Raw genomic sequence first — 142,938 nt, forward strand, 5'->3', positions numbered from 1 at the left:
TTAAAGAAATTCAAACTCGAAATAATCTCCCAGATAAAAGAAGAAATGATAAAAGAAATGAAAGAGATTCTAAATATATCTAAAGAAAACACAGATAAAAAATTGGAGGAACTAAAAAAAAGATAGAATCCCTAGACGAGCAATATAAGAAACAAACAGAATACATAATGCAGATGCACAGAGATATACAGGAAATAAAAAACTCCACTGAAAGTTGTAAAAACCGCCTTAATGAAAGTGAAGATAGAATTTCAGACCTTGAAGACAGGATTGCAGCTAGTGAACAGGAAAGGAAAGATCTTTTGAAAATAACAAGGAACCAGGAAACAACAATTCAACAACTGCAAGACGATGCAAAGAAGAATAACATAAGAATGATACGGATTAATGAAAGAGAGGGAGACAACATGAAGGATGTCAGGAGGATATTTAGAGAAGTAATAGCTGAAAATTTCCCAAGCATGAGATCAGAAACTGACATCAGGATCAGTGAAGCATATAGAACTCCAAACAGTCATAACCAAAATAAAACTACACCCAGACATATAATAGTCACCATCCCAGAAATCCAACACAAGAATAGATTATTAAAAGCTGTCAGAGAGAAAAGACAAATCACTTATAAAGGAAAACCTATCAAAATCACAGCAGACTTCTCAGCACAAACGATAAAGTCAAGAAGAGCATGGAGTGAAGTATTCCAGATCCTAAAGCAAAATGATTTCCAACCAAGACTGATATATCCTGCAAAACTATCATTCAAAATAGATGGTGCAATACGATACTTCCATGACAAAGAACAGCTGAAGAACTTCATGAACACCAAACCAACCCTGCAAAAAATATTGAAAGACAGTTTAGATACACAAAGGAAAAAACCACTAAGCAAAGCAAATAATTAAACAGAACCGAAAGATAAAGATGCAACAGCAGAGAGATAACATTCCTACAATTAACCAGCATTTAACAGTAATAACCATTAATGTAAATGGTCTCAATGCACCAATCAAAAGAAACAGACTAGCAGAATGGATCAAGAAACAAAATCCAACCATATGCTGTTTACAGGAAACCCATCTAACCCAGAAAGATACTCACAGACTGAAAGTCAAAGGATGGAAAACAATTCTTCATGCAGCAGGAATCCAAAAAAAGGCAGGAGTAGCCATTCTGTTTGCAGACAACGTGAACTTTAAACCAACAATGACCATAAAGGACAAAGAAGGTCACTACATACTCGTAAGGGGAAAACTCCAAGAGGAAGAGATAACTATCTTAAATATATACGCACCAAACTCCAGAGCACCCAGTTATATAAAACAATTATTAACAGAAATGAAAACTCAAATTATCAGTAACACAATTGTAACAGGAGACCTTAATACACCACTGACACCAAGGGACAGATCAACCAGACAGAAAATGAGCAAAGACATAACAGAACTGAATCACACCTGTGAACAAATGGGTTTGATAGACATATACAGAATGTTCCACCCAACAACACCAGAATACACATTCTTCTCAGCAGTACATGGATCATTTTCTAAAATAGACCATATATTAGCTCACAGAACATATTTAAGCAAATGCAAAAGAGTTGAAATCATCCCTTGCATATTATCGGATCATAGCGCTCTGAAATTAGAAATTAATGACAAAGGATACTGCAAAAATTCCGCAAACACATGGAAACTAAATAACACACTCTTGAGTAATCAGTGGGTCACAGAAGAAATTAAAGAAGAAATTAAACAATACCTAAAAGAAAATGAAAATGCAGATACAACTTACCAGAATCTGTGGGATGCAATGAAAGCCGTTCTGAGAGGAAAATTTATTGCACTGAGTTCCCACATCAGGAAAACAGAACGAATACAAATAAATAACTTGATGCTACACCTCAAACAGCTAGAAAAAGAAGAGCAAGTCAAGCCCAAAGCCAAAAGAAGGGAGGAAATTATAAAAATCAGAGCAGAAATCAATGCAATAGAGACTAAGAAAACAATCCAAAGAATCAACGAATCAAAGAGTTGGTTCTTTGAAAGAATAAATAAAATCGATAAGCCCCTAGCCAACCTTATTAAAAAAAGGAAAGAAAAAGCTCAAATTCATGCAATAAGAAATGAAAAAGGAGAAATCACTACAGACCCAATAGAAATACAGAGGATCATCAACACCTATTTCGAAAACCTCTACTCTCAAAAGTTTGATAACACAGAAGAAATAGACAGATTCTTAGAAGCATATGAAGTACCAAAGCTAGATCAAGAGGATATAAAACTTTTGAATAACCCAATCTCTGCTAATGAAATTGAGAATGTAATTGGGTCCTTGCCCACCAAGAAGAGCCCAGGCCCAGATGGATTCACTGCAGAATTCTACAAGAAATACAAAGAAGACCTAATGCCGACACTCCTCAAACTATTCAATGAAATTGAAAGGGAAGCAATCCTTCCTAAGTCATTCCTGGAAGCAAATATTACTCTAGTACCAAAACCTGAGAAAGACCCAACTATAAAAGAGAACTATAGACCGATCTCCCTAATGAACACAGATGCAAAAATCCTCAATAAAATATTGGCAAATAGGATCCAGCAAATCATCAAGAAGATTATACACCATGACCAAGTGGGATTCATCCCAGGAATGCAAGGATGGTTCAACATACGCAAATCAATAAATGTAATCCACCATATCAATAAAGCCAAAAATAAGAATCACATGATCATCTCTATAGATGCAGAAAAAGCCTTCGATAAGGTCCAACACTTATTCATGATAAGAACTTTACAGAAAATTGGAATAAATGGTCTTTACCTCAATATAATAAAGGCCATTTATGACAAACCAACAGCCAGCATCATACTAAATGGCCAAAAATTGAAAGCCTTTACTTTAAAATCGGGTACAAGACAAGGATGTCCTTTATCACCACTCCTATTTAATATAGTACTGGAAGTACTAGCCAGAGCAATTAGGCAAGAAAGAGAAATAAAAGGGGTAAAGATAGGAAAAGAAGAAGTTAAATTATCATTGTTTGCAGATGACATGATACTCTACATAGAAGACCCCCTAAACTCCATTGAAATACTCTTAGATACAATAAATAAATTCAGTAATGTGGCTGGATACAAAATCAATACTCAGAAATCAATAGCATTCCTATACACGAACAACAAAATTACAGAGAGGGAAATAAGAGAAACTGGACTATTCACATTAGCAAGCAAAAAAATGAAATATTTAGGAATTACTCTTACGAAAGAAGTGAAAGACTTATACAGTGAAAATTATAATACACTGAAAAAGGAAATTGAAGATGATCTCAGAAAATGGAAAGACATCCCTTGCTCATGGATAGGAAGAACAAACATTGTGAAAATGGCCATTCTCCCAAAACTGTTATACAGATTCAATGCAATCCCAATAGAAATACCATCAACATACCTTATAGATCTAGAGAAATCACTCCTAAATTTCATCTGGAACCAGAAGAGACCTAGAATCGCAAAGGCAATTCTAAGCAGCAAAGACAAAGCAGGAGGCATCACAATCCCTGACTTGAAGTTATACTACAAAGCAACAGTAGTAAAATCAACATGGTATTGGAATCAAAACAGAGCTGAAGATCAGTGGAATAGATTAGAAGATACAACCACAACTACGAACACACTCAACCACCTTATTTTTGATAAAGGAGCCAAGCAGGTTCACTGGAAGAACGACAGTCTCTTTAATAAATGGTGCTGGAAAAACTGGCTCTCCATTTGCCGAAAACTAAAACTAGACCCATGTCTATCACCATGTACTAAATTAAAATCTAAATGGGTCAAAGATCTGAATATTAAAACAGAAACACTAAATCTATTGGAAGACAAAATAGGTAGAAACCTTGGAGACATAGGAGTAGGTAAAGAATTCATGAACAGGACTCAAACCGCACGGGAAATACTTCCCAGAATCAATAACTGGGACCACTTCTTATTAAAAAGTTTCTGCATGTCAAAAGAAATCTCCAGCATAGTGAAAAGACCCACAAACTGGGAAAAGATTTTAGTGTACTCTCTCTCAGACAAGGGCCTCTTGTCTAAAACATATAAAGAATTAAAGAAACTCAGACCTCCGAAATTCAAAGATCCAATCCAAAAATGGGCATCTGAGATGAATATGCAATTCTCAGATGAAGAAATGCAAATGGAAAATAAATACATGAAAAAATGCTCATCATCATTGGTCATTAGAGAAATGCAAATTAAAACCACACTGAGATACCATCTCACTCCTGAAAGAATGGCCAGGATCAAGAAAACCGACAACAAATGCTGGAGAGGCTGTGGGGAAAAAGGAACTCTCCTGCACTGCTGGTGGGAGTGTAGACTGGTACAGCCTTTGTGGAGATCTGTCTGGAGATTTCTCAAAAAGTTGGGACTGGAAATCCCATTTATTCCAGCTATTTCACTTCTAGGCATATTCCCAGAAGAACTGAAAGCATCATACCACAGTGATATATGTACACCTATGTTTATAGCAGCACAATTTGTAATCGCCAGATCTTGGAAACAACCCAAGTGCCCATCAACTGAGGAATGGATAAAAAGTTGTGGTATTTCTATACAATGGAGTATTATTCAGCTATAAAGAAGGATCACATTGAGATATTTATCAATAAATGGGCGCAGCTTGAGACCATACTCATTAGTGAAATAAATCAATCTCGCATGTGTGAATACCGAATAGTTTCCCTAATGTAAATAATGATTCAAATATATAAAAATATGTGGTAATCATGATTCCCCATTAGGTGGCTTTGAAGCCTTATAAAGTTTTCACTCATTAATTAGAAAGCCTTTATTCTGGGCTTCTTGATATGAAAATATTTGAAGCTAGAGTATATGAAGTTTTTCCAAATATTTCAAGGAAAAAGACACTATGGTAATTACTATTAAGTCAGGTTATAAGGTGGTGAAGTACTAGGTTGTTGAAACAGTCATGCTGTGACCTCTATTGTTATATTGTTATGTCCTGTTTTATCTCAATCTCCCCCTTATTGTTTCAAAAAAAAATTATTTAGTCATTTCTTATGTTTGTCTTAATTAAAGAAAAAATTCAAAAAAATTAGGATATATAAATAGTAACTCTTTTCGATTTCCTATTAACTTGTTTTGAAGTCCTGTAGTACTCCCACGATCTTGTTTTGACTGATTAGACTCTGTTCCATTCTATATGATAGTATCAAGTTTGAAGACATAGGCAACTACTTTGAAGACAATAAGATTCACTAAGATACCCATTCTGGTTTGACTATTGTCTTCTTTGGAAGTCCTGTAATGTTTACAATGCCTAAGTTTTATTGGTCTTGTTCTCTACTGTTTTGTCCAACTTTATAATATCTAATAAGATAGACAATTCTTTTTAAGGAAACAAGGGACAACGTTGATAACCATTGTTGATAAACTTGTACTCTGTTCTACACCATGTGCTATGTCTATCCTTGGTATTGACTGACAGCTTTGTTTTGCCATATTTGACTTATTCTCCCCCCCCCCCCAAAGAAAGTAATAAGCACTAAGGAGTAATAAAATCCAAGATGTGTAAATTTTGTTGTAAAAAAGAGAGGGGAAAAAAAAAAAGAAAAAGAGCTCTAACGGATATAACAGCAAGTGTGTTTGGGGGTGTTAAATAGCTGACTTTATCAATATTTTTGGAACATTGAACACAGCTGTCTGCAGTCTCCCTGTTTGAATGTCCACCTTGTGTTCTTTGATACTGTGATTTGAGGAACTATTTTCAAGAAGATAGTGTGTAATCTACTAGCAGGTAATTTCTTACTGTTATGTTTTTTTGTTTTGTTTTGTTTTGTTTTGTTTTGTTTTGTTTTGTAGTTCTGTATTGCGTGTACCCTTACGCCGCTTTGGTTTGTTTTGTGTTTTTCTCTTTTTCCTCTTAAATAAAAAAAAAAATCATTCACTTGTTTACTCATTATTTTCATCAATGCATATACTCACCTATTTGCATATCTGTTCATTCGCCTATTTTTCTATAAATCCACCCTTCCATTGACCCTTAATATGTCCATCCATATCTCCTTTTGTTTCTTTCTTCCTTTCACTGATTCCTTCTTCCATTCCTCCATCCGTATCTCCATTCCTCCCTCTACCCATTCAAACATTCTTTCAGTGCTCATGGTGACTCTGAAAATTAAGAAATGAATAAAATCCAGTCCCATTCTCCAAGGCACTCACCATTTAGTAGTAGTGAATGACAAGAACAATCACGGTGTCACTGTGATTACTCTGTAACAAGGGCCTGGGGAACCCGGAGGGCTCCTATGTCATTGAGGGTGCATGGGAAATCTTGCAGAAGATCACACCAAGTCCTAATAAAGTGGGGTATGAACAGTAGGAATTAGAGACAGAAGGAGTCTGCCTAAAGTGTCGGAAGAGTAACTGGGGACTGCAAGTGCGGTTAGTGTTTAGAAACAGGCGAGTCTGGCTGCCTGGGTCACGCTGGCTTCTCTCCAGGTGTTGCCTTCTAAGACCTTGGACTCTGTGCCCTGTGAGAATGACCAAGTTAGCACTCTGTCTGCCTCCCTCCCCAGTAACCTCCATCTTCTCTTGGAGAACAGCCCTGAAGAACTGCCAGAAATCCAGGCTGCTATGGTGTCTTTGATGACAGAGTCCACCTCTTTTGTCACTGTCAGAGCCAGTGGTAAGACTCCCTTGTCCTGCCCTGCAGCTGTGCTCGCACTCTGGGCTGAGGTGTCCTCACAGAAATATCTCCTAGTTTGACTCCAGCATAGTCCTCCCCAGCCTCCACTTCCTCCCCTGGCCGATAGCCCCCAGACCCCAGCTGTTTCATCCCTTCCATGCCCTCCTGGCCAGCCAGTGACCTAAGTCATCCCCCGTATCTCTTTCTGGCGTCTCTCTGACTCAGTCTTTTCCCCTGCCTCCAGAGCGGCTCCTCTGGGGAGCAAGTCCAACTTCCCTGGCCAGCTGCTCAAAGCCCTTACCGTCTGGCACGTTCCACTCCTCCAGGCTTCCCTGGCTCCATCTCTGCACATGAACCCTCCGTGCTCACCAAGGCCTCGAAGCTCCCTAACACCTGACCCTCCTCACCTCTGCCTCACTGCAGCTGACCTTTTGCTCTGTGTATGGCAGCCTCCCCTGCACGATCCTGTTCATCCCTCAAAATGTGACTGGTGTGTCTATTCAGCCTTGTAACACCTGGTGTTTCACCCACAGTCAGCACACCTTCCTGCTTGCCTGTCTCTCTCTCTGCTCTAAATTGTGATCTGCAGGGGTCAGAAGCTTTTCTAGTTTTCAGTGCATTCTCAGTGTCTACAACAGTCCTGGCACGCAGAGAGTGCTCCATAAACATCTCCTGGATGAATGGATGAATGAACAAAATAGCCCCAGGGAGGCTTGGATATGGATTAGACCAGTCAGCCTTCCTTGGCCCCCAGGTTGTGTGCCCAGCCTCATCATTTATCCCATCATGGGAGCAGCTATGAAGATGTTTGACAAAGGCCACATCACATCACCTGGGGAGAGCAAGTGGGTTGCATTGCATTTGGGGCTGGTCCCCAAGGGTTTGTCTTCCCAGAGAGACCCTGACTGTAAATGATGATGCATAAGCACTCCCCTGGGAGTGGATGGAGCCACCCAGATGCTACCCTTCTGTTGAGCCAACAGATGTGAACACTGGAATCAGAGCCAAGGACCTGGGTGAGGAGGTGGTGATGGATGCGGATTTGTAGCTACAGGTGCTATGTCACTGCCACTCTCTGCTAACATTTATCTGAGAATTAACCATACTGAGTCCATGGCACAGCCCTAAGGGGAGAGGGCCAACATCTAAGAGGCAGGGTAGAGAAAAAGGGAGGGAGAGAGACAGAGAGAGAGAGAGACAGAGAGAGAGAGAGAGAGAGAGAGAGAGAGAGAGAGAGAGAGAGAGACAGACAGACAGACAGACAGACAGAGACAGAGAGAGAGAGAAAGAAAGAGAGAGATAGAAATTAGAGTCCAGCTGTAGGGCCTTTGTCCCACCTCTCCTAGGAAAAACCATGGGAGTTCTTCACTTCTCTGGGCCTCAGTTTATATCCTCAGCTGTAAAACTAGGGTGATTTAAAGCTAATGGGGCTATTGGAAGGATTAAATGAAAGAGTACATCTGAAGCTCTTAAAACATTACCAGACACACGGGAAATGTTCAGGAACAGCCAGAAGTTAGTATTCCCTGAGTCTTTATTACAGAAGCAGCAAAATAAAAGCCCAAAGAGTCCAACAGGCAGCCCAAAGTGGTATGGAGGACCTGTGGTCCTCCATCAGCTGGAGGCTCCTGGGGAGGTGCTGTAAGATGCAATGTACAGGCCCAGCTTAGACCAGTTAATTCAGAATCAGCAGGTGGGGCCAAGGCATCAGTATCCTGAGAAGTGACTTCTTATCATTATGAAACGACTCTCTTTCTCACAGACAGGACTTCTGGGAAGATGGCAGAGTGGTAAGCAGCAGAGAAAACAGCTCTGTGAGGGTCACCAGCCAGACGCTGGAATATACATTATGAGGAAGACAAGAAGGGACCCTGCACCCAGGAAGGATCTGAAGTGCAAATTGAAGCCCACAGAAAGAGTAAAAAATAAAATTTCAATGAAGAAGGAGGCGGTAGCTGGTGGCACCTTCTCCCTGAGATAGGACTCACTGCATGAGAGGAGCTGTTTGAACCTGGGGATGCACAGTCACAGTGACAGTGATGGCTGGTGACCCCAGAGGCCTCTGCAGAGAGATGCAGCAGTGGAGGGGAGTGGCAGATGTGGAGGACTGCACTAGCTGGCAGTGATTGTAGAGGACGCAGTCCTCTTGCAAGAGAGAATAATTAGCCAGAAACCATTTTGGAGGTGGGCTGGACAAGCCCAGAACCTAGAACCGCTGCTGGCTTCCTCCAGCAGCACAGTGCCCTGGTTGGGCACAGACCTACGGAAATTGCTTGGACTGTGTTGAGCTCAATGAGTCTGCTCTCAGGGCAGGCTGACTGATGTTATCCACTGCTCTGTCATAAAGCAACTGCTGCCCTGCTGGGCTAGATCAGCATTCAGGACTCTGTCGCCACTGGTTATCTACTAGTGAAACTAGAGAGAATCCTGGAAGTGGCCTATTTGTTTTTCTTTTTCTCTTCTTTTTTTGTTACTGTTTTTTTCTTTTCTCTTTCTCCTTCATTGTTTATATATGACTGTGGGAGTTTGTGGGTATGACTCTGCTCTGTTCTTCCTTTTGTCTCTTCCATTTCTCTTTTCCTTTAGTTTTCTGCACCAGCTTCCTCAGGTTGGCAGGATCCTCCTTTGTCCTCTATTCTTACTGCTAATCTCTTTCTCTTCCATTTCTCTGTTTTCTCCTTAATCCATTTTAAATTTTAACCCTGAGGGAAAAATTGACACATTACAGAATATGCATTGCATGTATTGCATATAATTATCTGGTTTGTTGTATATTTTGTTATATAATCACAAATCTAGTTCATACAGTTAAAAGTTGGAAATTAGGGGTTAGCTCACTCTGTTGCTTTCTATACTGCATTTCATGCTATTGGTACCACTATAGCCAAAATTGACATAATTGCTCTAAACTGCTGTTGGTTCTGATAATCCTTGACTGAGATTAACTTCAGATCATAGAAAATACAGTGGCACAGTGCCAAAGAACCAGGGACTAGGTCAGACAAGCAACAACTTTTCCTCTCCAGCAAACTGAAGAGGTGATATCTTCCAATAGATTCAAAACCCAAAACCCAGCTACACCTGGAAGATATTTCAGAGAAGTAATCATCACCTAAGGGTCCTACAGACTAGCAATAAAGCAAGCCACCATAGGCAACTTACAAGCATCACCCCAGGAATTAAACTTAGAAAAGAGAGAAAAGAAAATGAGAAGACACTCAAAATGCAAAATGCAACCCCAGACATCCAGTTCGCCAAGGGCGAAGTGGGGCAATCTGAAAGCCTCCACCAGGTCTCTCTGAAGTGGTAACAACAAAGCAACTGAATGAGGCTCTGGAAAAAATGAAATCAGAAATAATCTCTCAGATAACTATGGAGTTTATCAAAATATACACCATGCTTAGCAACATTAGAGCAGACATAGACAAAAAAATACATGAGCTTAATCAAATTACGGAAGTAAAGCACAGGAAAAAAAATGGAACCCATAAAGCAAATTCAAGCAGACATCCAGGATAATAAACACTCCACTGAGAGTATTCAAAGAAGATTAGGTCAATGTGAGGACAGAATCTCAGGTATTGAAAACAGGCTTGCAGTTAGCAATCAGGAAAAGAAAGATTTCTCAAAACTTGCAAGGGATCATGAGAAATCAATCCAGCTTCTAGATGAGACAAAGAAGAATAATTTAAGATTAATTGGAGAGTCAGTAATCTCAGCATTTGGGAGGCTGAGGCAGGAGGATCATTCCAAGTTTGAGACCAGCCTTGTCTACAAAGTGAGTTCAAGGCCAGTCTGAACTGCATAGTGAGAGCCTGTCTCAAAAAAAAAACAAATAAACAAAAAAGATTAATTGTAGCCAATGAACAAGCAGGAGATACCACAAATGACATTAAAAAAAATGTTCACAGACATCATGACAGAAAACTTTGCTGGTAGAGAAAAAGAATTTGACATATAGATAAATGAGGCATGTAGAACTCCAATTGGCAATGATCTTTCTCACAGATAATATTCTTAGCTATGAATCTATGTTGTCTGGTATTAATGGCATTAAAGACTTTGATTAGGCTTAGCATAGTAAATCTTTCCTTTTTCTACACTGAACCTTTTTATATTTAAAGTGAGTTTCTTACAGCAGCCTATTATGATGGTCTTGGTTTTTAATGCAATCTGATGAGTCCTACTTCTTTAACTGGGGTATTTAGAACATTTACATGTAATATGATAATTAATGTAATTGAATTAAATCTACCATATTACTATTTGTTTTCTATTTGTTCCCTTTGTTGTTGACTCCTTTTTTGCATATTTGTTCTGCTTTCTTTTGGATAAGCAGAATATTTTTATGATTCAATTTTATCAATTCAGTTGGTTTCTTAACTCTATTTTTTAGGTTAGCTCCTGGCACAGAATTACTAATACATTACAAACCTCATAGAACATTGCTACTTTGCTTTAAACATTTTTATTTTTAAAGTGATTTTTAAAATACGAAAAAATGATTTTTATTTCCCCAAGTAATGATCTTTATTTCTTCTGTAGATCCACACTCTCATCTGATATTTTCTTTCTACTAAAGGAATTTGTTAACATCTCTTATATTCAGGTATTTTGGAGATGAATTATTTCCTCTTTGGTATATCTAAACACATCTTTGCTTTTCCTTCATTTAAAAATTATTTTTGCTGCATATGAAATTCTAGGTTAATTTTTTTAAGCCATTTTAAAGATACTTCCCTCTTACTTGTGTGGTTTTTGTTTGTTTGTGTGTGTGTGTGTTTTAGAAATCTGACAGTAGCCTCATATTTTTCCTTTGGATATAATATGTTTTAAAATTTATTTTCTGGCTACTTTTACAATTTTTTAACCTAGTTTTCAGTAATTTGATTATAATGAGATCTTGTGTCATTTTCTGAATGTTTTTTAAGGCAAGGAATGGAGAAGCCTCCACACTGTGAGACACAGTGATGTGACTTAGAGGCAGGAGGTAGACTGTGATAACTTGATGTGCTTGCACTTTATTGGACTTCTTGGGTCCATGGCTTTATAGTTTTCATCAAATTTAGAAAATTTTCAACCATTATTTTACCTTCAATGTCTATTCTCTCTCTCCTCTCTCTCTCCAAATAATCACTCTCTCTATGTAGAGAGAAAATATACTCTCTCTCTCTCTCTCTCTCTCTCTCTATATATATATATATATATATATATATATATATATTTCCCAAAGCTCACTAATTCATTTTTCTTTTTTTCCTCTGCATTTTTGTTTCCTTTTGGATAGTTTCTATCAGTGTATCTTTAACTTTTCTAGTCTTTTTGAGTTCTTTTGCTATCTTCTATGTCAGAATTTAACCTATGGAATCTTATTCAAGATTCTAAAATCTTCAACATGTGAAATACAGCTATGTTCACAACTTTAATTGCTCTGTCCATCAAGCTTATCATCTATGTCATTTCTGGGTCAATTCCAATGACTGAATTTTCTTCCCTAATGGGCTGAATTTCCCTGTTCTTTTGCATACCCATTAATTTTGTTATAGAAAGCAGACATTGTAAATTTTTATCTTGTTGGATGTTTTTTTCTTTTTGTATTTGTGAGTATAGTTTTAAGCTTTTCTTCTGGGAAAGTTAAGTTACATGAAATCAGTTTGATTTTTGCTCGTAAGCATTTATAGGGGACCAGAATATTTACCTTGTAACTGAGGCCACAACCTGGTAAATACTCTCTATCACTTAGAGGTATTCTACTCTAGTTCTTGAGAATAGAAACTGCTTTCAGCCCTGTGTGGGCTCCTGGAATCATTCCCACTAATCCTTTTAGCTGACTTGTTGCTGGCCTCCAGCATTCACACACATGCACAAGTTCATCACATCTCAGGGCTGCCCTTGCTTGGACATGCTGTTTCTCTCTTGGGCCCTCTCCAGGTCTCTTTTCAATGATACCTTGCCCTGTGACCTCTTGGTTTATTTTAATGTATTTGAACTGCTAAACAGAATACCTGAGATGGTGTCATTTTTGAAGAACAGAAATTATTTCTCATTTCTGAAAGTGGGGGCATCCATGGTGAAGATATTAGCAGGTTCAGTGCCTGATGGAATTCCACTCTCTGCTTCCAGGATGGTGCCTTGAACACTACAAGCCCTGGAAGGGAGAAATGCTGTGTATTGACACAGCAAAAAAGCAGCAGACCCCAGGGCGGACTCCCTCCATCAAGCCCCTTACACCTGCCTTCATCCATTCAGGAAGGCACAGCCCTCACGACCTAAAGCGTCTCCAGAGGTCCCACTTCCCAACATGACTGCACGGGGGCTTAAGTTTTAACATTCATTTCTGGAGAGAACAAATCATTCAAGCCATGACACCCTCCCGGACACATCCCCCAGCTCAGGGAACCACTGTGTTCCACCTGGGCTGCCTCTCCCGTGCCTGGGCCTGAGCTCTTTGACAGCCAGCCAAGGCCATTACTGAACCTGTCTTTTTGTTTCTGTTTCTTGGAGCTCACCCTCATTTGTTGCTTGCCGTCCAATGGCTTCGAACTTGTGGGGAGATATATATACCAGATTTTTGCTTGGAAAAGAGGATAAACTTGTTTTCTGTGTCTCTACCTTGGCCAGAAGTTGAAGTCAATGAATGATCTGTTAGTTTAGATAGTTTAAGCCTAAAAATAATCCATTTTACTGCCCAAAGTCAGGAATTAGAAGAGATGAGGTTGGAAACTGGGTTCTTCTGACTTAAAAGCCAGCGCCAAGCCCTTTGTCCTCACTGTGTGCTGGAACGCACGCTCTACCCCACGTGGCTTGGAGACTTCCTTGTCTTTGTGTCCTCCACGGTTGGCAGAGGCCTGACCGTGGGAGATGATGAGGGGATTTTGTTGAACAAATGACTTCTCTCCTTCTGTTTGCCCTCTTACTATTTCCTGCCTCCTCGAATCCACAGCCGTCTATTAAGTGGGAGGAATGTTAACAGCGCACAGGTGGGATTTAAATTAGGCAGCTGTTACCTGTGCGATGACGCCTCTGCTCCCACAGGGGTGAGGAGTGTGTGTGGAGAGAAGCCGTGATACAGCCAGTTCATTAAAGAGGAAAAGGGCTGGTTAATCACACAGACACAGTCTTGGAGGATTTTGTGTTTTTAAAATGAGTGCTCTGAGGTTTTGGAAGGGGACATCCTACTTCAGTAATCATCAAAGAAATTCAAATTAACAAATAAAATATTAGCATAATTAAGAAACAATAACATGGAACGTTAATGAGAATACAGGGAAAACATGTTGTCATCCTCTACTGGTGGCATTACACATCGGTTTAATTTTTCAGGAGGGTCATTTAGTAAAATTTATCAAAAGCCTGAAATACGGTCATACGATTTTTCCCAGTGATTTTGCCTTTAGCATATTCTGTCCTTAAGAACTATGCAGACAGATGCACAGTGATCTACCACGATAATACCCAGCACAGCCCTGCTGAGTCCAAGATCCGGGACCAGATAAATGCAAAACAGGAAGGACAACCCTGCTGCCTTTAAAAGCAAATACTCAGAAGAATAATGACATGAAACATGTTTGTGAGAATTCCTAAGAAATCTCAGTTCTAAAATTATATGTATATTTATTATAATTAATACTTCCCTTGTGCCTTATTAATTTAACTAGCTCATGTAGTCCTTACCACACGCTGATGAGGCAGGTACGGTCTGGTGGCTGCCGCAGCTGCAGCGTGGAAAGGCAGACTGACCTCCCAGCTGGCAGGGCCATGACTGGATTCTAGCTCTAATGCTTACCCCAGGAGTTCAGTGACCCCACATCACTTGTTCAAAATCCCAGGTCTTCTGATCAGGCGCTGGGGCACAGCTTAGACCCAGAGATACGTTTGGGCAAACCTGCCAGGTGGGTGATATTCAGTGGTAAAAAGCACTGTGCAGTGCAAGTCCATCTTTTCTTGAAATTTTGTTGAAAAAAAGTGTATATGGAAAATCTCTGACAGATGCATTGTTAAACTATTAATACTGTCCTTCTTTGCTAGATGATAGTATGTGTGTGTGTGATACACAATAAATTTACATGTCTAGGATAAAAGTATGTTTTTGATAAAAAGGAGATGAAGAGGAAAAATAGGAGAAGGTAGAGGAGATGGGAAAGGAAGAAGGAACTGTTTTAATACTCAATGAAAAGATGGGTACATCATGGGGAAGTGCACACAGAAACGGCTCTTCTAAATCCTTTAGAAACTCAAGTAATCCTTGTCAAGTCATGCGGATTCCCAGGGGTCTTGTGGCAATGCAGATTGTGAGTCAGGTGGTCCAAGTAGCTCACATTCTGCATTTCTAACCAGCTCTGCTGATGATGCTTTGAGAAATGAGCGACCAGAAGATTTAAACTGTCAAGAATGCAAGTTCTATGAGGGAAAGAACTTTTTCTGACCTAGGACAGAGAAGAACAAAGAACAGTTACCAGATGAATGAACAGAAATGCTACTGGGGATCCTGCTGGGGACCCACGACACAGGCTTCTGCTCTTAGTTCCTGGCACTGCCTTTGGCAAGCCGTGGCCTCCCTGTGATGACACCTGTCACTGGGCAGGGTGACAGCTCTGGGCAGCCCTTTTCCATGGCTGGATATATATGATCTGCTTATCCCAGGCCAGGCTTGCTCACAATTTGAGCTCTGTGTAAAACAAAAAGGACCAGAAACTGACAATAGCAGCCAGGCTGAGTTCTAAGAAGCCCAAGGAGAGAAGTTAGAAATGGAGAAATACCTTAGTCGAATTTCCGTAGGAACATTAACTCATCCACATTGGCTTCGTGCTGTACTTGGATTACAGGTTAGACTCGGAAGCCTGAAATAAATTATATACTCCTTGTATTATTCAGCCCTATGCTGTATAATAATAAATTATACCCAAGTTATAACAAATTATACCACAGCGTATAATTACCCTGCACTGTACCATATAATAATAAATTAGACAGTTACAAACCTAAGTTGAGATTCCGGAAACAGGAGAGCGCACAGGGCTTGTGATCCTCTTCTCTGATCAGATCCTTGTCAGGCAGGAAGGAGCGGGAGAGGGCTGGTGCTGTCTCCTGGCTTCCCTCTGCTTTCCTGTTTGCTTGGCCCTTTCTTTGGCTCTGGGACAGACTTGGTCATGGTGATCGGGCTGACTTGGAGCTCAGTCCTCAGCGGCCCCCAGCCTGCATGTGCACTGAGAATAAAGCACTCTGTAATAATGTCACTGAACAAGGTGCTGCCTGCCACTCACTCAAATGGATGGATTTTACAAAAAGAGTTTGTTCATGATGCTGCCAAGTATGAAGAGATGGAGGGCCAAGCTTTGAATCTGTCTCCCCAGTGACAAGGACCGGGACAGCTACTGAGTGAGGCCGGGGGTTGGAGTTTGGATGAGGCGGGGAGTGGGTTACCTTAGAGGGTTTCTTCAGGTTGCCCTTTGTTTCCAGGAAGAGCTGCTGAAGGGTAGAAGTAACAGCGCCACAAGATCCAGAGTCTCTGCGACTGTGAATCAGCGCTGTGCTCTCTGCTTGGGCCCTGCCGGTGGGCGTCACATCTCCATTCAGTAGCCGAAATGAGCACGGCTTCACTGCCTTGGTCAAGGTCACACACGAGAAAAGGCAGGATGAGATTAAAACCCGGGACTAGGACAGTTACAGTCCTCTGAGGACGTATTCACAGCCACCAGCCTGGAAAGCCAAAATCACTCATAACGAAGGACACCTCTGACAAACCCTGGGAGCCTTGGGCTGCAGACTGAAGTACTGGCTCCTGGCACTGCCAGCCTTTCCTGTTGTGTCAGAGCAGACTCTGGAGGCCGCCTTTCCCTACTTCCTTCTTTCCTTCCCTCCTTCCTTCCTTCCCCATAGCTCCTTGGCAGCATGTTTTAGGCATTGCCATAATTACTTTCAAAGTTTTGACTTTCTATCTTCTCTCAGCAGCCTTCCCAAGGTGGTCCTTTTCTTATGCCCATCTTACAGGTGAGAAGCCTGAGGCACAGTGGAGTAGCAACTGGTTCAAAGTTATACAGCTAGTATACAGCAGAGCTCGGATCTGAATTTGAGCAAGTCTAATTGACAAATTCCATTTGACCATTATCCTGGTAGTTAAAACAAAACAAGTCCACTTACTTTTAAAGTCCAAATATATTTAGGTAGGTGTACAATGAGGGGTCCTTGGAGACTGAATCCCAGAGAGCAGATTCTGCCTTTACCTCACATCCACTCAGCCGTGTGCCACTGGACCACTTCTTATTTACCTATGAACCTTTCTTCTCTCTGTTCTTTTGCCTTAGAAGCATATTAAACACACACCAGTTGTGATAACATTGTAATCACTGTGTTCAGGGAGCCCAAAGGGATGAAAAAGTGAACCAGTGCCTGTTCACGTGTAGTGGTCAAGCAAGACTTCTGGGAGGAAGTGGCATTGTGACAAGACGGATGAACAGGAATTTACACGGCGTACAAGGCAAGGTGATGAAGGCAGAGCCTAGGGTGAGAAGAGGTCATCTTTGGGGACCATTAAGTCCTTGAAGGTGGCTGTCAGAGCTGGGTGGGAGGCCAGTTGGGCCTCAGATGGTGGACCAGGGCTCTGTCCTGGTGCTGAGATCACCAGGATGTGTGGAGTATGGAAGGGCCTTGCTGGGAGCGGAGGTAGGGCTACCAGACAAAATGTAGAATGCCCACGCCAATGAAGTTTGGGTTTCAGATAAACAAGCAATTTCTTTGTAGAAGCATATCGCAAATACTGCATGATCTGTCCTGAAAAAGGATCACTAATTTTGTGACACTCACGTCATTGAGTGTCCTGTGTTTCCATTTGTTTAATCTGTCAAATCCAGGTGGAGGGCAGCAAGCTACTTCCCAAATAAAACCAAACGTCTGGCACAGACAGGGAAGTAGAGGCAGTGTGACCTGGAGTAAGGGGGTCACTGTGGCTCTGGGACTTCATGCTCCATGGGGATCAGCCAATGCCTGTGTGGTGGTCTCTGCCCCTGGTGTGGAACCTGGTGATGGGACCAGCTGGACGAGGGTCAGTTGCAGCACAAAGCTACTGTGGACAAGTGGAAAAGCACAGGGGATCCGTCTGTCACCGACTCGGAGTGCTGCCTGGTGGGTTACAGAGCCTGCCACCTGCCTCACACAGCGTCTTGAGCACCTGGCCCAGGACCAGGAGAAGCTGGAGGAGGAGGGTTGGGTGTAGGAGCGGAGGGTGAGGGTTGCCCCTACAGTTGCGGTGAAAGCAGCCACACCAGTCTCCAGAGCGCGTATTGTGACTACATCTTCACCCTGCCTTCCAAATCTGCAGCTGAGTGTGGTATGTGGCCAGTGTCAACTCGGAGTTGTAAGGGGGACGAGTTCTGTAGTTCAGTAGTAGCTTTGCTAGGTTGACCAGTCCTGGGCCCGTGGGAGTTGCTCATAATCCCATTTTGCTCTTAATCAGCTCTGTAACCTAAATTATAAGTAGTAGTTATTTGTGATGTGTCAGTTTCCTTACCTGTAAAATGGGGGCAAAAGTCTTACCTTCTTAGAGAAGATATAAAGAGCCAATGAGCCCAGTCTGGCTGTTAACACCTTCTCGAATTTTTTTTTTTGTCTTTTTCATTTTTTATTGGTACCAGGGATCGAACTCACGACTGCCTGCTTGCAAGGCAGGCACATATGCCGCTGAGCTAAATCCCCAGCCCCAGTTAACACCTTCTCAACAGTTAATTAATAATCATTACTATTTGTATCAAGGACATCACTATTCATTTATTAGGTTATGGAAAAAAGCTCCTTGTTTTACAAGCTATATAGTAAACCTTTCTTATCCACAGTTTTGCTTTCCGTAGTTTTAGTTACCTGAGGTCAACTGTGGTCTTAAAATATTAATATTTGTTTTGACTCTTTTAAGAGAGACACTATATTCATATAACTTTTATTATAGTACATTTCTATCATTGCTCTATTTCTTTACTAGTTCTTGGTGTTTATCTCTTCCTGGGCCTAATTTATAAATTAAGCTATATCAGAGATACGGATGAACAGGTAAAAAGCCCAAGTAGAGTTTCGGACTATCCATAAGTTAAGGCATCCACTGAAGGTCTTGGAACTCATATCTCACAGACAAGGACAGATGACTTTATTAAGGAGCAATGTGTTGCAAAAGCCTTTCTGGATTAAGTAACCCGAGAGGTCAGTCTTGGGAAAACAGCATAAGCCATCTCCAAAAGCATAAATGCCAGCGTTAGCATGCGATGTCTGGTGTGCTAGTTGTGAAGCTCTGCCGTCTAGCCACTCTTCTCCCTTCCTCCAAATAAAAGATACGAATAAGCTCTAAGTGAGGGAAAGCAATAAAATTATGCTTCAGCACCTTAGCGGATTCAGTGGTTGCTGATTAAAAGAAAATACTTCCTTTAAAAAGGGCGCATATGAAAAGGAAGCCCTGGCTGCGTGTGAGCTGGTGTGAGATGAAAGCAGGAGGCCTGCAGCCAGCAGGGTGGACACAGCTCGGGCTGTGGACAGGAAGGGAGGTGGGCAGATGTGGCCGGAGGGGCGGAAGCTGAGGACTTGGAGGACAGCACCCCGGGAAGGAGTTTGCAGGGGCCCTTAACATTGTGACTACGCTGGTTTCCACTGTGGCCTCAGCGCAGGGCTTCGTTTTCAGGGCTGAACAGAAAGCTAAGCAAGTCTCTGGGGGGCTGGAAGAATAGGGATAAATTGGTCACTTTGGGGTGCTGGAAGCTTCTCTTTCACTCCCTCTGGAAAAGAAGGCACCGGGGCAGTCATTGTAACTGTGGAGCTGGTTCTGAGGGTTCCTCCTAAGGATCTGTAATTCTAGCTGGCAACGGGAAAGCCAAATGCACCGGAGATGGTGGGCTTCTGCCAGGCACAGAGGCTGGGTGTTCCTAGGAGCTTGGAGGGCGGGGGAAGCCAGAAAGGGAACTGGAGCCCGGGAGAGCAGGGCGGGGGCAGAATGTAAGAAACATGATCATCTGGAAATGATCAAAAACATTCACTCTGACCCAAGCACTCACTTGTGGGAATTTCTATGTGGTGATGTTTATAACGAAATTGCTTCCAAATAGTGGAGAAATGGAAACAGCCCGAATCTTTCTCAATAGGGAGTTGGTTAATTAAATTATTATGGGGACATCTGTCAGCAGGAATCCTTTCTCCTTTTTCAGAGACTCCTTCTCCTGCAAGCTGGTCCTGTAGGTTCTATGCTCTAACCTGGAGGCTGCTTCCGTGGTCCCTGCGTCCATCACCTCTTGCATGGCTTCTGTGACTCCAGACCTGCCTGTCTCCCTGGTTCCCATTCAGACTGCCAGTCCATTCTTGCCTCCAGGAGTGTGCTTCTCTCTGCGGATAAAATCCAATCCCCTGCCCTGCACCTCCCATCTCATGTCCACAGGCCTCGCCTCATGGGGCCTGGCCTGCCTCAGCAGCTTCCTCTCAAACTACTCATCCTCTTCCTCTCCCAGCATCGTCCCACCCCCAGGCCTTGGCCGTCGCTGCCCCTCCCCTGGGCCCTTTCTACCCAATCTCTTCCCTCGCCCTGTCTCTTCTGGGGGCTGTGTGAAGGTCCTCTGTCCACACTGCTTCCCCCTCCCAGCCCATACCTCTCCATCACTTTGCCCATCTTATTTTCTTCATAGCATTCATCACAAGGTGACGTGGTCTTATTTATTATTTAACTTTCTTAATTCTCTCTCCTACTTGCAGAGAGCAAAGGACCTGACGGGGTGCCTGGCACCCAGAAGCTGCCCACCCCCCGTGTCTGTGAGTAACAGAGTGGGGGTTAGAGCGCTGTGAAGCTGTCTGAAACACAAGGTCTTACGTGCAAAGGTTCCCCGGGAATACACAGTATATATGAGCCATAAATAAATACAGTCCATGCAATTGGCAAGGCTAACAGTTTTGAGGGCTTACAACCATCTGGGCCCAGTTCTAACTACTTTTACATTTATTTTGTTTCAGCTGACCTTTACAATAATTCCCTGGTGTTGGTACGATCTTTGGCACCATTCATTGACAGAGGAAATTGACAAAGAGAGGCAAGAAATTCACACAGCTAAGAAGTGGAGGATTCAGGAAGTTTGAAGGGTCCAAAAATATTCTTTAAATGAAGTGGAGAGGCTGTCTTGTGGAGACTGAGGAGGCTGTGATGTCCCTGGTGGGGTACAGATGGCAAGTCTACTCCTACAGCTTGAGTGACCTGGGCAGGCCACGTCCTTCTCTGTGTTCCCCTGGGAATGGGGTTGGGGGTGGGGGGTGTGCGGTGGCTGCTGGAGAACACACCCAGCTGTGTGCCAGAAGCACCAGAAAGCTGCTACCCAAGGATGCAAATGTCGGGGATGCAAATGTTGAAACTCGCCCATCCTGAAGCCATGTCCCAGTCCCTGAGCCAGGGCCACACAGGGCTCCACATGGCCTGACTCAAAACAAGTGTCTTTCATGGGGGCCCGGTGCTCCCAGCTGCCACCATGCTGCCACTCCCACGCTCAGGAATGTGACTCCCAGGGCTGCCTGTGAAGGGAATGTGCAGGGGTCATTTTTGAAATAGCTGAGTGCCGGGTTCTTGGTGCCAGGTGCAGGGCAGTGACTTCAAAGGGTCTTTGCAGCAGCCTGTGAAAGACGAGCTCTGCCACTAGCCCTTCATCAGCAGAACTCACGGCTTGGAAGGGAAATCAAGTCAAGGGCAGGTGGCTCAGGAATTTGGTGCTCACAGGGTGGCAGCTCATCTTGCAAATCTGAGCAGAGATGTGATGTGGGCGAGTCTCCGCCTGCGTTCCCTTAGCCTTGCCTTCTGGAAGGCCCCTGCCACTGGCCGCGGTGCACATTTCTCCTGATTACTTGGGATCCCGTTCCTTCCAGACAAAGGCTTGGATTTGTCTGTTGCTGTTTGTGTGTACTCATGTGGTGTCTGACCTACAGGAGACTTCGAGTAGCTATTTCTCTGCCGAATGATGCATTTTCATTTTTCCTGGTTTTATCACCTTGGAAAGGCTCAGAGATTGTCTTGCCCTGGTGCTCATCAGTTAGGTGATTTTGGACTTTGCTATGAAAGCTTAGGTGCAAGGGGGACCCATGCTCTTCCAACATCTTTACTAGGCCTCAGTTTCCTCCTGTGGCAAATGGGCTCTCATGCTTGCATAATCAATTGGCATGAAGGATAAATGGCCCAACACATGGAAAGTGCTTACAAGAAAATTGGCACCCAGTCAGGCCCAGATAAATATTAACTCACTGTTGTATTATTGCCCAGGAGGGGCTCTAATTCAAAACCCTCCTGCCTCAGGCTCCCAGAGTGCTGCAGTTACACCCCTACACCACCACACCAGGCTCACTATTTCTTTTAAAATAAATTGTAAAAATAAAAGGTACAATTTACAAATAATATAATGCACCCCAGTTAAATGTGCAGTCTGATGAGTTCTGATCAACAAATACCCATATTGAAACATGGCTTCATTCAGGATAGAGAACATGGCCACCTCCCAGAAGTTCCTTGTGTGCTTCCTGGCACTTTATAGATGGTTTTGTGATTTTAAATGCACCATTTAGCTCTGTTTCTTCAGTTTAGCACTGTGGTTTCTGAGACTCATGCATCCTGTTGCATATGTGTTCATTTCTTTTTATTGCCACAAGTTGCAGCATTAAGCAATTATTTTCCCAGGCTCAGTTTCCTCATCTACAACATGAGGTTAATAACTTCCGCCTCACAGAATGTGGGGAAGAGCAAATGACCCCATGAGCAATGCTGCTGTGACACCAGCATGCATGCCCCACGTAGGACTGCTCTCTGTCTTAGAGAGGGCCCCACCAGTGCCAGGCAGCCCCCAGCCCAGTGAGTCAAGGTCACTGAGGAGCCAGTGGGGGAGAAGGCAGCGAGGCCGTGTGCAGCCGTGGAGGAATGGCTGTGTTTATAGAGCAGATTGTTATTTTTTAATTCTTCCCTGTGTGTCCTTTCCCCTACTTCCCTCTTTTAAAGATAATTAAAATGCAAGCTGGCACTCCCTATGAGGAGACAGCTGAGGATTTAATTGCCCCAAGAAAAAATTTTCAGCAAAGGTCCTGCAGTAATGGCAGCTCCAGGCCTGGCTGCTCAGACGTCTTTGCACCCCGCACAAAATACGAGCGATAATGCTTTAATCTGTATGGGCGCAGGGTCCATTTACTGGCACCCGGGGAGCCGCCCGAACCCAGTCGACAGTGTCAGTCAGGCTGCAGCCTCCTGGCCATTAAACTCTCACCCGGCCTCACTCTGGGCCCAGGGCTGTGGCTAGGTGCACAGCCTGCCTGCCCAGCAGCTGAACCTGCCCTGAATGGGGCTGCAGGGCAGAGGGCCAGGTGGGTGGGCACGGCACCTTCCACCACGAGGGCTTGGCTTGCTGTCCTTGAAGCGGGGCCAGGAGGACATGCCCGCTGAGTGGCAGATCCCTGGCAGCTCTCAAAGTTGGGCCACTTAACCAGCTGCACTGGGGTTGTGCAATTTCAGGGGAGAGAAAGCTCTTTGCAGTCTTTCATCCTGTTTTCTAAGTATAGCCACAGTTTCCCTAGCAGAGGCATGGACAAGGGTCATTGGCTCCTTCCTGTCAGGGAGCAGGAATCATTTTATTTTTTTTCAAAAAGTGATTGCTCTGAGCCTAGGATGATGATGAAAGGCAGAAGAACTCAATGGGGACAGTAAAGGGGGTGAGGCTGGAACCTAGTTCTAAACCTGCCACCTGGCTCTCATTTCTCTTAAGATGCAAGAGTCTCCAGCCTTTATGCAGTTCTTTCTCCTGCTTTGCTCTGTTTCCTCCTTCCTTGTCCACCCACCATCCATCTACCCAATCCATTTTTCTATCCATTCATCAGTCTCTCTGTCTATCCATCAACCCATCTGTCTGTCCTCCCATGCATCTATCAATCTGTCCACTCATCCACTCAGACTCCTATTCTTCCATCTATCCACTCTTCCAAAAGATACTTGTTGGGTATCTTCTTTGCACTGGACATGAGAATCAAAAGAACAATAGAGCCAGCACCCTCCTTACATTGAGACTGCTCCGAGAACAGTACAGTCCTAGAGAAGCCATTAATCAACAATTCAATTTGTATAATTACAAATTGTGACAAGTGCTCCAAAAGAGAAGCACTGGAATGGTTACTTTCCCTTGGTAGTGTCTAACAGAGGAATCTGGCCTACTCTCTGGGTTGGAGGGCAAGCACAAAGACTCAGCAAGTGTTCCAGGCAGCGGGATCAACATGTGCAAAGGCCCTGTGGTCATATTAGAAGATGTCACGGGGCCGGCATTGCTGGTACAGGTGATGTAGAGAGTCACAAAGGATGGGTTGGCAGGAGCTTGGTTGCCAGCAGGCACCAGCTCCTTTGCACCATCTGGCTCATCCTTACTCATCCTCTCAGTCTCAGATCAGGGATTTTCTCTTCCAAAAGCCTTTTCTTCTCCAAACAGTGAGGAGGCCTATTTATTTTCCTCAAATGAGAAAAAATATTCCAAGATTGGAAATAAAGCAAAAGAAAATGACATTTCCTTTGTCTGCTATACTGAGGCATTATTTAAAAGAGCCATTAAGAATAGTTCATTCTTTCAAGGGATATGCCCAGTCTGTCTTCGCTGTTTAGTCAGGCCCAGATTTTACACAGTTATAGTACATGCTAATTTGCAGATTTTGTCTGGTAGAGGCACAAATGACTTTCATCTGGGAAAAAGATAACTCCAAAGGCATGGTTTTATCACCATGTAGGACATTAGGCAGTTTAATATTTACCCTAGACCTTTGTTCGCACATTTCTTTTTTGAAAGCCTGTAGACCTGCTTGGTCTTAGAATGGGTGCTGCCTGCCTGCTGGCCCTGTACTCATGAACCTGTGATGCATGCTGGACAGCCCCTCCTTCAGCTCTCCTCTCTGCTCTGCAATTGCCAGCTGTCCCTGCTTCCTCACTCCCCATAAGCTCATAGGGTGTGACCCATCTTCTGTCACATCCTATTCTCAGAATTTTGCACATGGTCAGGTTCCCAGTAAGAACTTGAGGAGTCATTATGAGCTAAATGAGTGAATGAGCTTATTTCATCTCTTTGTGATCTTATCTCTGAAATGGACATCACAGCACCTATCTGCAATGGATGTTAAAGCTCTGTGAAATAAAGGATTCCAGGGTTCCGGATCCTCTCTGGCATGGGGTGGGCATAGCCTCCCTTATCCTGGGGGCTGGATTCCAGATAGAACATGAGGTTCTGGGGCTCACGGTCTGGTGGGGAGGACACCAAGTCACAGGAAGTGTGGCTCACTGCAGAGCCAGGCAGATTCTACTGCTATTTGGTGAGACAAAAAGCCAAGGCAGAGAGTCCCATGGGACTGCAGAGGAACAGGAAATAGCCTCTAAAATATCAGGCAGAGGTGTAGGGGAGAGGACCCAACCACTGGGCAGGGTGGTGGCTCTCAAAATTGGTTAAAAGGGAGCCATTGTAGGGAAGCAAGGGGAGGAGGGACTGGATTAAGCTATTTCAGCAAGAGATCCAGCGCTACAGGGTTCCTCTGATAACCCGACCTTGCTGTGTGTGTGTGCAGGTGTGTGGATGTGAGGGGTTGTCAGAGTGACCGTGTGAGGATGTATGAGTGAACGTGTATCAATGTGAAGATAGCTGTAGGAATGTTTGCACAAGTATGTGTGTGCATTGAGCACAATCAACTCTACAGCTATAGAGCATGAAGTCTTTTCTCATTTAGTCTTCACTGGGCCCCAGAGGTGCAGGCTGCTACTGTCCCCATTTCACAGATGAGAAAAATGTGGCTTGCTGATGAGGCATTTGCCCGAGGTCTCTGGGCAAAGACTGTGTGGGCAGCTGGAGGGAGCAGGGGTGAGGCACAGGGTGTTTGGAAGGGTGAGTAGTTAAGGGAGTCTCAGGTAGTTAAGGGATGACAGATAAATGGTTGTCCTTGTAGCTGACCTTGCTCTTCCTGCCCAGGTGGGCACTTTTTCTTTCACTGTTTCAGGTGCTATTCTGGTCCCTGGGATGCTGTTTCAAATTAACTCAATACTCCTCAGGTCCCTCACCGGCACCAGACCCTGGGCTGAGTTTTGGGATGAAAGATAAGGCATTAACACTGTTTCAAAGAAATTGTTGGATAGGAGCAGGCATCAAAAGTTGGGGGAGGCGATGGGGTGACCGTCATTTAAAAATTTGAGGTACAACCTACATATGATAAGTGCGCAGCCTGAGGTGGTTTTGCATGTAGAAACCCCAAGGGGCTGTCCCAGTGGCGCACTCAGAACATCTGCTCCCTCAGGCCTTCTGGGCTTCTTTCCAAGGGTAGCCACTCTCTGACCTCTGTCACTAAGGTTTTGCACAAAAGCATTTTTAATGTCATAATCTTGTGTTTGGAAAACAAGCCAAGACCCCGGGCAAATGTAGTGTGTGATGTGACAGGAGGCACCAGAGACTCCAGTGGTGACAGGCCGAGCCCCTGGAGGCTCAGGATACCTCCGCTGCCTGGTGACCAGCTTTGGTGGTGAGACCCTGTGTATTTCCTGGCTTCCACCAGAGTCCTGTGCATGCTGAGCACTTAGTATCTGTGACCCTGTTACTTCCCTGGGAGTCTCCAGGGCCCATCACGTCCACTTACACCCTTGCTGAGGATTTTGGCAAGATGCTTAGTCTGTGTCTCAGTATCCTTATTAAATGGCCAGTAATCACAGTATGTATCTTAGAGGTTAAGAGGATGGAGGGAATTGATATTGAATGTTAGTATCTGCACTAAATTTAGGAGAGTGTCCGGTATGTAGTAAGTGCTTATTTAAAAATTAGTGAAATAAATAAATGTGAGCCCAGTCCGGCTTTGGGAACACACTGGAGGATACAGGGATACGTGGTTGGGTGTTCTCTGTGAGGAAATTTTCCCAAGCACGTGTGTTAAGTGGGTGAGGACTCTGGAAGGCAGAAGGCAGGGGCCTCAGGATGGTCCTCCCTGCGGGAGGATGGATGAGCCCAAGCATTCGTTTCTGCTCCAAACAGGTGCTCGATCAACGCCAAATGCTCGACTGACTTCTTGGTGGGCAGGAAAAGTGCCGCTTGGCACCCATCAACTTTTGTCTCACCTGCCAGCCTCCAGCCCTGGAGATCTGGACTGTGGAGAAACTGCATGAAAGATATCCTCAAGTCTCCTAGCCCGGACACAGCCCATCATCCCCTCTTCCTGGGAAATTCCAGACGCTTCCCTGCCCCCTTGGCCTGAATGCATGCTTTGAACACCTCAATCCTGCAAGCAGCACATATACTTTTTAAGTCTGGACCCCGAGGGAGGTGAGAGCTAAGGGTGGGTAGGGGGCCAGGAGCCTGCTGAGTTCTTGGGCATAGTCAAGGTCCTGGTCTGTGAGGCAGATGACCTCTCTGAGCCCTGCGGGAGGCCCCTTGGCTTTAGTGATCCTGACCACATGGACTGGTATGTGGGTGATGCCCAGTGGATTGAATTTAAGTCCTAGCCTGGCTTAAGATTCACTGGGTGAGATGGACCACGTCTATGTGCATTTCCAGGCCTTGATGTTCCTTTCTGCAAATGGGTACAAGCATAGCTATCCAGTAGTGATGGAGGTTGTTGGTACAGTGAGCTGGGCGAGTCAGGTCCCCATTCCAACCCGGGGAAATGACTTCTTTTTTGTCTGTTTCCTCATCTATAAGACAAACAATGAGTTCCTACTGCACATGGTTAACACATGCAAAATACACCTTGTAGCTCTTACCAGCTATTGTTGATTCTGCAATCTGTTGTTACATGAGATGCATTAATTACTCAGTGGTCAGGTATCTGGTACCAAAATCAGGCAGTTGGAATTTGAAGTCCAGCCATACTGCATCACCCATCAGCTGTGTAACTTTGTGTAAGTTATACCACCTCTATAGCCTGGTCTACAAAATGAGGCCATTGATGGTACTAACCTCATGGCATTATAAAATTAAACAGTCTCAATGTAAAATGCTATGTATAGTAAGCACTAATATGAATTTTATATTAACACATTATTCCATTATTATTACTACCAATAATACTCTAGTAGAGGGAAGATAAGGGAAGTAACATTTATTGAGCATCTACTATATAATTAGCACTTGCCATGATCTTCTGGTAAGGATATTATAGGATAAGCATTAGACCCGTACTTGGTCAGAAGCTGGGGCTGGGAGAGCTACCTGACCAAAAGCCCACAGGGAATGAAAGGGTACAGGCCTCTGCTCTGTAGGGTTAGGGCTCTGTAGCAAGGGCCTGCCATGTTACATGCATGGGACTCAGTGCCGGTCACCTCCTAATGCTCCCAGGAACCCTAGCAGAGGCTGAGCTGCCCCCATTATGCAGATGAGCAGTTTGAGTCTCAGGGAAGTAAATGGTCCAAATCCCCATACCTATGAAGTGGCAGAGCCAGAGGATTTACTCAGCTGTCTGGATATCTCTCTCAAGCTAACATGGCCTCCCTCCAGGTGGGGAAAATGAAGGGTTTATGTTGTAAGATGGAGAAGCAGACCAAACTCTGTGGATTGACCCCAAGCCTGGGGCCACAGGCAGTCCTTGCCTAGGTGCCCGAAACAGGGAGACAGCAGCCTCTGAGGAGGCCCAAGGACAAAAATCCCAAAGACAAGGACATACAACATCTAAGATATCATTGTTACCCAGGAATCTTTATTACAAAAATATTTTGCAAGCCAAAAAGTTTAAGTTGCAACTATATACAAAATGGGGCCTGTTTCCTTCCCAACAGTCTGAAAATAAACTCCCCAAACCATACTCCTTTCATGGGGTTGTTTCAACCTCTTCCGTTTCCTGGGACTCCACACACATGGCATGAGGGTCTTCCAGGCTGCTCAGCCAAAGCTGAAGCCACACGCCTGCCTCGCTGGCCTCATTCCCTTACCCACCCCCAACGAAAATAAACAAAATTAAAATGGCACCAAGAAAACATTCTTCTAAAGTCCTGCTTGATGTGTGTGTGGGTGTGTGTGTGTACATGGACACACACACTTGCACACGCTCTGAGAGGGAGATGAAGGTTTACAAGCCAACCCTTTGAAACTGGGAAACAGCTTGGGCAGGCGGCTGGGCACTGACACTCCCAGATGCCAGAGAGGAGCCCTGGCTTGTTCGGCCAATGCTGCCCACATGGCCTGTTGGCTCGGCTCGTGTCTGTGTGCCGTCATGTAAAACACCAAGTCCCTGACCGCAAAGAGCTGGTCCCTGCCGAGCTCCTGAAGCTCCCTCACTGCCCCTGTGGAAACAGGCAGGATGGCTCTGCTTCTTGCTCGGACAGCCTGGGCCCAGAATCCCAAAGGCATCCTACAATGTGGAGCCATGTGCAGTAGTGTCTTGACTGAGTGAGTCCTATGTTAGACCCAATAGCCAAGGTTACAACACTGCCTGGGACCCTTGCACCCAACTGGAAGAGAGGGGGTCAGAAGGTGATGTGGTCACAGCTCAGCCCAGCCTGAGACAGAGGGACAGAGAATAGATCAGCAGGGGCTCACCGCTGTGCTGTACTGGCTGTGACCAGGATCTGGTCCAGTTTCATCCCGATGGGGTTTGAGAGCAGAGATGGAAGATTGGCTCAGAGAGCTGGAAGGGGGCGATGGCCGAATGGGTGGGGCAAATGGCCCAGCTCAGTGTCCGTCTCTCTGCAAGTTTCTAAAGTGCTTGTGAGATGGCTGGGAAGGTGTCCCTCTCTCCTCTTTACGGAAGAGCAGACAGAGGCATCAGATCTGGAGGAGGCTGTGGTGTGGAGAAGCACTGGGCAGATGGCGCTTACTGCAGACCCTGCCGCACGGCGGGGCCCAGGAAAGGCCGAACTGAGTCCCAGAGAGAAGGCTCCAGGAATGTCCCCACTGAGCAGCTGAAGGGACAGTTCTTCCCCATCCTCAGGGCTCTGGACCTTGAAGGAAACTCAGCTTCTGCTGCAAGAAAATCCCTCCAGGATGGCAAACTGTTAAAACCTCAGACTTCACAAGACCCAACCATGAATTTCAACACATGACAAAGAGCCAAGATAACGCTGCTTTTGTTTAAGAAAAAACAAAACGAAACAAAACACCACAGATCAAGTTTTCTAACACCTCGGCTTCAAGATTGCACAGTTCACATTTCTGGATAATTTACAGGCGTCCATGGCGATGCTGCTGAGTTAGTGCTAACTGGAGGAGGCAAGCTCGGGTCTGGAAAGGAGAGGTAGGGCCACACAGAGCATCCCATCACCCTGATCAGTGCCCTGGGAGTCACGGAGGGGCCCAAGGTAGAGGAGAGGCCAGGACTGTTGGCAGCAACCTTACCAAGTCTTGGGAGGTGGATCTCAAGTTTTTACAGCTTCTCCATGGCTGGAGCAGTTTGACTAAAGGGAAAATTTTCCCAAAGCCCCAGCAGGGTGGAGGAAGCGGGAAGTGGACTCTTCTCCTCACCCTAGGTGGCTTCAGAGCATCGAGGAGGCAGCCCAGTCTTCGAGATCACAACCAGATTGGTGCCTGATGATCAGAGGCATAACAGTTGTTGGACCCCAGACGGCTCTGGTTGGTTCCCAGGCCACTTCTCTGGTTGGTTCAGTCACATTGATCTCCAGATATTGGATAGCGTTAGGGAGCAGGATCATCCTGGATGAGCTGAAGAGCCAAAAGGGTGGCAGACAAGGGCCACCCTCACCCCTGGTCCCAGGCCTGAGCCACTTGGCCATCGAGAACCGGCTGGCTGCCCTCATTATGGTCCCTCCATATGGGACAAGAAAACTCATGAGGACACGCCTGAGGCCAAGCAGTCCCACTCACTTCCTCTGGACCTGGACACTGGCATACTCTGAGAAGGATGGCTCGGGCTTGGGGGCCGATGACTTGGGCACCCGGTTGAGGTGGACCATGTCCAGATCAGCATAGGTGAGAGTGTCTTCCAACCGGGACGGCGGGCTGGTCTGAATGCTGGCATACTCCGTGTGGTTGTTGGACTCGGCAGCCTGGGGAGCAGGCTTCTTTTCCTTGGGCAGATTCAGGTCTGCGTATGTGATGTCATTAATGTCATTTGTTTCCTGGATCTAAAGGAGATAGAAAGAAAGCTATTCTGGAACCCTCAATCTGCTCTGGATACCAAGTCTGGGGTCCTGGCCCCTGTGAGCTCAGTCCTAGATTGGCCCCCTTCTCTTGTGAAAGTTACCTGGCTTCAGCCTTACTTCTTCCTAATGGGCTTTTCTGAAATGCTGCTGTGGCCTCTTCGCAGCCCTGCATCAACAGCGCCTCTCAGCTGGAATCACCCACAGTTCTCAGCTCCCTTTTCCCACACTTCTCTGGCCAGTGTGTGCCCTTTCTTCTCCTTACAGTGAATTCTAATCCACCATGTGCATCTCAGTCCACAAATAACTCCACCCTAAAGATGCTTCCCTGCCCTCCCTCCCCTCTGTGCCACTGGCTGGGCCCAGGCCCAGGCTTCCTCCAACAGCACCCACTGCCAGGGACTGTTTTTGGGGCCTAAGTAAGTATGGTCTCCTAGGAGGCAAAGGCACTCATTCACTCATGAGTTTATTCAACACGTATTCACTAGTCATTTGCAGTGACACAGACATCAAGGCTGGTACAGAAGTGCCACTCTTGTTGAAGGGATGGACAGATGCCTGGCTGGCTAACTGGACGGATGGGTGGGTGGATGGATGGATGGATGATGATTGGATAGATGAATTGGGAGGTAGAAGTTCTGGAATCAGAAGGTCTGGGTTTGAATCACGTTTTTGCCTTTTCTATGTGAAGGACTTTGGGCAACTGATTTAATCTTCCTCATCTATAAAATAAGGAAGATTATAGTTTCTATTATCAGAGCTGCTTTGAGGATCAAATGAAATCATCCAGGTAAACATTTAGAACAGAACCTGGCATGTAGTAATACTTTTTTTGTTTTGTTTTGTTTTGTTTTGTTTTGTTTTGTTGAGATAGGGTCTCACTATGTAGCCCAGGCTGGCCTTGAACTCATAGTAATCCTCTTGTCTCTGCATCCTGAGTGCTGGAATTGGGTAACTATAGAGCCCTTTTTACAGATGATGAACTCAGACCAATGGATGCTCAATCATTCAGTCAAAGTCTGTCGGACCCTAGGGCTGTGGTCTTCCCACACCATGGCTTCAATGTCCTGTGCCTGCAGATGCTCATGTGCTGCTATCTAGGAAGTCCACACGGACACTGTCAGAGTCCTGCTTGTCACTGGGAACTGAGGCACACTCCCACTGTCCAACACAAGCAGTCATGACTGTCCTGCTCCTGTCCTTGGTGGGAGCTCAGGAATCTCTGAATGGCTTTCTATTGGTTTCAGTGACCAAGTCATCTCACCATCCTCACTCTTCCTCCAGAAGTCTCCCCAGAAGAAAGTCCCAAAGTGACTGGGGAGAAGGTTTCTCTCTGGCATGACTAAAAACTATTTTGTATTTGCTAATTATGACCCAAGCCTGTGCCCAGGGTTGTAGCCGGTCAGGATGACAGGCTGAGGTCTCTGGCCTACAAACATCACCCACTGCCCTCTCAGCAGCCTGGTCTTTCACAGATTATGTCTAAAATGATGCCAACCGCCTGGGAATGTCAAGGACAGCTGGCGCTCTCGGCTCAGGTCACAGCAGGGCCTGTCTCATTACCAGGCATTGAGAAGCCCTGTGCCTCCGAGGTCTGATGGCGTCAGCTGGTGACAGGCAGGGCTCTGTTTCTCAGAAACAGGTCAGCTATATTGCCTATGAAGTCTCCTTTGCAATGATGAGGAGAAATTGCCAAGTCAAGGAAGGGTGCCTGGGTGAGAGGTAATTAATGACACAAGGTCTTTCCATCAGCAGAGGCAAGAGAGGCCCTGGCAGGTCCCGCTGTACAACTCTTCTAGGGAGGAGTAGTTGCAAAGAGAAGTTGGGCATGAGCTGTGGACAGTGCACTCCTGGCAGAGAAACTGGCCTGAGCAAATGCCGGGAGGCAGAAGGAGAAACCCACATGCAGAGAGGCTAAAGCCTCACTTCATGGGACCCAGGAAGAATCGTGTCCTCTGGAGTTGTGCAGCGAGTGGGTAGTAATAAGCCAAGGAGGCTACAGCAGAGCCTGTCGGCTGGAGCACAGAGAGAATCAGCAGAGGACAGGGAAAAAATAAGTGTATGGATTTTCCACCCTCCTACCTCCCTCCTTGGGGAAAGAGTCTTAATTTAGAACGGATCTGCAACTCTGGTTGCTGCAGGGAAATCACGCCCTGAGTTTCCCAGGCAGGGCAGCTCACCAAGGACTGTACCTGGGTGATTTCTCTGGCATTCTTCTCTGGCTCATGCAACCTAAAAAGGAAAGAGACACAGATAAAAATACCCGCACTATCTCAAGTGCTCATGCAAATCAATAAGAATAACATTTAGGTTCCACTTCCTATATGGGTAGAGGATGCGGATGAATGATTCACAACAGAAATACAACTGCTTATCAAATGTTTGGACAAGGGGATCCATCTCACTAACAAGGATTTTTTAACAATGCATTTTTTTTTTTTAACCTGCATTGGTCAGGAACTTTAAAAATGGTCTGGGAGGGTATGGTGCTCTTGTAACACTGCTGTTGGGAGACACAAGCCATAGACACCATTCAGGGAAGCAGCTGACAAAATCAAGAGAATATCTGATTCACAACTGCACTTTCTTATGAATTCAATATAGAAAGTGTTTTCAAAAGCTGGGCACGGTGGTGCACACCCAGCCTGGGCAACTTAGTGAGATACTGCCTCAAAAAAAAAAAATACTGGGGATGTAGCTCAGAGCAAAGGCCCTGGGCTCAGTGCTCAGTACTGCAGAATAAACAAATAAAAACAAAACAATCTTTGTGTACAAAGACATGTGGCCTGAGCAGGATGGGGGAGGGGGAGGCTTAGACCTTGAGTCTGCTAATGGGGACCAGTTTAGGAAATGACAGTAAATCTACAGATTAAGACTTCAAAGGTTTAGGAGAGCTTTGCTTTTTCTGTTTTTAAATTACAAATGATTACACTGAGGTGATAAGCGAAAAGGCAAGGCTCAATTCTCTGTGGAATAATCTCAATGACGAAAACTGTGCAGTAACAGTGGAAGCAAAGTGCTAACAGCAACAGTCTTTGTGGGTATTTTTCTTCGTTTTAGTTTCCATATTTTCCAAATGTTCTGTATTATAAATATCTATGTATTACCATTTAAAAAAAGAAAAGAGAAAGACCAAGACGTCCCAGTTAATCAAAAAAGCTGTTCATGCACTTGATTCTGTAATTGGAGGCTGTGGTGTAGTTGGCCAGAGGGTCACAGTCAAAGTGATGAGCACCAGAGAAGCCCCAGATGGGTAGGAGCTGTATAAATTCCCAAGCCAGTGACTCTGGGATGCCAGGCCAGGGATGTCAGCACCGAGCAATGGGGCCTGCTAGCGGGGTTATTAGTGGAGCTGGCTCAGAAGACAATCATGGGGTACAGCAAGCTCACGTGGCCAGACACAGCCCTCCAGGACTGGGGACAGGTTGGTGGGGAATGGGATAGATCTGCCCTGCCCCGCCAGCTTCCCCATGCCTGTCTGGTGCAGGTCTCGCTGGCCACTCTGCTCAGCAGTGTCATGTGGTCTGTGTGCTGGCAGTGGGCTCACCCACTCCCCTGCCCACCTACTGTTTCAGCACTGCGTGCTTTGACAACAGCTTTGAATGAGCCTATGACCATTTTTTCTTAGCTAACCTTCATGCATCCTTCAACTTAACTATGTTGCGGGCTGCTTGGGAAGGCTTCATTAACAGTGCCGGGCAGGCCAACTGCCCCTCTGTGACAAGCTCAAAGCTCCTAGCCCACCTTCAACTCTGCTTTGTATTGCTGTCTTCCATCTTGCCTCAACATGTGCACAGACACCTGATGAGTGACTTGGAATACATGCTGGCCAAACTGCCTCAGAGCCTTTGCACAGGCAGTCTCCCTGCCCCTTTCTAAGAGAAACCTTCACTGAACCCTCAAACTCCACTGTAAGAGCACTGAGTTCTTCTCTTTTAGAGCTCATTTTTTCCCTGCCCATCTGTCCGCAGCTCTATTTCAGCAAGAGGCACTGTTACCGCTCACCCCGAGCTTACGCTAAGCAGGGACTCAGCTCTGATTCTTCTCTCTTCCTTCTTGCCCCAGGTCTACCTCACTGCATGGCTGGTTGGCCCCATCTCCAAAATCCATAAATCAAATCCAACCACCTGCTGCATCCCAGCTTCCTGAAGTGCCCCCTCCCTGTCTCCTGATCCGTTCTCCACATTTAAAATGCATAGATGATGTCACCTTATTTTTCCACTCAGAACATCCCCACCCGCTACATCAGTAGTGAAATCCATCTCCTACCCTAAGCTGCGAGGAAGGCTCTGCCACCCACTGTTCTGGATTCCCATCTCCCTCCCTCCCTGCTCCAGCTACTCCAGCTTCCTACCCCCTTTCTGATCCTGTCTCCGGGCCTTGGTACCGGCTGCTCCCTGTCTGCTCTACTCTTGCCCCAGACAGCCCCATGCCAGAGCTGCTCATCCTCAGCTGCTTTCTAAGCATCACCTCGGAGAGGCTCCTGGACTGCCCCCGCACCCTATCCTCTTTCCTGCCTTTCCTTATCTTGTCAGTCCTGCAGCACATTTTTCATTAAGCTTCTGGTATGGCCTCCCCGAGGGGCAGCAAGTTCTGTGTCAGGAGGGGTGAGACCTGTTTTGTTCCCTTCTGAAGCCCCAGCACTTAGCACTGGGGGGGCACAAGCCCAGCAGGCCATAAAGATTTGCTAAGTGAATGAATGAATGAGCTCTATCAGATCTCAAGTGGTAGAGGACCAGGCTTAGCATCTCTTCTGCTTCTCTTTCAATCCCCAGCTCAAGCCCAGCACCAAGCTGGGCTCCATCCAGAGGGATAAATGAGAGAATCACAGAAGCCCAAGAATAAACAGAGTGCATTCTGACAAGGGAACAAACAGTTGGCCGGATGAACCCCACTGCCCAATTAAGGGAGCAGAGACAGAGCTCTCTCCTGTCTTAGCCGGGGACGTGACAGATGAGCTAGGGCCTGTGCATTCCTAACCCAAAGACAGCGAGAGCAGGTGCCTCATGCCTCATGGCTGCAACCTGAAGGGGCCTTTGAGCTCAAGGCATCGATCTCTTCCTCTCCCCCCCACCCAGGGGAAAGCATCTGATCCCAGCAAGCTGAGCAGCTTTTGCTGAATGGAAATGGCCATTGCCGCTCGCTTGGCAGCCACCACTTTGGTTTAGAAAGAGATGAAAAGAGCAAGTGATCTCATGGTTCCCTGGGCAGCGCATGCTGGAGAAATGAGAAATGGGCAGAGAACGCTCTGCTCCTCTGGGGAAGAAGGAAGACAGCAGGGAGGCAGTGAAGCTAGGATGGAGAGAACTGTGTCGACAGGAAGTGGATGCTGGGGTCTAGTCCTGCCTGCCCACTGCGGGCCTTGGGCACCAATATCCTACGACTTCTCTAAGGCTGGCAGCCTCAACCATATGATCAAATTCCCTAAGTGTGGCTTGGGGCATCAGCACCAGTACCCCAAAATCTCACTGGAAACACACATTCTGAAGCAGGGAATGCGGGGTGCAGCTTGTGGGATTCTGTTACATGCTCAAGTGCAGGATGCACGGCCCCACGACAGATGGTAGTAAGTTATGAGATTTTTTTGAAAGAAGAAAAATCACAAATGGGATCATGTGTGTAAAGGGGAGTCCGCACCCCAAGCCCCCTCCATAGGCCCGAGGATGATGGAGCCTGCGAGGTGAGTGTAAGGACATACGCCTTCATGGTTCTGGATTCCCATCTCCCTCCCTCCCTCTGCTCCAGCTACTCCAGCTTCCTACCCCCTTTCTGATCCTGTCCGAGTGTTTCTGCCTCCGGGCCTTGGTACCAGCTGCTCCCTGTCTGCTCTACTCTTCCCCAGATAGCCCCATGCCAGAGCAGCGAGGAAGGCTCTGCCACCCGCTGTTGGGGAACCCTGAGACCCGGGACCCTGTGGAGGGTGGGGTAATCAGCGAGCAGCAACATGAATGCATTTGAAGCAGCAGCGAGGAGCCAGCAGCTGGACTCTGAAGAACCCACCCACAGAAGACTGGTCCCAGCCCCTGCACCCAGAGGCCAGGATCGGCTCTACACCTAGCACCCCTCTGGGACCTCCTTGGACACTTTCACATACCTGAAAACACCAGCGGGATTCTACTACCTTTATTCTTACTTGTTCATCTGACGGGCTACCTCCTTCCTGCCTGGTTGGTTGTCATCTTATATTTCGTGGTTATTTTTACATTTGGGTTTTTTTCTTTCTCTTTTCTCCTTTTTCTCTTTTTAATTTTTCTTTTTGTTCTCTATGTCTTTCTTCCTTTTTTTTTCTCACTATTTAGGTTTCTTACCTTTTTCATTTTCTTCTCAACAGAGAAGAAAATTTTTCCTCTACTTTTTGAATTTAAACTTTCAAGTGAGAAATCACTGTCTCTGCCCTTTTTGATTACTCCACTGTGCTCTACTTCATTCTTTCCCTCTTGTGTCCTCCAGTTACCCAAAACTCAGGTGATCATCCTTTGACCTCCAGACTATATCTGACTGCATTTATCACTTTAGCCTGTCTCTATCTGTATTAATCTCGCTAACACCCACAGAAGGGTAAAATCAGTCCACCAAAGGGAAAGTGACTGCATACAAGTGCACAGTCTGTGTTTGATTTTGTTATATAGATGGATGTAGCAGGTTAATGGTTACCATACTTTTCAGTAAAGCTGCACTTGAAACTAATGTTATTACTAACTTTACTATTTTAGTCAGAAGGTCATACATGTTATAAACAGTTTTTCTCTTCTGCATGATAACACTGAGATTATATGAGATCACAATTATCACCACAGCCCAGTGCCAAAGCATTGGGAGCTGAGCCAAACAGGAATTTTGCATCCTTTACAGATTGGGAAGGTAGGTTCTTGGGACAGCTATAAAGAACCACCTACATCTAGAGGATATCCCTGAAGAGCAGATATCTTCTAGGGAAACCTCAATACTAGTGATAAAGCTATATATCATAAGACACTGGCAAGCATCAACAGAGAAAACAAAACAAAACAAAACAAAGAAAATGACAAGACAAAACCCAGCCCCCCGGCCCACTCAGGACAAGCCTGGAACTCAATGAGGTACTTATGTGTAAAGGGCCAGGTCAGTGAGCAGAATAAGTGCTCAATAAATGCCAGCTGCAACTGCTGTGGTGATTACTGTCACTGCCACTGACGCTGTCCTTTTCTTCCAGCACTTCATTGTGAAAGACAAAAATACAGCCACGAAACAAAACAGGAGAGAGAAGAGGAGGAGGAGGTCTAGGGGACTCAGAGAGGGCAGGAATCAGCACAGCAGTGTTGACGGATGGCGCTCATCCCTTAGTTCACTAACTGCTTTAACAAACCTCTGTGAGCCCCACACCATTCCAGGGATGGTGCCACATCAGGATCTATTAGCTGTGAGCATGATGCATGATGAACATGGTCCCTGCCCCCAAGGAGGGTGGTATAAAATGAGGCTAGATGAAGAGACACCTTGTGCATACCAGCTGGGGTCACAGGAAGCCCCTGGGCCTAGAGATCATGGCCTCGCTGACTCAGAATGAAAAGCAGGAGGTGACCAGGTAAAAGGACACAACTCTAGAGGCTCTGGTTTTCAGAGTTTACTGTGCCTGCTGATCCTGGAGCTGTGGGAACCCCAGCTGGTACACGTGGGGGACACATTCCAGCAGAGAGGCCAGCGTGCAGAGGCCAGGAAAGCAAGGGTCCCAGGCATGGCAGGAGGGGCACGGGGTGGCTCCAGTGAGGTCTGGGAATGGGTGCAAGTGAGAAGGTGGCATATCCAAGTCACGGGCCGGGCCATAGGTCTTCAACATGGTTATGTGTATGTGTGTGCGTGTGGGGGGCGGTCACTGAAGGTTTTCTAGAAAAGGATGGAGAGAAGTCTTGCCCTGGGAAAAGAGAGTACCAACTGTGGGAACGTGAAAGACAAAGGACCAAGGGACAGCATTCTATGCAGGAAGTGAGGGTGCTGCTTGTTCGGGGAGGGAGAGGCCTGGAGGATGGGCTGGGCTCAGCCCTGGAAACTGTCCATGGAGGCCTGAGCAGGAAACAGGCTTCATCTCAAGGACACTGGGGATTTTGTTGCTGTGAAGGAGAGGGACATATGAAGCTTCCCAGAGCCCTGCTGGGCAGGTGAGACATCCTGCGCCATGTAACTATAGGGCCTACTCGTTTCCTTATCACCTGCAGTGCCCCCAACTCAGGACACTGCACCTCATCACTCTCGCCCTTGATTCTCTATTGGACCCATCAACAAGTGCCTTCAAAATATATACAAAAAGTGACCACTTCTCAGCCCACGCAGCACCCTGGTCCAGGCCCCCATCATCTGCTTGGCCTGTACCCGCTTCTTGGCCTTCACCAATACTTCCTTTACGCCAGTTTCCACTTGAGGCCGGGATGATAGTTTTCAAACAAAAGACTATTACAGCCTTTCTATGGCTCATCCTCTCCTGGGAAGTAAAAATCCTTCAAACTGTCACAGGCCCTAGACCATGGCCTCCATTCCTGACCCCCAGTTTCTGCTCCACAATCTGAAATTTAGAAAGCTCTAAGAAGTGAAAGATTTGTACAACTCATCTGGGGGCAAAGCCTCACCTGGACTAACCTGAGGCTATTTAACAATTTTATTTATCACTATGTCCATGTTTCTATGCAGCTACCTACATTCACTGGATAAACTATGCAGTGCCATCTTAGCCCTGCTGGGATGGACACCATATCTGAGGCCTTCCTAAAAGCTTAGAAAGTCCCTTACTGAAAGGTCTGCAGCACACCTACCTTGCCCTCTGCCCCAGCCACGCTGTACATTGCACCCCAGGGTCTTGGCCATTCCCGCTCTCTGCCCCTGCACACTGCTCTTGGTCACAGTACTACCCACGTGGGTGCCCCAGAGGCAGCCCCTTCCTCTGCCCAAGGCCGCCCTCTCCATGGGCCCCCATCCCCTATGTGCTGGAGCCATTGCCACCTGGGAGGACATGCTGGAGCATTTTGCTTCCATGCTCATTGCCTGCATCCCTGCCCACGAAGGCCTGTGTCAGCCATGCTCACTGCTGTGTCTTCATACCCAGAAGACAGCTGCACAGAGTAGGACTCTGCAACACACCACAGAAAATGCAAACCAACAGACTAAGTGCCCTCTAAGACACAACGCTATCACCTTGAGACAGCGAGGCATTAAAGGCAGTTTTTGCTGAAAACCACTGAAATTTCACATAAACCTGCAGATGAAAAGCTGGACACTTTGGCATGTCTGCCTTCATTTTATTATCCTTTATTATCATGAACTCCTGCCTTCTATCATCTGCCTTCTCCTTTATTATTATAAACTTTGGGTCAGACCTCTGCTCAGCTCTGCACTTAAGCATGTTAAGGGGACTGTATAAAAAATAGGTTTATTAGCTCTCAGTTTACCTAATCTATCTCATCCCCTTCAAGACTGAGGATACAACAATAAAACTATGGTATTTTCAAGATTTGCAGGGATGTTCAAGTGCCAGCTTTTATAATATCCTTTTCTGTACCCCCCTGGAGTGATACCCAGTCATTACCCTAAATCTGCAGGACCCTGGCAGACAGAATACCCCATGATGAACCCCAAGCAGGAGCAATCATCTCATGGGAACCAGACTGATCTCAAAACCCATACAGACTTCTCCAGAGCCACCTTGGAGAACCAGACACGAGGTAAAGATCAGACCCTGGTCCTCTGCAGCAACCCTGGCCGCCCTGCTTCCTTTGTTAACAGGCCAGCCTGACCTTCTCCAACAGAGCTGAGCAGCTTTCAGCTCTTTACCTCAAGCTGAAGTCCCTTTCCCGTTTTCTCTTCCTTCTTAGAGCTTATGCCTGTGGGTTCATGATCTTTGGTTCAAACTTAGTTTATATTGTCACTGAAATACAAGTTCCTTTGTGTAGGGCACTCCCCTGAGTTCCTGACTCGGGTTTATCTACCCCCGGCACTCCCCAGGCCACGCTGTGCCCAAGTACTCAACAGTCATGGATGGACAGACTGAAGGAAGAAAGGGGAGTGCAAGACTTCGGTCTGGGGAGGATGAGTGCATACGGGACTTTTGTGAGCACAGAAAGCTTACAAGTTTCTCTACTGTTCTTACGGGATTCCAGAGGGGCCTCTCTGTGTGCAGACAACAGGCTAGCCAATCTGTGCCACTGGCCACAAACCCACTGGTCTGCAGCAGTAACTAGAAAGAGGCCCAGTGCAAGCAGGCTGCAAAGGAAACAAATAGGAACACCCACTAGCCCAAAGTGGGGGCCAGGGTTATGGTTTGGGGGCTGCCATACACTGAATAATAACTGAGAAAGCATCCCCGCCCATTGGTGACTTACCTTGTAGAAGAAGTGGACCCCTTGGCTGAAAAGGAAGGGAAACAAAGTTATTTAACCAGAAATGTTTTTCTCAAGTATTTTGTGGGGGTGGGGGCAAAAGTTTGCCATCTGGAACAAGGGGAGGAATTACTGAAATCTTTTTTTTTTTTGAGGGATTTTTTTTAAACTTTAAAAACAAAAAGCAACAACAAAAAAGAATAAAAACGATACAGAATTTCAAAACAAAATAATAGGAAATCAACACTAGTTAATATATTGCATATTGTTATTTTCAAAGTAGGTGTTCAGATTATAAGATTTGGGCATGAAAAAAATGATTAATCAATCTTATGCTGGGAACCACATCAAAGCCTGTGCCCCCCAAGTGGATGGTCTAGGTGGTCCATTATCTTCCACACGAGGCCATGAGGAGCAAGCCAGGCCTTCCTGCCTCACTTCTGGGAGATGCCAAGATTCTTAGAAGCCTGGGAGGGAGTGGATGCCTCCCCTCTGTGGACCAGCACACCCGCCGTGTGTCCCCCTATGATTCACGTCTCTTCTCTGAGCCTCACAGGGCACCCATTTATTTCCAAGTTACAGTATCACTCTCCAAGAAAGAAAGCATGTTTGCTTCAGAAGTTTGACACCTGTGATCCAGGGCACCCCACTGAGCCTGTGGGGCTCAGCAGCCATCTGACTCCTATTTTGCTGTAAAATTGTAATTAAAAAGCAGCACGCATACCCAAATATGCTAGTGCTGGGCTCCACAGGCTGTCGGCCACCACAGTGCGAGTGCTCTGGCTGCCCAGTAAGCAGGCTGGACCCAGGCAGGGCCTCCACCTTGAGGTGAGCAGCAGTGGTTCTGGCATCTCATGGCTGAAGGAAGGCCCACAGATCCAAGTACTGGGACATAAGACATCTCTGGGAATCCAGTAATTGGACCACACATGCCGTCACATTATAACAGAGATCATGGGACTCACCAGGCTCACACAGCTGGCAAGTGGTAGAGTTCCAATGGGGACACTCACTATGGATAGTGACAGGTGGAGGAGGGGTAGACTTTCAGCACCCAACAGGGACAAGGGAGGACTCCTCAGGGTGGAGGGATGGTATGCACAGTGGTCCTAACACAGTCCTTGGCATTGTGTCCTAGCCCTACCTTCCAGCTTTGAGGCTCTGAGCAAGCCTTTTAACATGCCCATGCCTCAGTCTCACCTGTAAAATGGTCTAGTGACACCTTCCCTGAGGTCTGTGGTGAGCACTGTGTTACTGTAAGGCACAGGAGCACCACAGGCACGTGGAAATGGTAGACTGAGTGCGAGCTGTCACCATCTCCAGAGCCTGAGTGAACAGATGGGTTTCGCACACAGACCCACCACTCAGGGGCCAGGGGGTCTCGGCTGCATCTGCAGCTCTGCAACACAGGCCTGACTCCACAGGGCCAGAGTGGGCTGTGGTGCCTGGGGCTGAGCCTCAGAAGGGACAGACAGGGTCTCACCAAGGGCTGCTGAAAATGCTCGTCACCGGGGTGGGCAGCGCTCTGCTTCCCACAGGTGAGACCCTGCCTGCGCGGGCCTCTCCAGGGAACCAGTGGGCAGACATGCAGAACCTGCCACACGCTCCAGAGGTGAGACCAGACTCCAGCCCGCCCAGAGAGCAGCTTAAGACCCTGTCTCTCAGCAGCCCTTTGACCAGCCCAGGAGGGGCAGTGACTGGGACAGAGGTGGAGGGGGGCAGGGAAGTATGCCAGGCGCCTGGCATGGTGCAGCCATGCGGCAACTCAGGGTGGAGGGATGGTAAGTGCGGCAGCACTTATCATTGCAGGCTGTGGCTCATGTTTGGTCACAAGAAACATTTTTCAGAAAATGACCAAAAAGAAAATACCAGCATTTCAGTTTTATATAAAGGGGTGTGTTGGGTTCAGACGTAAAATGTTATTTCTATCACTTGCAGTAAAAAAGGCTTTGGAAATACCAGCTTAAAATCACCTCCTCCAAGCTTGGAAGAGAAGGTGCACTGACTGAGGTCCCTGGATGTGTTAGGGGCTCACCTGGGCCTCTTAACTACCCTTCAAGACAGGTGTTGCTAAACTCATTTCACAGATGAGGAAACTGAGGCACACAAAGGCCCAACCAATTGTTTGCAGTATACAATAAGGGTTTGAACTGACTTTAGAGTCAAAAGCATGGTGACACTGACAGCCACACACATGGGCATAAAGAAGAGGACGGTGTCCAGGGTTGGCACACTGCAGGGGGCCTCCCAGGAGGGGATCACATAACACCAACTGCAGGAGCTGACATTTGCTGAGCACTCGAGGGCCAGACCCTTTGTTAACATTTCACACATGGTGTCCATGAAGCCTCCAGTTCCCTGCCCTGACCTGGAGGTAGGTAAGATTATTAATCCTTTCCCTTTTAGCTTCTTACTCAGACTGGATTATGGAAGAAGAAAGCAAAGCCTACTAGGCAGGTCTTGAAAATGACTGCTTCTCCTTGAAGTCCATCATTAGAGTATTCAGTCCCCTCTTTCCACCATGGCAATTCTACTCTTCCCACCTCAGTGTCCTGTCACAGATACATGGGTTCAGCAGTAGTCCCAGGAAGATGTGAGGCCTGGAGCAGTGACAGCCATTCTGCAACCAGGAGGGCAATGCCATGGTTGATCCACCCCAATTCCATAATCCAGCTGCTCACCAGTCTAGCACTGCTGCCTCTGGCTTTCTTATTAATATAAGTCACTACTGCCACCCTCTCTGAGCAGGACAATCCAGGGGCAAAGCTTAGGGAAGAGGCAGGGGTTCCACCCACCTTTCTTCTGTTTGACTCGGAGGAGGTAGAGGGCCGCCATCAGCAGGACTACCAGCAAGGTGCATACCACACCCACCACGATAAAGACATTCCAGCTGTCAGAGGCATTGTTCCCTGCATGGAAGACAGGCTTCACATAGGTAGATTAAAAAGAGAAAAGCAAAAGCCCACTGCTTCTTCCCAAGGCTCTGCAGGCACCATTGATGGAGGACATTCGGCTGGGCTTTCCGCTCCAGCCACATGAGCGTGCAGAGGCACACACTCATTCAGAAGTGGTACAAATGCCATGTTGGGGGCCAGGAGGGAAAATGGGTGCTTCTGACAACTACAGAGGACACCAGCTACTGGATGAGGGCAGCAGCCTCATGCTCAGGGAACAGAAACATGCTCCTTCTCATCTGGAGGAACCAGAGCGGCCCCGACAGCAGCACAGACCATCTCAGACCCTCAATCAGCAACTGCCTGTCAAACAAGCGTGAGGGTCAGGGGACAGGACAGGAGAAGCGTGGACCTGCCAGCTGGCTAGGGGACACTGTAGATGCTCAGGGGCTGACCATCCATCTGTGCTCCGGATCTGGCCCACAGCCGAGGAGCTCTGCGTCAGGACACATAAGGACACAGCAGCTTGGGACCCAGGGCACAGGCTGAAGGTCCTAGAGCATCATGCTTAGTCAGGGGTAGGGCTTGAAGCCACAGACCCACAGGTTCAAAGGATGCCATAAGTAGACATGTGACCTTGGGCAAGACAGCTGAGCCTCTCTCCTCTGCTGGCTTCCTTTGCCATTACCAAGGCCAGCAATAATCTCTACCTCACTGGCTCACTCTGAGGCTACCTAAATAACCATCACCCAATTGATGCTTTCATCCTTTCCAAAAGTATCTGCTGAGTGCCTACTGTGTACTCTGAAGCTAGCTGAACGATACAATCGAGGTTACTCCCAGCCGAGACTCATGGTGAGAGATTCAGAAGCTCATAATCAACATAGCTATGAGCAAGCAGAGGCTTAGAGAGGCACTGAGTTGTCTAAGGTCACAAAGCAAGTTTATGAGAGAGCAAGAGTGGAAGACCACATATCCTATGAAAACAGGCATACGCATAATCAATGGGGGCACTGTGACGCAGCCCTGAGGCTGTGTCTTTTGTGGCTTCCCTGAAGGATGCAAGAAAGGGCCCTGTTCCAATGCATTCAAAGGTTCTGCTGTACAGGGCAGTAGAGACAGGTGAAGGGACACTGCACAGTGGCACTGAAAAGCCACCAAAGTTTAGCTGTTTTCAACAATGAGCTCTGCATTGACCACACATTGGAGGGGATGTGAAACACTACCTGAACACCCTGAACTGTGCTGGGAGAGTGGAAATGTGACCTTTGTCCTTAATGATTGTACCCATAGCACCAACTGTCCCTGAGCGAACCACAAGTATCCTGAACATCCCTAACCCAGGAGGAGGCACACAGCATCAGCCAGGGACACCAACCAGGCTTAGACTAGAAGGGGTAAGGAGGGGGCGGGGCCACAGGAACAAGAGCATAACACTAGGGAAGGCACCAGGCAGGACACCAGGCTAGGACGGTTCCTGGACCCCTCCCTCCCTTCTTTCTTCCTTAGTATCTGTTTGGGTCAAAAAGTCACTGAGCTATATTACCAAACCCTAGAAGGAGTGACTCTTGGAGTGTGAGATTTGGAGAAGGGAAGTTGACATTAAAATTCTACTTTATGTTCACAGAGTTCTATATTGTTCTATATGAAACATGAATACTTTTAACATTTTTTTAAAAAAAAAATTAAGGTAAAAACTATTTAGTCAGCTGGAGAGATAGCCTCACCAGAGATGGTATCCACGTCCCCTTCCTTTTTTGGGGGGACAGAGACCTTCACTGTCAGGTTTTTGGTGACTGCTGGCTGTCCATCGTGCTCCACCTGGCAGGTGAACACTGCGTTCTCCCTGTAAGCAGATGAATTCACCAAGATGCAGCTTGTATAGTCGTAGGTCCCATCCTTGTTCTCTGTGACATTCGAAGGAATTTCCTTCCGGGACACATTTCCATTCTCCAGCCAGGTCAGGTTCAGGGGTCCCTGGGGGTAGAATGTCTTCACCTGGCAGGTGACGTTCACCTGGTTCTCTGTCACTGTGCGCTGCTGGGTGACCTCCACGGTGGGCAGAACTGAAATAGCACAGGCAGAAGCTCTGACCTTATGGCAGAGGTCACAGAGGAGGGGCTGGAGAGCTGAGCTCCCACCAGTGTAGCAGGGGAACCACCTGGGGCAGAGCTAGGCATGCAGCAGGGCTCAAACATTCCGGGTTTGCACATAAGTGAAATCACTAAGCATAGCATCTGGCACACAGGAGGTGCTCAAGGACTGGTGGCTCCTAGTAGGGTAATAATGGGTGAAATCAACACGTGCGATGGCAGGTAGTCAAAATGCAGTAACTGGAGCAGAATAAAGGTAATCACTGGGCACACAGAGGCTTTGAGCATAGTAGGTGCTTGATAATTGTAGTTACTGTTGGTAAAATAAAAGCAACTACCAGCATAGTGCTCATCACATGGTAAGAGTCCACATGCACACAGTAGGTGGACAGGCCTGCTGGGAATGAGACTCCAGGCCACTAAGGCCCAGGTACAAAAGCTATCAGGGAGGATCACGCTTGGTGGGAAGGAGTGGGCTTGGGTTGGGGCCAGGGGGGGTCATCTACCTCTGATGGTGCCTGATAAGTTGGCACTCCCACGGAGGACCCCCTGCAAGGTGTCATGTTTCACCTCACAGATGACCTGTGAGCGAACGTCCCCTGGGGCCAGCTCCACCTTGACTGTGCTAGAGACATTGTAGGAAACACTGTCTCCCATGGGATCCACGCTGGTCCGGAAGTCAGAGAGTTCATTCCCATCTTTGAACCACTTCAGGCTGATGTTTTTGGGGGAGAAGCCATGGGACTTGCAGGTGAAGTTCACTGTCTGTCCAGATGTGGCCCTCTCCTTGGGGCCCGACACGGCAGGGGTAGAGGGTCTGGCTACAAAGGAGCATTTACAGACAAGAAACGTGATTGCAATGACCACCACTGATGGCAAGTGAGTGACACTCTAAGGAACTTTCCTAGACATTATTACGAGGGGCGGGAGGGGGGGTGCTGGGCATTGAGGCCAGATCCTCCAGCATGCGAAGCACAGCTAGCACATGCTACATCCACCGCCACAGACATCTGTGAATACTCCTGAGAAAGCTGAGAGGGCAATGTCCTTAACCTCTGTCTCCAGTCTTGGGATGAGCACATCTGCCCAGTCAGGCAGTGAGAAAGGGGGGCCCAGGTGAAACCAGGCCTGAGGCCGAAGTTCCTCTTTCTGTACCAGGAAGTTTCCAGCAATCTGGGCACAGTGAGGAAATTAGGGACAGACCTCACTCTTTGTATTAACTGCTTCCTGCCACTGAAGGAAAGCATTTGTAGAGATAAACACAGGGCACAAACAGCATGATGGAGGCACCACCACTTAAACTTGAATCTGGCAGGCCACACCAGCGATGTGGTGGGTACATGCTAGAGCCCCATCTGTGACAAGAGACAACTGCATTTCTCCTTGCTGTTGGCAATGAGGGTGAAATGAGGCCCCGGAATCATTTTGCTTTGGATCACATACAGGAGATGCTAAAAAACGAACACACACAGATCTCTATTTCACCAGGTTTTATTCCCATCTAAAGCACTTAGGCATTTACTCAATATTTTCCTTCTTTCCACAAATGTGCCAGCAGGTCTGACCTATTCTAAGCCCTGAATGTGAAAGGGAGAGGCTACAAGGATGTTTTTCTGAATGTAGGACCTTCTGTTGTATCAGCCTGAGGTTGGAAACAGATAACCTAATGCACAGAAAGCCAAAGGTGGTTAAGTTCTTAGTTGCTAATTAATTACAAGCGATACAGGCACAGGCCCACTGAGCAGGCAGCTCTTCCTGGTCCTAACAGCACATGAATGAGTGAAGGCAGTTTGCCCTGTATGGGTCATAAAGGCTGTCTACAAATTGCTAATTATTACCCAGAACCATCTATAAAAGTCACCTGCTAGGAAATATCACACATATTTCCATTTGTAAATATTTAACTTACTCCCTAACATCCACCAAAGCTTAAGGAGGTGTCGCTTGAGTAAGGCACCATCAGGACACCAGCAGCCTACTAGACCCTAAAGAGATCCAGGCTGTGGACTGGCCCTCTGCATGAGGGGTTCTCTAGCTTTCAAGTGAATGAACTGCTGATAGAAAATATAGTTTTAAAAATTGCATCTGTACTGAATATGAACATGGTTTCTTGCCATTACTCCCTAAATAATACAGTGTAACAAGTATTTAAATATTACTTGCACTGCATTAGGCATTCTATAGGTAAGCAACCTGCAGATGATTTAGAGTATGCTGGAGGATATTCATGGGTCATTGGCCAGTACTACACTACTCCCTATGAAGGACTTGAGCAGCCTTGTGTTTGGGTATCTTTGGGCTCCTGGGACTGACCCCCACAGAACTGAGGAACAAAATGCAGTCACCAGTCACCAAGTCCTACGCAGCCTGGCACTGGCTGCCCCTTTATGGGACAAAGCTCAGAGAAGGGTGTGGTTGGCCAAGGACACACAGGATGGCAAAGGGAATAAAGAAAGAACTGAGTTCATCTCATCCTGCAGAGGCCGATTAACTTAACACCTGTTCCTTATCTTCTCAGCCTCAGTGTCCCTTCTGTACAAAGTGAGTGACAACACCACCCTGGAAGATTGAAGACAAAGGCACAACACAGTGCCAGCATTTAACAAGTGCTCAATAAATAACACGACTGCTATTATTAGTATTCTTGAAAATACATTTTTTATTCTGTTGGCAGCTAGAAGGCACAACAGAAGAAGTAAGGAAACTCCAGGAGAGTCTCAGGCCTGTCCCTGTAGCTACCATGAAACCTGATTAAAAAAGGAATAGAAACCACCAAATCCTGATTCCTTCCCTGTTTTCATAGCAATCCCCTCCAAATGAGGCTGGTAAAGGGGCTTCCAAAACACGGGCAAGATCCAGGCACTTCCTCCAGAGCCTGTTTACAGAAAGCTGGCAGCTCTGCAAAGGGAGGAAGGACAGATTCTTCAGTAACATTTCGGGTCACTTGAGGTCCAATGCAGGAGGGTTCTGTGCTGAACAGCAAGGGTTTGCTAGTCTTAGCACCTGTCCACACACAAACATGTGTAAGAGGGCAGGTCCTATACTGAGGCTGGGGTAAGCAGGTCTCTGTCCTGATGTCCCTCAGTGACCCAGACGCTGCTCCTTGAGTGATGTTCCTGCCTGCCACATGGAGCCCAGGCTGCCTGGTCTGTGCTAACCTGAAGCATCTCACACTCCAGCTCCATGGGGAATGACCTTTGCCAGGGGAAACAAAGCTCAGCCCTCCCTCTGTGGCTGTGATTGCCTATACTCAGGACAGAATGTGGATTTGCGATACCCACATAGCCAGGGTGAAGCACCTTCCCTGCCTATGTTCGGGAGTTGTGAGGAAACTTGACTGCTACCACCACATCCAGAGGCAAAACTGGCAACATCTACATGAATCAAAGACACATTCACCCTCTGACCTAGCAGCCTCTTCCAGGGGATTTACCTCTTGTACAGCAGGATGGAGGTACAAAGTCATCACTGCATTGCAATGGCACACGTTTCACATCAACTTAAGCATCTACCTAGAGACGATTGTTAAATGTACCATGATAATGCAGATATTGGAGCACAATGCAGCTGTTAAAACAATGGAGCGGCTTTCTATGTAATCACATGAATCTCAGTAAGGAGTGACCTGTATGTATGGCTTTGCTTTGTAGGAAGCTTTTCAATCACCAACCAGTCTCAAGATCTGAATGTCTGTGGCAGAATGAATCTTTCAGAAACCAATGAAGTGCAAAAATGCTGGTTCTCTCCTCAATGATTCAGGTCTGAAGCTTTTGTTCAGCACCTAGTATGTACCTGGCTCCTCTAAAAGAAAATATCTAACACTGGGGATGCAAAGGCCTGGAATCAGGCCTGTATTCTGGTCCCTATCTGGACACTAACTGGCCACATCTGGGCCTCTGGCTCCCATCTGTAAACAGTGGTTGTGTTGAATGATCTAAAGTCTTTATTGTTGACAATCCTGTAATCAGGCACTAGAAAGAGGGCCTCAGGCTCTGGAAGGAAACCTAAAGTAGGCGTCTTTGCTGTCTCAACCAGAGACCCCCTACAGCACCCACATGGGGGACTCTCCTCTGAGCAGAGGATCTGGAGTCGTCAGTGCCTGTGAGAGCAGGTGCCCAACACAGTGGATTTTGCAGAACACAGGGCCAAGGGTCAACCTCTCAGCAGCTCCTCCAGCCACAGCATCAGTCAACAGGGAGCCGGAGCCTGCAGGATCTTCTCACAGATCTATTTCTTCAGGGAAACAAGGAAAACGCGTCCTGCCTACTTCCTGCCCTGGAGAGACTGGCCCTCTCAGGAGAAGATAAGCTTGGTAGGGGAAGGGCTTCAGCCAGGTGGCTCCCTGCTGTTCCCATGGTCCCCTCAACAGAATCTGCATAGAGCAGGCCCTTAGTGCTGTATTAGCAACAAGAGAGGAAAGCACTCTCTGGGGGCAGGAGGTGGGGCCTGGCCCTGTGACTTGGGCAGGTCACTCAAAGGACTGGAAGACAGCAGAAAAGGTAAGGTCTGTGGAGAAGACACAAGGAGCACAAAAGATCTCTATTTATGAGCCATGGAACTGAAACAAACAGGATGGCCTCTGCAGACCTCAGTTTCTCCAGTCTGCTGAAGTGCTCCAGATCAGGCCCATGAGCACTCACCACCCCATCTGCTTCTCAGCTGGAGCTCACGGGTTGGAGAGCCTGATTCCTGACCTACTGTCACACACTGAGGGCCAGGGGAGGCCAAGCTGTACTCACCACTCACAGACAAGTTGGTGCCTCCTCCAGATAGAATTTCCTTGTCCTCAGAGCCTGTTTTCTGGAACTTTACACAGTAGTAGGTGCCCGCGTCTGCAGGGGTGACGTTACTGATGCGGATTGAAAAGTCCGTGGTATTTCTCTGTGTGGTGTCTGCCACATTTATGACTCGGGGGAATTGGCCTCCTTTGAAATTGAAGATTAACTCTCGGCCTTGTCCTTGTCCCCTGAACCACATGATGGGCCCCACAGGGAGCAGGGAAGTCACAGTGCAGTTCAGAGTAGCCACCTCTCCAGCAGCCACCAACACCGGCTTCTCAGGCTGAATCACCCGCAGATTCTCCTCTGCGGCTGTTCCTAGAGGGAAACACAGAGCAGTTACATCCATCCAGATGGGTCCTGGGTGTTTATCGTGTATCTATCAACAGAAGCCCTCTGCCAGTAGCCCTCGTCTGGTCCTATACCTCAAGACTCTAATACCATTGTGGAACCTGAGGCACAGAGAAGTCAATCAGCGTGGGAAAGTGAGGACTTGTCTGCCTGAGCCCTCTGTAGAACAGTGGTGTCTACCTGAACTCTAGAACTGAAATCTGCATTTACCAGGCAGAAAGAAGCCGGTGCTCTGCCAGAGGGACTGGCTTGAGCAGGCTGAGCTGGGGTAGGAGGTCACCTGGGATGTGTTGGGCTCTTTGAGGCAGTAGTTTCTGTTTCTAGCCCAGACCAGGAAGGAGGCCCTAAGCAGGAAGCTGGACTCAGCCATGTGATAGTAGTAGAGTCTGAGAAAGACTATGTGCTTTCATGTCATGATGAGTGGCATTTTGTGTCACCTGGGGTTGTTACTTGGATGAGTGAGAACCAGTTGTTCTTCCACTGCCACACGCTGCATGGACAGAAGTGTTGCCCTTGGCTTGGGCCTTTTACGGCTCTCAGCCTCAATTTCCTCATCTGTAAAATAGTTACTATGAGCTCATCTCAATGGATCTCTGGCAGAACCAAACCCAGGGCTGGGTTAGTGTCAAAAAGCATCATCTGATCTGGACTCAACATCCCTGGTTTGAAATCTGGTGTGTTCCTCATTCATGTTTATCTATTTGTTTTAACTCTCAGTTTTCTTATCCACGAGTTAGGTAGAACACATCTCAGCTGCCTGCCTTGTTCTGAAAATGATGTACAAAGAAGCCCCAACATGCCTGGCTGAGCAGCCAAGCTGTTGTCATTACAAAGTAAATAAATGAGAAGGGGCTCTTGCTTACATTTCACTCCCACTGACCCTTGCTGGTGTCCCTCAGGCCAAGCTTGGGATGCACTGTGAGGACACACAGGTGTTGGACCAGGCCTCCGGGGCCCCCAGGCAGGCAGCCACAGGAGCCCCAGGGTTGAGCTGTAGGAAGAGTATGGGAGACAGTGAGCCTTAATGGTAGAAGGGGGTAGAGGACACAGCCAGGAAGATGACCAGGTAGGGTGAGGTCGCTTTGAGCTGTACTGCAGATGCCCAGCAGCTAAGTAGGAACAGCTGCAAAACAAGGCACAGTCAGGGTTCCCAATTCTAAACCAGGGGAAGGTGAGAACGGGGGAAAGAAAGGATAGGTCATTAAAGACCCTGAGAAACACACACAGCCATCCCACAGCATCCCTCAGCATGTGGGTATGTGGGGAATTAGTTCCAGGAACTCTCTTGGATTCGAAAATCCAAAGATGCTCACGTCCCTAGGGTACTGTGCCATATAAAATAGCACAGTACTGTATGTGACCTAAGCACATACTCTTGTTTGCTGTAAATCACCTCTAGATTACTTAAATAGACATGTGTCACTTAACAATGAGGACTGAGCAATTTCACCATCATATGAGCATTGAGGTGTAATTACACAAAACAAGATGGCACTCAGGTACATGGTTCATACCATACCCCAAGTACATGGGGTCTATTATTAACCAAAATGAAGTTCATGGTGCACAACTAGTGCAATGTAAATAGTTGTTACACTGGATTGTTTAGGAAACAATGATGACAACAACCAGAAATCTGCACTTGTTCAGTACAGACACAGCCATCATAGGCCTAACTACATTTCTAATCTATGCTTGGTCAACTATGTGGGTGTGGAGCTCAGGATATGACAGGTGGCTGTACACAGAGGTAGCACAGGCATCGAGAGGTGAGACAGAGGGGGAGCTATGATAGGGGAAAGGGAGCTTAAGGAAGACAGGCAAGAGTGGGACAGGTGCTCCAGGCCCTCTCCTGGGCTCTGCACTGACCCTCAGTGTGAGCTTGTCTAGCCTCTCTCCTCTTCTCAGCTAGAAGGCTCACCCCAGGTCAGGGTGAGCAGTCTCCAAGCACCAGCCCAGCACAGCCTGATTCTCACAGCATAAGGAAGAAGCCAGAGCCCATGGAGGTCAGTGACAGGGACTCAGTCAGCATCAGCCAGCGGGGGGAGGGTGGGGAGGTGGAGCTGGTGGCCAGGTGAGCAAGGGCACAATGAGGTACAGGCCAGTCTGGAAGCCACCCAGGAGCCTCAGTTAACACTGCTGCCAGCTGCCAAGAGCACCAAGCCAGGGGCACCCCCAGGGAACCTAGAAATGCTGCCCTGAGAGAGCATGGGCCCTGGACCAGCAGATAAAAATAGGCACCCCCAGTTTAGCACCTTTCTCAGGCCCCCATTCCCTCATTCGCAAACAGAGCTCCTGCATCCACCACCACTCCAGTACAGTCATGAGGGCCATGAGAGATCTACACGTAAACACCCGCTGCATACACACGGGTTAAATGCACGCACCCATCCCTATTATTATCACATAGTTGGATTATTAATATATTTGGTTTTCTCAGGATTGTTTTATCTCCCACTAGGATGCTGCATCCACAAGGAACCATTTCCAGCCTCCTGCCTAGAGCAGTATCTGTGGCTCCTCAACAAACACGCTGAGTGAATACACAGATGAATGGCTGTAGGAGGGGTTTTATTTGCGTGGTGACCCTGGCAGATTCCAAATCCAAGTCTCTTCCCTCATCTGTTCAGTGGAGCTAATACTGGCCTATTTGGGAGCCAGTTATTATTTACCCTTATCAATAATGGTGGTGACCTGTGGGTCAGCACTGGAGCAGGAGCACCCCACTCAGGAGTGGCTGTGGATTCAGCACGCTGCGAGTTGATGCAGGGCTATTCTCGTGGTGCAGCCGGAGGCCTGTAATCACACCCCAGGCAGGTGAAAATAAAATCTGCACTTGGGTAGGGCTGGCTCCCCGCCCCCCTTTTTTTTCCCAGCTCCTCTCAGGCTCTCTCCACCAATCACAGCCAGACTTAGGCATCTTAATTAATTAGCTAGTGTTTATAAAGCATTTGAAGAATTTTAAAAGTGCGACGTAAGTGCCAAACATTATTTTAATCTGGGTTTGTGTGTGTTTTTTCCAGCAGAGAGCTTTTTATTTTTTTCTTTGCTTGCTGTCTTTTCTTTTTCTTTGCAGGTTCTGTTCTGGAAACTGGGCTTGTTAAAAACTGGCTCCTGTGGGCTGAGCCTGGGGTCACCATGCTGGCACAGCTGATAAAACCATTTCCAGCTCTCCCTGGCCCTTCTGGAAGGGCGTCGCGTCACCATACAGGGGCCTGAACCATCCTGGAGGATAGGGTGGCTGGGCTGGTGCTGCCTACTGGGAGGCGAAGCTGGGATGTTCTTTGAGGAAAGACGTTTGAAGGGCCAGCCAGAGCCTGCACTGGGCTGTTTCCCTCAGATATGGAGAGGTCTCCTCCATAAAGTTCTAGAAAAGTTGGAAAACAATCCAAACACCCAGTGATCAGGATGGCTAAGTGACTGACAGCTTGTTTCCTATATGGAATTATAGGCAGCCATAAAAAAGCATCTCTACGAACACCACATTTTTCATGCTGTAATTTTAAATAAAATGGTGGTTATGCAAATAAAACCTGTTCATTGCAAAGTATTTAGAGGAAACAAAACAGTATAAAAACAAAATAATAATCTCTTATAATGCCATCAGTGATATCTGTAATCAACATTTTGATGTGCTGTAGTTAAAAATACAAGTGAATAAAGGTTTCTTTTTTTGTACCAGGAATTGAACTCAGGACTTTGTGTTTGACAGTTAGGCACTGTGCTGCTGAGCTATATCCCCAGCCCACATATAAATCAAAACAACATAAAATCACATCACTGGATAACTAAGGATACATGCAAACATTTTACTTCATTCCTTTAATGGTTCTCCTGTAAATAAAAAATTGGAACAATCCAGTATCCAAGGAAGGAGACAGGCTGATGCTACTGTGGTGAATCCATCTGGCGACCAAATCCACAGGCATAAAAGTAATGATGCAGACACATGCACTGTGAGCACCCACTACAAGGTCAGAGCTGGTTACTCATGACAGATTCATTGTGATCCCAAACTTCTGGTTTGGGGAAGATATTAAGGATTAGCAGTGATTACTTTTCAGTGGCAGATTTACATGGGATTTTGCTGTTATGTTTTCTGTTTGCATTACTTGTGCAAGAGAAGAAATGAAGGAAAACCTGTACTTTCAATATCACTGGGACTTTGTAAGACAAAATAAAACTTTTTATGAACAGCTGCAAGGTACCACCCAAAGCTGTGAAATGCAACTCTTTGGGTCATGAATGTAAACTTAAGAGCTCTATCCCTGTCTCTCTCTTTGGGTCTTTTTCATCTTTTCTAGATGAATGCTAAAGAAACACATATAGTATCTTAGGCTAGGGACAGAGCTCAGTGACAGAGCATTTGCCTACTATGTACAAGGCCCTGGCTGGACTGCCAGCAACACAAAAACAGACATGCACACAAAAAATACATATAGTATCTCACTGTATTTAAAGACACTTGTATATGCATTGTTTGAATGAACCTCCCCTGAGGATTTTGTCTGTTTCCTTTGTTTGCCTGCAGATTTAAGGAAAGTCTAAGAGGATAAGACAATGCAACCATGCTGCAGTGTGTTACACCTGGGAAATAAGAGTCGAGGTGGGATGGAAATGGACACACTTTTATGTTATGCTATAGTAAATAATATATGGAATATATTAAAGTATTTTTATTTACAGTAAACATTTTGGAAAAAATACAAGTGATGATGCAGAACACTTGAACAGGTGTCTTCACAGGGAAGTTAACAGTCACAGGTTTGCTCTAAGAGGAACCTGGGGTCCCCAGTACAGGGTGGCCCACAGGGGTGGCCAGTGATGGATTATAGGATCCCCCTGTGTGCCAGACCCCACACCAAGGGCTGCAAATGATGGTGTCCCTGGCTGCCTGGAAGCTGCACAGTGGTGGTGAAGACAGAGCTGAAGTAACTCAGCCTGAGACAGCTGGCCCCCTACACACCTCTCACTGCTTCCTAATCCCTTCCTGTGGGGACCTGCTGCCCCCACGACCTTATTTCTTCTCCTCAACTGGCAAAGGAAAGCCAGACCACTTGTTTTAAGTGTGTGGTAAGCCACAGCCCCAGGAATGACCACTGGGCCTGAAAACATGTATTTGACTTTTTTTAAAAATAATGCTCATGTGTAGCTTTTGAGATTAAGATGAAAACAACTTTCACAAAACATGGATGACTTTTCTGATAGAGGGCCAGGTGGCCTCCGGTGTGACTCCCCCAGAACCATGACTAATCGCAGAGAGAACACAGTGGAAGTGTGCATGTCCCCAGCACTGACCTTACTCAGGGGGACACTCACTGCCACTGGCACAGCAGCTGGCCATTCCCCGAGGCTATGGGCAGAGTCCTGGCACTAACCGACCCTGGGCTCAGCATCCCAAGACTCCTTGTGTGACACCCAGCCCCACAGCAGATGCAGCTCAGCTCCCCACTGCCTAGTCATCATCAGTGTTCACCATTCTCTGGGACTGTGGTTTATCACGCACAGGAGAACCCAGCACAGCCTTCTGTGCATTCTGATTGTGATTTAACAGCTTGTGTGTGCAGTGGAGAAGTGTGAAAAAGAACAAGAGAACCTAAGTGTGCTAGCATGTGGAGAAAGTGCACACACAGGGTGTAGTACAGAATATATAAAAACTGGTGTTTTAAAGGGAAGGCACACAGAATGTGGGGCAAGTGTGCAAAAGAACTCATCGTGGGAGTGTGTACAAGAGCACCTCTGTGAGAGAAGAATGTGAATGGGTGCACAAGAATGTGAATTGCTCCTGAGTGTGCAGAGCACAAGTACCTACACATGTGCACAGGGGTGGGCACAGGGGACTAGTGCATGTGAGTGTGTAGAGATGATACATGGAGCAGAAACATCTTGAGGTGCAACACAAGTGTCTGTGTGGGGGGAGGGGACAGAGGCAGGAGGGTGTACCCTACGAGAGGGGAGTGATCTGGCTGTGCATGGGGATGGGGACAGATGTCTGGAAGAGTCTGAGTCTGTGGGTGAACATGAATGTGTGCACGGGAGAGTGATAGCAGTCCATGAAGGCTCCTGCAGGGCTAGACTTCCCAGTGCACAGGGAGGACAGCTCAAAGTTTCCCTGCTGGAGCACTCAACCAGACACTGAGGCAGAGGTCAACCCTGCACACAGCTGCCTGGACTCCATGGTTCCCAAGACTGGGGCTCTGACAGCTGCAGCCACATGATGATTTCCTTCTGAAGTCAGAATGATTCGTTCATGCCAAGCCACCCTCTTCTGCCAGGCCCTGTCCCAGATACCACAGAGCATAGTGAGAGTAAGCTGAGCTCTGTTCCTGACAACAGCTCATTCTGCAAGGCGTCCTGGATATAGGCAAGGACCATGTACACACACGGGGTCATCAGCACTTTCAGAGAAGGATTGGAGGTGGGGGCTGAGAAGACTTCCTAGAGGTGGTGAGCCCCGAATTGGGTGAAGAAGGAAGCACAAATAAAAACCCAGAGGAGGGACAAGAACTCAGTATGAACTGGAGACCAGGGCTAAGTCTTGGGAATTACATCCTAGCAAACTGGCAGGGGCTAGCCTTCAACAGGGCTAACCTGGCACCCTGCAGGATGGCTCAGGTTGTCCAGAATGCTCTGCTGGCACCGCTGGAGGAGCTCACTGGACAGAGACACTGGATGTTGTGCTGGAAACTACCACAGCACCGATGCAGCACAACAGGGACATGTGGCCGGGTTGGTGAAGAGGGCTCCCACCTCAGCTCCATCTGGACAGCTCTGAGGACAGGACCCTGTGCTGCAACCCTGATGCCCCACCCCCAAGTGGCAGTAAACTCCGAAGGTGCCAAGCCGGTGCCAAGCTTGGGCCAGAGGCCTGTCTGTCTTGTCCCCAGTGGGGTGATGTAGCAAAGTGGCTTTTCTCCAAGCCTCTGCTTCCCCATCTGTAAACAAGAAACCCAACCCTCTCCCTTGAAGGTACATGCCTGCTGACGGGAACAGCTGGACTGAGAGTTACAGTTCCCTGACTCCTCATTCTCTGTGTCCCACACCCTGAACCAGCTCAGCTCCCAAGACGTAACCTAACGTAACCTAACTGACTTCCTCTGTCCTCCACTGCACTGTTTTCCCTCATCTGGACCCTTATGGCAGTAGCCTCCCTGCCTTACCTCGCGATAATGTATGATCCATCTGTAGCCAGGGCAGGTGACTCCTTCCTTTACATCCTCCTGAGACCCCCAGTGGACTCAGATTGAGGTCCAAAACTCTTAGGGTGGTTCCCAGAGCTCGAAAGCCTTCCTCTTCCTCAATCACTGCTCTGCTCACCACAGGGCTTTTGCGTTCTCCATTACTTCTGCCAGGCTTTCATTTCCCTTGATCTCAGACACCTGGCTCCCTGCCTCCTTCGGCTTTGCAAGGCTTCCGTGGCCATCCTGCATACAATTCTCCTCCCTCAGTGCCCTGCTCTGCTCAATTTGTCTGCATTACCTCCCATTCACAGGGGGTTTATCTAACTTCTTAGTGTGCATCCCCTGTTCTAACCTTCCTTGTAAGTCCTTTGAGAGCAGGGGCTTAAATTCAGTTCCTGGCACTTCTACACAAGTTTTGGTTTGGATTCTCACTGTCCCACCCATAAGACACCAGGAAATGTCCTAGCCCTACTGGACCTCTGGCTCCTCATCTGAAGGATGATGATGATGATGATGGCAATGATGACAAATAAACTAGGGCTGTGCTGAGGACACAATGCGCTGGCATGTGTAAAGGGCCGAGCACCACACCAGTGCCCAGGGCAGGGCAGCTACACCCATGCAGCTGGCATTTAAAGACCAAGGGATGACAGGGAGCTCCTGAAATCTGTGGGACTAAGGGCTCTCTCTGAGGTGGAACTGGCTCCACCTTAACCTTATGCATAAGACCACTCTGAAGTGGGAACTGTGAGCAGGCCAGGCCCCATCAGTAAGGGGGACAGGGACAGGGAGGGTCAGAGGCCCTGATGTATATGTGGCTGGATTCAGACAGAACCTGGATGTAAGGATGTAGTGCTGACCTGGAACAGAGGTCAAGGGCCTAGGAGACGTCCTCCCAACCTCCAGCCCCACTGTTGCATTGAGACCAACCCAGTGGTGAGCGGCCATTCTCAGTGGGCAATGGACAGATTGGGCTGGAGATGGAGAAGAGACTGCTACCATCACCATCCTCCTCGGGAAGACAGCGTAGAGACTGAGGAAGTGGGATCCAAACCTGGTGGCCCAAGACCACCTGTGTGATAACCTCTCCCTTAGACAGGGTCACTCTGGCTCAGGCTTCTGCATTCTTGACCTGCCAAGGATATGCCCACACTCTCCCAGCCAAGATAAAGGCCCCTTACAAATGACAGGCATTTATTAAACGGCATTTACCAAGGTTTCAGCACACTGCTGCCACCAGCAGACAGCCCCAGTTGGATTTTTCCCTGAGCTGACACTATTCACTGGTTCCTTTTTATAGAGCTTTTTGAAGCTCACAAAAGCACTTTCTATAGCTCTTAGTTTTCTTAACCCTCTGAAGGCCCTGTGAGGAAGACACAGCCATGACCCTAACGTTTCCATTCTGCAGATGGGGAAAATGAGGCTTAGAGCAGGGAAGACACTTGTCCCAGGGCACAGAGCCAGGACATGGCACAAGCTGGGTCTGGGCTCAGGCAGGGCCCCACAGCCGGTGCCCCTGCCCTGTCACCCCTGCCAGAGGGGGAGCAGGGAAACTATCAAGATAAAGGACAAAACATCTGGGCAGGAGGACAGCAGTGGACAGCCCAGCCAGAGAGCAACCAGGCCAGGCCTGCACCTCAGAGAAGAGGACTCTGAGGCTGTAGTGGGCTTCGGTCTCCCTGCTGGTAGTGGCGGAGCAGGGACTCCACTGCTACAATGATGATACAATAAAATGATGATGATACAAGAAGAGCAGGAATAGTAACAACGGCTAACGAGCACTGTCGCCCAGAGCATGACAGCCTCACCAACCTCTGCAGGGAACCAGCAAGACAGGCTGTCACCACCCACACACTGTACAAACCAGGTCAGGAAGGCTCCTCCACTTGGTCAAGGTCATGAAGCTGCTGAGGGGTCTGACTCCACTTCTGTTTCTCCCACTCCCAGGCAGACCACTCCATGCAATGACGATGGCCTTGGGGGAGGCAGCCCTGAGCTGGGCCCGCCAAGCTCAGCCCTGGCCAAGAGGGTGTGCCACTTACTGCACCAGGTTTCACGGGGCACAGGGCTGCTCATTCATCATGGTGCCTAAGTGGGGCAGGTGGTTCTGGAGTTTTAAATACAAGTCCTAAGCTTTCTCTGCTACCTCCCCAACCCCCTGTATTAGGGCTTCTATGCATCCTGATATTTAGCATGATGGGCAGGGATTTGTGGACCAGTCCTGGCCTGCCACAGAGCTGGGACCGTGCACCTGTCAGGGGACAGGTTTGCCTACGCAACTGCATGACTCTGTCTTCCTCTTTAAAGAGTGATCCTCACAGTCACTTGTTCCTCTGCTCTACCAATATGGATTAAGCCCTCTACTATGGGCTGAACCTGTGTACAAGTGAGGATAGTCCCTACTACAAGAGTACATGAGGTGGCTTGCATGCTAGTAGGATAGGAAGTGCTGAAATTCTCAAACAAATAAATATAGAAATAAGTAGGGACACTAAGAAGGAAACAAATTTGGCACAGTGATGGACAATTACAAGGTAAACCTCATTTAGAATGAGGTGGCAGGGAATGGCATCTGTGGGGGTGAGATAGCAGTAGAAACCTGAAGGAAGCCATGGCTGGGCAAGGTGTCTCAGCAGGAGGACAGCATGTACAAAGGGCCTGGGGTGAGAAGGAAGCCAGGGCAGATGAAGGACAGAATGGAGGGCACCAAAGATGAAATATTCAGGAGAGTGGTAAGCGCTGACAGTGGAGAGACACATGCTCCAAAAAAGGGCACATGGCGAGGTCTCTGGTGTTATTCTGAAAGCAGGTGGACCTTAAGAGGTGGGGCATAGGACAGACTCAATCCAGCTGCTCTGGGTGAAGATACCAATGGAGGCAAGAGCAGAAGCAGTTGCATGCTAGTACGGTAGGCAGTGCTGAAATCCTGAAACAAATAAATAGATACTGCAGCATCCAGGGGCTTGGATTCAAATGCTACTCTGCATATACAAGCTACTTTGGGCAAGTTACTGTACCTGAGGCTCAGTTTCTCTATCTGTCCAAATAACAGTCCCCATCTCACAGAACCATAGTGGGAATTCAATGAGATAATGCATAATCTGTTTACTTAGGCTTGGTTTTTCCTTCTCACTAGAATGTCACTTCCACCAGAGCAGGTGTTTTCATCTGTCTTGTCCACAGCTGTATCCTCTCCAGACACCTGCAGCACACAGTAGATGTTCAATCTACTGGCACACAGTAGGTGCTCAAAAATATTGTTGAATTGGACTGGAGATTAGCTCAGCATCACAAGTGCTTGCCTGGCAAGCACAAGGTTGTGAGTTCAATCCCTGGAACCAAAAACAAATTGTTGAATGAATATTTACATTTACAAAAGCTTACTAAGGAGAGCAAAGTGGTTACGAGCCAATGGAGGCTTGGATCCAGGCTTTAGCACTCACAAGCTGTATGGCCTTGGAAGGAGCCTGGCTTGGCTTTGAGGAGCCTCAGTTCCCCAATTCATACAATGGGGCAAGGACTCTATGCTTTCTGGCTTGCAGTGAGGATTAAGCAATGTACATGAAGCACATCAGAGCACAGTGTGGGGGGCTGAAACCTGGTCTTGCACTCATTTTACAATACTCCCTCAAGCCCAAGCTCCCAGCAAGGCGAGGGGCAGGGGCAGCAGGAATGGTGGGGGTTGATCAGTGTCAAAGCTGAGGTATATTACATCATTCCTTCTCACTCTGCATAGATTTGAAATTTTCCAAAATAAAAAGATGGAAGAGATAACATGTGTTCAGGGCTCAGTTGTGCCAGGCACATGTGCACCGAGTATCTCCTCCTACCACAGGCTTCCATTTCTGGAGGACACTGAAGATCCGCTTGAAGAACAGGGCAGTAGAGACAGCCCTGGTGTTGCCACCCACTCAATCCAGCCGGCTCTCTCAACAGGGAGGCCAACAGCTCCCTCCAATCTCCGGCTTCCAGTCTCCTGATCCCAGCACCTGATCTCCTAGGCGCTTGTGCTGATCTGCAGTATCTAACACCCTGTGTCCCAAAATGGATGTGCCAGGAAATCTTACAGACACAAAAGGCAATTCCGTATCATTTCTGACTTCCACCTCGGCTGGTGTGCACCTCCCTGCCAGGAGGGCCTGCTGAAACACAAGGCAGGGAAGAGCTGTCCTGTGGAGGGCTCCATCAGAGGACCTGCTCCAGAATGCTGGGAAAAGGGTTTCAGCTGTCAAAACAGATACTTCCTTTCCAGCTTGGGGATGGAAGTGCTTCTTGGAAACCCTGTTGTTCCCACCTCCTGGAGGACACACTGATAGAAATAAGTGAGAAGCCATGAAACAGCAGGGTACCAGCACCCCCGGCCAGTTTCTCTACTTGCCAAGCAAGGCTAAGTGATGTCTAAAGAATGAGGTGATGGCTACAGCACAGGCTCTGTGGCTATCTGACTCTGACACAGGTGGCCTTGGCCAAGCTGCTTCACCTCTCTGAGTCTCCATTTCTTCACCAGTCAAATGAATCAGATGATACCGTTGCATAGTACTCAGGACTGCTGTGAGTACCACTGGATCACACACACCCAGCACTGAGCCTAGGAACTGGCCACAAATGATGGTTCCTATTACTACTTTAGTATTTTCTCATGGAATTCAGGGTCCTGCCAGATCTCTGGGTTTCACAATGGAAACTTCCAGCACAGCTCAGTTTTAAGAAGCCTTGGCCTGGACCCCAGGCAGCTTGGCATCCTACCAAGGCTGGCCCCAGGTCTGTGTTTTCTCTCTCTTGAGCTGCACTGTGAGGTGCCTGGGGAGGGGATGGAGCCTTTCCTTTCCAGGGCCAGCACTGCACAATTCCAGACCTGTGGATCCAGACAGAGCCACCTAGAGGCAGGTCTCATCCAAGGCTGTGCTCAGCCCTGAAACCTGCAATTACAGAGCACCAGCCTGGGTTTCTGCGCAACCTATCCATCCCCCAACAGCACAAAAGCTTCAGGGAAAACAAGCGGCAGAGCATCGATATTCACTGGGTCACTCTGGTTGCTTTCTGAGCCCTCACTATGCATCCAGAGCGCTGCTAGATGCTTTACCAAAGTCCCAACTTTACACTTGAAGAAATCATAACAAATACTGATTGCTACAATTACTAACCTTTACCGAGTGTTGACTACACAGCAGCTTGCTTGAAGATCATATACGTATGTATGTACTTAGTCTTTGCAACAGAGCTGGCAATTTCATCCTTGATTTACAGAGGAGAAAACTCAGCTCCAGAGAAGCTTAGCAAACTGTCCAAGTAGGCAGCCAGGGCCCACCCAGGGCCTTCAGCACTGGGTAGCACTAGACCAGTGGTGGCGAACCTTTCAGAGCTCTTGGTGACACAACGGGCCCACTGTGGCACACGTGCCATAGGATCAGCGCCACTGCACTAGACTGTGTTGTATCTCTGTGTGGAGAAGCTAAACGGTTGCTAAGGCTGCAGAAGCAGGTATGAGAGTTAAACACGCAGCACAAGGAGGGTGGGTGCAGTAAGCAGCCTCAGATAGGAGCAGATAAAAATCCATAGTTGGAGGCTCAGACAAGGAAGAAATCACTGAGCAGGAGGTACAGTAGGGTTCAGATATAAGAGGCAAGGAGGGAGACAAGGATACGGAAGGGCATGTCTGATGGTAGGAACAGCCTAGGCAAAGGGACAGAGATAAGAAGTATGGGTTAGTTCAAAAGTCATACTAGATTAGGCTGTATATTAATGCTGTTACATAAATCAAATGCATTTTGTTCCTTGTTCTGGTAACATTGGGGCAATTGTGTTGAACTAAGGATTCTCTTCTGATCTTCCAGGTTCTAACGTTCCAGGCTGCTGGAGGAAGCCCTGTTTCCTGCTGCAACCCAATAGGTCAGCCTGCTGGAAAATGTGGTGAGAAATAGGGCTTGTTCAGGGAGGCTGCCCAGGCCCTGCTGCTATAGTTGTTTGTTTTTTTAAAGAAAACTTGGACCAACAGCTCAATAGTTTCGAGTTGAAGAGTGACATGATCAGAGTTGTGTTGACAGGCAACAAATCTGAGCACATTTGAAAAGAAAGGGGAGGGAGAACCTTTGTCAATCCAAGGCTACAAATAAAAAAATAACCTGTCGCACAGAGCCCTTGGAAGCAGGAGCGGTGTGTGTGGGATCCGCACAACACTTTTAGACTCCCTTCCTCTCCCACACCCCCTCTCCATCTGTCGCAAAGGGCACCAGGAAGATGCAGGCAAATCCTAGCTCTGGGGGCTCCAGAGCTCCACAGCCCCGATGGGGGGGCTCCTGTAGGAACTGTATCACTCCCCATGTGTTGTCACCTGGAAGGTCAAGAGGCTGCCAGAGCCACACTCTTGGGCGGCTTTCAGAGGATACCTGTGTATAAAACTTCTGCCCAGAGAAGGAGCCAGGCCCTAACTCTCTGTCTAAGCCCAAGAGGGCTTCTCCTCTCCACTCCATCCCCCAAGCTTGGACTATGAAATCCAGACCCAGTCATTTAATTGCTTCTATCAGAATCAACTAGCAGGAAGGCACTTATCACTAACTTCTTGGGCAGGTTACACTCCAATTTTGACTCAATTTTCCTCATCTATAAGATGGGGTAAGAGCCAACTCCTGCATGGCTGATGAGTGAGATAACACAGCTAGAGCTCACAGCCAGGAATGCAGTTAACTGTTTAATAAACACTGCTTCGCCTCCCTCTCTCAACACATGGTTCACATTAGGACTTCATCAGTGCTGACTGCAAGTAAAGGAATGAATCACGCCATGAGTCTCTGTGGGGTTGGCAAAAGAATATGTAATGGCCAGGAAGTACCCAGAGAACTTTAAGGCTTTACAAGACCTCCCCACAGCTTGGCTGTAGCACAGCCAAACCCCTACCTTGTCTCTTCCTATGAAACAGGAAGTGAGAGCAATTTTACCACTAAGGAAAGTACAGAGGAGTCACCAAAATGCCACCCTCTACCAAGGGTCAGAGGCTCATGGAGGGTCCCAATGCCCCTAAGGCTAGAACCCCAACTTGGCTTGGCCTCCTTTAGGCCAAGGCAAAGAGGTTCACCTGAGGTCTGTCCGGAGGTGACTATAAGGCCCCCACGGCCTACGTGAGACAAAGCAGGTAGCCTGCAGGTTCAGTGTCAGGCAGTGCAGCCCCAGAGTCAGGCACCCGAGGTGTCCCAAGTTTCCCTCAGTAAAATTTGTGTCAGAAAACCATTTAGCCCTTACACTGCCCCCAAGAACACAGCGTGGTGACTTCATCGGAATCTTTTTAGAATTTCCCTTTGGCAAGAACTTGTGTCAAACTCAATCTTTGGAAACTTCTTAACCTGCCACCCCCAACTAGGATAATTCACATGACCAGCACCCCACCACTGACAGTGATCATGTGAAGCCACAGTGATCATGTGACACCTCCCAGGATGACAGCTCTGCCTGACACACACTAAGTCATTCAATCCAAAACTGCCTTCCTAAGCCTGACATTTGAGATTCTCAGTCGAACAAATCCATTTTCTTTGAAAATTGGACAACTGCCTTCTTCTATGTTCCTGCCCTTCTATCCTGTCTCTCTTCTGCTTTGTCATAAATGTCATGCATCAAACTACAAAGCGGGGATCTGAAGTCTCACCTTTCAGCCAGACCAAGTGAATTCGAGCTGGCCCAGGATGGCCCCAGAACCCCAGAGAAATGCAGAGGAGGCTGCTGGGAGCTCCGATGGCCATACCTCATCCCTTTCCTACTGTCCCCAACCGAGAAATTTACCCTTGCTTCCAAAGATTTATTTATTTCAAAGTTAATCCGGGCCCCTATGCTGCTCCCACTTTCTCAGGCTATTGATGCTGAATGGATTGGAACGGAAGTTTTATGGCCCAATCTTTACCATTTTATAGATTGTTTTTACAGGCAAAGGGAGGGGAGACATGCTCACAAGAAAGGTGTTAGCGTTTCCAGCCAGTGCCCCAGCTAAGGCAGGCTGCCCACGTGAACACTGGTTAATCAGTGTCACCCCTCATTTGCCAGGGACTGAACTACAGGGTCCTGGGCAGAGAGGGTCTAGAACAGACATTTAGAAATTAACTTGGGCCCTGCTTCAGGAAAATTAAGTACTCATGAGAGCTGCCTGTGCATTTCTAAGCCAGCTGGAGGGGAGTAGGGCAGGAGCTCGAACGTTTTTTTGTAGAGATAAATGGCAGGCTCAGGCAAGAAAGTGCAGATGAGATCCACTCAGAGGAGAGACATGAAATCTACTAGTGTTTCTATCCACCCTGCAAAGAGCTGGTTCTAAATGAAAAGAACTAGGGGTGTGGGGGCACTTGTGGGGTTCAGGGGATACTACCAGGCAGGGAAAAGCTGCTGTCCATCCCCCCAACTTCTCCTTCCACCCACTCTTTGCTAGTTCTTTCTCCTTGCTATCAGATGGTTACCAGTATCTAGGCAAATGTGGTGGGGTAGGGGGGCGATGGTGAGCTCATCTTTACCTCCCTGCCCAAGGGTGGGAGGTACAGGCACCCCTCTACCCAGAATGCAGCCTCCAGAGACCACAAAACAAGATCCCCATTCCCCTCTCCCTCCCCAACTCCATTTTTGTGCCCCTCAAACCCTTCCTGGGGACCCACGGTTTTGCAGAACCCCTTTAAGAAACAGAACTCCGAAATGGTGACCTCACCCCTTGGCGAACACACACAGTAGCCTTCAGAGCCCGCTTGTCTGAGACAGCCAGGTGTTTGATGCAGACCGACAAAAAGACACGCTTGGAGCCACAGGTAACAGCCCCGCGGAACACCTGAACTGCAGGGGCTGCCTGGAAGCCCAGGACAGCAGCAGGAGAGGGGAGCAGCAGAGGCAAGCAAGGTGGGGGACCACGCTGCTGCCAGATGCTATGCCAACACAGGGAACGTCCACCACAATTTCAGGAAGGAACTGTTGATCTCAGTAGTCCCTGAGCCTGCTTCCTCTCTCCCTCGCTTTTCATCCACTAACACTGTGGACTCTGAGGACCAGAGGGGCACTCTTACCCAATCCCACAGCCTGTTTTGGCTTCATTTCGGGGAGCACCTTTGCCCCCATCTCCTCTCTCAGATCCCATGTCAAAACCGTGGAAAACATGAATCTAGCTTCTAGAGACACCAGGGTGCCCTGTTCTGAAAGCCTCTGTTCTCCTGCGTCTCCCACCCAGGCAAGGGCTGGGCGAAACAACTCATCTCTAAGCTCCAGTGCCCGGCACAGTACTACATTGTCACAGTCCTTGGAGACAGGCCTTCATAGAAAGAGTTCTATTCTGGGTTCTAGCCCTGGCTGTGTGACCTTGGCTAAGTCGCCGACCCTCTCTGGGTCCCCGTATCCGCATCTGTAACCCTGGTTACAGACACCTCTCCTGACTGGGGCTGTTCAGCGATAGCTCGGCAACTCCCAGTGGCGATCTGAGAGGCCTGAGCCCGCAGTTTGAGGAGGGCAGTGGCGGGAAGTAGGGGTGCTTACCTGGCCAGGCATGAGATGCGGCGAGCAGCAGGTAGAGTAGCGGCCCGAGGTGGCCGGGGGCCGGGCCGGCGGGCTCCATGGGCCGCGGCTGCGGAGCGAGGAGGGAAAGCGGCCGTGAGTGCGCGCCCGGGCGGCACAGGCTGGAGCGGGGAAATGACTAAGGCTCCCCCCTTCCCCGCTCTTCCCCTCCCCTTCAAGCAAGGCGCTCCGAGGATCCACCGCCGCGGCGGTTGTGGTGGGAGGACCCCTCCCAACACCCCCAAGCCCTGCGGCCCGGGAGAGATCAGGAGACGCAGCAGGAGAGACCCGAGAGCGCGCGAAACGAAGCCAGAGATGGCCCGGAGGCGGAGGAGGCGGGAGAGGGACAGACCCGAGGGAGCCAGGCGGAGAGCCAGAGACACTGGGAGGCAAACAGGGGGAGCGCGAGGGAGAGGGGGAGAGCGCGCGGGCGGCGCGCGGCGCAGCCAGACAGCGCGGCAGAGCGGGGAGAGCGCGCGGCGAGGGCAGGGCCGGGGCAGCGCGACGGCCCGGCCGGAGCACAGCCGTCCCCGCCACTGCCACCTGCCCCGCCCGGCTCCGTGCTGCACGCCCACTGAGGTCCCGGCGTCGCGCCTGCCTGGAGTCCGGAGCCCGCAGCCCAGCCTGTTCCTTCCCTGTGCCCGCCCAGGGAGGCTGCCGAGTCTGGCCGCCGGTACCTCCTTGCCCCACGTCTGCCGCCAGCAGCGCGCCCGGAGGTGGGAGCGGGGCTGCGCGCCTCCCGCGGGGCCGGAGAGCGGCGAGTGTCGCCCCCGCGCGGGCCCTAGCACCTCGCACGGGTCACGGCCGCAGCCCCGAGCAGCTGCCGCCGCGCTGCCAGTTCGGCCTCCGGACCTTCAGGCTCCGGCTCTGGCTCTCGGGGCGCCAGTCCCCGGCCCGTGCAGCGCGCCCCGGCCCCTAAGCGCCGTCCTCTCCCCTCCCCGCCGCTCTGCTCCTGGGCCAGCTCGGACCTGCGCCGCCGGGTAGGCTGCGAGGCGTAGGAAGCGCCGCCGGGGCTGCCCAGACGTCGGCCCGCCGCTCCACTTTGCGCAAACTTGTTTTTGTAAGGTCAGCACCGCAAACTGGTTACATCCTCTTCTTAAGGTGGACTGGGGAAGTTGCGGCCGACCTCCCCCTGGCTGCGCGCTCCCGCAGGGTGGTTGGGTCCCAGCTTCCCGCCCGCCAGAGGCTGCGGGCGGCGCGGTGGAGGGGAGCAGCGGGGGTGGGTGGTTTGTCTTTTGCCCCTCCCGAGTGGCCTTCCCCGGGGTCCCAGCGCTGAGGGTCCGCGGTGGGGTAGGTGCCGGCCAGAGGGGCCTAGATCTTTCCTAGCTGGGCCGGGGGAAAAGCAGAAGCAGGAAGTGAATGCAGGGGGAAGAGGGGAGGAAGGAGAGAGTGATGGTACAAAAATAGCGCGTGTGTAGGAAGGACTTCAGTACCGCTGGGAAGGGAGGCGCTGGGGGGAGCGCGGCCGGGAGGGGGCCGCGGTGGGGAGAGCGGGCAGCGCAGAGAGGGGCAGGGTCCGGCTCTTCCCGGAGGCGGCTTCTCCAGGGAGGGCAGACTCAGGGGCTTGGGAAGGGCCAGAAATGGGCGTGGGGGACAGGACACCTTAAAGGCCTGGGCTCTGAGGCATTGACAGGCATCGAGGAAGAGGAGTGGAGGACTGGCTGGATCCCAGAGGACAGAGCCTCCCGGTGGAAAACGCTGCTTTTTCGCTCTTCTCTGAGGAGTCTGTGTTCACAACAGCAGCCAGGTCAGGCGGGAGCCAGGAAGCCAGGGAGCTGGAGAGCTGGTCAGGAGCAGAGGGAGGGAAAGGCGTTCAGGACCCTCCACTAATTGGAGAGTTGCTGAGTTGGAAGTAAGCTCAGATAGAACTAATTTTGCCTCACAGGGTGGCAGTTAAGGGACAGTGAAACCAAGCTGGAGAAGGCCCCGTTGGGTGAATGGAGGAGCTGGGGCCCAGAGTGCCAGGAGATAGGCTACCCAAGGCCACTGACTCAGTGAGGCCTGGGAACAGAGGAGATGCGAACCTTTGATTTCCAGGCTGAGGACCTTGGCAGTGTCACTCCTTCCCTCTCTGGCACCTGGTGATAGCTCTGGTCTTGCTTTTCTGCTAAGACAAGAGGGAGACAGGTTGTTGAGTGGATGCACCTAACTCCCCAGGCTTATGTCCTTCTGTGTCTTACCAACCTTGTAAACCTCGGAAAATACCTTATAGTTTCTGTGCCCCATCTTCCTCATCTGAAATGAGACCAACTTAAAAAGGCCATTGTGAGGATTAGGTGGCTTAATATTTGCATATTTAAAAAAGAACCTAGCATGTACCAAGTGCAGTGAAAATATTTCAAAGGTGAGTGTTTGGCAGCAGTTCTTGGGAATTTTCATTTCTCTGAGCATGAGAGATTATAGTGGGTCCCCATCCTGGAAGGTTCCACATTGTAATAGAGGACACAGAAGTAGGCAAGAAGAAAAATGAGCAAACACAGAGGATCAGCTTAGGGAGTAGGCTGAGCTCATTCAGACATGATGAGGGAAAGCAGAGCAAAGCTGTGTGGAGAAAGGTGACTCAGAAAGGGGAGCAGCATAGATAAAGGTCCTGAGGCCAGCTTGGCTGGTGGTTGAGGGAAAGGGCCTGCAGTACTCTGCGAATAGGAGCTGGTGGAGAGTTGAGCGCTGAACTACGCTGGTCTGATGTGTTCTCAAGGCCAGTCTTCTGCCAGTGCAGAGCAGGTTGGAGGGTGGGATTGGGAGTCAGGGAGGAAAGTTACTCTAGGGTCATCTGATGGGGGCTTACAGGGAGAGTCTTCAGCTCATCAGACCACATCTGCATCTGCAGAGCCATGAAGGTGACCAGTGGGGCTCCTGGGAAAATTCAGTACCAGATTCCCTCTAGGGTATGTGTGTGTGTGTGTAAGAGAGAGAGAGAGGGTTTGCTATGATAAGGTCAGAGATGAGGGAGCTTCCTGCAGAGGTTTCCAGAAGACTTTGCTGTTCATGGTTCCCCAGAGTACACACACAAACCTGCTTGGGATTAGGAAGCTAGGGATTAGGAGGATAATAAAGAAGCACCTGCTATTTATATACAGCACCTTTGGCAAAGGTGCTCAGCAGGGCTTCCCAATACAGGGCCCCTTTTGCCCCTAGGGTAGAGGGAGGAATCCCTTTTTCTGCTTTCATCTAAAAATTACACATCATCAGAGACCATGGAGAGCAGTTAACATATTGGGGTGTCAATTCGCTTGAGGTCCCATAGAAAGATTATGGCAGATAATTGATATAAGTCAGCCACTCCCAGAGCAACCATCTGGCTATCCTGGATTAAAATCTATCTTCTTAGACATCTCATACAACATGTACTCCCCACTATTTATTAAGCATCACTGTATGCCAAGCACTATGCTAGGCAGTGGGCATGCTGCAGTTGGAAACACACACACACACACACACACACACACACACACACGTGCGCACGCACACACACATGCTTGCCTTTAAGGAGCTGACATTCTAGCAGGAAGAAGCAAGCAAGTCAGTAGTTAAAATGTGTAGTATTAAATGGGGATATGTGCTTGGAAGGAATAAGCTGGAAAGGGGCCCAGGAGTGCTGGTGTTAGGGCAGCACAATTTTTTGTTTTTATTTTTGTTTTGTTTTTTGGAGATAGGGTCTCTTTTTGTAGGTTAGGTTGGCCTTGAGTTCACCAGGCTGCCCTTGAACTTGCAGTGACCCTTCTGCCCCAGCCCCCCAGTGCTGGGGTTACAGGTGTGTGCTACCATGCCCAGGAAGCAGGCACAGTTTTTAAAAGTGGTCAGGGAGGTCTCACGGGGAAAGACAGTGGAAAGCCAGAGGGAGTTCCATCCTGCACTGGCTTTTTGGCTTTTCTGCTACCCCTGGCTGTGCTGTCAGTGACCCAAAGACTGGGCTTTCCTACCATACCCAGAACTAAGCCGCTTTCAGCTCCTCTGCTGTTAATGTCCTGGGCTAGTATGTCTGTCACTACTCCCCTGGGCCAACACTCTGACATCTGTTACCTGGCTGACCCATTACACTGTCCATCTACCCCTTGCTTAGCAGCTGGGGAATGCTTTTACATAGTCAGCTCTGATCCTTACCTTGTTGTCTAGGGGTCTGCAGGAGAAGGCCTGAATTGAGTGTGGGGAGCAGGGATCTGGGCCTTTGAAGTTAAGACCCAGCCAAGATATTTGACTTATACAACTTGAAAGGAAAAAGAGGTTTTGTGCCTCACTATGCAAAATAGTAATGACTGGACAATCTTGCTAAGAGTGGTCCCTGTGCCCCAATGTGTGAAAAGCCTCTAAACTGTGCCCACCTGCAGTGGCATGCTCTTCCTGCCTGTCCTCTCATGCAATCCCTGAGCTCTGCTGGGTTCCTGGAGGTGAGGAACAAGGGAAGAGGTAGAAAGTGACTTGAACAGGGCCACTGTGCCAGGTGTGTTGAAACCTGCAGGGACCCACTCTGCCCATACAGGCACAGCCTTGCCCATGCTTGCTCCTGGCTTCCCGTAACCTGGCCTGCGTCAGTCAGCAGGCGAGCCTGCCAGGCTGCCTTTGTGTGGGGCCTGTCAAGAGGCTGAAGCTGCCAACGACCTATTTTTCTGGGCAAGAGGAGCCATTTGGAGCTGGAGGCCTCAGCTGTGGAGCCAGAACAATAAAAATAAAAACAGTGTGGACTCCTGGCTGCTTGGCCCTGGGAATCATGCAGGGCTGCTGACCAGGCTGGAGATGAAGAGAGCTGGGATTTGGGTTGTGGGGGAGTCTTTTCTTGTGCTCAGAGTCTTAGGTGGGTCATTGCCAAGGCTCTCCACAGCTCTTCTTAGGTGACTGCTGTCATTCTAGGATACAACTGTGGAAACTGAGGCCCAGAGGGATGGAGTAACTCGCCTCAAGTAGCATCTGAAGGATACCTGAGCTGTCAGGATTTGAACTCAGTTCTGCAGGAAACAGCAGTTCCCATTAGTCAGCATCTGCTGTGCTTTGCAGGCTTGCTTCTGAGATGTATTCATGCCACATGTGGAGGGAGTTCATGACCTTCTCACTTTACAGCTCACAGAGCAGACTCTGAGAGCTCCCCTCCCTATCATCGCCACTTCCTCAGACGCTTCAGCAGAGCATCCTATTAGAGTAGTCATCCCAGCTCTAGCCTGCCCTGTCCACTTCCCTACTCTGTCTGGACAGCATCATTGGGACCTGCCAAGAGCCTGTGTCTGCATCACATTTTTGTCCCCCTCCCACTAGTTACTAGTCAGCATAGCCCAGTGGCTTATCCCTTGGCTCTGGAAGCAGATCCTGAGGTTCAGACCCCAGGGCTGTCTCAGACTAGCTGGAAGAGTGGGAGAGATATTTTAGTAATCTGTCTTCTCACTTGCAGATTAGGGTGATGTTAGGGCTGCATATCTAAGAGGTCTTTTCTTTTTTTTTTTCTTTTTCCTTTTTATTGGTACTGGGGATCGAACTCACGGCTGCCTGCTTGCAAGGCAGGTGCTTATGCCGCTGAGCTAAATCTCCAGCCCATAAGAGGTCTTTTCTAATGGCGAAGAGTTAATGTTGGCTGCTGCAGAGATGGGGCCTTCAACAACAAACAGTATGCCATCAATAAGTATCTATTATATAAGAAAGTAGCCTTTCCCAGCTCACAGGGTAAGGCACTGGCAGAGCATAGATTTGAAGGCGCATCTCCACAAGCTTTAACTCACCCCACTTCTCCGTCACCCTTCCATAACCCCCTATTTTTGGCCACAGCTGCCCAGGAATCAGCTGGATTTCTCCAACTTGAGCGGATTTTGGCATCACCTGGATGGATTTTAAAAATGGATCCCAGAGTGTGGAATTCAGTAGATCGCAGGTGAGGCCTGAGAAGTTGCATTTCCAGTAAATGTTCATGCTGTTGCTCTGGACCCACACTTTGAGAACCACTGACTAGGAGGCTGCTGAGGCCCAGGTGGGAACAGTCTGTGAACGCAGCCCCAGCTTCCCCGTTTGTTAGTCAGCCTAGCTCCTGTCCTTTCCTGAGGGGCAAGGCAGAGTAGGGCAGCTCTGGCTCAGACACTGCAGCCAGCAGTCACAGGCTGAGGGGCTGTGACAGATCACAGAGCCAGACCCTGAGGGAGCCATGTGGTAATTAGTGCTTTCCCAGGAAAGTCAGCCAGGCAGCCACTCGCAGGCAGGCAGGCAGGCAGGCAGGCAGGCAGCTTGCCCGAGCTCATCAGGGGTGGGACTGCACTGTCAGGCCCTAAACACTGTTCTGGGCTCCTGGATCTGGCTCCACCCAAAGCAGATCCCATCTGTGTGGAACTGAGCTTCCCACCACCTCTGTAGGGTGGCGGATCCCTGCAGAGTGGATGCTTGTTGAGGCAGAAAGCTAGTGGCCTTGGTTGTGCATCGAGAGACCTGGGTTCGAGAGACCTGATAGGAAAACTAATCATTGCTAAAATATGGGAGTCTGTGCCAAACTGTAGCCCGAAGGTTTTCAGCATGACTTCTCACTATAGCTCTCTTTTTTTTCCACTATAGTTCTCTTACATGGATGCAATTCTTATCATTTCACAGGTGAGAAAACTGAGGCAGATAGCTTAAGCATCTCATCTAAGAGCTCACAGCTTATGAGCTACAGAGCTAGGCTTTGAATCCTGGGCTCGTTCCCAGCCCCAGCTCCCCAGCACTGTACAGTCTGATTTCTACTTTGCTGTAAGCTTGGGGGTGCCCCACAGTGCCCTTTCGGGGACCCTGGCAGCACTGAGGGCTGGCTTGAGGATTTCTTTCTGTGAAGTCCGATACTGGTGTGCTGCTGGGTCGTGGGCATATGGCACGTTGTGAGTGGAACACTGACTTCCCAGTTCTGATGGGACCAACAGCCCTGTGGCTGAAACATGTGAACGCACTTCTAGTTCTGTCCCCTTGCTACTTGTACAATCCTGGGCGGATCTGAGCCTCTGTTTCCTCATCCAAAGAAAGGTTGAGAGCAGGATTTGCGGGCATGTCATGTGCTTGCTTCTGCCCCACGTCCATCTGGATCCCACCTGTCGGCTTTCACAGGCACACACCTTGGAGTCCTTCACTCACCTCTTCCTCATCCTCCACACACATTCTGCTGGCCAATCCCAGTGACTCTGCTGTCACAGGACAACCCAAAATCCCACTACCCTGCCTACCCACCTCACACACTGCACCCGCATTTTTGACCTGGACTAATGCATTTCTCAGCTCCTTGATGGCTCCCCACTTCCTCCCTGGACTCCTCGCCTTGTCCTTCCTTCAGTCAAAACCTCTCTGGAGCCTTTCATCTCCTCTCTTGGAATAAAACCAGAAGCTCTCAGGTGAGAACACAAGGCCTCAATTGATCTGCTCTGTACTCCCCTTGCTCCCTTCATCCCCAGCCATACTCCTGGGTATTCCTTGAACATGCCTGGCAGGCACCCACCTCAGGGCCTTTGCACTTTCTGTTCCCTTGGGTTAGGAAGCCTTTTTCCACAGCTAGCTGTTCAGCCCATTATGTTTTTTCCTTTAGGTCTCTGCTCAAACGTTGCGTGCTTGGAAAACCTATCTTGGCCACTCTAAAAGTATCCAATTGCATCCTACCCCTACCCTTCTTTATTTCCCTTGAAAGGATTTTATATCCTCATAGAGTAATGTTGTATATTTAAAGGCTGCTGTGGCTCTTCTACTTACCTTTGAGCTCCATGAAAGCCCTGTGCCTTTGTTTGTGGCACCTAGAGCCATGCCTATGCAGAGTAGGCCTTTGGGCAATAGCTACTGACTGCGAAGGAGTCAAACAGGAGGCAGCTCCATGCATGAGGGCACCAACTGCCCCCACCCCAGCCCAGGGGTCCAGGCTCCTCGCCTGAGGGCCTGGTTTGACCTGGGCTTCCTCAGGAACAGGTGCTGTTACTGAGCTCCTGGCCACCTTCCTAGCCAGGGAAGCCGAGGATCCAGTTGGCCTCATTCCTGGTCCTGGGAGGAAGTATCTATTCCTAGGAACTGGCCAGCTCTCAGGGAAAGCCCAGGCGATGCATGCCACTTTCTCCACAGCAGCTTCTAGTGAGCTGGGACTGTGACTACTCCAGCTTCCAGGCTGCCATTGCCACAGGAGAAAAGGGCAGATGGCCTTGGAAGCCTCCAAACTGCTTTCCAGCCCCCTGTGGCTTGGTGCTCCGTGCATGAAGGCTGAGCTCTGATATGGTTCTCTTACCTCTGCTCATTCATATGAACGAACAAACCTAAGCTCTGCGACAGAAAAGGCTGGCTGGGTGTTACACTGGGTTGGGCCAAGGCAAGGCAATGTGTCCACATCTCTCAGTCCCAAGTCCCTTACCGTCCTCCTCATTCCCAGCCCAGCCTTACCCTCCACCCCAGCCCCTAAGGCCTGGAACTCTGGGATGATTCAGACCTGAAACCCACTTTTAAAAGGAGTCTCCTCTCTCCATGAGGCTCATCCCCTCTCCAGCAAAGAAAGTAGTAGCTGCAACCATTGAACGGATGAGGAGATGGAGGTGCAGGGAAAAGGGATGACCTCTCTGCTAGTGAATGCCAAAGACCATGTTGGAAACTCTCCATCTGCGTGGTTCTCCTGGTGTTTCTCTCCAATCTGAAAGTAAGAAGTTGGGCTTTGAAAACAGGCTCTGCAAGGACTTAGCAAAAGAGTGTCCAAAGTTAGGGCCTGTGTCCAGTGCAGGCTGAAATGGAGATGGTGCTGTGGGGAACAGGGAGAGGCTGGAGAGGAGGAGAGAATATTGGAGATGCCAGAGGGTCTCGGGCTACATGGAACACTGCTTCACCCCACAGGACGGCCTCAGGGTGGTCTTGGAAAGCTGGAGGTGAGCCCAAAGGCCTCTGCTCTTACTTCAGGTCCTGCAGCTTCTTGGTGTTTAGGGACAGACGGTCCCAGGGGATGGCAAGACAGGAGCACAGCCTCCATTTGGTCAGCAAATGTTTACTGGGCACCTTCTCTGGGCCAAGGGTCAGGCAAAGTGCTGGAAATGGGACCGTCCCGGGAGCAGAGCTTCCTGAAGGAAGTGAGCTCAAAAATTACAGGATGCCAGGTGAAAGGACAGCCAGCACCAAGCCCAATCAGTGCAAGGACAGAGTGTGTGAAGAGGCTGGAGACAGAGTTGATGGGAGGACAGAGAGAGAGCAGGGCCCAGTCCAGAGGCCTCACAGACCTAAGAAGGCATCAGCTGTTCCTTTAAGAAATGGGAGCCATGGGAGATAAGGTGTGAGGCAAGTGATGGGCGTATTCCTGGAAGGCATTTCATATGCCCTGGGACTCCTCAAGATCCAAAACTGGAAAACTCGAGAGGCAGGAGCCCTGACTTTGGGCTTCTCCAACCTTGCTGTTATTAAATACAGATTCAAACTTACTAGGTCCTGAGTAAGGACTTGGGTCTTCTTCATCTCCAACAAACTGGGCTGCACTTTGAATATGGAGGGTAAAGGAGAGAACTAACCATATCCAGCTCAATCTGCTGTCATACCCACTGCTTAGATTCAAGGCTCTCCTTCCGGGTTCTTAACACATCATACAGAACCTCCTGCCAATCCCAGGACCCCACCTTTGCAACTGTTATCCCCAAAACCCAGGTGGGTCTTTTCCTGACTCCCTGCAAGGCCCTCTCCTTCCTGGTAAGATGTAGAGCCTCCAGGTGGCCGGAGTGCTCTGTAGCCAGCCAGCCCCTGCAAATCCAGCTTCCAGTCCTGCCAGCTACAGGTGGCTGGAAAGAAGGAAGAGAATTCACTGGAAAATGGACAAGTGGCCTCTTTATGGGGCTGTTTTGAGGACTCAGAGGAATAATATGTATGAATAATATGCTTATAGGAGGCCCTCAATAAATGTTACTTCACTTTCCTTGGAATTCTGCCTGTCCTTTAACATAATGTGTATTTTTATTATTTCAAGTTTGTTTCTGTGTATGTTCTAGCAACTACATTGTAATATAAAAAGTATATTTAAATAAACATACATATATTGGGGTGCAAATTTAAAGTGTTTGTGAATTCACAAAAATTTTGAAGACCAGGGTCCATCTTGTTTGATTTTGTCAGTCCTTACATGACCCATTTATCTTAATCTTAAGCAAATGATTAACATTACTTTCTGTATCTTTGTGAAAGTAACTTCTAGTTCCCGGTTTCCCTGTTCTGCATGAGAAACTGATCCCTCATCAGCTGTCCTCTGAGTGATATGGATGGAGGAGCCCAGGCGAGGCTGTTACCCTCAACTGCACCCCGTCAGAAGTGAAGAGGCTCAGGCTCTGGCTCTGCCCATAGCAGTGTCAGTGGTCCCTCCCCAGCTCCAGGCCCTGGCTGGCTTCCTGGTGCTGAGAGGGGCCGGATTGTAGGCAGGAGGATGGCTTGGAATCCAACAGCTCCATTGGTGGCTTCCTGGAAGCCTCCTCTTCCAGTCTCTCCAGGGCCTTTCTGGTAACTGAGATTTTTGTCTTGCCTCCTGTTTTTCCTGAAAACAGCTGAAGTTTGTTTCCTGGAAATGATCTCTTTCTGATTTGGTACTGGGTTGCAAGGTGACAGCAAACCTCTCAGGGTGACCTCTGCTGGCCCCCACCGGCCCTCCTTTCCTTCTGAGTCAGGAGAGCTGGCAGCTCCCAGGCAGAGATAACGGAGGAAACCCAGCTTCAGGACAACTCAAGCCCAAGCCCTGCTTGACAGCTGCTTCCACAGCACCCTGGGCTTTGCCCAGGGGACAGGTCAGAGACTGTGTGGCCCTTGCAGTGCCGAGCTCTGACAGTGTGGTAATGGAGACTTGCAATGGGGTGATGAACTGCTATTTTCAACCAGCTGAGTGACCTTAGGAAAATCACTCAACCCCTTTGGCCTTCAGGTTTTCTCACCTTCAGGTTTATCATGTGTGCAGGCCTTGCAGAGGTGCTGTGAGGATGCAGGACAACAGTTGGCTCAGTACATCTAAATCTTAACTGTCTTCCACATTTGGAAAAATAACTAGGGGAATGAGTTTTTTTACCTGAGAAGACTTGTTTAGGGGCTGGGGTTAGGACAAACCAGCCTAGGTTTAGCCCAACTTGTACGGGTCCCTTTCTCTCTCCCTAGAGCTGGCTCCAATCAGCACAGCCTGGGGAAGTGAAGAAGGGGCCGTGTGGCCCCCTTGCTATTTCCAGTTGCCATCCCACCGTCCTGTCCAGTCCGAGTTCTCTGGGACAGGGACCTTGAAAAAATTGGGACTTAAAAAGAACCAGCCCCAGGACAGGAGGCCTTAGGTTTGGCTCCATCCTGTATACCATAAATTTCTGAGTGACCTCTGGCGAGGGTAGGACTCTCCCTGGGAAGCAGTGAGGATGTTTTCTCCTCCTGCTTCCTGGGAAGATCTGGGGGGTTCTTAACCTATCTAAGCAGGAAGGAAACATGGAGCCTTAGAATCTTAGGGTTTAGTCAGGCCTATGATCCTATTTCAGTGAGTCTGCTCCTAACCAGGGCTCAAAAGAAACAAGACAGTGGGGGTGAAGGTAAACGTGGGTTTTTATGGGAAAAACTCGTGCGCAGGGATATATATGTGTCTGCCCTTAAGCAACTCCTCTTAGACCGGTCCTGACAAGGTCCACTAGTGCTGTTCCCTCTTGGCTTCCCAGGACTCACTCGGTGACTGCTCGCCCATGGAGATAGTCCCCTGCCAGAGGCAGCACGGCCTAGTCAGTAGTCTGCAGGGCCACAGGCTCCAGCTACAGCAGGAACGTGGAGACCCGAGGCAGTTGATGGCTATGTGGTAGGGGTTTGTGCCACTACCACAAGAGCTCCTGGTATTGGAACACTAACTAAGGTGAAGACCACTATTTTGAAGCCCTGCAGAATTGATAGAAATATGCGGTCTGGAAGGAATAGAGGTCTTCAGACCTCTACCCACTCACCCATCTGACAACAAAATCCTCTGTAGAAACTAGATTATCTCCTGTGATGGGGAGCTCACTACATTTCTGGACAATCAGTTTTGTATGGTTCCCTGGGTTCCAGCTGCCACCCTGCTTCCAGGGCCTGACTGAATTGCTTCCTGCCTCTACCCTGCCGTAGACTCTCCCAAGGGTCCAGTGCCAGGCTGGGTACCTCATAGTCCTTAAATAATGGGCCATGAATGAGTAGGAATGGGAGATGGGGATGGGAAGGGTGACTCTCCTGTCAACTCATGTAGTGCCAGCAGCTCAGTGTCATTGTCCCCTTGAGGATGTGGGATTTGTGTAACTGCATGTGTATCTACAAACTTGGGCTTGTTTGCATGGGTTTATCTGTGTGTGTGTGTGTGTGTGTGTGTCTGCCAGTATCATGTGTGCTGTGTATTTCTTTGTACTCTTGCATGCTTGTGTGTCAGGGTATGTATCAGTGTGGGGTTGTGTGTCTTTGGTTGTTTGCACATGTATAAATGTCATACACATGCAGGTATGTGGTGGACATGTCTCTCTATGTCTTTGTGTATCTGTAAGCCTGGGGTCTTCTTTTATGTGTTTTACTGTGAGACAGTGTTACTGTGTCATCCCTCCTCCCCTGCTCAGCCCTTTTGGGGAGCTGGGGTGACTTCCTGCACCCCTGCTGACTGGCAGGCAGTAAGGGTTCCACACCCTCCTCTCCTGCTTCACGGTGCTAATCACTGGTTTATATGCAGATGGCAAATGTGTGGCTGCCAGGCCTGGGGGAGGGTCTAGGAGGGGTATGTGATGAGCACACACAGAGGAGAGGAGTGAGATGATTTAAAGGCAGGAAAAAGGGAAACAAGCCTGCCTGGCTTTGCAGTTCTGGGTGTGTACTTCACTCCAGAAGCATGCATTCTATTAAGAAGAAGCATGACGAGGATGTTTTTCTTCCCCAAATCACTTTAGAGTCTTAGAATCACAGAATTCTAGAATCACAGCATTTTAGATCTACAGAATTCTAGAATCTCACACTAATGCAGTGCTAGACTACTAGAACTATATTCAAGAATTGGAATCCTGGAGTCTTAGTATTTTCAAATGCAGCCCTTCTCTTCCTCTCCCTTTCCAGTCTTTCTTCCCATAGATTCATGACCAGGCAATGATCTTTAAAGCTCATCACCCCCTTCCCCCAGGGCAATGGAGGGAGGTCCAACCAGCTAGGATTTCTTTTGGGAATACTGAACTAGGATCGTCCCTCACTCAGCAAGGACTTGTTGCTTTCGTGGTCTGGGATCTCATTATCAATCCCGGTCACCTTCTGCAGGGACAATGCTCCCAGCAGCACAAAGGCTTCTGTGTCCTCAGAATGTATTTCAAGCAGTTCAGGAGCTGGGGAAGAAGCCTGCAGGTGAGAGCCAAAGGAAAGCACTTGGCTCCTGCAAGGTCCTTCAGAGGTGGAGACTGAGGAACCCATGTCAAGATGTAGGTTGGAGTGGGCAGATAACCAGGCAGCCTCCGTAGACTGGGTGTCCACTGACGTGTCTTCTTCCTCTTCTTCCTCTTCCTACTACTTCTCAGGACAGCAGATTTAGACCAGAGCAGACCAGACTATGTCTTTTCTCAGGAGCCCTAGGAGCCATACACTGTCCCTCACGGTTTGTTGAAATTTCCCAGGACTCAGACAAGCTGTTTGATATGACAGCTTCCTCCCTCTCTCCCACACATGTCCAGCCACACTGAAGTCCTCACTTCTCACAGACTCTTTTCCTTTGTTGCTTCTTTACTGTGGACATCCTTATTTATCTGTGCCAGTTCCCACCCAGTTGTGCCAAGAAAGACAGGGCTCGATCTGCCACAGCTGGCACACAGGAGGTATTGAATGAGAGGTTGTTGAATGACAACCCTTTACAGGTAGATCATTCACCCTCTGAAGCCTCAGCTCCTCAGGCCCTTCCAGGGTGGTACCAGCCCTCGAATTGCCTGTGTCTGTGAGATTTTACTTATTTTGTCTTCTTCACCAAGCATGGGATCTCTTGAAGCTGGCACCATGTCGAGTTGATCTTCTACCTGGAGTCTCTAGTTTAAGGCCTGGCACCCAACATGTGCCTGGAAAATGCAAAGAAGTTGCCAGCAGCCCAGCTTGGTGACTTGAAATCCTGTTGGACCCAACTGCAAACGTGGGTCCAAGCTGTTGGCGACATCTGCTTCAGAGTCTCATTTGCAATTATATTTTCACAGGCTCTTGTCACTTAATATTTAATAACCAGTGGCTGGCCTTTTCTGGCCGTCACTTAAGCCCCTGATTGCCTCTTGTCTGAACTTGGCCTCGAGTGAGGCATGGACTGCTTTGGGTTAAGCATAAAGCCCAGGTCTTGAGTGTGAGCCAGCTTGAGGCTGGGCCCTGAAGCAAGGGGATGAGGTTGCCTGTTGGTGGAGGCTCCTGGCAGACTTTCCCAGGAAGAGGAAGTTCGGGGACCAGCTCCTCCTCTCCTTGCCTGCCAGGAGAGAAAAGAGGAAGAATGTTCGCGGGACATTCCCTGACTCATATCCGAGGATGGAGAAAGGGGGAATTCTGCTGGACTCTGACCACTAGGAGCCAAAGCCAGTTTGTATGGGGGCTTGCAGTGCCATGGAGCGGGCTTAGGCAGCCATGCCAGCTGCCCTTGGCTTAAGACTGGGGATACCTCTTCCCAGTCAGTTATGGACGATGAGACAGTGGTAACGACATTATCCTCAGAGGGCCAGAGCTCCTGCCCAGGGTGGGGAAACAGGACTCTGGAGTGAGAGGTAGAGAGAGGACGGGTGACCTGCGGCAGTCATAGGTGACCTGTGGCAGTTCAGGAAGCGGAGAAAGTGCAGAGGCTCTGAGGTTGGACTCTGCTACTGTAACTGTGTGTGTGGTCTCCAAGAGAGGTCAGGAAATAGACTTCCTTGCCTGTGGTTCAGCGGATGTGCAGGGAAGTGCTGCCAGGATTCACGCCTGGGAATCCCAGACTTTCCAGATCCCACAGAGGGTTTCACAGAACTGGGACACTTGTTTCTCATTCTTTCTCTTCCCCTAACCAGTTCAGTGACCTTGGGCAAGCACCTACCTGGTGTGCTGACTCCACAGGTTGGACACGACTTCCTGACCCCTCCTAGCACAGAAAGTCCCCCATTCTTCCCGATGAGATCAACTGGCCTCCTCTGGAACGTGGAGCCAAAATGCTGCTCTGAGAGATCTGCAGGTCTCGCGTCCCCTTGGAAGGCTGTGCTTAGGGTAGATCAAGGCACTTTTGCTAAGGGCTGTGTGTCAGGTGCCATCTAAATAAGCCTTGCCCAGCAGACAGCCTCATTTGACCCTGGGTTTCTCTGTCCACTTTCCTTCTCCTATTTAATCGTTATTCACAGGATCCATTGACAGCACCTTTAGAACCCAGCCCTGTTCTGCCCACCACCTTTGCCCACCTTCCCCTGCTCTGTCCTCATCCACCAGCACAGAGCCTCTTCTCTGCACCCCTCTACCCAGAGGCCCCCTCCATCCTCCCTCACCAGCAGCCAGATGCCTCGAAACAACTGAAATCAGATCACATCGCTCCTTTGCTTTGAACTTCCAACAGCTGCCATAGCACTTAAAATTGTACCCAGATACTACTCCGGTGCTGCTTCGTGTGACCAGTCACTCCTTCCTTTGCATCCTCAACTCGCACTGTCCCTGCTGCCCACTCCGCTTCAGCCACACCGTCTTCTCAGAGCCCGTTGACCCAATGTCACTGCTCAGTGTGGCCTTTCCTCAGCATTCTCTAAAGTGCTCTCTGCTCATACCCACCTGGAATCCCACTTTCACATTTCACAGCTTTTATCATTTTCTAGCATTTGTGTTATTTTTTTGTGCCTCTTTCCACTGGGATATAAATGTTTTTTCAGAGTCATATTGTTCTTTGCTGAATCTCCAGAACCTTGAAAGTGCCTGGCATGTTCCATGGAACTTGTTAGATGATGACTGACATAGCCTTAATCTATGACCTATGGTAATATTGTCCCATTTTATAGAAAGCCCAGCAAGATCAAATGCATGTGTACCTCACCACTTTGTAGAAGGTGGGCAGCGATTCAATTCCTCCCCTCTGGCTCAGCACCTAAGCTTTTACTTAGGAGGCTGAATACTAAGATTTTCATCAGTTTGAGTTCTGGGAACTCAGAACCCCATCAGGGGAAACTCGGCGGGGGTGGGGGCAAGGATATGCTTTTTGATTTTGCAGCCAGCTGGGTCTTTGCCTGTGGCCCAGCCTCACCCACTACCCTCTGCCCAAATGCAGCCCTCTGGAGCTCCTGTCCAGACTGGTGGGCACCCATGAACTCTCCAGGCTGATTGGTGATTAGCGATCTCATCCCCTGCTTATCCTGTGGGTTTCCAGTGTTCCCTCTGTCTGCTGCAGTCCTTGCTACATAACTGTGGATAACAAGACACTTTATCATTATCTGATGCAAATACCTTTTGTTTGTGGCATGAGCTCCACAGCTCTAATCTGCCTGAGACCCAGCCTACCAGCCTCTTGTTCAGGCACCAAGACTCTAGCCCTGGAGGGAGGAAGGGTCCCAGCTGGCACAGGCCTATGTGCAGTCCCCACAGGGCTGGCCTGGAGGGAGGGGTCCAAGATACCTTCTTCTGTGAGAAGACAGGACTGCCTCATGGCACCAGTCCTTACGGAGTAACTAAAAGATATACCAGGGACCCACTGCGCTCAGCATTTGGCATGTTGTCATGTGATTGCATACCCTTTTGTTTCCTCTGGAAATGTAGGAGTGAAGGCACCTATACGCTGTGTAGCCTTCAAAGTAGGGGTCCAGTTGGGGTCTGGAGCCGCACCTGCACCCCACTTTTCATGCATTGCCTAGCCTAGTTGTGGGTCCCTGTATATCCTACTCCGTGAGCAGCTCTGTGTTAGCAGGTCTTTGTAGAGATGAAGCAGATGGGGAGTGCGGTACCTTGCTCACAGCCACAGTGCAAGCACATGGGGCCCAGGAAGGGGGATGCATATGTGGTGTGGGGGTGGGGTGGGGAGAGGAGGAGCTGTAGAATTTGCTCCCTTGAAAGCTTCTGTCCTAGGATTCCACAGTGCCCAACTTACCCAACCCAGTGCACACAGGATGCCTGGCAATTGTCTAGAAAAAATGCAAACCTGCCCTGAACAGCTGTGTGCAGCTCAGAGGACAGGAGGACGAGTGGCCCTTCCTTGCCCTCCAGATGTAGACGTGAAGAGGAGGAGGATGTAGAATGTGGCCCTGGAGCCTCCCCGACTTCACTCACCTGTTGGCGGTGACCTCACCCATCTGCAGACCTCCTTGAATTCTTCCAAGGTGTCCCTAGTGGTTTCCTGGACACTCTCCTGGATGTCCAATGGGGCCCAAACTCTGCACCACCACCAAGGAACTCACAGGCTGCCCTGCCCATTCTTACTCTAGGTGCCCCTGTCCTGGCAGCCCCCAGACTGTCTACAGAGCCCTTTGCCTGCCCCCTCCTCTTGTTCCCCATAGTCCTGACCCGTCCTATTCGTCTGTTTAGCCTTTGCTCCTCTGTCCCTGCCCTACTCTGCCCCACCATCTCCTGGCCACCTGGTTCACAGTGTCAGCCTGCAGTGCGACCTGCCCTTGCCTCAGGCTGCTTCTACAGGCAGACTGCAACTTCCACCCTTCAGTAGCCTCGCTGGCATTCTTGGTGTGCAGTCAAGCTCCTCCGCCAGGACATCCTCAAGGTCTCTAAGTCACCAACATTCCCCCACATCCATTGGCTGTTACATCGCATTTCTCTGAAATGCCTCAATACATACACACTTACTCCCTCTGCCAAGAACACCATTCTCGCCACCGCTATCCAGCCAACTCCTACTCATCCGTCAGAGGGCTTTTCTGACAAGTTTCCTTCTGTGGGTTAGGAGACTCTGTGTGCCTCCTCAGCCCATATACACACTTTAATGCGTACTCCCATGATTTTGCATGCTTCTTTCTTATTTAGACTGTGGGCTCCAGGACACAGGGTAATGGGGGACTAAGAGAAAAGGCTCTGGAGCCTCCACTTGGGTTCAGATCCTGGCTCTGCCATTTCTGGCTGGGCAACCATGAATGAGAGAGCTTTAGTTTCCGGTGACTCAGTGTTCTCTTATGTACTATGGGGAAGGAAGCAATATTGCCTCCTGCATGAAGTTGTGCTGTGGATGAAATGAGCGTGAAGCCCTGAACATTGCAACTTGTTCCTACTACCTAGCACCCCTTACCTGTTGGCAGCTCACAAAGTAGCAGTCATTATTATCGTCTGGAGATCCCACCTAGGAAGCTTGTCAAGGCTCTATCCACCTGACAAACACCAAGCTGGTTCAGTCTAGGCCAGTGCTACCTCCAGCTGGTGGTTCTCAAACCCAGGTGTGCTTCCTAATCAGCAAGGGCTCATGAGAAAGGGGGCTAGGGATTTAGCTCAGCGGTAAACACCTGCCTTGCAAGCAGGCAGTTGTGAGTTCAATCCCCGGTACTGATTAAAAAAAAAAAAAAAAGAGAAAGGCAGACTGCCCAATTCTGCTGGGGCTGAGTTGGGGCTGGGCTGGGGCTGGGTGAGCTTTTCAAGAAGCTTTCGACCCTATTCTAATGCAATTCTTTGCAGCTAGCCTCAGACCTGTTGCTCTGGGGTTGAGAACTGAGGCTTTGTCATGGCCACATGAGGTCTGGGAAACACCCTTCCTGAGCCCTGTAACAGGAGGGCTGGAATGTGCTGAGCAGGGAAGGTGCTGCCTCTGCTATAGGAAGGCCTACGTTCTAGGCCTGCCTTCCTTTCTTCTAGGTCAGTTGTTTCCTTTTATGCCTCAGTGCCCTTTCTGAGAAGAGATGGGGAAATAGGGGCCCCACTCTTCCCACCTCCTTGTTGTGAGGATTGGATGAACCCATCAGAGTAGCCTGAAGTAACCCAAGCCTGGGGGAGCAAGAATGGCTGTCATCTCTGCCTGCGGGCCGTTTGTCTTGGAGGCTGTTCTCCTGAGTTTTATTCTGTGTTGAGATTCCAGCTATGTTTGGGGCCAGCACCTGCATGCCAATACCAGGAGGAAGGCCTGCTCTGCTCCACCTCCTAGGATCTGTCCTCACTTGCTCTTTGCCAAGTCCCAGGCGGTCAGTTCCCAGCAGGGCTTGGAAGTCCCAGGGCCTACTGGGAGGCTGGGACCACCATGCCTGTCCAGTCTTCCTGACTAGCCGGAAGTGGCCTACTGTAGCCCCTTTGAGAGTGGGTGTCCCCATGAGAGAGTGACAGTGGGGAGGTCTTCAGGGAACTCAGGAGCCACCAGGACAATTGGTAGCTGTTTGGGGAAGAGAGCCTGGCAAGGTCCTGGCCCTCGGCACTGAGCCCCTACCCAGGCCTTGCCAAGCTGAAGCCTGGTTTTCCATTGCCTGCCAGCTCCAGGGCGCCAGCAGAGGCCCAGGGGGATCCACTGACCCTTTCTCTGGAGGCTTTTCTGTGACTCGTACAGCCTGGGTGGGTACCCCCTCAAAGACAGAAAGCTTGCACAGTCACAGTTGTGCTCTGCTGTCCACCAGGCTAGGGGGAGAATGCTTGGAACCAACCCTGCCACTAGGGTTGGGGGCAGGGGCATCTTGATTGCCACAGGTCTGCATGGCAACGGGAGGTACAGAGGCCTGTACTGAGCCCCTAAGTGCTTGTTAACTCTAGGGGGCCCTGGTCAAATGCCTTGGCTGGGAAAAAACTATGAACCACAAAGCCTTTCCCCTAGGGTATGGGGAGATGAGGGTAAGAGCTGGTCATATTGCAAGCCAGAAAAATGAAGCAGGCTGAGGGGTATCCAGGGTACATGCATGATTTCTGCCAGGTGGTCAGGAGAATTCTCTAAGCAAAGGTGACATTTCTAAAGAGATAGGTAGATGTGTGGAGGAAGAGTGCCCAGCAAAGGGAACAGCATATGCAAAGCTGCTGAGCAAGGAGAGGAGCTGGCACATTTGAGAGGAGTCAGGAACCAGTGTGGCTGGTGTGAGGGGATGGAGAGGGAGAGTGAAGGCGAGAGACCCGGTGTTGGAAATTCTCACAATCACATCACCCCTCTGGTATAGTTGGGAAATGGAGCTCATGAGGGTAGACAATGTACCCACAGCCTGGTAGCTGGAGGCACCTGGCTGGACACCCACTCAAGGCAATGTTCAGTGTTATCACTCATTGTTAAAATGCTCTCACAAAGTGCAGGTAACGCCCTGTGATGGGTAACTCTGGCTCAGCAAGTGCTGGTTGTTTTCCCTGTTACCTGCAAGCAACAGGAATGCATTCTGGGCTGCTGGGAGTCGGCCACCTCTAAGGTCCTTCCTGGAGATGTGCAGTGTGAAAGGCTTGGGTTCAAATCCCTGCTCAGCAGGCATGAGTCACTGGGCTCTTCTAGACCTTGATTTACCCATCTGCAAGCTGGGGTTAATTCTGCATGCTTCAGAATTCGGGCAGGGGGAATGAGCCACCCAGGATGTAGTGAATAATTAGAAAACATTTCCCCCAGCCCCTCGAACGTGGCCAACTTCAGTCTGCTTTTCCTTGGTGTGAATCCAAAAAGAACTATTCCTCCCGAGCAACTGAGTCTGTACACATGGGGGCGTCTCAAAGGGGACTCGTGTGGGCAGGACTACCTCTGGGCAAGGCTGCCCCAAACTTTCACACAAATGGGGAACACTGGCATCCTTCTATTGTCCCCTCCCAGGGGCTCCCCTTGCTTTTCCTCTGTGGCATCCATCACACTTGTAATTACTTGTTTAGCATCTGTCTGCTTCTCTCGGCTGTGTGCTGTCTCATTCTCTGCTGGCTATGTTCATGGCTGGGTCCCCAGCACTGGAGCAGCCTGCCTGGGGCATAATAAATGTTTGTTGGGAAAACAAATAAACAGCCTGGCTGGCGGAACCAATGCACGGATGCTCTTTGGAGCAGCTGGACTCGGCATCCCGGGAGGCTCGGCTTCTAACACACTCTATGACCACATACTCCCTGTGTGATCCTGGGCAAGTCAAGTGTTCTCTGAAAGTCAGGAGAGTTAGTGAATGAGGTGGGGCCCAGGGTCAAGAGGCCAGAGATGGATTCTCCAAGGAGGGAACCTCAGGGACAAAAGCAAGGAGGTGGGAAAGTGTGTGGTTTGTTCAGGGAACCCCAGATTGCCAGCAGGACTGATCCTTGTTGAACACAGTGGATGTGTGTTTGTGGGAGGCTGCTGTATGTACACAACACAACTGTGAATGTTATTGTGTTATTGAGTGCAGTGTGTTATGGATAGTGAAATGTGTGTGAGGATGCAGAAAAAGGAGTTATCAGATATCGCCAGCTCTCACCTGTCCTACAGCCCGCAGGGGAACAGGCCCTGGGCCAGGCTGTGGGTATCCGAAGTCCAATGGCAGCAAAGACACATCCCCTGCCTTCTCAGGGATGGCATTTCTAGCACCAGAGTGATGAAGTCATATAGCCAGGGGTGGAGCTGGTGAACTCGGGCGTAGGCCTGACTGAGTGAGAGCCTGGAGAGATGTTTCATGGAATCAGCATCTTTGGATGACTTCCCTGGTCTTGCGGCCCGGGCTCAGATAGGGTAATCAGGATGCAACCATGCTCACTTCTCTTTTCCTTTTTAGCAGAGGAACTGCGGCTCCAGGGTTTCTTACCAGGGTCTCAGTCAGGGTTGGGGCTCAGGGCAGCTGTGCTCTAGACTTGGTGGTGCACAGAGGTGCACACCCACGAACTGCACACCTCTGCGAGAGGGAATTCTGTCATGGAAATCGTTCGGCCCTCGGTTGCACAGGGTCGCCCAGCAAGCTGGCACTGGAATATTTTGAGCTCGCGGTAATGAAAGCAAACGGCAATTTGGCGTGTCTTCAGGCTTGAAAGCCGCAGAGTGGCATTCAGTCATTGGGGCCGTTATTACCCATCGCTAATGGGGGCTGCGGATCCCAGGCCTGGAAGAGGGAGGAGGGCTCAGAGAGGTTAAGTGACTCGCCCAGCACCACACGGCCAGTAATGGGAGGGCAAAGTCCAAGACGCGGTTTGGCCTCTCCCCTCCCCCAAGGCCAGGCTGCTCCACGGAATGGATCTTCTCAAAGCGGTTCCTGAGCACCGGTTTCCATAGCAGCAGGGCCATTCTCGCACAATGAAGCCCCATCGTCCCTGGGCTACAGGGGCAGGAGGTTTGATCTTGGGGACAGCCTGAGTGGAAAAGGGTGGAAACAGGAGCCTGGCAAGCCATTTGCAGGGTCTTGGGGCCTCTAGTCCCTGAGGAAGGGTCACCGTGGTCAATTTTTCAGTTTGGGCTGTGGGGTTGCGTCTACTTCTTAAGTGGGGAGTGGGAGGAGAGAGAGGAGCAAGAATGGCATGAAAGAAAAAGAGAATGGGAGACAGAGACAAAAGAAATTATACAAGGCCGGGGCAGGAAAAAGGATATGCTTGTTTTCCAGAGAAATCATTTCACCTTTATAGCCTTGGAAGGTAGGTTTTGATTAACCCCATTTTACAGGTGAGGAAACAGGGCAGATGTAGGTACTTCTCAGTGTATAGGGGAAGAGTTCACTTGGGAGGTGGAGTAGGAGCTGGTGGTGGGGAAGGCAGAGTCCCTGCCTTGTCCCTGACCTGCAGGATCCAATCCTCTAGGCTGAAACTGGAGGAGAATTGTCTAAGGGGCAAAGTCAGCGTGGCCAGTGTGTCCCGAGGGCTGCCCGTGCCCTTGCTTAAGTTTATACAGCGAGTAAACGCATAGACAGGATTTAGGACCCAGAAGGGAGCGAGAAATAGAGGAAAGTGACAAAGCGAAGCTTTTCAAAGCAAGACAGATATGCCTCAGAAGAGATGGCAGGGAGCAAGAGAAATAAGAAAGCTAGAGACGTGTGTAGCACCAAGCGCAGGACTGAAAGAAGGGTAATGTGGGAGGATTAGAGCGAGCTGTTAGTGACTCCCAATTGCCTGTCACTCCAAACATAGCCCCTCACTTAGCCTCCCCACCGCCTGATGAGGGGGTTCTGTGACTCTTCTTTTTTTGGATTAGGAAACTGAGGCTTGGAGAACAAAGGAGGAAACCTAGTTTTGAACCCTGGTGGCTAGTGTTGTTAGGGGTCATGGTGTTAGCTACTGGGCTGGCAAAAATGTCTTTTAGGCAGAAACCTCATCCAGGGGCTTGGTCTTAGGCTCAAATATTGGCTCCACCACTTATAGCTATGTGATTCTGGGACCTTTCTGTGTCTTGATTTCTTCACTTGCAAAACAGTGATATGACTATCTGTCCCAGTGTATGTCTAAGAGGTTTCTGCAAGGATACAGTAAAAGTGTTCCAAGCAGGATCCTGGTGCCTGTGAGTGCTCTGCAGCAGGGATGCACTCACAAAGCCCAGGAGGCAGAGAAGGGCCTCCTCCTCAAAGGGATTCCCAGGGCCCCTTTACCCTAAACTGGGGCAAAGAAGAAGGGCTCCCAGCGAGTGTTCCTCCCTGAGTCCACAGCAAACCTATCAAACAGAGTCATCCATGAGACACACACAGTAACCCCTTTCACAGTCCTTACCTTCTATTACAGACCATCCGGCTCCTGTGAGTCTCACCAGGTCCTGTGGGGTGTCCCCATCCTGAGACCCACACTAGTGCACTCCCAAGTCTGCTCAATCCAGATGCTACTGTGTCTGATGAGCACCACTGCATTGGCTCTGCCAGGAGGAGTGACTCCTCCCATTGCAGAGATGAGGAAGCAGAGGGGCAGAGAGAACTGCACATCCAGCCAGCACCCATGTCTCTGGCTGGGCTCATGCTGCCTCCAGTGAGCATTTGCCAAGTCCCTACTGTATACCAGGCTTCTGTGACACATGTACTCTTGGTCGTTGCTTGCATCCTCCCCCAGGCTTGGATGGCAGACGAGCATGGAGGTCCTTCTCACATGGCATGATGGGTGCTGACATTTACAGAATATGCCAGAACATTCCCAAGGATATTTCCTGTATAGAGCCCTTATACTACACCACAGCCCTGTGGACAGATGACTAATAAAATTCATAACTCCAGCCCTATTTTCAAATATAGATCTCATGTTGAGTGGGGTGGGGTTAAGAAGCACGCCTTGTGAACACCGCCGTACCTTCTCCTATGGTGGCAGGCAATGTGCCCTTTAAGCTTTACTTCTTTAATCTTGTGACCACACAGACGAGCTGAAGTATTGCTGATCACTTATCCATATCATCTTTCTATGCTGTGTTTTACACAATTAGGTCTCTTTTCAATGGTTCGTTATTTTACTCCCATTTTACGGAAGCACAGAGATTCTAAGTAGCAAGCATTCCAACTCGGCACTTGGATGACCAGACCTGGCTTCTAACTGCTTCTTGGTTCTCAGACAGTGGATAGATAAGAGCAGACCTTGGATTCAGCTGGCTTCAAGGATATGTGAAGTACATGCTGAAAGGTGAGGGACAAAGTGAGGCTGACCAGGCTGACTGTGGGGTGGGGTGCATGTGTGGGGACATGGCATATCTGTGCCATGGGTGGGCCTGAACAGGGCTTGAGGGCACAGAAGCCAGAAACAGATATCCACTGAAGCACGCAGGCCTCTGTGAGCTGAGGAGCTGGGTGCAATCTCAGCTTGTCACCTGGGTTATGCTCTGTTAGTAAATCAAAGTGAGGTCACGCACCCTCCTGTGCTCAGCTCAGTCCCATTGCCTGCAGAGGAAAAGCCGAGGTCCTTACAGTGACCCGTGAGGCCTTGCTGTGGTTGACCCCTGCTATCACTCCAGCCTCACTGGGGGCTGGTCTCCTTCCTTGCTCACTTAGTGGCAGCAACGGCTCACCCGTGGCTCTTCTGGCTACACAGCTCTTCACCGAGGTATCTGCATGGTCCCTCACCTTGGCCAGTCTTTGCAGAGACATGCCTTCCCTGGCCATCCTATTTAAGACTGCAGCACTCCCACCATGCCTCTCCTAGATTCTCTGAGTCCTGTTCTTGTTTTAATTATTACTCCTTCACAGCACTTAACACCATCTGATAGGCTATGTATTTACTAGCTTATTTGTATTAATGTCTTACAGTTCTTAGGATAATGTCAGCTGTAACAGAGTCAGGATTTTTGTCTGTTTTGGTTACTGCTATATATTCCCAGAGTCCAGAATAGTACCTGGCACACAGTAGGAGCTCAATAAAAATAATTGTTGCATGAATAAAAATCACAATTGTGATCTTATGTCACTATTGTCATTCTGCAAGGCATTTCCTTCCTTTTGCTAGTTTGAGAATTAAAGTTCAGGGAAAGCAAAGGACTGATTCAAGATCACAAAGTTAGTAATGGCATGGTGGGTGCCCAGTAAGTCCAGTAGACAGCCCCCTTTGGGCATTTTCCGGCTGAGAAAAAAGCCTGGCCCAAGATCATGCCTCTCCCTGGACAGCTCAGGCTCGGTGGCTGACCCCTGGCCCAGGTCGCTGATCATTGCCCTGCATTCTTGGGTAGAGGGAAGAGAAGTACAGCTCTGACATAGGTGCCAGCCCCGGGCGGAATGTTTTAGATGCTCTTGTATCTGAATTGTATGCTCCTGGAAAATTCCTGTGCTGGAGTCCTAGCTCCCAGTACCTTAGAATATGAGTATAACTGGAGATAAGGTCTTTACAGAGGTAATAACAAAATGAGGTCACAAAGGTGGGCCTTAATCCAATATTTTGTCCTTATTTGAAAAGGAGGTCTTCTTTTCCATAAATTATGAAAAAGAAAAGAAGGTTAGGACACAGACACAGACTGTGTGAAGACCGAGGGAGAAGACAGCCATCTGCAAGCCAAGGAGTGAGGCTAATAAGGAAGTAAGTCTGCTGACACCTTGATCGTGGACTCCTATTTGTGACAACTGTGAGAAAATCATTCCTGTGGCTGAAGCCACCTGTGTTACCTTGTTACCTCAGTCCTAGCTAACGAATACAGATGAATTAGTCCACGTAAGCCTCCCTTCTACAATTGTCCCATTTTACAAATGAAGAAAAGGCTCAGGGGAAGTGGCTTGCCCAGGGTTACACAGTTCGGATCCCTGCAAATGCAAAGCCTGGCTGAATGCAAAGCCAGGAGCAGCATGCAGTCTGGTGGGGAAGATGAAGACCCAGAGAAAAAGCCATCTAACCATACTGGCCATCAACTTCCCTGGCCAGACAAGTGCTATGTGAGCTCAGAGGACGAAGGGCGCCATGTGGTTGGGACAACCAACCTGGCAGGAGTGAGTGAGCCTTGAAGGGTGAGTATAATTCCCTGAAAGGTGGTAACTGGCAGGATCTGAGGTATCTAGCTGCTGGGGACTTGAACCCTCATGGCTCTGGGGCAAGGTGCTTAAGCTGGCCAGCTGGCCAGAGCACCATTTCTCCACTGGGGCCTTCAGGGAGACACAGAGGTGGTCAACCAGTGTCAGTAATAGGCCATGTTTAGTGGGAAATCGCCATGCAGCAGTGGCTTCTAAATTCTTGGTCTCAAGACTCCTTTATACTCTTTTGAATATTACTAAGAATGTTTCAGAGTTTTTGTTTATATCAGTTTAGTTGGTAGTTACTGAAGAAAACAAAGATGTTTTTAAAACAACCCCTTTAGTTCACAAAGCAATGAAATCATCTTTGCAACAATCCTTTAATGGGGGTATTATCCATTATTCCATTGTAGATGAGAAAAGTGAAGCCCAGAAAGGTTCAATCCTAAGTTTCTTAGTAAGTAAACAGATCCAGGATTTGCACCTGTGCACTCTGGCTGCAGAGCCCAAATAACACAGAACTACTGCATTATTCTGCTTGGGCATAGCATGGCTACCCTCACTCCACCCAGAGTCAGACATTCTCCCATGAGAATGGGCCAAATCCTTGGAACCAGAATGGAGCAAGCAAGGTGATGTGCAAGGTGTTAACCATTTTTGACATGAGACTTGACACTGCGAGAGGGATGCTTTACCCCAGAGGCATGCCAGGCATCCCACACCCACCTCCACACCTAGACAGGGGTGAGAAGTCTGCTCTCTCAGCACAAATCTTGGAATTGTTGTTTCCAGAAGTGTTGCCTCACCCCTGCTGCAGCCCAGAGCCTCTGTGATGGGGGTTCCTTTGGAGAAGCAGCTGTTTCCCATCTTTCCCCTTGCATAGAATTTGGTACCTGCCAGAGGTTGGGGAGTACTGAATACTGGAGGGTTTGGGGTAGGAAAAATCCTGACATCTGCTCTTTCTCTGAAAGCCATGCCTATCCTATTATTGAGCTATCCTGGTGAGTTCATTTTATCTGTACAGACCTCCATTGTACATTTGGTCAATTCTCAAATCCAACTGACCCATACTTGCTATGGACCTAGCACTTCACTACATACCCAGAGCATGTGCAAAGGAAGAAAACAGATAAGGACTGATCTCTTGGGAAACTCAAGGTCCATATGGAAAAGACAGATGTGAAGAGAGGCAGCCGTGGGCAGCGTGGGAGAAAGAGGAGCTCAGGGAGGTTGTACAAGCACAGACCAAGAGCTCAATATTTGTGGTCGAGTAGGAAGCTGAGATTCCCTCAGAAGCAGAGCTTTTGGGTAGCTCTGCAAGGTGCCACTAGTGAAGGCCAGGTGATTGCTGTAATAACAGCCCCAAACCTCACTGGCCCAACATACTCAAAGCTTATTTACCTCTGTTGTCACAGTTCCACAGAGATCCATGCCGTGTGGTCATGTGGGGTCCAGGACCTTCCCTCCAGAGCTTCTGACATCCTTTGGGGTCTTGGGGTCTTTCCTGGACCTTCTATGTCCATCAGAAGAGGAAAAGAAAAGGCAGGATGTGGATGGGTCTGGGCGAAGTTCTAGGGTTGGCACATCAGACTCCTGGCTAACCTACCTTGTCTGTGTGGAGATGTGTGTAGTGACCTAGACGTGAAGGTGATAGTGGTTTCAGCACTGGTGATCACCTTAAACAAATTCAGTGGAGGAGAGGTGAAAGTCCTAAACAATGAGGGTGCTTCAGAGATGGGCGTGAATTCTGGGTGGCCACAAACCTCTTTAACCCTTAGATGCCCACAATGTGGTGTCCAGATTCTTTCAATTTCGGTTGACAAAAACCCAACTTAGACTACTTAAGAAAAAACAGGATGGATTGCTTCTGGTCTAGGAAGTCAGTTTCAGAAATGGCTGGACAAAGGGACTTGACAAGGCTCTCTGTTTGACTGTCCAACAAGCAGGCTCCTGACATGTGTTAAGGAAAGGTGGCCACTAGAAGATGGGCCCAAAGCACATATTCCAAGATCAGCAATCCCAGCAGGAAAGTGGATGTCTTTCTTCTATATTTCATATACTCAAGTGTATACCCATTTATAAATCCCAGAAAATCACTTGGGTGCTGCATGTAGTGGTAACTACCTCTGCTTGAGTGGTCTCAGAGGGAGCTCCATGCAGCCCACATGGTAGGTGGGGGGCTATTTTCCCCAAATGGGATGCAAATCAATAACACCATCAAGTCCATTACCGAGGCCTCACTAGACCTTTCCAAGAGTACTGGGCCTATTGAGAAAAATGAGTGCACATATCTTGATTAATAGTATATTTTTAGGAGCTTGGTGTGGACCACATGGTTTTATGGTGGGCTGAACATGTGGGGGACCAGGCTCCTAGAGAAGAAGAATACATGTTAGCATATTATAGAAAAGGTGTTTAGAGAGCACAGCTTGGATGGCTAGACAAATGGGGCTGTTCCCAGTGAGCCTCAGCCTTGGATAGGTTTTCTCTGCAGTCACAGACAAGGGTGAGCACAAATCTCTCCTGACCCCACGGCAGACCTGTCTTCACAGGCGCTGACCTTAGGCCAAGGGAGTTCAGCAATTCCTCCCTGCTCTCCATCAGATAGAGTAGGATGGTTGCTCTGATGGGAACTCCAAACCCCTGCCCTTCCCCAGTAGTTGGGGAGACCTGGTAGGCAGGCCCTGGAAAGCACCCATCAGTGTCCCTTGTGAGTGAGGAGCTCTTGGTTCTTGAGGAAACCAATAAGATGTGCGATAGGCAGGGAGTCAGAGAAAGAAGCAGGCTTGTTTTCTTTTTAAAAAATAACAATTCAGGTAACGCACTCCACTGTGAACATTTTAAAAGAAAGAGAAAACATAGGAAAATTTTGTAGAAATGCAAGCCACCTTCAATTTCACCATCTAGTGTTAACTACCATTACATGTTAATGTGTATCCCTTGGGCCTTTGTGAGTGTGTGTTCAAACAAAATTAGAATCATGCTTTATGCATAATTTTTTTAACTGGATTTCTCCAACACTCTATATAAAGCTCTTCAGCATGTCCACAAGGCTGTAGGCGTCACAAGGGCAGGAACCACGCCTGCTTGATAATCATCAGATTCCTGAGGTTTGGCATGTGTGTCACATTCAGAAAGTACTGTTAAAGCGCTAGTTGCAGGCAGCATTCATCAGGTAACTTCTAGGCATCTCTGTACATCATTTAGTTACATCCTCACAAGCTGCTATGACAGGCTCTTCTGTGAACATCTTATGGAAGGGGAAACTAAGGCCAAAAGAGTGAAGCTCATCCTAGGTCAGTGCCACATCTCTGCAGCAATATGTCCTTGAATGTATATGTTTCACCCAACACCTTTCCTTGCTACATTTCGCCTGTAATCAGAGACTGAAGGAACAGCTTTGCTTTGCTGTGACTCCTCATTGGAGAAATGGTTCAACCTAGCTGCCCTTGGAGCTGCGTTTGGGTGGCCTCCTGGTCTTAGGTGTGTTTCATGTGGCATCCTTTGCTGGCTTGGATCCAGGATGACCTTCATCTCCCTCCATATGGGACATGTTGCCTATAACCTGCCTGAGCCAGTTATATGACCAGTGTGTGTGTGTGTGTGTGTGTGTGTGTCTGCCCACTTTCCCAAGGGTCATGTTCTGGATGCCCTGCCCCCAATGCCGTTTTTCCTGTTTCTGGACATGCTGGCTCTTTGTAGAGCTGCCTGCATGTACATTTTTCTCTGTGTGAGGATTTTTTTCTGGCCCTGGAGTCTTCCCTGCTCCCAAGTCCAGGGATGATCAGATTCCCCTGGGAACAAACCTCAACCTATTGCTGTAGGAATTACCATGTAAACACTCTAGCTCTCTGCTCACTCTGGACTGGTGGAGAGGCCGCTCTGTGGCACTCAGCAACTCCCATCCACAGCAGCAATGGAGCCTCTAGTCGCTCTTGCTGATAAGAGGCTTGCTAATAAACATTTACTAGTGCCCTTCCCACCTCACCTCCCTGTCTCCTTTTCGGGTATATCAGTGCTTTCTGGGGATCCCTCCAAAATAAAATTGGTACTTTGGATAAGGGAGCCCAAACCAAGCCTTTCACTCTCTTCTTTCCAGAAGCTACCAAGCATTATTTCTTTCCCTTTAATCCATTCCTTGCACCTCTCCCTAGCATCAGCTCTCAAAATACTTTGTGTCCACCCTACTGTTCAGATCTAAAAGTCCTCAACACATGGTCGGAGCTTTGCAAGTTTCTTCCAACCTCCTGGCCCCCTCCTGAGGCCCAGCCCTTGTCCTAGGCATGGGCTTTGCTGGCTGTCTCACATCTCTGCCTTTGTGCATGTGATGCATCTGCCTGGTATGCCCTCCCTATCTGACTCACTCCGAAAGCTTCTAGTTATCCAGCAATACTCATCTCAGAAGTCACCTCCTCTCAGAAGCCTTCTCAGACCACCTTAGGAGATGACAACCTCTTCTTTTGTGGCCCAATAGTGTATTATTTGTGTCTTTTGTCCAAGTCTTCCTGGATTGTGATTATGTGTTTATGCTTTCTCCCACACAGTACTGTGAGATTCTTAAAGGCAGGCTGCATCCTCTTATCTGTTAACTCAATGCCCAGAACCAATGTTGGAACAGACTAGGACCCCAGTAAGTAGAGGTCCTCACTACTCAGACTTACTCCGACTCAGATCTTAGGAACCAAGCACGTCGGGATAGCACGGTGTTGCTCAGGTTCTGAATCCTTTGTTCAATGTCCCACTACCTGAATTGGGAGTTCTGTGGACTTGGGTGCCAAGGGATACTTGGATATGAATGAATGAATGAATCCAAAGCTGAGGGTGCTCTTCAGCTCAGCGCAGAGCTGTGTGAAGTTGGTGGAGATGAGGGAAGGAGGGAACATGGAGATGCCAAACCCGAGCCAAGAAAGTTGTTTTGCTTTGGAATATATTATTTTTGCAGGTTGCTATAGTTACCGCTGTGAAATTAAAAATTAAAACCTTGTGAAAGAGAGAGAGTTGACTGAGATGAGGCAGTTCCTTGACAGGCTGAGTTATTTATCTTTTCCCCATGTAACATCTGGTTATGTGCTTGCAAATTTATTTTTAATTCAGAGCTCTAAAAAGGATTTCGCGGTGGTGCGTGTTGCCCGGATGATAAGTTCGGGAGGGGGAGGGTTATCGGGTGGTATCCAGGGGCGACCAGTGACCCCCAGCTTGTCCCCTGGCTCTTGGTTCTGCTTCTCATGCAACCTCTAGGAGCCAGAGGGTGGTGTGAATGCATCTAGACCCCCTGCCAATCAAGCGGCAGCCGTAACCATGGTTCCCAGATGTAGAGCACAAACGGAGGCTGTTATCTGGTTCCTGTGGTTCTCTGAGCAGGAGGACAAGCATGGCTGGGAACAGAAAAGGTTTACATTCCTGCCTTTCCACTCTGACCCTGAATGTCTGCAGGGATCTGCCTGAACCCCTTAACCTCACACCTGGAATGCAATGGTTGTGGTTTAGTGGAAGCAATATTGGCCAGAGTTAGATGTGGGGTCTGGGTCCAGTTTAGTCACTGATGGCTTAAGAAATCACCTCCCCTCTTTGATCTCAGCTCTCCTAATTGTTCAGGGAGGGGCTGGAGCCTGCAGTTCCCCCCTTGAAGCGCTATCCTAGGTGTCTAATGGCTGCCTGACATCATTGGTGCCTTTGTGCCTACTCCACTGCTGGAGGTGGGCAGGCTGTCCTCTGGGGTGCCTTCCTCTGGCAACCTTCGTTCCACCTTCAACCTTTGCCCTCATATTCCCCACATGAAGCTCTCATCCCCTGGAATCCCCAGGACTTCCTTTTCCATCCCGGTCTCCACCAAAACGTCACTTCCTCAGCCAGCAGAACGGTACATGCCAGTCTGACATAGCCTGTCTCTTCTCCTAATGTCCCTTCTACTTCACCTGACCTGTCTCTCACAGTTGTCCCTCACTTGACCTTGTCTGCAGTTCTATTTTCTTTGGTCTCAATTACCTGCCATCAACCACCGTTGCCATGACTCCACGGTCCTCCTCCTGGTTCATCATATGGTTGGACTGTCCATAGGAGCCTGACAGTGTGTCACTCGTCTCCCTGGAGGATGTTGCATTGTCACAAGGGTGAGTGTGGTGTAGTGAAATGTTCCGAGAGACACCATATTCACATAACTTTCATTATGATATGCTGTTGTAATTGTTCTATTTTACTATATTATTGTTAATCTCTTAGTATGCCTAATTTATAAGTGAAATTTTGTTATGGATTTGTATGTGTGAGGCAAAACATGACTACAGGGCTGAGGACCCTGTAGTCTCAGGCATCCCTGGAGGATTTATAACATATTCCTGCAGGAAGGAGACCTGCTGTAGGATATTCTTTCTGTCTTCACTTTAGGATGTAGACTGGACAAGGGCAGAGACTATCTGTGTTGGTCAAAGATGGGTCCTCGATGCCTAAAACAGAGCCTGGTCCAACATGGAATTTTGTAATTCTTTTTTGAGTAAAAAATGAATGGGTGAGTGAATGACTGAAGAAAACCTTATTGATCCCTGTACCCCTATTCCTCCTAGGAAGCAGGCTAGGTATTAGAACTGAAGGGAGGAGAAGACAAGCTAGGAGAAATGAAGTCAAAAGATGTTGTGCAGAAGGAAATAAATTTCTCATAATGACCGGTGTGTGTATGGGCATGTATCTGAGCAGGGACCTTTTCTGCAGATGTAACAATGACCCTATAGGGTGAGTGATAGAAAATAATTTATATATATATAATGCCTAAGTCCTCATATAATTACAAAAGCAATAATAATGGTCATGTATGGAGTACTTTAACTGTAGTGATTTAGATACATTAACTGATCTTTACAAAAGTCCTGCAAGATTATTGTTATTATTATTAATTTGCAGTACTTGGGATCAAGCCTTGATTCCCTGAGCGCATCCCTCTCCCCTTCCATTTTCATTTTGAGTGTCTCACTGAGTTGCTTAGGCTGTCTTGAGCTTATGACCCTCTTGCCTCACCTGCTCACTACCACTAAGCGTCTGAGGTTATAGGTGTGCACCGCCATAGCTGGCACATTATTACTATTTTCACTGCTGCACGCACAGTGCCTGGCACAGAGCAGAGGCCCTGTACAAATGGATGAATCTCCATGTTACATTAATATTGTAATATTAATGGGTGAGTGATTTGTCTGAGAATACACAGCTGGCAGTGACAGAGCTAGGATCTGATCTGGGCCCTTTGGCTCAATCTGTGTCAGAGGAGGGGAGTTCCTCCACCCCTCAGCGATGGTTCAAGTGGCTGCTTCCCAACACTTCCTGAAGCAGTGTCTTTCCACCCCAGCCCTCACAGACCCTCACTACTCACCTGGCACCCCATTTAGCAGAGTCTGAAAGACCTCAGGCTACATGGAATAGAAATCAGGCCAGGAGCGTTTAGCCATCAACACAGCAAACAGTATCTTTAAAGCCTCCTGGCTCACTGTCATCCTCCACTGTGTCTGCTGGGAATAACGTGGGAGGAGCAGGGAACATTTGTGGGCAGACAGACTTCTTCACGGGTGTGGACCCATTACCCAGGCTCCCCTGTGGGTGAGCTCCAGAAGTTCTGCTGAAGCCCCAGGCCTGGTGTTTGGTGGGGATAAATAATTAAAGAACCATCAGGGCCAACTGCTTGGTGAGGGAGGTGCTTGCAGCTGGTAGCACCTTGTTCAAGCCTGGCTCTTAAATTTGGTAAAGGCTGTTGTTCAGTCGACTGGTTGGGTGGCACCCAGTGCAATCTATCCCACTACAGAGGGCAGCCTCGGGGGTGCAGAGCAGCCAGGTGAACCTAGGTCTAACTCTGTCAAAGCCTCGTAGACAGGTCGCTAGGGTGACCTCAGGACTGGTTTGAGTTAGTTCCTCTCTTAATGAGGTTGTTTCTTCTTGGAAATGGGAATGTGAGCTCTGCTTTGAGGAGTTGTCAAGTAGACACAGGCAGGTAATATAAACTGTAAAGAGCCTGGTAAATGGGAGCAGTGTGCGGAGAATCTCCTGCTCCCTTGTTTACTATGCACTTCCACCAAGCTGTGAGCTCGGGGGACAGAGCTGCTGCTGGCTTTGTCCACTGTGAGCACCTACAGTGTGACACCATCCCTTGCAATTTTCTAGCAGTCACACGCACAAGGACATGATTGGTGACTGTGGGCAGAGTCAGTGTGCTTCCCAGAAGCTCACGGGCTGGAGACTTGGGGCCTGCAGCCTTCATGGCAAGACATGTACCCCATTCATTCCTTAGGATTCTCCAGTGCGGACTGTCCCAGTAGCTGACCAGTCTGGGTGGCCAGAAGAGCTTTTTTCAGCATGGCCCAAGAAAAGGCCTAGCACTGGAGTGTTTGGGGAGAGAGAGGAAGGGAGTGTGTGATTCCGGGAGGCAGAGTGACCCCAGAGAAGGAACATAGAGTTGGGGCTTAGGCAGTTCTAGGGTCCCACCTAGGCCTTGCTATTCAGAAAGTTACAACAGACTCAGCTGTAAGTGACAGAAACCCTATTATGGAGGCGCATTCTAGTTGGCTCTTGGTGTCTTAGACGGCAGAGGGGTACACCTGGGACCGTGACTCTTATCAGCATCACTGGGGACCCAGCCCTGCTTGCCATTTATCTCCGCCACCTCTAACATGTAGTTCTTCATTCTCATTTCTGTTGTCTGTTGCTTGCCAAGTGACAGCCACATGGCAGGCAGGCATTGCACCCCTGTTCCTTGTAAGAAGCAGGGGTGAGGGAGGAGTACTAGACCCAAAGGAAAGGGCTTTCTAGTATGGAGGCACACTGTGTCTGGACTTCTCCCTCTGTCGTACTGACTGAGTCAGTGTCATGTGCCACTCCTAGTCACAAAGGCAGCTGGGGACACTTGTATGGAGGGAGCCATTGGCCACAGCCCTACAGCCTACAATGATTCCCTGTTCCTGGTTGTCTCCTTTGCTCACTGATGTCCACCTTTCTGGAGAGAAGGTCCTCCACCAGCAGCAGCATGGTGATCCAGATGTGAGGTGTGCAACTAGGCTGCTGGGCCTGAGTTCCAGCTCCCCCAAGTGCCAGCTATGTGGTCTTAGGAGGGCTCTTGTACCTCCTTATGCCTCAATTTCCTCATCTGTAAAATGGGGATTGTGATTACTTCCCCAGGGTGGTTTTATGAGAATGAAAGCAGTTCTGGCATGGGAAGGACTTCAATTTGTACCTACCTTGTAGTAAGCATTTGGGAGAAAAGAGTAATTCATATTACAGTAGTGTTGTTATGATCCTAGTTGCTTTGACAAGGCCTCAGATGCCTGAGGCGTGGTCCCAGCTGTGCCTGGCCTACTGTCTGGCTTCGGACAATCTCCTCTCTGGCTGGAGTCCCCTCTGTGTGGCAAGGGTCTGATCTCACTGGCCTCGCTGTTGGGAAGCCACAGGTGGATCCTGCCAGACATTCAACATGGCCTCATCCCAGAGGGCAGGCTCTTGGAGGAGATGTTATGGCAGGCTGGGAGAGTCTAGGACTGCTGCTTCCTGGTGCTCCTCCCAGGCTTGGTCTTGGCTTGGCTGCTGGTGCTTCACTGTGTCCGAGAGGCCGAGCTGCCTCACTCCCACCCCCATGCTCAGCCTCCTCTTCCTCTGGCCTGCTGACATTGGTGCCTGCTCCTTGATTCCTTCCTCTGAATATTATTTCCTTTTGCTGACTTCTCAGTAGGCTGTGCCTCCCTTCTGGGGCAGCTTCCTGCTGTGGAAGGCTCTGGGGAGGCTCTGAGAAGGTAACATTGAGAAGTGTGTGGTTCATCTGGGTCAAGGTCCAAACAGGTTCCGTGGTTTCCACAGGGATATGACTTAGTTGCTGTTGTTTATGACAAAGTAGCTAAGATGACCTCTGTCCTCCATAGAGAACTTGTCCCTTAACTGCTCAGAGACTTCAGTGAGCACCCATTCAGGGTTCAGTTTTACAGGGTTCAGTTTTCCCACTGGTGCAATGTGGCAGCAGAATGCTCTTCCCTGCTCTTTTCTTTTTGAGAAAGAGTTTCACCATTGCAGTTCAGGCTGGCCTTGAACTTACTTGGTAGCCCAGGCTGGCCTCAAACTCAGAGGTCCTCCTGCCTTAGTCTCCTGAGTGCTGGGATTACAGTCATGTGCTACCACCCCTGGCTAGAATGCTCTAATTTTGAGGAGGCCAAGCAGATTGGATTTTAATGGAAAAGAACGTTTGAGTCTTGGACCAGCCTCTCAGGTGGAAGGGCTCTGGTGATACTGAGCTGTGTGGTAACATTGGCCACCCATCCCTTGATGGGATGTTAAAGTGACTATGGCAGGGAAGGGAGCTGACTTAATGGGTTCCTGTGCTCCTGGCTCTTGGTCTATCAGTTAGAGCAGATTTTCTTTGACCCATTTCTTATGTAGCATCCCTGAAATTCTCATTGGTAGTCAGGACTCCATAGTTGAAAGCAAAAGTTTGCAAGTAATAACTAATACTTTATGAATTTACTGTGTCAGGCACTCTGCTAAATGTTCCATACATATTAATTTATGTAATCTTATAGTCATGCAGACAGGGAGGAAGGAACTATTATTAGTTCTGTTTTCAAGGCAAAGAAATTAAGCTAAGAGAAGTTGAGCAACTTACCCAAGGTTACTCAGCAAAGTAAGTTGATCCAACCAAGATGTCTGGTTCTTAACTCTTTTTGTTTGCTTGTTTTTCAGCCTATGCTTTATGCCTTCCATCAAGTGTTGGAATTCTTGATACAACATTCTCCTGTAGCATGACTTCGGTTTGCATATCTGCAGGGATGGGGCACTACCCCCTACCTCCCTGGGGATCACTGGTCAGCTGTACCAGTGTGAAAACTCTACTCTGAGTTTGTGGATGCCTTAATAAGTCCTTAAGATTCAAAATGGTTTCCTGGGAAACAGAACAGCTTTCTCAGCCTCCAGGGACTTAGTGTGGTTTGGACTACAAATAGAGAATTTAGAAGGAGCCAGTAAGCTTCACATTGCTTGGCCATGGGAGAGGACACAGCGTGGACACCACACATTTCCTTCCCTAGGGGTCCTCAGCTGTTTTGGGCTGCTGTACCAGAATACTATGGACAGCTCATTTATAAATGATGGAAGGTTAATGGACTTATGGTTATGGCAGCTGGAAAGTCCAAGATCAAGGATCTAGCATCTGGTAAGAGTCTTCTTTTCTTTCTATGTTGTCCCAAGGAAGAAGGTGACAGAGCAAGAGAACATAAGTGGAGAGAGAAGGAAAGAGACAGAGAGAAAATGATGGAATTCACAGCCTGAAGTCCTTTTATAATCGAATCAATTTGTTCACGAGGGTGGAATTTCATGATCTAAACACCTCCCCCTGGTCTCATATTCCAGTACTGCTATGTTAAGGATTGTATTTCTGAAACAGGCCTTTTGGGGGATACATTCTAACCATCATACTGCTCTTCAGCTTCAGCTTCTGTGAAGCACCCCTGTTAAGACTCCTTTTTCATAGGATTGGGTGAGGGCTACGCAAAATAAACCACGTGGAGAGCCTGGTCCCTCACTGCATTACGGAGATGCTAGCCAGTAACTTGGTACTCCCACTACCATCGTCATTGTTACCCAAGAAGTCTTTCTTCTGAGTCTGGTATTTCCCAATAAGTTGTACAATGGCTTGATCATAGGATTGGTGAGGTCAGGAACTTGACTGGGGGGTTCAAGTACTCCTCTTTGGCATATAGAGACATTAAATTTTGCACAAGGGTGGAACATTATTTAAGATATCCCAGCAAGTCAGTGGCATAAAAAATAAGGGTTCTGTGGAATTAAGTGAGAGGTGACTGGCCAGTCCTGCTGACCGCATTGGAAATATGAGGTCAAAGATCAGGGGCTCACTAACAGGGTGGGATTTGGCTTCTTGGCACCAAGCTTCCTGGAGAAGCATAGTATAGGGGAGATTATGGGGTGCTTTACTTCACATACCCAGATGTCTTGTTTGGGTGTTTCTGTACAACATCTGGGAATAAGACACAGTTCAGAAGCACATAGCTTATACTGGGCAAGCATCAGGCATTATGAAATGGCTTTTTTTTTAATAGTTTGGGGACACAGAGGTAAAACACGAGAACACGGAGAGATTTGTTGGAGAAAGCCAAGGACTCAGCTGCTCCACCAAGTTGTGTGAATGACTGTTCTGACTCTATTTCTTCCTCTAGAAGATGGAAATGGGGTCATTACAAGAATTAAATGTGACAAGAGTAGTTGAGTAGCTGGAAAAGTTGCTAAACCAGAATCTGTCTTAACCATATTTAAAAATTAGGAGATGTGACATCAAACCCAAATTGCCTCTATCTCTCAAAAAAGCAATCAGAAAAAATCAGCCACCTTGAACTACTTTCTCGAGAGGCCAAATTGGGCATCTCTGGCCCCTGGAGCTACGCTCTCTGATCTACCAACTTGCCAATCTACCCGGCAGCTGCAGGCCGGTTAGAAGTCAGCAGGTTTATCTTCCTGCTCTAGCAGATCTGTCCGGGGCTGTGGAGACATCTGTCCTGGTCTAGAAGGAAAGATCCCTGGGAGAGAAGAAAATTCCCCATTCCTAGAGGGGTTTGCTCAGGGCCAGTCCAGGATGAATATTTCCTTTCATAATGTTACTAATCATTTTCCCCTGCAGGCAAGAGTTCAGGCTTCCCAAGCTCCTGCAGCTGTGGTGCCCTGTGGGCTCTTAATCAATGTTACATGGTAATTAATAATAGATTCTCTGCTCCAACTCCATCACTCCCAGCTCCCTGTTTGCTCCCTCTGACAAGCTGGCATCTTCCCTGCCAGATGAAGCTGAAATCAAAGGCCTCAAATTGGAGCTGAAAACTTTCCCCTCAATAGTTCCCGGGAAGGAGTTGGGACAGCTGGAAACTCTGATGAGTCCACATTTCACAAGGTTTTCAGCCTTTGGACAGTGGGCCTGCTTCAGGGTGAAGGCGTAGGTTTGGAGCCCTGCCAGGGGTTCTCACACTCTGGTGTGCATGGATGTGATGGAGTGGGTCTTCAGTGGGACCTGGGAATCACCATTTCTAACAAGTTCCTAGTAATGCTGTTCCTGCCACTCATGGATCCTCTTAAAAACCCCCGACTCAGCTAACTTTGGCCACGCCGCACTGCTGCAGTTGGTGCCAGGCACTGGGAACACAGCAATGAAAAAGATAGATATGGCTTCTGCCCTCTAGTTCAGAAGAACTGATCCAGAGCATTATATGACAAATAGGAAAATAGGTTCTAGAAACAGACGTGCTTGATCCAACTCCTACTCTGCTGATTGTACTGGCTGATTCTGGCTGGTTTCCCTGACTCAGTCTCCATTTCTACAGCTGTCTACTGGGGATGATTGTGTTTCTTGCCTTAAGTGGTTGATGTAAAGGATTACTAAGGAAAGGAATGTAAAAATACGTGCTCAGAAATGTTTGTTATAAAAAATCACATAATTAGTAATTTTGTGTTTATTATTGTGGGTCATTGTCCAAGATTGGGTGTTGGGGAACTAGAGAAGCATTTATGTATTTGTAACTTTGTTGGACACATATATCTTGAACATCAAGAGTATACCAGGTGTTGAAAACACAAAACATAACCCAAAAGCTAACTCTCTGCTCTCACAGAGCACATTTTCTTATCAATAAGCAGATGTAGCTCTAGTACGTCAACGAGGTGGTGGGTGCTACCAGGAGGGTGATGCTCTGTGGAGTAATCAGGAGAAGCCCCTTTGATGAGGTTGGCCTTTGAGCAAAGACCCTACTGGGACCCATAGCAAGCCAGGGAGTGTCAGCAGGGACTATCTGGGAAGAGGGTTCTGCAAGTGCAGGGGGAGGTGAAGTCCAAGGACAGTCTGGGACTTGCACCTATTATGCCTAGATGTCTCAGGCCAACACAGTCAGGCATTTCAGATCTCCAGCAGTCTGCATTTCTTCTTCCTTTAAGGACTGACTCTCAGCCCCCGCAGAGGTCCAAGTCTTTGTTCCTAAGAAATGCCTAGCCTAGTTACCAGGCTCCACCAGCTCTGGAGCTAGCCAGTTTGTGATCTCCCACAGCTACTTCTCTGTGGATGATAATCTTATCTGCACCTCAGTGATGGTGGGAGTTGGAAGAGCTCCAGGCTGTGAAAATGCTTTGCAAGCTGGGCACTCAACAGGAACTCAGTGAATGATGGTCACTATTGTGCCTTCTCTCCTCCTCCCTTCCCTTCTCAGGGAGACCCAGGAGCCAGGTGGGAGCCCAGACCCAGAATTCTTGCTTAGCCAGAGACTTGGACTAATTTACATATATTTGCATAAGGCCCAATTGGTGTATACCTCTTTTTTGCCTTTAGTTCCTGTGAGCTGACGTCACCATTTAAAAATAGGGTGTTGATCTTCCCCTTTTTCCACCACTCCCTTTGCCTGTTGAAAGCATTTCAAGCTATTAATCAAATATGCTGTGTTTGGAAGCTGTTTTCATTTTGGCCCTTTTTGCACAGGGGGTCATCTGCTCCAGGCAGCCCTTGATTACCTGCTTTACTGGAGGGGAGACGCAGCAATGATCTCACACAGTGGAGAGTCCTGGAAGCTTTAAAAAGAAAAGTCAATTTTATTCTTTCTGCTCACAAAAGTAGAACATACAGGCAAAACAGAAAAATATAGAACAGCAGGAAAAATTCCCTAACAAAGTCCTCATAATAACCCTGACCAGGCAAAATCACTGTTAACATATTAGTGTATTTCTTTCTGGCTTATTTTTCCCCTATGCCATCTTTATATAATTGAGATCATGCCATATATATATACAGCTGCCTTTTTCTGTGCTGTATTATGAACTTGTCAATACCATTTTCACAGCCACATAATATTTCATCGAACAGATAATTCTTTAATTCTTCCCCTGTTGTAGGGTATTTAGAGTTATCCAGTTTTTTTAAACTATGGCATTTGTGACTGTGATTAAAATGTTTATATTATTGGCTTTTATGGCCTTTTCCTCATTTAATTTTGATTTAATTTTTCAGGAGTGATCCCAGAGGTGAAGTGGCTTGGAAGGAAGAAGGAGGCAAGTTTAAAACTCTGGGAAGATTTGCTGAAGCAGTGTCTGGATTTGGGAATGTGCCATGGGCTGGCATCGCCATAGGCCCTTAAGTAAACAAGCCCTAAAGCAGCCCTGAGACGCCCTGCTGGGAGCCTGTGGGCAAGGACTCCCTTCCTTCACCCCTTTTGCTCCTGCCACTCCACTCCCTGTCTCCAAGGGGATGTGAAGGCTTGGATGATCTGCTTTCTTGCAAGTCTCCCTGGGGCAGAATATGTCTAAGAAAGTATCTGAGATTCAACAAAACTTGAGCTGTGTCTCCAAGGCAGTGAGTGTCTCTATGCTCACAAATTCTACTTTGTAAAACAAAACAAAAAATAAAGTGACTTGGCTTTGTGTCACTTAGGAATGCCTTTGGCTTAAACAAATACGTGATTCTAATTTTCAATAATAAGATGCCAAGAGATAGCAGTTCAGGATACGTGCAACTGGCTAACGAGGTTCCTCAGCCTTTGGTTCCCTGACCTTTTTGGCTATCCTTGGGAAGATGGCATTTGTGTTCATAGTTGGTGCCAAAAGTCCCCAAATGGTTGCTACTGTTCCCAATATCAAGCTCTCATTCTTAGTACAAAGAGAAAGAAAGGATAAAGGGGAAAAGAAGCTTTCCATTCAAATCTGTTCTTTGTATCAGGTCACCAAAAACTTTCCTATATGGCACAAGCATGTCTGGCTTGTGTCTCATGTCTGAGTATTATGACTGTTCCTGAACCAATTGTTAGTGAAAAGAAGAAAGTTTATTATGATCATTGGGCCAATCAGGAGTCTTCCTGAGACAGGTGCGGTGGTGCATGCCTGTAATCCCAGCACTTGGGAGGCTCAGGCAGGAGGATCATTGCAAGTTCAAGAGCAGCCTGGGTTACATAGTGAGCTTAAGGCCAGCCTGAACTGCATAGTGAGATCTTGTCTCAAAAAGACCCCACCACCACCAAAGAAAGATTCATCTATAGTGTTAAGGGAGCCTCCTGACATCAGTAGCTCACCAATACCATAGGGGAAAAGAATCAAGGTTTCTTAACAAGAAAGAGTGGAATGGGAGGGGGAGGATGGGTATTAGTAGAAAGAGGAAACTGCCACAGACTTCGTGGAAATCTTGAGGATTTCTTCTCAGTGGTTGAGAATTGTATTGTATTCTCTGGTGCCCATTTTTCTTGTCCATAATTGGCTTAGGGATGAGTGTGTGGTCTAAATAGGATCAGGACATCTGTCTTATGGTGAGAAGAGAAGGCTGTTCTTCCCCTCTGCAGTGTGTGGGTGTGTGGGGGTGGGAGGGGTAGCAGTGGTGGTTAAGTATGTGACACCTGGAACTGCTGCACCCATTTTGCTCCCCTGAGGGAATTAAGACCGAGGAGAAAGGTGACACATGCACTGAGGAAGGGGCAGAGATACAAACAAATTCCCAAGAAATGGAGCCAAGTCCTTGACCTAGCTATGCTGGAAGACTTGCTGAGGTCTAGACTTTTAGTCACAAAATCTCCCATACACTCAAGTTGCACAAACCAGCCTGACTGAGGTTTCTGATGAAACTACAAGAATGGTAACTGAGAGAGAAGCAAACAGGAACTTTGAGAAATAGGATCATGTGGTTACATAAAGTTTGGGGAACTGGTCAGAGCAAAATTTGACAACTACTTTTTTGGCTTGACTTAGATGCTTTTACATGCTGACATGTAAGTGTGAAGCTCTGGTGAGGTGGGATGGCGGGGTCTCTTGCGTCTTCCCAGTGTTCTTTTATCATGGCACCCCGGACCATGCTGGGCAGTGTGGACCAACACCGCCCCCACCCTACACACCTTGGGGTTTCAGTTGGGATCTTGCCTAATGGGTCACATGGGTAGAATTAGGACAGCCACAAGGGAGGGCAGGCTTTGGTTCTGAGGGAGGCACTACGTCAGACAGGCCGCAGGGCAAGTAGGCTGCCCAGAACCAGGAGGGGAAAGGCCTCCGGGGGGCTTTTCTGTGTTGTAAGAGGAGCCAGGACAAGGGGAGAAGCAGGAACCAGGTTCAGCCCCATGTGTTGCTGCTTCTACTGCTCACTGAAATTTTGGCCGATGGCTTCTCGGCCTCAGATGTCCTGTCTATGAAGTGTGGGGAGAGGCAGGTTGTCAGTGACTTTCTTCCCTCTGGCAGGGCTGGATTGATGAGTACTGGACCCTTTGTGGTGTCCTAGAAAAAGACAAGAATAAAATACTTAACCTTGCCCTCCCAGGAAGCCATGATCTGAGGGTGGAGTGTGCATGTATGTGTGTGTGTATGTGTGTGTGTGTGTGTGTGTGTGTGTGTGTGTGTGTGTGTGTGTTGCACATAATCGAAAGGCAATTAGGGATGGAAATATTCTTAACCCATCTGCTCACTTCTTTCTAATTATTGTTAACAACCCTGAGGCCTTGTCCAGGCTCCATGGGAAAGGCACCCTAATGGCTGAGTGATGTCTGCATGAACAGCAGGACTGTGGCTGGTAGCTCCGTGTGAGAGGAGGAAGGAAGAGCCGGGGCTGTGGAAGTCAAGGGGATCCCTGCCTGGGTGGAGGAACCTGCTGAAGAAGCTGAGCAGACACTGGCCAGCTTCAGAAAGGGTGATGCAGAGTGCTGCTCGGGAGGTGCAGGCAGTCTCTACTCACTGTGGGTGCTGTGTGTGCAGGTAGGGAAAGGGTAGGCCAGGAGTCCAGGGACAGATCACCCAAGACCTCGAAGGCCACGGTAAGGGCTCTAGACCTTCTCCCACCACACAGGAACTATGGTGGGTGAGAGTGACCAGGACTGGCTGAGCTGTGTGGGCAGCAGGCACAGTGGGTGTTGTGGCAGGGCCGGCCTCTCTTGTGTGTTAGCTTAAGGAAGGAAGTAGGGACCCCCTGACTGCAGGGACCAACTTTTCAGAGGAATACAGGTTGACCTTTGCTGACTTTGAGTAAACAAACAACCTGGGCACTGCAGCTATGGAACTGGGGGCTGTTCACACCCAGCCTGGGGCTGCTGGGCTAGGAGGAGCTGCTGGGGTGGGGGTGAGGAGCTTAGAACCTTCAGAGTAAGATGATCATTGACAACTTCCAGTACCCAGTCAGTGAGATCTTCCCAGCAGGAGAGGCCAGATGGGCAGCCTTTTTTCCCCAGTTCCCTAGAGTTGGGATGGACCCCCTGTTTGGCCTTCACAATGGCAATAATAACAATATGAACCTTTCTTTTCTTTTAAATCTCCATATTAAATAAAAATAAGTAAATAAAATTTTTTAAAAAGACCGTTCTGACATCAGCCTGACCTTCAGAGCACATCCTGAGTGTAAAACCTGCTCTCTTGTACCACGGCTACCTTCATCCCAGGTGCCACCATCTCACCTGGGTTCTCACAGGAAACTCCCCACCAACTGCCCTGTGCCCTGATCTCTGGTCCGTTCTCTGTCAACTGCCAGGGTAGCCCTGTTAGCACAGAGGCTGCGTCACATGGCTTCTGGGCAGGAATCTCCCTAAAGCTCCCATGCAACGCACAATCAAGTGCCCATCTGGTACTGTGTTCCTCTCCATCTTCAGGGTCACTCCTCTGGCATTGGCCTCCTGAGGCCCATCCTGCCTGGAACGCTCTTCTCCAAACATTGGTAAGTTATCTCCTTCTGAGCTCTCCCTGACTACCCGTCTGAAATCACAACCCATGATGCTGCTCTTCCTACCCCTGGCTATCTGTTTCCTCTGTGGGATGCTGCACCATCTCACACACCCTAGACCTTACTGATGGCTGAGTCTGGCTCTCCCCTCAGTAGGGTGCTCCTTGAGGTGGGTATGGTTGTATTTCCTGTCACTGTCGAAACCCCCAGAGCTGAGCATAGTTAGCTCAACCTTGTTCCTGAGTGAAGGCGTAACGCCTCTGAGAACCCAGGGTCTGGTGCTGAGCTTTTGCCTTCTTCACACATTCGGGAAGGCTATGCTGTGAGCCTTTATTATAATTTTCTCCTCTTAGTCTGGAGAATTTATGTTAGCCTATCGCCAAGTTTGGTTTTCTCTCTTGTGTTCAGTCCACTAATTCCATCCAAAAAATTTATGCTTTCTGGTCATGTCTTTCTAGCATGGCTCTGGCATTTCCAGTTGGTGGTCTTTCCTCTTGTGAAACTCCAAGAATATTTAGGCATGATGTTTACCTTTTTAATGAGGTCCTCCCATCAGTTTATTGTGTTTAAAGTCCCTGTTTGATAGTGGGTGGCTATTTAGTACTGTGTATCAGACATTGAACAATGATTTCAGTCTTTTCAACAGTTGCTTTGAATGAGACAGTGGAGGGTGGATGGCTGGAAGTGACTTGCCCCAACCTCCTATTGACAAGTATGGGCACTGGGACTTGGCCCTCAGACTGAAGCAGAGCTTCAGTTCTGGCCAATTGTCTTAATTACTTTTCTTATTGCACAGACAAAATATGCAACACCCCAAGTTAAAGGAGGAAAGGTTTATTTAGCTCATGGCTTGTAGAGTGTTCAGTCCATAATTGGTTGGCTCCAAGGAAGGATGGCACCACAGAGGAAAAATAGTTCAAGGTAGCAAGGCAATAAAGGATGACGCCAGCTCTTTCTATCCTTTTATCTACCCAGTAACATTCACACCCTAATTGTAGTGCCCTTGTTTCTAGTATTGCACCATGAATCAATCCCAGCATCACACACTTTAGCTCCACCCACCTCTGAAAAAACCCCATCTATGATTGCATGAGGCTTTGGGGGAACACCTGCACACAAACCAGATTGCCAGCTCTGCTAGTTGCTGTCAGTCAGAAGCTCTCTCAGAGATATGGACTTAGCTCACCAGTTTACCCACAGCAAAGGATCCAGGTGGACTGGATTCCCACAGCACTTCATTGTGGCCAGGTCTCCAAAGAGTAGAGCCAGTTCTGGTTCAAGCCTCTGTTGTTTGGCCTTCCAGATCCCCACCATCTGGACTCCTCTATCTTTCCCTTCCCCTCCCCAGGTTCCCAACAGGGAGCCAACCTGGTCCTTTCCTCTGCCAGAACTACTCTCCATGTTTTTCTGTGCCTCCACCCCCCCCGACAGTCTCTTGCTTCTTGTTAATCTGACACACATTTGATCAGTTTGAATTCTAATCTTTGCATTTACCAGCTGTGTGATTTAAGAAAGTGTTCACCTCTCTTGGCCTCAGTTTCCTCTTCTGTAAAGTGGGGACAATAGAAAGACATATCTTAGGGAATCAACATGAAAGGCTATAGATTTAGACCAGGCATCAGCAATGAACAGCATCTGACATTCAGTCAGCCCTCATTAAGTCCTTGCTGTCATTAAGAGGGATTGCTGTGACTTTGGGACATAGAGGTGACCCTGACCCTGCCCTCTGGGACCCCCAATCCTGAGAGAACTCAGGCATGCAAAGTCAATTCCCATGGTCAGGGCTAGAGATGGCATAGGCCTGGGCCAGCTCAGAGACAGGCCTTTCTTTGCCTGTTTATCTAGCTGCTTGGCTGATCAGAGGGACAGAGTCACTGGCCTGTGAAAAGTCCAGCTGACCAGACTGTGGCAGGAACCTCTTCTCTTGGCCCTTTACCTGCCTGCAACCAACTAGCCACATTTCTCTGTCACCTGGGGAAGAGGTCATGCACAGACACAGGGACAGGCAAGTAGTCAGAAAAGCCAGCATGTCTACCCTCAGGAAGGCACATGCTCTGAAGGCTGGACAGACAAAGGGCACGTGCATGCAGAGAGAATTCAAATCCGAAATAGCTCACATAGTGCACTCAGATTGTGCCACGCTTTGTTTCACGCATTTCACAGATATCAGTTCATTTGATCTCCACAGCAACCTTGTGGGTCTGTTTTATTAACATCCCCATCTCATCAATAGAGAAGAAGAGTCAAAAAACAGCAACTTAGGTAATTTGCCCAAGATCAGGCCAAGTGTGCAGCAGACCTAGCCTCTCACACAGGGAGTCACACTCCTGAGCAGGTCTCTGGCTGCTGTACAGACCTACCGCACACTTGTGCAATGACACTCCCTTTTCTAGACATTCAGACACCAGTGTGAGTCCTAACGGGCTTGGGCACCTTCCTAGGGCTTCCCACACCAGCTGATAACACAGCTGCTTAACCACATGGCCCTGACAGACTCATCCCCGCCCCCCCACTGCTGTGCTCACTCTCGCCGACACTCAGAGGTAGGAACCTGGGCGTGTGTATGTGCTGAGCCTGCCCCCTGTCCAGACACACACTCAGGAACAGAGAACAGTCGTGCAGATTCTTGGCACAACTGACACAGTTTCCTTTCCTCTGTTAGAGTAGCAGCTGCCAGGCGTGGAGTGTCTCATGTGATTGCCCCCCAGGACTGACCCAGGCCCTGGGACGTGACATAAGCTCCAGAGGTCTATGGGTTCTTGCCCTTATGGCTGCCTCTCAGGGAGGAGTATCAGGCCCTGACTTTAGACCGGCGGAGGCCCTGACCTCAGCTGACCCTGGAGGCAGGTGACTTTACCCTTGTGGGTTCTGCTTAGTGCCGAGAGCTCAACCTTTGATTCCAGTGGCCTTCCGGCTCTTGCTGCAGTATGCAGGGACTTTGCATCTGCCTTTGCCTGGTGGCTCCACATGGCTCCCTTCCTCGCCTCCCTCGGGTCTGGTCTCCCAGCTGGACTGCAGCTCTTCTGGGCTCCCTCTGTTTCCACCTCTGCTCACTGTTGTGTCTTCATAGCGCTCTTCCCACTTCTCCTTTTCGCTTGTTGCTCTCCCTCACTAAAATTTAAGTTCCCTGCAGAGGCATTGCATGCAGCCATTGCCTGAGAGCTGGGGGTCCCAGCGAATGGAGAGTCAGTGAGAATGAGTCTCTGAGTGAGGCAAGGCTGAGCTCCTTCCTCTTGCAGGCTGCCTGGAGGCTGGAGAGCAGGAGAATCACCATCTAGGATTCTAAAACCTTACCAGTACTGTGTGACTGCTCACCACGAGTGCAGGTAGCAAACTGCCAGGGTGCCCAGCAGTACTGGCAGTCCTTCCCACCCACTTCCCTCTGGTGCACTGCTGGGTGGCTGATGCCATCTTTGCAGTCCTTTCTATACATTTCCTTCTGCACAGATATTGCAAAACAAAGATGACCTAAGTATGTCTCATCTCTCAGTGAGGTCCTCCTCCATTCACTTGCTGACCGTTGACAGAGTACCTCTTTGTGCTGGGCATTGCTCTGGTATCTCTGTGAGCTCTTACATTGCAGGGTTTAGAGCTGCAGGTCTTTGGGGGTCTGCAGGTGTGGATGGAAGAGTTATCCATTGGGGTGAAGGGGTTGCAGTTGATAGGAGTGGGGCAAATACTTTGGGTCTGGGTGGTCTGAGAAGCGCCTTGGAGGAGAAGGCACTTGACCCAGCTGAAGGAAGAGGACAAGCTCCCCACCCTGTCATGGCAGCTCATTGCTGGCAGAGGGGACAGTGGTGCCCAGGGCCTAAGACTGGCAGAATTTAGTGGGTTGGAAAAAGAGCAAAGAGGTTGGAAAACTGGAGTCAGGGGGGGAGGGGGGCATACAGGAGGCGAGTCCCCTGCAGATAGGTAGGGGTACAGAGCTTGGGCCTTGGGCTACAGTGAGGGGGACGGGGAGGGTGGTGGCACCATGGGAAGGAGAGGCACTGAGCAGAGGCCTCCGCCATGGGTTTCATGTTTTTCCTTTGGTGCAATTTCTTTTTATTATTATAAAACACCCATCACATAAAATTTACCATTTTAACTATTTTTAAGCATGCAACTCAGTGGCATTAAGTACATTACATTGTGGTGCAATTGTCCCCGGCATCTGCCTCTCGAACTTTTAAAATAATTTTTCAAAACTGAAACTCTCATTAAACACTCACGCTCCCTTTCCCCCAGCCCCTGGCAACCACCCTTCTACTTTCTGTTGCTATGGATTTGACTATTCTAGATATCTCAAATAAGTAGAATCGCACAGTATTTATCCTTTTGTGAGCAGCTTATTTCACTTAGTATAATGTCCTCAAGGTTCATCCGCAGGGGAGCACACATCCAAATTTCCTCCCTTTGTAAGGCCGAATAGTATTCCGCTGTTTGTATAGAACACATTTTGTTTATCTGTTCATCTTGATGGACACTTGGGTTGCTTCCACCTTTGGGCTTTTGTGAATAACCCTGCTGCTACCAACACAGGGATGTGATTATTTCTTGAGATTTTACTCTTATTCTTTTGGATATGCACCCAGTATTGGTCCTATGTAATTTTCTGTTTTAGCAATAGAAGAATCTCAGGAGACCAGTGAAGTGGCCCTTCTGTGCATGGCATTTAATGACCAGTCCTGCACATCCCTCCAGGTGGCACATAGATACCTACCTGTAGCTTTAGTGATTTAGAGTACTTTTGCTGTCATCCTTAATTCAGGCTGGGAGTCAGATGGGCTGGAGCCTCTGACCCCCTATGGGCAGCTGAGGACACAGGCCTCGAAGAGGGATCTCTTCCAGATCACTAGGCCGTGGTATCCTAGAGCTTGCAGGACTGCCTGGGACCCCTAGGGGCTGGCTGCAGTGTGGACAATGACACTGGGAAACTGCTGGCCTCTGTTCCTCCCAGGCAGGGCTGGGCAACCAGTAAGAGCTCTCAGCCAGTGAAGGCTCTGCCCATCTGTGTCAAGACACTAACAAGCTGGAAATCCAACCTTGGGCATCCCCAGACCCTGGAGAGGGACAAGAGGCAGCACTTCAATTAACACCCTGCTGCCCAGGAAGCTGAGTCTGCCAGCCTACAGCTCAAGAAGCTCAGCCATGACTGTCTGGATTGATCTGGGGTGTCTCCAAGCAGGCTTCAAGCCCCGAAGCTGGCTGCTGGTCGCTGCACACCCCTCTGGGGAGGCAGAGGAACTCTGACAGAGCTTCTGGAAAGGGTCCCAGGGCACCTGCTTTGGGTATGTTCTGGGCAAGTACACAGTTTCAGTGGCCTTCTTTTCCTAGGCACATTTTCTCTCTAATTTCGACTTTTTTGGTTGGTGCAGTTCTACGCGACCAAAGGAGGAGCGGGAAGTCCTGCTTCCCTGAGTCAGAGTCCCGTGAGCAGAGTGGAGATGGCACACAGCCTGATCTGGAACCCTCGCCTTCCCGGGCTGATCTACCTCCTCCTGTAGGCATCCAGGTCTGTGGTCCCTTTGAACCGTGTGGCCGCTCCCTCCTGTCTTGCCTCCTTCCTCACCCCCAGCAGCTGACTTTTATCTCTGCCATGTGCCAGACCTCCTTGCTATCTTTTCCCATACTGGGCACAATCCTGCCTCAGGACCTGGGCACTTGCTTTTCCCCTGCCTGGACCTCTCTGCCACCAGATTTCATTTCCACACCTGTAGATCCTTTCACTTTCACACTGAAATGCTACCTTTCCAGCGAGACATCCTGGCTCTTCTGTTTAAAACTGCAATCCACCTGCCTGGCTTCACCTCTCTTCCTACCCTGCCCTGCTTGGGTTTTCTATATAGTATTTACCCTCATTCATCACCAGCATAAAGTCCTGTGTCTTTCTCTTCCTGTTAAATGCATGCTCTATGTGGGAAGGATCTCAGTTTGTTTTGTTTGCTCCTGTGTCCCTAGTGCCTAGCATAGCATAGGAACTCAGTAGGACACTGCATGCATAATTTCAAGGGTTGCCCCCTGCCACTGCTATGGGCTGGCCCAGGCTGTGGACAGTTGTCCCTTGCATGTTGTACAGATCCTACCTGGTGCCCCATGTCCAATCTGGCCCCATCCAAGGAGTTCGTCTAGCAGCCAAAGCAGCCTTGTTAAAATGAACCGGACTAGGGCTTTCAGGGCTCTGCCCAACCTGGCCTCCAGCTTCCTTTGGACTCATTGCCTGTTCACTTCCTTGTGGCAGCCACACTGTATTCTTGGGCTCCCTGGATATATAAAGCTCCCATACTGGCCTCAGGGCCTTTGCAACCCCGATCACAGGCTGGAATGCTTTTCTCTCTAATCTTCCCTGGCTATCCCTCTATCTTGGGCCAATGTCACCCCCCATCCCCAGAAGTCTTCCCTGTTTATCCTAATCCCCCATCAAGTCACTCTTACTGTGCTTCATTGTCTTCCTGGCAAGTCAAACTTCTTTGGTGAGTGTGTTTGTTTGCTTTTCAGCTAAACCAGATTCCTGAGAACAGGCCCTTGTTAGCTTACTTCTTGAAGCTCCTGTCATAAAGTAGGTTCTCGATAAATTGGCCTGGTGGGTGAGCTAAGGTGTCCACTTCTATTCCTTCCTGTCCTCACACATTTGCATCATGACATGCTTGTGACAGATGAGTTGAACGTCAGAGAGCTCAAGCGGTGTATGTCTGCATGTGTCTCTGGGTGTCCAAGTGTCCTTTGTGCGTGGATGTGTGTGGCTGCTGCTGTGTGCATGTCTGCATATGCCATTGTGAAACCCTTCCTGTTGGCTGTCTTGTATCTGTGTCCCTGAGCATGAGGGTCCAAAGCCCAATTCTGTCACACCCAGAGCCTCATTCAATGTGTCCTCTCATTTCCCTGTCTGCCCCAGGCCCCTGCAGACTCTAAGGCCCCTTCATCTCCTGGCTGTGAGGTCCCTGGACACTGAGGCACATAGGGAGCAAAAGTAGAGGGAAAAGGCAGGGAGGTCTGGTACATTCCCTGGGGCTCACAGATCCTAAGCTCAGCCCCCACACCAGGGCCCAGGATCAGCTCCTGACTTTAAATCGCCAATCCCTGATCAAGCTGTGGAGCTGGAGCTGGGCTGGTTCCCATGGCAACGTGGAAGCCATCAGGCCTCTTGCTCATAAAACAGGTCATAAAGCAGAGATGGGAGGAGTAATGGGGGCTGCTAGGTTGGTGGAGGGACTGGCTGCCTGTGGGTGTTGGGAGACCTGGCCATCTACCTGGTGGGCACCAGGCCTGGGTTCTGCCTCTGCTTCTCATCTTGGGCACCCTCAGTTTCCTGCTTTGTGAGTGTGAGCAGTAAGGGCTCTGTATTTTGACTTTGAATGTGATACTGTCTGAACCAGGGACTGTCCTCGGTTGGAGGGCCTGGCAAGACTTGAGTCTGGGATAAACTCACAGCCACAGTTTTCTCATCAGTACTAGAGACCTAAGGAGAAGAGGCATGGTGAGTGCAAAGATCCAAGCTCAAGAGAACATTATTTCAAGTCCAGCTCAGATCTGCAAGCTGTGCCACTGCTATGGCCTGGCCCAGGCTGTGGTCAGCTGTCCCTTGCATGTTGTACAGATCCTACCTTGTCCCTCATGTCCAGTCTGGCCCCATCCAAGGAGTTCGTCTAGCAGCCAAAGCAGCCTTGTTAAAATGAACCTGACTAGGTTATCTGTTGGTGGAAAGCCAAGTGGGACAAGTGGTTAAACTCTCAGAGCCAAATTTATTCACCTCTAAAATGGGGATAAAATGCCATTAGGTTTCTATAGAAAACACATCCAGTAGAACCAGCAGTAGACCTGGCCTGGCCTGATGCCAGACTGTGCAATAATACTCTGTATTAGGGATAATTGGTTACTCTGTCCCAAGGACTTGTCTCAATGTTTTATCCTCACAAATTATATTTACTCCCATCTTACAGATGAGGCACCAAGGCTGTTATGGATTGATAACTAGTGGTCAACTTAACGCCAGCTGGATTGCATCAGCAAGCATTGAGAGAAGATGCTCCACCTGAGAAGGGTTGCCAGGATAAATAGGTGGAGAAGAAGAGAGGTGTGGAGAGGGATTGAGGCGTATGGAGGCATTGTTAGTTCTCCTACAAGTTGCTGTCTGAGCTGTTGGTTCTCCTGGAGAAGCTTTGGTCTTCACATCGAGCATTGCTTCCTGGCTCCGGAGGGGAAGACATGTGCTGCCTGGTCTCCAGAGTGAACTCCTCACGCTGCTTCCTGGCAGGTTCCCGACTGTGCTTGTCATCGGAGGAGCTCGGGGCCTCCGTGTCGATGAGGACAGCTGTGGTTCCTTTCAGGACAGCCCCGCTTTCTGTTATGAGTGTGACTTCTCAGCTCCAGTGTAGAACCCTCATCCCACTAGCACAGCTCCTTCATCCTGCTGGCATGGACTTTCTGGCTTCCACCGCTGACCCTTGGGTCTTCCCGGCATGAATCCGTAAAAGAGACTGGCGTGAGTCCTTGTGGGCCCTGGACTTCCAGTTGGACTCGTGGAGGCATTGTCCTGAGCTCTGGGTTTTTATCTGGACTCATGTGGGACATTGCCATGGGGTTTAGACTCTTGACTAAATAATCTATGTCGTTGGTGTTGCGGATGGATTTCCTGCATTCTCCTGTGTTAACTTCCGGTGACCATTATAAAAATATTATAAACTCCATGTCCTGATCTGAATTCTTCTCTGTGTACAACCCCTGACTACAACAAAGGCCTACTAGCCTAAGTGACTGGCATCAAATCACCTAAGCAACTGGGTTCAGATGTTCTCAGCCACACCCCAGTTCTGCCTCTCAACAGCCAGGGTTCCTGCTGCCCTCACCCCATACTCATTGAGATGATCGGGGACAGCAGTGTGCTGTCAATTCCAGGCCATGAAGAGGCTTTGATGATCATAGCTTGGAATTCTGGAGGGACTTGGGGAGGCATACAGAAATTACTCAAACTCCCTCCTGCCATACCCTCCTGTAGCCCAGAGGGGGAAATTGAGGCCCAGAGAAGACTAGCAGGGGACAGAATCATGTAGCAAGATGGTTGCTGCTAAAATCTGAACTCAAATCCCCTTTCCCTGAGACTCAATATAGGACTAAGAAATCCTACTTTTACCCTCAAACCCTGGGCTACTGGCCACACTGAAAAGGAGGCAAACATGGCATCAGAGATGCCTAAGTAGTGAGTGCTTAGGCGATATCAGCCCCTCTCTGTGCATGATATTTGTCCCTGTGGCAGCCCTGTGAGTTATAAAGTACGTATTATTAGCATTTGCCTCTGTGGGAGATGAGAAGGCTGAGGGTTATAGGGTGGTTTGATTTGCTTCTTATTGAAGGGGTAGATGGTGGGAGAGCAGAGACTTGAATTCAGTCCTGGAGATCCCTGAGTTAACCCAGGTCCTTAATCCTAGGGTCTTTCTGAGGTAGGACTCTTGGGTGAGCCCATGGGGTTGGCCTTGGGTGGGCTGGGGCTGGGTCCTGGGATGAAGTCAATTGACAGCTGGGCAAGAAGGAACTCAGTGTTTGCCTCTGCCTGCCTACTTACCTGCTGATCCATATACTTAGGAGGGTACGTGCAGGACTTTTTCCACGGGATGCCCAGAGACACTGGGATGGATGCTGCAGTGGAGGAAACAGCCTCTCAGAGCGTGTGTTCTGTGGGAGAGGCAGGTGGTAAATAGCAGCCAGATAGCTGTGCAGGTGTGGCAGGAGCTGCAGAGGTTGGTAGGATTAGAGGGTCTTTTCACCCATGGGAGGCAAGGGCCGAAGCACAGGCTGTCTGGACAAGGCTGCTGGTGCAGGGAACAGCTGGCACAAAGGCCTCAAGGTGGGTGTTTGTCTGGCATGTAGGAGTGACAGGGAGCAGGTCACTGTGACTGGAACAGATGGGAAGTGGGTGTTGGTGGGGATTAGACCACTGTAGCCAGTAAGATGGTCTTTTAGGTGAGAGGTGAACCTTTGGAAGGTCTGAGCAGAGGATTGGAATAATGTGACTTGTATTTTGGAGGATCCTCTGGCTGCTGGGGTAAAGCTATGGCATAGGGAGTGAAGGCAGACTGAGAGGGTGGGTTAGCAGGTGGCTGCGGATGTGTAGGGGTCAGATGGCAGAGGCTAGGGCCAGACGGGAGTGGAGGAGGTAGTGAAGGAGTGTTAAATTTGGGGTGGTTTGAAAGCTGGGCCTGGGATTAGGGCTGGAGTATTCTGATCTAGGATGGTTGCAAGGCTTGGAGTCTTGACCAACCATCAGCGTCACCTAGGGATTTGCCAAAACCCCAATGGTTGTACCCCTCAACCCCTTCCCATTTAGTGGGACTGGGGCGAGGCATGAGAATCTTCATTTTTAATCAGCTCTTGGATGATGTGGACTGTGCAGGCTGGACCTCACCTGAGGAGCCACAGATTGTAACACCTGAAAATAGAGTCCCACCTGGAGGGTGGCTGGAGAAAGCCCATGCCTCTTCGTTCACAGCCTGATGGGAAGTGAAGCGGACAGAGCCCTTGAGGTCTGTTCCCCTGCCCTCTGCAGTCCTCTCAAGACTGAGGCCAGGGGGAAGGAGAGGCTGGGGCTGTGTGGCCAGAGCTCTCAGGAAGCTTTTGGATCTTTGTTTCTATGGAAGCCATGATAAAGGGTAGGAATCTATTTGTGCTGCCTGTGATTTCTCCACCTCCTCCAGGATTCTACCAGCACCATTGAGCTCCAGCCCCGTGTGCACGCAGTAGGGAGGCTGAGAAGTGTGCTGCAAGACAGGAAGTGTCCTCATTTCTTTGTATTACAACCTCTTTCCGTGTTCACATCTTGTGGCTGTCAGTGGCATTGTCAGCCCTCTGATCCCTCTCTGGGTCTCCTTCTGTAGGGCAACTGGTAGGACTGTACTTTCCTGCCCACGTAAAGTCAGGCATAGTCTAGCCCTTAATTTACAGCAAGATTTGCCAGCAAAAGGAGGTGTGTCCCTTCCTGGCAGCAGCCCTGAGAGCTGTTGAGCAATTCACTGCATCTGTCCCCTGCCAGGAGACAGGTGCTTTCCTCACAGGAGGGCTCACCTGAGTGGATACCTGACTGTGGATGACTGTGTCAGCAGGAGGTGGATGTGTAACATGAGAGGGGGAACCAAACCTTTGGGAAACTTTCTTGACCAGGGAATGAATATCTCAGGCTTGGCCCAGCTACACAGCTCTGCCATGGCAGCAAGAAGGAAGCTGGAAGGTGAATAAATGGCTGTGTGCTGTCGTGTCCTCTTGCAACTTTAGTTACCAAAACAAGTGGCCAGATTACAGGCTGTAGTTTACCAGCCAGTGTGAAGGCTGGAGAATCGGGTCTGTTTGTTCCGGTGGTGTGACCAAGACAAAGTGGCTGCTGCGCATGTCTTATGACTTTACTGATGTGTGCAACAGAACCTCCCCCACCTCTTTAAGTGGAGAGGTGTAGACACTTTGGCTGTGGCTATAGAGTATGTGCTTTGCCTCTGAGTTTTCCCACCTTCTCCCTGTAGTCTCTCCTGGGAGGCAAACCTGCAGGGACCGTGGCAATGACCTCATTTGTCTCCTGGCTTCCCACTTGGGTTGTGAGAGGAGGGAGGCTGGGGTGTTTATTCCCCAGTTCCTCACCACAGGGTCTTCTCTGGCTGGCTATGTCCTCCAAAGAAAGTCTACAGCTCCTATCAGGGGCCTGCATCTGTCTCCAGGTGGCAGTAACTTCTCTTGATTTTCCTTGTGCCACCCCTGGGTTCTGCGGTACCCTTTATGGCCCCCTGTCACTTTCCTGTCCCTTTATAAGCCAACCCTTCATTAGATTTAATCAAATGGCCCAACCTGGGATGCTGCTTGCTCTTGCTGGGCCTCTGACTGCTACTGCTTTGAGGTGCCCAGAGCTGGGCTCAAATTCTGATTGGGTCACTGCTTTGGCTGAATCATTTCACCTCTTTGAGCCCCTGGGTTTTCTCTTCTGTCGGTTGTAGCAAAAATAACATCCAGAGGAAGGGGAGGTGTGCCATCAGCTCTGATGGCTGTGCAGTGTCAGGAGGCATGGCTGCTAGAGTTGGGAAGGAGGGGGGAATTGGCACAATAACTTCCGAGGGTGGGGCTGTCGGCCCCTCTTGCCACATAGAAAATGAGATAAAGGCTGTGCAGAGTGGAGGGTTTGGTGTCCAAAAGAGTTCAAACCCCAGATAGGCATCAGTGTGGCCATCAGTCCTTTTAGGGAAGTTGTTGGAAATGCAGAGGATGAGGCATTAGCCAGGCCCAATTCAAAGGTGGGCTTTGCATTTCCTGCTGTGTGATCTTGAGCTGCGATTCCAGCTTCTGTGAGCCTTACATACAATCAGGATAAAAATTACCTACCTGTATGAGGAATAAAGTGTGAGGCATCCTGACTCTTTGACTGCTGAATGCTGAGTATCTAGAACAGTGCCTGGCATGTAGATGTTTAGCACTTGGTGGACAAACGGATAAGTGAATAAACGCATTTATATAGAGCAGTTAGCACAGTGCCTGTCAGTGTAAGTGCCAATGATGAGGAATTGCAAGTAAGTAGTTAGAATTATTACCTGGGCTCTCACAGCAGGTAAGAAGGCTGGTGTTTACCTGCTGGGTTCTGGAGTAGCCACTAGAGTTTAGGCCCTGCTTCTGCTGGTTTGCAGCTCTGTCACCTTAGGACTCTCATTTAAACTTCTTCATCTGAAGATGAGATTGCCACCAATGCCCACCCATAGCCTTGCGGAGAATCATGGAAACCTTTGTGTGCACCTGGCCCAGACTCAGATACATGTGGATGGCATGCATCCCAGATGTTGGGCTCCTGAAGCACCAGTGGTTTTGCTGGAATGGAATCTGGTGTAGGCTGCTTGTTCTGTGACCTTGGACAGTTGCTGCCCTCTGAGAGCCTCAGAGCTCTCATCTGTAAGTGGGAGACGGTGGTAAAGTGGGAGTCACCTGCACACAGTCACTCTCCTGCCCACACTGTTCCTTGCCATGCCCTCTGCATGGCCCAAGAGATGGGCGTCTGAATGTGAATGGTCCTAGGCAAAGCTTGGATCAGGGCTGGCTGCGGGGAGAGAGTAAGGATTTAGCAATATGGAGTCCTGCTCATTATTATCTTTATGAAGCTGTGAGGTGATGCTGGAGGGAGGCTTCGGAAGTTGGGGCCCTACCTCCATGACTCTTTTGTGCGATTCTTCACCTCACCCACGGGTGGGGCTCAGCCCCTGGGTGCTGGGGAAGGTGGCAGCCCCTCAGAGCTGAAAGATATGCTCCTATGCTCCTTTTAAGAGCCATCAACCTTCTTCTTCTTTCTTTCTTTTTTTTTTTTTTTTTAAACTTCCTCAAGCTGACTAATGTCCAGAATGTTGCTGGTCCTTCCTCTCTGGGTTGGTATAAGGTGGGGCCTGGCTGGCTGAGAGGAGACTGCTGTCTCTGAGAGCTGCTGGAATGAAGGATGTGTGTGAGCCCCCTCCACTCCTGGAATGGGACACTCATCTCTGAGTTCCAGTCTCCCCCATAGTCCAATCTTCTGAGCACCCAGCCTCTCTCCCACTTTCTGTCTTTGTAAGTATCCATACCCTCTCTGACTTCAGCCTCCATTCTGAGTCTCCATGTCCTTTTGTGGACCCCCTGTTCCCTTTGTGTGCCATATGCCTCCCTCTGAGCATGTGTCCCTCCCGTGAGCCTTTCAGAGTGGACACTTGGTACCTGCCAGCAGGTTGGAGTCAGGAATCTGGGATTTTGTGTCATTCTTGTCCCTATTTGGATCTCAGTTTTTCTATCTATGTAATGAGAAGGTTGGATCAGATGAGTGAGATGATCTATTCTCTCACTGAGAAGAGGTTTCCATAGAAACTCACAACTCTTCTGAATGGGAGGTACCCTAGCACCCAGAAGCTTTCTCTCACGGTGACGGAGCCCTCAACAGACCTCAACTTCTCCCACACAACCAGAGCTTGGCAGCAGGCTCTGTGCTGTAGTTTTGATTCACTGTTGAGTATTGGTCAGCCTTTATAAAGTTGGGAAAAAATGCCTGACCCCACAATTTAAAGGGGAGGTTTAATCTGGATTCAGGGGATTCAATCTATCATCAGATGGCTCCGAGGCAGAAACAGCATGGCAGAAGAGTGTGGTGGCCAGGAAGCAAAGCAGGGGAAACATTTCCAGAGGAGGAGGGGTCAGTGGCCAGACATACTCCCCAGGGCCACATCTCTGTGATTCCCCTCGGTGATCCCAGAAGTATGATTTACTAATCTATCAAGTCAACCAAGTTGATAATCAAGGAGGAAGTGTCACATGCTGCAAGTGTACTTCTAGCCCTACTTTTTCATGTTCACTGGGTCTGGTCCAAACAGGCTTCTTTTTGTCTGGATGCCACCCCTCACTCCCTCCCCACCAAATCTAAAACTTGGCCAGACTGTGTGTTTGATGGGGCCCAGTGTGTACTCCATGTGTTCCTTGGCCGGTTAATTCGTCACATCCAGGGCGCTGAATGCTGTTGGAATTCCCTCCCGTAGGCTGCATGCTGGCTCTAGAGTTGAGTGTGGTTATTGAGGCAGCTGTGCAAATGTACTGCTCAGATATCCCACTGGGGTACATGACTGAGTCCTTGAGTCCCCAGCTGCTGCCTCTGGGGTGCCCTTTCATATCTGCACTGGTTTTGTTTCCTGTGGTTCTGGAGAGATGGACTCCTTCTCCGTGTGACTTTGGCTCAAGGGCTCCCCTTCAGAATAGTTAGACCTCTTTGCGGATGGGTTGCAATCTGAGACTCTTCCTATCCCATCACCTTGTTCTACTCCATGTGTCCATTTGACCTAGCTTTGAGGCCTGAGGCTCTGGCTCCTGCCCACCTCCAGCCTCTTGAGCATTTACTAGAACCTTGATGCCTGCTTCTCAGAGGACCAGACCTGACTTCTCTGCTGCTGGGCTATGGACGTTGTGCACACACAGACTGGGGTCAGCAACAACAATTGGTGTTAAATGAGTGCATATTGTGGGCCATCAAAATTTCATCTAATCCTTATACAAGCTCAGGAGAGAGGCACTCTGACCACCCATCTCACCAAGGGGAAACTGAAGCTCTAAGGAGGAGGTACCTATGCAAAGCACAATCAGAAAATGACTATGGTTTCTGCAAGTTTTTCTTAATAGTTCTCTTTACCTCTGTATTACCTTCACTAGAAGCCAGTGAATCAGGCACAAAGTCATTTTTTGTTCATAATTGTGGCCCCCTCTGTGGAACCTCAGATTGGCCCCCACATGTACAAGGTTTTTCATAACCACTTGCTGCAATTACAGATGAATAAATGAGCAGCAGAAGAGCTGTTAGCAATGGCCAGGTGGTTTTTGCACACTGCAAAAAGACTGCACTAGGGCTGCAAAGAGAAGATGCTTTTGTCTGAAAGTCCCCAGGCCTGATAAAACATGAGGGTGTGAATTTCTATATTTACTAAACATAGTTAACTTCTCTTCTTTTCTCTTTCACACCCATCCACTACATCCTTGGGAAAACAGAAGATGTAAAGAAATAATCAAACCTTGCAGGACTTCTGGCTCTGCCACTCACAATTTTCCCAGCCTTAGTTTCTTTATCAATAAAGTGATCACATTAGTGTCTACCTCATCAGGTGCTTGACATACAAGACTGAGTGGGCACATGCATGTTCATCCTCTGGTCACCCACAGAGGTGGACACAGCCCCACGGACAAGCCTGTTTGGGGTGGGTAGCCTTGGTGGTGGAACATCAGTCCCCTCAGGAGTACAGGAAGCCCAGGGCTGGTGCCTGTTCCCTCCCCCAGCTGTGCAGCGGCATCCTGCCAGCCCTCACAGCCGGCTGTGTCTCAGCCCCTGGCTGTCCCAGTTTCTGCTGACAGCAGAGGGGCCATGCGTGAGTCACCACATCACCCCAGGTTTCAGCAGCTGCCCTGGGCTGACAGGATTAGTAACTGGATCACAGCATCAGGAGCCCTGGAACTCAGGCCTGGCTGTCCCCCCCTGCAGGTGACCTTGGCACCAGCTGCTCTGCCTTCTGGGGCCTTGCTTCAGAGATGGGAAACTGAGGCCTAGAGAGGAAGAGGGATTTTCCCAGAGATTAAGCAGAACCTGATTTCCTAGTTCTATGTCAAGGGCTCATTAATTCATTCCCTGGATTTTAGCTCTAAAGTGTCTCCCTGTACTCTGTTTCCCCTCTCGTCCTTGAGGGTGGAGGGCTTGACCACATACAGCTCTCACCTGGATGCCACCACAGCCTCTTCCAATCTGTTCTTTACATGGCAACCAGGCAGGCTTTTTCAGTTATAAAAAGTAGCTGGCAGGTAGCATATACCTGTAATCCCAGCTACTCAAGGGGCTGAGGAAACCGGATTGCTTTTCGTTGTTGTTGATGTTTGCTCATTTTGAGACAGGGTCTTGCTGTGTAGTTCAGACTGGCCTGGATTCACTATGTAGCCCAGGCTGGCCTTGAATTTGAAGCAATCCTTCTGCCTCAGCCTCTCATATGATGGGATTATGGGTGTGTGCCATCACGCCAGGCTGAGGATTTTGAATTGCAGTCCAACCTGGGCAACTCTATAAGACCCTGTTTTAAAATAAGATAAAATAAGGTAAGACTGGATAGGATAAAATTACATTAAATTTAAAATGTTTAAAAAGGTCTGGAGATATACCTCAGTGAGAAGCCTAGGTTCCATCCCCAGTAATGCAAAAACAAACAAAAAGTAAATTATGTTACTCCCTCAGTCTCACAATTTCCCATCTTAGTATAAAAATTGGAGCATTGACCCTGAGCCACCAAGTCCTGCAGACTTGGGCCAGCCACTGGATCCTTCATGCAAGCGGGTGAAGCCTGTCCTGCTGGCCTTTTCCTTTGTCTGCTGGAATCCACACCAGTCACACCCTACAGCTATGTCTGGGCCATTTCCTCTGCCAGAATGCTTGTCCCAGCATCTTCAGGACCAGGTGTCTCCATCCTTCCATCTCATCCAGGCTTCCTTCCCTCTCTGCCATCTATCTCCCTGTCCTCTGGGAACCTGGCCAAGCAGCCACCCAGGCCCAGCCCAGTGTGCACTGCCTTATCCTTCCATGCATGTCCTCTCCAGGAGCGGTAAAGTTAGTTCCTTTGCTGACTTGCCCAGCACATGTAGCCCCCAGAGCATGTGCTTCCTGGAGGCAGTGACTGATCCTTCCAATGCCTGAGCTCCCAGCTCAGCACAGGTGCTCAGTAACTACTACCTGAGTGCGCACAGAAATGAATGAACCAGTGCAAAGCCTGAGCCATGGTAGATATGCAGAGAGGAGGACCCATCTTGAGGAAAATTTACTGATAAAAAAGTCTGCCTTTATTTCCCCCCTCACTTGATCTCAGAATCGTACCCTCTTCCCCTCCCCTCGCCCCTCCCCTAGCCCCACTAGTGGCCCAGCATCTGCCGCTTGCTCTCTCCTTACTGACACACCTATTTTCAAGAAAGCTAATTCATACTACATAGCAAATAGCACTCCTATTCAAAGAGAATTTTTATTTTTAGCTGTCTTCTTGGGTTAAAGTCAAAGAAATGAACGTTAACGGTGAACTCTCTGCCACTAGTAGAGGCTGGAAAACTCCTGCTCTCGGGAAATCACATTCAGTATACAGCTGCCTATCTCGGTAGGAGCTGAGGGGAGCTGAGTGTCCCCTGCTCAGGTCCAGCCCCGTTTCACTGCTTTCTGGATGATGCCTGTCTTGGTCACCTCATTCCCCTCTCTCACCCTCCACTTTCCCAAGATAAATCAACCAGGTCAGTCAACACGTTTTGATGAAAAAGAAACAAGTTAGTCTTTTGACTCGACAAAGTGGGCCTTTCTAGAGGCAGAGGGGCTGGGGCAGTCCGGAGCATGTGGAATCAGCAATGCCGGGCCACGACAAGGCCCCTTTTGTGTCCTGGGACAAAGATAGAGTGTCCTGGCAAGATGGGCCAGGGCCTTTCCAACGCCAGCTCCGGCTGCGTGGATTGGCTGGCAGTCAGACAAGGCCACCCCGTGACTGGGTGGCCCAGGCTCCAGCCGCCAGCCACCTCCATCCATCCCCTTGGCAAACAATTGAGTGGGGGAGAAACAAATCAGGAAAGCAGACTTCTCTCCTGTCCTGGCCACCTGGTCCTCATGGGCTAGGAATTCTCAAATTCCACAGACTTGGGCATTTGTGGGGTTCTGGGTCTTTGAGTCTGCTGTTTCCACAGCTCTTGGAGGTAGAATATGTTGGGTTTGGGTACAGGCTAGGTGGCACTGGGTGAGTCACCCCACCTCTGGGAGTCTCTGCTTACCCTTATGCAAGATGGTACAGTAGTAGTTCACCTGTAGCTGTTCACATGCCTGAGAGGGTATGATCCAGATGTTGTGATACACAGCTCCTTGACTTGAGGTCACTTTACATCTATTATCTCAGAGCTTAGAATAACCAGGCCTCACTTACAGAGATAGCAACTTGGAACTTCTGTGGAGTTGAGGTACTTGGGAGGAGCACCCAGCTACGCTGTGGGTGGCGCAGGCTGACAGATCCCAGGAGGATGGTGAGAGATTCTCCAAGGTGGAAACACTCAAGACACATGCTGGGCCACACCACTTGGCCTTTGCTTATGCCGTGCCCTCTGTAGAGAAGGCCCTTCCCTACCTGCCCCAGGTGATGCTGCCTTGTCTCTTAAGACAGCGTGACCTACAGAAGGAGGAAATTCACATTTTCTTGGGAAATTTTTGTATTGTTTAAATTTTTGCTACATGGAAATTTTTAAAAATGAAAATGCTCTGATGAGTGGTTTATTTATCTATCAAGTACCTGCTATCTATTATACTCTATTGCCAGACCCTGTGACTCCAGGTGGCTGACACTGAGCACAGAGCTCTTGGCCTTAGCGCCTGGTAGAATCACTTGTGGAGCCTGCTCCCTCCACCTTGACTCAGGGGGTCTGTGGCACAGTGTTGGGATTCACACAGCCTCACTGTCGAGTCCAGGGGTTAATCTAGAGAACATGGTTTTGGAGGAAGGAAGGAAAGGGACGAATCATGAAGATGTACATCCAGTGGTCCTAGGTTCTGTGCAGGAATCAATGTGGGGAAGTGGATCTAGCATCAGGGGTTGATTTTGGAGACAGCCCAGCATCCCTGGAGCCACTTGGGGAGGACACATCGCAGCAGGGATGGACTCAAATGAGGGAAGGAATCATGGGGGATCTGGGGGAATGTGCAGGCTCCTGAACCAGCTGAGTGCAAAGGCCCAGGGGTGGGGATGGCAGTTTGCTGATAGGTAAGGAGGCGGTATGGCCAGGAGGCTGCAGTGGGATGGGAGGCCTGTGGTTTCCCAGGCCTGAGGAAGTCCACACTAACTCAAGGTCCTGTCCTCCTTTTTTTTAGAGACCTGGGTAGCAAGGAAAGCCTGTCACAGTGTGCTCAAAGTGGGATCTGAATCCATCTTTTTTTCTTTTTCCCTCCTCAGCACACAGAGGCAGAGGGTTTAGGGGGAAGGCTGGAGGTGGGGGCACAAGGGGTCAAAGATTCCCAGCAGGCCTTGGGAAGGGTGTGGTCTCTATGAGGTGGGCAGCTGTGTCTGTGTGTTCTGGGCCCTGGGGTACACAAAACTGTGGGGTGCTGTGGCCTTACAAACCGGGTGGCCGCGGTCAGCTGCAGTGGTGGCCAGGTCTGTAAGTGGCTGTGAGCTCTGATCTTCATGGCTAGAACTTGGCCTTGCTTTGTCAGATGGAAGTTCTAGGGGCTTAAAATCCCAGAGTTCCTGATATTAAAGTAATAACTTAGAAAGTTACCTTAGAGTATTGTGTTACAATTGTGTCCAAATAATACAGAAGTGTCATAGTGTGTAAGTTGCCTAGATTAGAACATTGTATTTCAGTGTCCTATGATGTTGTATTAGGATGCTATGTAACATTATGCATTAGGAGGTATGTTGTTTACGAGAGTTAGATTGAAATTTGGTTAGAATTGTGCTAAAATGTGCACATTAGATTATTAATGTTAGTACATTATATCTGAATGCAACATTGTAATAGTATATTCAAGCATTACAATTAAAATATGATATCAATATCATGTTGGAATGTTTTGTTAGTATGTTCTTTTAGGGTGGTATGTTGAATTTTGAAATCGAGGCCAGTTGATGGAATTGTGGGTTGCTCTGGGGGAGGGTAGAGAATGATGCCTGTTCTTGGAATCTGGGGCTGGATTTGGGCTTGGCTCTGACACTGACTCCCACAAGGTTCTTTCCCCATCTCGACCTCAGTTTCCCATTTTTACAACAAGGACTGTCGGACAGTGTGGTCTCCTGGGCCTCTTTGCATTATGTTTTGATGAGGCTCTGAGAGTCTGCTTCCTTCCTGGCAGGAAATGAGAATTCTCCTTAACAATGAGGTTGATCTTATCAGAGAATAAATGGCTTTCTGGGAGTAAACAGCTTCCTCACTGACAGGCAGGGTTACAGATCAATCACCCAGGGCAAGAGAGAACCCAGACCAGGCAGCATGAGGATGGGACTTCCAGCTCCTCCCTAAGACACGAGGCCCCAACCCAAACCAGCCCTCTCTGGGATCCATGGCTGACACAGTCCTGGCTGCTGTGATGGAGGAATCGCTAAGCTCTGAACTCCTCTGCCCACACCCAGGCCTCAACGAGATCTTGATAATCTCAGTTCTTCCCCTTCCCTGTGTTGGCCAGGCCCCTCCAGAAGTAGATCTTGCCCAAGTGTCCATAAAGTAAATATTCTGTGCCGTGCTGCCTCACTGTTCACATTTCTTACTTCCTGGACAAAGAAGCAGCAGTGCCAAGGGAACCTGTGAGAGGCTGCACACTTACACATGCCTGAGCGCTTGCCTTGGTTGGTTTTCTTTTGTTACAACAGCATCCCTCGCCTTATAGAAACGATATAGAAACGAGTTCATGGAGCCCACAGATCTGGAGGCAGGGAGGTTCAGGAGTGGCCCTGGCATCTGCTCACCTTGCTGTGAAGGCCACGTGCCGTTCTGTGTCTGGAGGAGAAATGGGATGGAAGTAGAGATGCGCAGAAGAAAGGTGGGGACAGAGGGTGCACTCGCTTTTTAACAGCACCCTCTTGTGATAACTCATCTTCTCGGTGGGAAGATGGGGTTACACTAACCCCATTATGCAGCTACAGCCCCCAGGACCTAAGTATCTCCTAAAGGTGCTCATCATGTCTCAGTATCCTTACTTTGGAGACCAAGTCTTCAGCATGATTCTCAGTGGGACAAACCATACTCACATGTGCTCTTGTGCAAGCCACTTCCCCTTCTGATCCATGTTTTCCACTGTAGAACGGGGGTGAGGATTTTGATCTTATCATGCATGGAGGGCCTGAGCTTGAGACAACACCCGTGAAGCACTTAGTGTAGTACACATCAACTGTCAAGTGCCCTCCCTGAGCTTGTGAGGGAGAGGTCATCCAGGCCTGGGCACACTTCACACACGCCTCAGGTTTGGGGTCTGGCCTAACCTCACCGCATGCTCTGCCTCAGACAGTCACAGCCATACTACATGGTCATCCTGAGATGGAGGAGGAATCCACGGAGCAAAAGGATGCAGGACTCTTTTGGTAGGAGGTTTTCTTGAGAAGCTGTGAGTGGGCATGATGGAGTAAAAATTTCTGTTTTTAAATTTTATTATTACATAATTACATATCATGCAGTTCATAGTCATCTTGGGGAGTAGTTATATATGTCAATATTACAGCCTGTTTCTTCTTTTAAAAATCCTCTTCTGTCCCTATCTTTCCCTCCTCTTCCAATTTCTCTATCCTATTTTTCATTCTTTTTTTTGGTTGGGAGTTGGCAGGGTCGCACTGTGTAGTTCAGACTGCCCCTGACCTCCCTAAGTAGACCAGGCTGGCCTCAAACATGTGACAGTCCTCCTGTATTTAGTTCCCGGAGTGCTGGGGTGATAGTCATGTGCCACCATGCCTGGCACATTTTCATTTTTGTTGATATTACTACCCTTAGCTTGCGTTATGGTGTAGAATGGTTATACTAACTGAGGTTAGCAGGCTCCTAAACGTGACATATCCTTATGCGACTTATTTCCCTCGGTCCATTTCCTTATTGCAAGTGATCCATTCCCTTAACCCTTTCTGCTTGACCTTTGTACTCTCTGCATTTGTACTTTGCCTTACTGAAACGAGCGAAAGCATATGGTACTTAAGCTTGAATGTCTGGTTTACTTCACTCAATATTGTATTTTTCAGGTGTACCCACTTTCCTGCAAAGATGTCAAATTTTTCATTTTTTATAGCCAAGTAGTATTCCATTACATACAGACACTACATTTTCTTTGTCCAGTTGCCTGTTCATGGGTGTACAGGGCTACTTCCAGGATTTAGATGTGACAAACTGCAGTGCTATAAACAATGATATGCATATACCGCTGTAGTGTAAGTATATGCTCTTTGAGGAAGATACCTAGCAGGGGAATATCTGGGTCATATGGAATTTCTAATTGCAGTTCTTTAAGAAACATTATTTCCATAATGGTTATACTAGTTTACATTCGCACCACCAGAAAATTTTTGTATAGCAAAAGAATTAGTCAGTAGAGTGAAAAGACAATCTATGAAATGGGAAAAATTTTTGCCAGCAAGTCTCAGAGGACTAATACCTGGAATACACAAACAATTCAAAAAGAAAATTAAACTATCTAAAATTAAAAACCCAGTCAAGAAATGGACAAGAGAAATGAACAGATACTTCACAGACGAAGAAATACAAATGATCAACAATTACATAAAAAAAGTGTTCAACCCCTCTGACTATTACAGAAATACAAATTAAAAGAGTGTAAGATTCCTTTTTACTCCAGGAAGGGTGGGTATTATTAAGAAATCAAACAATAGTAAATGCTGACATGGCTGTGATAAAAAAAAATGGGTCTTTTTTCATTTGTAGCATGCAGGATTATACTAAAACAAATCTCTTGATGATCTGAGGGCAAACAGGGCCTTGGAACCCAGAGTTAGGATGCTGGGCCAGGCTCTAGCCCCACATTGCTTTACTGCCTGGTCTCTCATATCTCAGGACTCAGGGATATCACTTGCAAAATGCTTTTAAAAAGCACTTTTTTCACAGTGTTATTGTGGGAATTGAATGAGATGGTATAACTTATATTTCCAGAAAAGGCCTTAAGAAGCCTTGTCTGGCGGGAGACAAACAACAAATGGTGGTGTATAACAGGGAAGACAGAAAGGGCTAGCAGAGGGGGCGGGATGACTTAGAGAAATCACATGTGACGGGCGATGCCCACAGAGACATAGTAAGCCAACTTGGGTCTGAATGCCAGCTGTGCCCTTAGCTTGCTGTGTGACCTTCACCCGGTGCCCTGGCCTGTCTGGTCCTCAGTGTCCTCACAGGTAACATCAACTATTCAGAGTGGATAGGATACCCTCTTTGGGCTCCAGGAGTCCCGGCTGTGCAGCCCCAAGCCCCGGAGGCCTGGCTGGGGGACCGACTTTCCCACAGTTCCCAAGCATCTCCACTCCCGTCTTTGTGATTGGCCTACAGATAGCAAAGAAAGGGCCTAAACTCCTGGAAGGAGCTGAGTTATAGTCAGCGAATCAGTACGTAACACCGGTCTCCTATAACCACATTTGGCTGAGTCTATTTGTATGACATTGTTACAGCTACCCAGAACTCTTTAGGTTAGCATTTACATGGAATATCGTTTCCTTTCCTTTTCACTTTCTATTTGCGTCTTTAGATCTAAAGTGAGTCTTGGGTAGAAAACATACACTTAGATATTTTCATAAGTTCATTCACCATTTTATGTCTTTTTTATTTGAGAGTGTAATCCATTTACATTTAAATGAATTACTGATGATTACTTTCACCATTTTGTTCTTTGGTTTCTGCATGTTTTCTGCATGCTTTCTAGTGTTTTTGTACTTCATTTCTTCCTTTACCACCTTGTGGTTAGTTGATTTTTTTTTAGCAATGTGTTTTATTATCTTCTCATTTCCTTTTGTGCATATTCTATAGATATTTACAATATGTTCTGTAAGCAAAAGATAGAAATGTTCTACTGATAATTAGAAATATCTGTAAAAATACAGATTTTTAATGGTTATTATGGGAATTACATATACCATACTATATTTATAATAGACTTATTTGAATCAGTACCAATTTAAGTTTCAGTTGCATGCAAAAATTCTGTCTGCCCAGCTCTGCTATCTCTTACTTTATTTTATTGATGTCAAAGTTTATGTCGTGAACAGCACACCTATGAACATATGTTCATAGTAATGTTGACTTCATTGCTCATTATTTCTCTCTTTGTTGACATTATTAGTTTGTTATTACATCAGTCTCCTGATTCCCTCTGCTGTTTTGCCTTGTTTCTGTGAGCATATTTTAGACAATTGTTTTAAAGTCTTTCTCCAGTAAGTCCAGTGTTGGCTTCCTCAGGGATGTTTTTTGTCAATTTTTTTATTCTTGTGCCTAGCCATGTTTTCTGTTTTTTATTGTGATTCTTTTGTTGAAAATTGGGTGGTCACATATGCTCTGTCTTTGCAGCCTGTCGTAGTTTATCACCAGGTGGAGTTTAAAGAACCTCAGGTCTTTTCTGGGAAGTCCTAGCTGAGTCTGCAGTGGCTTTTCTGGCTGCCCCCTGCCCACACACATGCACAGGGGCTTTGAGAACCTTAATCTCTTCAGACTCTTCCCTCAGCCCCCAGCTTCTGCCCCAGACCACAGATGCCCTATTGCATGTATCCACCGCTAGTCTCTTGCCTGGCTTTATTGTCTCCGGATGCTTTCATGGACAGTGCTCACCCCTGCTCCCTGTCTGCGATGCAATGCAAGTTAGGATAAACAGACAGCAGTCTTTCAGGCAGCTCTGCCTAACAGGCTAGAATGTTATAAGTAAAATCACTCTCTTTTTGGTTCAAAGGAGGAGACTAGGAACCCAGTTGCTGCCTCCTCCAAATCTAGGCAGCAGGTGTTCCAGAGAAGGGTGTGGTGTCAAGAAGTACAAATGTTGTAGAACTTTTCCAGTCTTAAAGGTAGCTTTTCCTTAGTTGGATATTCACTTGGATGCCATAAACTGACCTTTTCCCAGAGCTTCTATATTAGTTCATCCCATGTCTGGCTGTTTGTCTGATAATTCCATGCAGGATCGAAAGCTCTGAGCTTTCTAGTTTGCACATTGGCAAAATGTCTTCCAGAGGACAGCGGTTTAGAAACACTGCAATGCCTAAGTACAGGGAAAGGAGAGCATGATTGCCATGAATTGCTGAGATCCAAAAAGGGGTGACTTTGGAGCTGAAAGAGCAGAAAGTAGAATCTAGGTGAGAAATTAAGGAAAGAGCAAAAGCAGAGACCCTGAGGTAGAAAAGAACCTAGTTTGCCCTGGGTTCTGTTGGTAGGATGATGTGGCTAGAGCCTGGGAAGGAGGCCTGGCGGTCAGAGCCCATGGAACCAGAATGAAGAGCTTAGGGTCTACTCTAACAAGATGGGATCCACAGAAGGTTTTAAGAATTAGAGAGCCACTGTGGTGTTTGTTTCAAATGACAACACTGCTTGCAGACAAGGCCTGGAACTGAAGTAGGAAGACAAGTGAGGGGGGCTCAGTGTAGATGTCTGGGAGAGAAATGAAGTCAGAGTCTGGGAGTTAGGCACAGACCCTGGCAATGGTGGAAGGTGACAGGGAGTTTAGTGGGATGAGCCTGGTACATCCTTGGGGGCTTTCAGAGGTGGACCAGGACACAGCCCAGGCCAAGCCTACCCAAGCCTAATGCTGGGGCAAGCAAGAGGGGCTGGCACAACTTTGTCCTATGGACTTGTGTTTTTTTGGGAAAGTGGGGGCTCAGAATCTTGTTATATAGCCCAGGTTGGCCTTGAACATGTGGCAATCCTTCTGCCTCAACGTGAATTACAGGTGTGCCCCACCACGTCTGGCCCCTATGGGCTTCTGAAGTTCAGGACTCTGCCTTTCCCAGATGCCTTTCTGCAAGGGAAGGAAGACATGCTGAGCCAGCCAGTTTGTGAAAAGTTGGGAAATGGGAACTGGACAGTCAAGGTGGGAATGTGGGGCCCAAGGGAGGGATGTGGCTGTAGCCTCACAGATTTTAGTTCTCTTTAGTGGGATGAGTCAGAGACCGAGTCACTTGGTTCTGACTGATACTGAGGTGTCAGCAGTCTCTGTGCTGCTGAGGTTAAGCACCAGGATTACTAAATTGAGCTGCTCTGGCCAGAGTGCTGCTGACCCCTCTGACTCACAATGTGATGTTCTGTAGGCCACTGCCCCACCCCGCCCTGAGCCTCAGTTTCCTCATCCTTCCCACTGAGGTGGTAATAGTCCCCAGGACACGGATTATATGAGATGAGGTAAACAAGGCACTTAGCACAGAATCTGACTTGTAAAACGTGCTCAGTCATTGATCTTTGCAATGAGACTGCTAATCACCTTGGTAACTGCAATTATATTATCAGAGGATCCCGGGTATGGTTTTCAGCACCGATCAGAATCAGTCTAGTCCTGTTTAAGAGAATGTCCTAGTGGTTCCTTCTTCCTATTCCTTCTGTCTTAGCCATAGATCCCACCTGTTCTCAGGCCTGTCTCAAGTCCAGAGTGAAATGTCATAGTGACAGGGAAGGACTGATAATCTACAGCAGAGAGAACCATGTAGGATGATGTCCAGGCTTCATAGATAGGTGGCATTTGAGCTGGGCCCTAAGCTTGGATTAAAGTAACTGTGCCAAGGCAATGGATGAGATTGTAGAGGGAGGGAGAGCTTCAGCCAAGGTTGGGAGGTGGGAAAATGTGTCTTACTGCTTTTAAGTAGACAAAGAAGATTTTGCCCACAATGAAGAACTTGTGATGGGAAGTTATGGGGTTGTGGCCGACCATGGATGCCAGGGTGGGGAATGTCATCTTCACCTTGGAAGAGGAGTGGCAGGAGGCCAGGGCTGTTTCTGAAGAAGGGAGGGCCATCCTCAGAGCTGAGTTCAGGCCATTTTGTTGGCCTGAACATGCACAAGAAGCCGAAAGAGCCATCCCAGTGGTCCAAACCAGAGCTACTGAGGCTGCTTTGGCAGGGACAGTGTGAAGGCAGGAGATCCCATGGCTGGAAGGCATTAGAACCAACTAGAAAAGGCAGGAGAGAGGCAAGATCCAAGCCTGACACCAAGCTCACCATCTTGGGCACCTGGATGGTTGTGATAAGCTGAGGATGGAGGAGATCTGGGGAGGAAGATGGTGTCCATGGGGGCCACGCTGGGTGCTCCCCACTGAGCAGTCTGCTGGCACCTGTACAGACAGTTGGCACTGCAGAGCCAGACTTAGAGAACCATCTCTGGATTGGGCCTGGGTATGTGACAATGGTGTTAGCCCTGAGTTTCGTTGGCTTGTTGAGGGGGACAGGCAGAGGTGGGGGGCAAGGATGGGCTCCAGTTGCTGCTGCTCTGTGGCTCCTGAGTGGCCTTAGCTTGGCCTGGCACAGGCTTGCCCTCGTCTCTTTACCATCCTCCACTTCCTTTCTGGCCTTTCTTAGCTGCGTCATTTTAAGGAACTTGGAAACCAGGCCTCACGTCTTTAACTTAGAGAATTATACACTCCAATGAGCCGGAAAGGGGTTTTTGGAATAATTCTATTGAAAATATGTGGGTTTTCGCCTTGAAATGATCTTCCTGAAATTATCCCCTTTCTCTCTTTATAAATATTAAAAAGAAGGAATCAGAGCTTAGTTCTTTAAATCCCTATTCAGGGACTTTCTCTTCTGCCTCCCAGGAAAGCAACCGTCATTTCTGAGGAAGAAAAGGAAGAAAAAGAGCAGGCAGCCTGGCTCAGTTCCCTTTAACATGATACCCTGCCACACCCGAAATGTGCCTGACCAGTCTGAGGCCAGCTGGGACGTAGGCTTTGCTGGAATATCGTGTGTCTGTAGGGGGCGCAGGAGGGGTGCAAGGTCTTGGCAGGGTGGTAAGAAAGTGAAGAAGGCTGGTGAGAGAGAGACAGAGACAGACAGAGAAAGAGAGAGAGTAAAAGAGAGAGAGGATGGAGATGACATATTTTGAAAGATAGGAGAGAAAAGAAAAGAGACACTGTTAGTCAGACATGGAGGCGGAGGAGAGAGGGCAGCAAGATGGTGACCCATTGGTTCTGAGGTGGTTCTCTGAGAGGGGAGACGCCTGGTTCCAGCCTTGCCTGCTAGTGTGGGACTCAGGCTAGGTGTTCCCAGTCTTTGATACACAGGGGAGGGCAGAGAGAGGGGGTGGAAGAAGTGTGGCTCAGCAGACAAGCTCTGAGTGGAGGCATCAGCCCTGCCAGTCTCCACTGTGTCACCCTTGTCTCCTTGGTCAGGCTCTCAGAAACTTGGCTTTCTCATTTGAGAAATGAGGATGACAATACTTAGGTTACTCGGGTTCTGTGGCACCTACGGGGAGCACCTTCTGGGAACAGCAGTGCCCACTGGCCTACAGGCTGGAACCTGGGCCCCAGCTACAATTGACTTTGGAGTAAACTGGCCCCCTTTGGAGAAATGAGGTAAAAGCCATACTCCATAAGCACCCCAAAGATGGAAATCTGCAGGAGGAGAGAGGAGGATATTTTTGAGGGTGGGAGAGTTCCCGAGAAGGCTTTGCAGGCAGCCACGATGGGTGTAGTAGGCACAGTGAGGGGAAGAAGGGGCTGGAGCATGTTGCCGGTCTCCCTTCCCTGAGGTGCGACCTTGAGCCCCTCCAGGACTTCTGCCTGCCCAGCTGACCAAGTGCAGGTTGGACTCCATGCTCTGCAAGGGCTTTGAGTCCCTGCCGTTCCCAGTTCTCAAAGTCTACGATTGTAAGCAGCCCGACCTCAGAGCGGGGGAGGAGGGTGTCCCCGGCTCCCCCCACCGCCCTCCTGCCAGGACTGCGGCAGGAACAGAGGCTGCGGCCTCTGAAGGATCTGTCACAAAGCGCGGTGGTCGGTTACCCGTTACCACATAAGCCAAGCCCTTGATCTGCCGTGTTTGAGGAAACTCTTTGTTCCTTTCAACTCTCTATTCTCTCAACCAGGCCTGGTGCAGGGGCCAGTGCAGTGAGTTTTCTCTTTCTTCCTTTTCTTTTTGGAATTTTAAAAATAACTGATTTGTGTGTTCAGGCAGTGTTCTAGAATCGAGTTCCCAGGTTGAGGTTCAGGGCCAGGGACTCCCGGGGCCCCTTCACCCCCAGAGGCCTGGGCAGAGGGAGAGCCTGAAGGCTGAGGGAAGAAGGGAGGGGTACACAGGGGCTGGGGCATGGATGCAGGCTCGGGAGTCCACAGCATGAGGTAAGAAGGGAGGGCACAGGCAGAACGACACAGGTTCCAGTCTGGGCTGCGGGACCCCAAGTCGGCTGAACCCTGTGCACTGGAGCTTCTCCTGGACCTCAGTTTCTTCACAGGAAGGTTAGAAGCCCTGGCAGATATGGCTGCCTCTCTCCTCCTTGCACTTTGGTTGAGCCCTGAGAATCCACTTCAGTGCAGTGCTCTGGGTATCTGCTACCAACTGTGTTTGGCCTGTAAAATGAAACCTCTCTCCCATACTTGGATGAGATCATCTCCAAGGGACCAGCATGAAGTGATATGCAATAAATCCTTGTTGGATGAATGGACATTTTTGCTTTTAGCTTTACTATGTGTCAGGTATTGTTCTAAGTACCATTCTTAAAGAGAACAAAATAAAGTTCCTGACCTCAATCTAACATGTTGGGCAGACAGGCTGTAAGCAAATAAGCAGAGAAATGTATTGCATGTCAGGTGGTGATCAGTACCATGAAGAGAAATGAGCAAGAGAAAAGCAGCAGGGACTGACAAGCTCTGCTCGTGTAAGGACACAGGGTGGAAAAGATGTTTGCACAAGGTCTCTGAAAAGAGGTATGGGGGTAGAGAACTCAACAAAGTGAATGTGTCCTGGGACCCCATCTCTCTAGACTCTGGCTCTATATTGGTCTGACAGTAAGATTTTAATTTCTGTTGAGTAAAATTCTAGAATCCCATGAATCTAGGAACCTAGAGGCTGAATAATAGATTTTTATCGCTCTCATATTCCATGACAATGATTCTACTATTCTGTGACTGTGAAATTCTAGGATTCACTGAAGCATCACTTTGCTTGAATAGCCCAGGATTCATTGCCTACCCTCTCCCCACTACCCCTAGGAAATAGAGCTGAAAATAGAAACAGTCAAAACAACATACCATTCCAGCTCTAAGTGCCATAGTAAACAAATGGTCCAATGTTACTCTGATGGTTTAATTGCTGCAGTTCCAGACAAGCCCATT

General features: G+C 48.6%; 1 protein-coding gene and 2 long non-coding RNA genes across 9 annotated transcripts; all 3 read right to left on the minus strand.

Annotated features, from left to right (window-relative positions):
* Positions 1-14,847: 14,847 nt before the first annotated feature.
* On the minus strand, positions 14,848-17,703 carry LOC134476078 (uncharacterized). Its single transcript, XR_010047546.1, has 3 exons — positions 15,693-17,703; positions 15,471-15,551; positions 14,848-15,137 (listed from the first exon to the last, which is right to left on the minus strand). It is a non-coding gene; the product is annotated as an uncharacterized LOC134476078 (long non-coding RNA).
* A 10,660-nt stretch (positions 17,704-28,363) lies between these two features.
* On the minus strand, positions 28,364-69,654 carry Sirpa (signal regulatory protein alpha). Of its 7 annotated transcripts, none has more exons than XM_063248802.1 (9): positions 69,528-69,654; positions 67,908-67,995; positions 50,848-51,204; positions 46,615-46,929; positions 45,743-46,081; positions 43,917-44,030; positions 41,125-41,149; positions 32,959-33,010; positions 28,364-30,763 (listed from the first exon to the last, which is right to left on the minus strand). In XM_063248802.1, the coding sequence occupies exons 2-9, from the start codon at positions 67,984-67,986 to the stop codon at positions 30,500-30,502; spliced, it is 1,545 nt and encodes a 514-aa protein (XP_063104872.1). In that variant the 5' UTR covers positions 67,987-67,995; positions 69,528-69,654; the 3' UTR covers positions 28,364-30,499. The 7 variants fall into 7 exon arrangements, with proteins under 7 accessions (XP_063104872.1, XP_063104867.1, XP_063104868.1 ...); XM_063248797.1 differs by lacking the exon at positions 69,528-69,654 and adding an exon at positions 68,894-69,288; XM_063248798.1 differs by lacking the exon at positions 69,528-69,654 and adding an exon at positions 68,603-68,771.
* A 9,468-nt stretch (positions 69,655-79,122) lies between these two features.
* LOC106029096 (uncharacterized) lies at positions 79,123-91,485 on the minus strand. Its single transcript, XR_001202740.3, has 3 exons — positions 91,335-91,485; positions 89,132-89,746; positions 79,123-82,293 (listed from the first exon to the last, which is right to left on the minus strand). It is a non-coding gene; the product is annotated as an uncharacterized LOC106029096 (long non-coding RNA).
* Positions 91,486-142,938: the final 51,453 nt, after the last annotated feature.

Source organism: Cavia porcellus, unplaced genomic scaffold (assembly GCF_034190915.1).
Source record: "Cavia porcellus strain 051 isolate PalLab524CR breed Dunkin Hartley unplaced genomic scaffold, mCavPor4.1 scaffold_5, whole genome shotgun sequence".
Taxonomy (NCBI): Eukaryota; Metazoa; Chordata; class Mammalia; order Rodentia; family Caviidae; genus Cavia; species Cavia porcellus.

Coding starts and splice junctions, on each gene's coding strand:
- Sirpa (XM_063248802.1), bottom strand. CDS start 67,986: ATGGAGCCCGCCGGCCCGGCCCCCGGCCACCTCGGGCCGCTACTCTAC. Junction 44,031..45,742: donor GGACGTGGATACCATCTCTG/GTGAGGCTATCT, acceptor TCTTCCATGCAG/GGAACAATGCCTCTGACAGC. Junction 41,150..43,916: donor CCGAGTCAAACAGAAGAAAG/GTGGGTGGAACC, acceptor CTTCCTTTTCAG/CCAAGGGGTCCACTTCTTCT.